The sequence below is a fragment of the Archocentrus centrarchus genome, chromosome 17, assembly GCF_007364275.1.
Source record: "Archocentrus centrarchus isolate MPI-CPG fArcCen1 chromosome 17, fArcCen1, whole genome shotgun sequence".
Classification (NCBI taxonomy): Eukaryota; Metazoa; Chordata; class Actinopteri; order Cichliformes; family Cichlidae; genus Archocentrus; species Archocentrus centrarchus.
In genome coordinates this window covers 22405643-22530620 of record NC_044362.1, presented here as the reverse complement: position 1 = coordinate 22530620, position 124978 = coordinate 22405643, and the positions used below count along the sequence as shown (strand labels likewise).

At 39.1% G+C, this 124978-nt stretch overlaps 5 protein-coding genes across 9 annotated transcripts; 3 read left to right on the top strand and 2 right to left on the bottom strand.

Moving 5' to 3' along the window:
• Positions 1 to 13848: 13848 nt before the first annotated feature.
• On the bottom strand, positions 13849 to 45589 carry atp6v1h (ATPase H+ transporting V1 subunit H). Of its 4 annotated transcripts, none has more exons than XM_030751213.1 (14): positions 45488 to 45589; positions 44584 to 44737; positions 42346 to 42445; positions 41597 to 41686; positions 40821 to 40934; positions 37791 to 37895; positions 36803 to 36862; positions 35732 to 35829; positions 34206 to 34404; positions 30418 to 30596; positions 29993 to 30118; positions 28346 to 28447; positions 23632 to 23745; positions 13849 to 14232 (listed from the first exon to the last, which is right to left on the bottom strand). In XM_030751213.1, the coding sequence occupies exons 2-14, from the start codon at positions 44685 to 44687 to the stop codon at positions 14163 to 14165; spliced, it is 1461 nt and encodes a 486-aa protein (XP_030607073.1). In that variant the 5' UTR covers positions 44688 to 44737; positions 45488 to 45589; the 3' UTR covers positions 13849 to 14162. The 4 variants fall into 4 exon arrangements, with proteins under 4 accessions (XP_030607073.1, XP_030607074.1, XP_030607075.1 ...); XM_030751214.1 differs by having other exon boundaries at positions 34206 to 34398; XM_030751215.1 differs by lacking the exon at positions 36803 to 36862.
• A 2148-nt stretch (positions 45590 to 47737) lies between these two features.
• rgs20 (regulator of G protein signaling 20) lies at positions 47738 to 59925 on the top strand. 2 transcript variants are annotated; one of them, XM_030751222.1, is made up of 5 exons: positions 47738 to 48086; positions 55211 to 55377; positions 56340 to 56414; positions 56503 to 56737; positions 57567 to 59925. In XM_030751222.1, the coding sequence occupies exons 1-5, from the start codon at positions 47898 to 47900 to the stop codon at positions 57753 to 57755; spliced, it is 855 nt and encodes a 284-aa protein (XP_030607082.1). In that variant the 5' UTR covers positions 47738 to 47897; the 3' UTR covers positions 57756 to 59925. The 2 variants fall into 2 exon arrangements, with proteins under 2 accessions (XP_030607082.1, XP_030607083.1); XM_030751223.1 differs by lacking the exon at positions 47738 to 48086 and adding an exon at positions 53402 to 53554.
• Positions 59926 to 62778: 2853 nt separating this feature from the next.
• On the bottom strand, positions 62779 to 74099 carry tcea1 (transcription elongation factor A (SII), 1). The gene is made up of 10 exons (XM_030751219.1): positions 73690 to 74099; positions 70451 to 70513; positions 70260 to 70365; positions 67825 to 67927; positions 67324 to 67472; positions 67163 to 67219; positions 66178 to 66332; positions 65841 to 65987; positions 65519 to 65590; positions 62779 to 63195 (listed from the first exon to the last, which is right to left on the bottom strand). Exons 1-10 carry the CDS (start codon positions 73888 to 73890, stop codon positions 63187 to 63189), a joined length of 1062 nt encoding a protein of 353 aa, XP_030607079.1. The 5' UTR covers positions 73891 to 74099; the 3' UTR covers positions 62779 to 63186.
• Positions 73188 to 89195, top strand: LOC115795354 (oxygen-regulated protein 1). The gene is made up of 4 exons (XM_030751210.1): positions 73188 to 73481; positions 77953 to 78636; positions 81490 to 81649; positions 81938 to 89195. Exons 2-4 carry the CDS (start codon positions 77968 to 77970, stop codon positions 87913 to 87915), a joined length of 6807 nt encoding a protein of 2268 aa, XP_030607070.1. The 5' UTR covers positions 73188 to 73481; positions 77953 to 77967; the 3' UTR covers positions 87916 to 89195.
• A 7263-nt stretch (positions 89196 to 96458) lies between these two features.
• Positions 96459 to 102029, top strand: LOC115795359 (vimentin A2). Its single transcript, XM_030751217.1, has 9 exons — positions 96459 to 97089; positions 97401 to 97461; positions 99405 to 99500; positions 99760 to 99924; positions 100610 to 100735; positions 100960 to 101180; positions 101293 to 101336; positions 101412 to 101497; positions 101601 to 102029. Exons 1-9 carry the CDS (start codon positions 96563 to 96565, stop codon positions 101640 to 101642), a joined length of 1368 nt encoding a protein of 455 aa, XP_030607077.1. The 5' UTR covers positions 96459 to 96562; the 3' UTR covers positions 101643 to 102029.
• The last annotated feature ends 22949 nt before the right edge of the window (positions 102030 to 124978 follow it).

The following is a 124978-nucleotide window of genomic DNA, read 5'->3' as shown; positions in this document are numbered from 1 at the left end:
CAGTGCAAAAAAACGGAGTCCTAGCTGCTGAAGGTTATGAGACATTTAACAGCAGCCTTCAAGTGATCAACACCAAATAATAAGCATATGAAATATATGAAACAGCTTGAACAGAAATTAGCACTAATATGGGGCTACTTTATGCAGCAAAAGGGGGATCATCACCTCATCAGCACGTTTGACTCCAATTTCGTCAGAATTAGAACTTGAGTCATTTTCCGCTTTGCCGTTCAGCTCCGTGGCCTCGCAATGCGCAGATTTTACTTGCGCAGTTTCTGTCTTATTAATTTAACTTTACCCTCAAATGTGGATCTACTCAGCGCCCCTACAATAACAAAAAATGTAAGAGAACCGAAAGCTCAAACTAATGATGGCCCAAATGAAAAAAACACTACTCTCGACAGATATCACAGGCTACCCCCCCCCCCCCCCCCCCCCCCACCACCACCACACACACACACACACACACACACACCCCAGCTAGGAGGAGACAGGTTTCAACCAGCACGTAATTAAGCGGGTGCTATTTCCTTTCCCTCGTTTCGTGCGCTGACAGTTGTTGCTTAGAGACCCATCATGGCCAGGTGTTACTTGAGTGACAAGGGCTTTTTGTAGGTGTGTTTCTATTGTCAAGGACGGGCTTAACTTTTTGAGATGGCCCGTGTTTTGTACAAATATTTGATGCAAATCCCACTTGAACCTTGAACCGACAGTAACAGGGAGTGAATCATCCCTTCCTCTTATCGGCAAAGACATTCAGAGGAGGAAGGAGACAGTTACAGTGTTTACCCCCAGTCTTATAAATGCAGTGCCAAAGGTCTGTTTGCACATAGATACAATCTGCTACTGTTCCTCTGGCACTTGACAGTTTTTTGTTTTGTTTTGTTTTTTAATATTTGCGTTCCAGAGGAAGAGAGGAAATGTTTCTTTTGTAACTTCCTGTAGATGAGGTTAAGAGTGAATTCCTTTTCGCATTTTCCTCCACTTTGCATAATGAGCCCGCGGCGCTATCTAAGATGCTTCACTTTAATGATGAAATAACTTTCTGTGAAACAACCTAATTCCACTTTTTGTCAGGGATTTCCCAAATGATCTACATAAAATAAAAAAAAACAAAAAATCATTTATTCAAGAGTGCTTCACCTGCTGATTACTGTCTCATTTTGGTATTTTCCATTTATCCTGCTTCACTTGAAAACTGTCCTTCCATACATAGTGTTAGTTTCCTCTTTAGCATTCATTGCCAGATTGGATCAACAGAATTAAAAAAAAAAAAAACAGAGCTACCCCGATCTCCGAGCAGCTTTTGGAGATTAAAAAATAAAACAAACAAAAAAACAGAATGTGCTTTCCAAACTCAACCCCTTCTCAACTACAGCATAATACTCATTTGATCCTACAACAATATTATTGATTAATCTTCAAAATATCTGCCTCCCCACCCACACTCAGTTACACGCAGGAAAGATTGCTGCTTGCAGAGTGCATGTTCACTTGGTTCAAAACCTTAAGGTCACTGTGTTTTTTGAGCAGTTCAATAAAACAGAAAACATCAAACTACCAGTCTGTTCACCTCCATAAAAAAAGAAGAAAATGAACAGGACCAAAAATCACAAGACATTTTGAGTAAGGAAAGAAAAAAGCGGGAATAGGGAAAGATTTATATTTTAAGTTTAGAGGTCAGTTAAAAGGTTCTTTCTGTCATCTAACATGCTAATTCAATGATCCAATATGAGCTATCTGATTTGTGAGACAATATTTTGCTCAACGCATCTGTCTTCCTTAAGCTGATGAGTGAGGCTGCCATTAAAAAAGAAAAATAAATAAACAAATAAATAAATAAATGCACTGGAGGATACTGAAATTTTCCATAGAGCTTCAGAAAAATATATCATTAGGTGATAAATCTCTGTGGGGAAATCACTTCAAGCAAGCCCTCACACAATACATGTAGTCACATCACCATTTGATCATTATAAACTGCTCCAAAAAAAGGTGTACTTTTTAATCAGAGTATAGAATCAAGTCGATTAAACCTCTGGGATATTGATCTGGTCAGTTAAGTAGTAGACAGGGTTTCAGCTGCTTTAATGAAATCAACATCTGGTTCACTAGATGGGAAACAATGAGATAACCTTGGAGGGTCTGGAGAAGTCATGGAGAACGTCATGCTGCCTGTAACATCGTTCAGCACTACTGGTTTGGTGGTGGGTCATTGATGGTCTAGGGAGGCATATCCATGGTGGGATGCACAGACCTCTACAGGCTAGGCAACAGCATCTTGACTGCCATTGGGTATCAGGATGAAATCCTTGGACCCACTGTCAGACCCTATGCTGGTGCAGTGGGTCCTGGGTTCCTCCTGGTACACGACAATGCCCAGCCTCATGTAGCGAGAGTATGCAGGCAGTTCTGGGAGGATAAAAGAATTGATACAACTGACTGGCCCTCATGCTCGCCTGATCTATATACCATAAAACACCTCTGGGACATTATCTTTCAGTCCATCCGATGCCACCAGGTTGCACCTCAAACTGTCCAGGAGCTCAGTGATCCCAACAAACTAAATGTGGGACAAAGATAATTTTTGTGTTTTGACAAAGTTACCATATGTTAAGAAGCATTTAGCATGAGAAGGAAAAAAATATGTTTAACTGGAATGCAACAGTTTGTCATATATTTTATACCTTTATCTTGTTATCCTAATCTATTGTCTATAACTTGCTTTACTTGCAATTTTGTCTCGTAATCATTGCCAACGACTGGTACAGTTTTACCCAGTTAGTAGACGTTTCACGAGTCCTTATCACAGCTGCATTATGTTTGCTTTGTAATCGTATTATATTCCACAAAAATCTGCATACCTTGTAACTTTGTGGTGACTACCTTTACTCCACCTTAGGGAACATAGGCAACAACAGGTGACATGAGAACCTGCAGGAGACCTGTGATGACAGCTGTTTTCTTCAGAGCCAGTCAATAAAAGCCAGACTTTTATAGTGTTAAATATACAGCGGTTGGACAATGAAACTGAAACATCTGGTTTTAGACCACAATAATTTATTAGTATGGTGTAGGGCCTCCTTTTGCGACCAGTACAGCGTCAATTCATCTTGGGAATGACACATACAAGTCCTGCACAGTGGTCAGAGGGATTTTAAGCCATTCTTCTTACAGGATAGCGGCCAGGTCACGATGTGATGCTGGTGGAGGAAAACATTTCCTGACTCGCTCCTCCAAAACACCCCAAAGTGGCTCAATAATATTTAGATCTGTGCAGGCCATGGTAGATGTTCAACTTCACTTTCATGTTCATTAAACTAATCTTTCACCAGTCTTGCTGTGTGTATTGGTGCATGATTTGAGCAGCCGTGGTTTTATGTTTTTTGGATACAATCCGGGTTAGCACCCGAACATCCCTTTCAGACAGCTTCCTCTTGCGTCCACAGTTAATCCTGTTGGATGTGGTTCGTCCTTCTTGGTGGTATGCTGACATTACCCTGCTCTTGATACATCACAAAGACTTGCTGTCTTTGTCACAGATGCGCCAGCAAGACATGCACCAACAATTTGTCCTCTTTTGAACTCTGGTATGTCACCCATAATGTTGTGTGCATTGCAATATTTTGAGCAAAACTGTGCTCGTACCCTGCTAATTGATCCTTCACACTCTGCTCTTACTGGTGCAATGTGCAATTAATGAAGATTGGCCACCAGGCTGGTCCAATTTAGCCATGAAACCTCCCACACTAAAATGACAGGTGTTTCAGTTTCATTGTCCAACCACTGTAGAATACTAGAGCCAATTGAAAATGTGGGATCTTTTCTCAAAATGTGGGACAAGGATAATAATGTTATACTGTCCCACATAAAGAAAGACATCTAATCAACACCACCAAGTAAAAATAAATGTTTAGTTACCTGTATTTGACTGCAGTCATCTTTTCCTTTGTTGTGACCAGACTATTTATCCCTTCTGCTGAGATGATCCCACATAAAATGATTCTGCCACCACCATGCTTCACTGTAGGGGTACTATTGGCAGGTAAGAAGAAGTGCTCTGTGCTCTTTGCTCAGCAGACACGGTGCTTGGACTTTTCCCTAAAAAGTTCAATTTCTATTTAATAAAACCTGAGAATATTTTTCCTTGAACTCTTAGAGTCCTTGAACTGCTGTTTGACAGACTCCAGGGAGGATGTCATGTGTATTTAACTCAGCATGACTTCTGTGTAACCACTTCACTACAAGCACATAGTTGAAGAATTGCTGCTTATATTCTTCTAGCAATTCTGCCCGCCTCCCTGCAGAAGGCTTCTGAAGCTCTGTTTGTGTGACTGTTGGGTTCTTTGTGACAGGGCCAGCATGCTTTCTTACTCACAATGGCCTTTACGGATGAGCCATAGTGGTTTTAACCATTTCACAATTACTGAGGCCACCGTGCCTGTGGGAACACTCTAAACTGCATGCTGTCTGTTTGCGTTACCATAGGTGGACTCCAATAAAGTTTAAGGCACACTTCGGGGATTATTAAAGCAAATGTGATGCATCTGACCACAGGTTGAAGAATCACAGAGAGAATTATTTTTTAATAAATGAGGGGAAAAGTATGTTTCCAAATTGACATTATAAATTGAGTAGAGATTGGTGTTCATTTGAAATTAAACACAAAGTGTGCAAACACATCCTAAAGTTACTGTTCATGCTCAAGACACTACTCTGATATTGAATAACCTATATTTATTTCCATAATAAGATGCTCCAGCAGATTACTGGATCAGGTAGTGAACCTGCTGATGGTTTTCTTAGTTAAAACACAGATGCCAGTGTATCAGATGTCAGTTTCAAACAATCCAGATAATTATGAAGACCACTGAGTGAAGGTGATAGAGAGAACTTTGTATGCAGACCATGTCTCACAAAGACCATCACCCGCACATACAGATATCCAGATGGTGTGGCCACTTTGGGTCTGCACTGGATGAAAATGACTTGGTTTGTAAAGGTGTGACTGGCATGCACTACGTTGAGGATTTACCTGCAATTTGGTGCTGTCAGGGAAACAGGAACAATCTAGATTTTTTTTTTTTTTTTGGTGTGTGTGCGCGTATGTTTTGGATGTACTTTATCAAATGTTAATGTGCAGTTACTGGACAAACAGTAGCTGTAGTTTCATTAAAAGCATCAGAAAGTCAGTTGTTAAAAGAGCATCACATGAAGCGCTCAAGTTGATTATTAATCTTTCATGCCTGCTTGACTCTGTGACTTACCACCTTTCTCTTAATCAGCTAGAAATATTGTCGTGTATAATCGTAGTAATGCAGTGTTATGGCTAAAATGTAATTTTGGATACATTTTGTCCATAAAGGTAAAAGAATCTGAAGGGACTTTCAGTTGATGCTTGGGGGAAGCTACCTGCATAGCACCCCGATAACTCAGTGAAACGAGGAGACCTGGAACTATTTCAAAGGGAATGGGTGCTCACATCAAATATTGCAGCTTTTCTGTTAACTGCACTCTAAAGTGAACAAAACTCTCCCACAGTACAGAAAATACACAGTCAACACAATGTTTGGAGATGCAGTTGAGAAATTTTGGAACTGGTTCAAGCAATGTCACTCCCTTTGCTATTTTCACACGTGAACTTTGGACAATTTTGGGATATTTTCTGCAGTTTTTCTTTCGCATGTGTAGCACACAACAGAAAACAGCATGCTTCAGATGTGCCCGCACTTGTGGAAAACCTTTGTGTAGTTTAGATCTGGGGGTCTGCTTGAAAAGAACATGCAGCAGGCAGCCCACGAGAGCTGGCAGGTTAAAGACCTGTTAATGTCCTGTCTGACTGCCTCGGACATTTGAGGTCTTGCACATTTCTCTGCTGGTTAAATCCTAGAAATGTTCAAGGCTTAAAATAAGGCTGTTATTTGCGCTCTAATTTATTTGGTTTTTTCTTCCTTGTTTTGTTTTGTTTGTTTTTTTTTGTTTATTTTATTAGGCAGAAGCAACCTAAAATTGTTAATATTTGCTAGGACTTTTCCAATCCCACTCTCAAAATTATAAGTGTTTCTTATCCGTAAAGCCAAATGTGGTTCACTCTGGGCTTTTTTGGGGGATTGGGGAAGGTGTGTGTGTGTGTGTGTGTGTGTGTGTGTGTGTGTGTGTGTGTGTGTGTGTGTGTGTGTGTGTGTGTGTGTCTGTCGGGGGGTGGGGGGTTCTTGTCAAATAATAGCCTTGGGCTTGAGGGGTTAAAGGTCTACACAATCCATTCTTCAATAATAAGGATTGATTTAGGAATGCAAAAGGTTATCAGGTTTTGGTAAATAATGTGAGCTCATACATTACACTGTGTAATAACAGCATACGCCAAGCCGCCATCAATCAGCATTAAGTCTGGACTGTCTAAGTGCTTCATAACTGCTGTTAGGTCACTCCAGAACAAAGTGTTATTTACTAAAATGATTCAGTGAAGGTACTGTGACTTCACACAGTGCAGCAAGAAAATGATTACAGTGCACCTGCAATCAATCACTGAAGTTCTGAAAACGTCGGGAATGGGTAATTCCAGTGTCCATACAAAACAGATGATTTCACAGCATGAGATAACAGGCATCCACAGCTTAATGCAGCACACATTGTCAGGCTTTAAGGGCAAACTCACAGAAACATAAGCCTATTCCTGTATTTGTGATTCTCCTTCGATGCAGCCTTAAATCGAGCTTCACGCTGCGTGCCTGTCGGCAGAGCCTTGTTTTGATTGTCACTATGGGAACGGACAGTCTCTGACCCATGGTTACAAGAGCAAAGGGATTTGATCGATGAAGCAAAGGAACAGAACCCTTCTCTGTGTGAGATGATATAACAATCTGTCAGGCTGGGCAGATAAAGATGTCAAACTATTTGAAAGCGCAAACTGGAAAATGTATCCTTATTTTCTCCTCTGGCGCGTTAAATACACAAATATTTTTGAAATAGTCAAACACTTTCCAGATAAGGTGGGAATCAAACAGGTAAACAAAGACGTTAGCTCAGGGGACTTTCATCAGTAAACCAAGCTCACTGTGAATGCAGCTAGGCAGTTTCCCACTTTACTTTGACCCTGGACAACAAATGTGGGTAGCATAATGATAATTTTTAAAAATGCCAGGGGAAGGAAACTCAGGGTCCAGAGTTCACTCAGTTGTTGCAGGTGAGCCTGCAAAGGGACCACAGAGTGCCAGGCACCGTAAACAGTGCTTGGAGAGCAAAGCGGGGTCACACAAATGCAGCCAGAGGCAGTGAGCCTCTACATAAATATTGACTTTGCGTACATCCCAGCTCACCACACCGTTTAGAAGCTGAAACACAAAGGATGAGAGCATCAAGGCTTGCAGAGACAGAGAGAAACCTGATTTGAATGCTTCCTAACAAAAATTAAGGGCTGTTTACATTCTCAAGAGATTGTAGGTGTAGCTGTTGAATGCTGCTTTTATTTACCAAGGTTAAATTGCACTGCACAGAAGACTCACGAGGCGTCTAAGAATTTAACTGTGATGAGACTATCAGATAGTTTGATTTCTGCTGAGGATTCAGAGCTGAATAGCTTTCTCATTTTCCTCATGGAGTTTAACTCCAGCACTCATGGCATCTGGAAGCTGATTTCCCATGAGCACCATGTTGCATAAAAGCAGCAGACAGTAACGGTTGTAAATACTATCAGAGTTGTACATAAACGTTTGGGTACCCCTGGGCAAGTGCCATATTTTTTTTGATTTTTGAAGCAGAAAAAGCAAGATTGAAAATGATTACAGCTTCACGTATTAATGCACTGCTTCCTTTTCTTTCATGAAATTATTAAACTGAAAGAAATGGGATCATGATTGTAAGATGAAAGCATTTTTATTTGTAAAATTTCAGAACTTGATCAGGTGTCCCTGCTAAAATAGGCAACACTTAGCTATCTAAAATATTTATGTGCCATCAATCATAACTGAGCAAAAGTGCCATGCAGCTCTGCATGTGGTTTGTCCGATTGTTGTTCTCCACTGCTGTCACTGTCAGCAGTTCCCTTAGTGCAGGTGAATGCACCTCTCTTAGTAGTGCTGTTGAATGTAACCCCTAGCTTTGAGTCCTCCTCAACTAACTCCCTTATTGGGGCTTGATTTTACATAGGACACCTTTAGCCCCTCGTTTATGCTCTTGTGACCTCCCTTCATTCACTTTGGCTGCAGCCAGTAGTGTTGGTCACAGTTTGGTTCTTGTATGTTGGCCAAAAAAAGTTGCCTCTTCTTGGTGATAATGCGCCCAATACCTTCCAGCACCCCCGGGCACTGCTCATTAGAGACCACCTCTCAAAATGACCTTTGCCTTTTAAAATTATAACGTCAATAAAATCCATCCATCTATCCATTCGCTTCCACTCATCCTGTTCAGGGTTGCGGGGGGCTGGAGCCTATCCCAGCTGTCATAGGGCGAGAGGCAGGGTACACCCTGAACAGGTCGCCAGCCTGTCGCAGGGCCAACACAGAGAGACAATCAACCTTTCGCACTCACATTCATGCTCTCATTCACACCTTTGGGCAATTTAGATTAGCCAATTAACCTAACATGTCTTTGGAGTGCATGTCTTTGGAATGTGGGAGGAAACCGGAGTACCCGGAGGAAACTCACACAAGCATGGGGAGAACATGCAAACTCCACAGAGAGAGAGAGGGAGAGGCCTGGGCCAAGGTGGAATCGAACCCAGACCTTCCAGATGTTATTCTAACTGTGAGGCAGCAGTGCTAACCACTGTGCCACCATGCTGCCCACGTCAATAAAATAGCATTTTAATTTATTATTCGCATTTGTACATTCAAAGTTTACAGATTTATCTCAAACAAACTATTTGGATTAATTTGCTCTCACGTCTCTGCCTCATCGGTACCAAATGTGTATGCATTACTATTAGTTTCCAGTACAATTAAGGTTTATTAAAGGTAATGTTTCCTGGGGGTTCAGTTCTCCAAGCGATGTTGTTGGATTATTCCCTGGTCTTCTATTGCCCCTTGTCACATTAGGATCTATTGATGTTCTCATCAGTTGTTGATGGACAATAATTATTGTAACACAGTTTCTAACACTCCAACAATATAAAAGATGGAGGTAGCAGCCATGATGTCACCAGCAGTTAGTGAAGCCCTGTTATGAAGTCTTGAGCTGAGCATTTTCACTATTGTAGTATTTTGAAACCAGATGTGGCGTGTGAGGGATGGGTCTGACTGAGAAATCAGGGACATTGTATGCTCATTGGCTTCCAGCCTAGATTGGCAGGTTATTAACTAGTGAATGTACCATGGCAATTAACTTAAAATTACTGTAATTTGTCAAATAAACTTTGTGCGTTATTTTGTATGACCGGAATTTAGTAATCAGGGAAGTGTTAACTTAGGTCACAGAACAGCAAGAAGGGGTGTCTTTAGTGACAAGTCTCTAATTTCTTGTGTCAGAAACTAACATTTGTAATTATCACCTTTAAATCAGCTAATACAGTAATTAGCAAAGGTATCTAGAAAGGTACTTATATCACACATTCACTGAGCAATCAGAAAGAGTGCTCAGAGCTGTATTCAAAAGCATTAACATTGCTGTTAGGTTATAATGCCCAAAACATCACACGTAACCCGAGTACAGTCCCAATCATTCGTGCTGTGACACCTGTGTAATTTGTTCTTCTTTCAGCTGCTCCCTTTAGAGGTCCCCACAGTGGACCATTTGTCTCAGCCTGTCCCTAGCATCCTCTTCTGTCACACCAACCCTTTGAATGTCCTCCTTCACTGGATCCATGGATCTTCTCTGTGGTCTCCCTCTTTTCCTCCTGCTTTACAGCTCTATATTCTGCATCCTTTGTACAATGCATTCACTTTCCCTCCTCTGACATCCAAGCCATCTCAGCCTTGCGTCTCTAACTTTGTATCGAAACCGCTTGACCTGAGCTGTTCCTCTGATGTACTCATTTCCAATCGTGTCTGTTTTGGCTGCACCCAATGAAGATCTTAACATCTTCAGCTCTGTTACCTCTCAGCCTCCTGTCTTTTTATCACTTCCATCATCTCCAAACCACATATCATAGCAGGTCTCACTACCATCTTGTAAACCTTCCCATTGATTCTTGCTGCCAACCTTCTGTCACAAATATCTCACGACACTCGTCTCCACCCACTCCACCCTGCCTGCGTTCTCTTCTTCACCTCTCTTGTGCGCTGTCTGTCCCTTTGGATTGTTGACCCCCAGTTATTTAAACTCATCCACCTTCATTACCTCTGCTCCTTGTAGCTTCACTGTTACACCTCCCTCTCATTCACACATATGTTTCTACTGACTTTCTTTCCGCTTCTCTCCTGAGCATACCTCCACTTCTCCAGGCTCTCTTCCACCTGCTCCCTACTCTCACTACAGACTACAATGTCATCTGCAAACATCATAGTCCACAGAGACTCCTGCCTGACCTCATCTATCAACCCACTGCAAACAAGAAGAGGTTCCGAGCTGATCCGTGATGTCAATCTCCCCCTCAAAATACTTCTTCCAGCTTTTCGGCTCACTCTCCTCATATGTGATGACTGTGTAATTTATGGAGGACAAATCCTACCAAAGTCAAAAATAAACGAATGGTAAAGGTTAAACAAGAATGTAAATAAATGTAGGAAATACTAAAACTGATGAAGAAATAAACTGGAAATATCCATTTAAGTCACTTTTGCTCCAAGACCCCAAACAAGGAGCAGTTGCTAACGTCAGGTACGAGAACGTTTTAAGGGATGTTTGAAGAAGCATGTCCAGAAGCAGAAGTACATGAAGGAAAAAAGTAGAATTTAGTAACAAAATATTTTCAAGGATACTAAATGTCATAAATAATAAACATAATAAATAGAAGAAAACTACATAAAAGGAAACTAAAACTCCTGTATTCACAGCAAGCTGCCACCTCCCCTCTCCTCTACCACTCAAGCCTTGTATTTACTTCCCAGCCTCACCTGCATGGACCACAAATGCACCACACTGTGTCCCAGTTGCTCACTGCTCGAGACATAATTATGCAAACTTGTCCCCACTACCACTGATTACCAGCTGAAGCCATCAGAAAGACGATCAAAACACTGAACTCAATCTTGTGACCAAGCCAGCTACACAAATACACAATATAAACTCATAATGACACACAGATAATATCCGGGAACTTGGCACAGTGAAAAGGGTGAAGGAGTGAATCCTTTTGTAGTCACATTTTACAGATTAACTGTTTTTGTGTTGTACTTGTTTTGAATTTTGTGCATTTAATTTTTTTAATTTTTGTAATTTATTTTTTATTTTGGCAGTTTTGGTCCTTCATAGAAATTTACATAGCGAGAACTTTCATTTATTGTATATTCATGTAGTGCAGTATAACAGTTCTTGCTCATAATCGGCAGCATTATTAGTGTTTGAGTAAAGTGGAATCTGTTTTATTACATTCAGCTTTGAATCAGTGAGTCATCATGAGCGAGAGGAAAGGTGGCAGTGACATTTACTAAGTTTCTAGGCAGCCTCAGAAAAGAAAAGTACACCTAGTGCGGTTAGAAGATGGAAGTATAAATTAGTAAAAGAGCTGTTAATAATGCTTCTCTTTATGTAAGTATTTACACTTCACATCATAATTTGTTAGTAGCCTAATCCATTCATAAAAAGCATGGCTGGTAATACAGGATTGACCTCAGTAGTATATGATTGTGTCCAAGTATCTAATTGTGGCTCATAGAGGTTTACAATAGAGACCTCAGACCAGCTGTGAAAACTGAGTTTTTTTCAAAAAACCAAGTGCTTCAGAAAATGAATGTATCACAATGATAATTACATCCATGGCCTTCTATAAAAATGTGACATCAATAGAGGTGTACTGTCCTTCAGGGATTTATTAAAGTGAAAATGAAACACAGTGCTTGATACATCTGATGTTAAAAGCAGTCTTGGATACTGTTTCTTAGTTGTGAAAAACTTCATTTCTGGTCCCTCATCGGCATCTCATATTATGGAAGGCACAACCTTCAAACAGTGGTCTTTTTGCCCTACAGAGAGAATCTGTTGCTATGTAAACTTGAAAGCTGATGCTTGCAGTTACTATGTGTGAGCTGAATGAACAGAAAATAACAAAGGGAGAGATGTGACGAGTACATGTATAGTGAAGGTCAGATGAAAAGAGGTCAGGCAGCTCAGATTTAATTTAAATTCTAAGGGGAACTCTCCACTAATTCAAATCAGCATTTGAAACCTATGTTACAGGTATAAGATTGCCCCCCCAAGAGCCACTCATCCACAAGAAATAGGTTATAGTAATTTAGGGGGGAGATTGTGGACAGAAGCAGTGAGCGTGCATAACAGGAAGCAGAGTCCAACCTTAATAAAGTCCACACGACAACCTTCAACTCTGGATTTGGATTCACCGTCATGCTGTTAGCGGCACAGTGTGAAGTTTGTAGTGAGCGTGACTGGAAGACTGGGCTGGATTATTCAATGGGCATTCTAGGCATGGGTCCAGGGACCCAAGCACAGTTAGGGGTCCACACAAGAAGCAAATAAAGAAACAAACAAAAAAACCCTTTAAATATTGAAAACATATATTATCAAAGCCTGATCATCAAAACAAGTAGGTGAGGGCCCACCAAACCTTTCTGCTCACGGGCCTGTAACTTGATGATCCAGGCATGCTGGACATCTGTCAGTAAAAGACTTGTGAAACACTGTTCATACACGCTCTTCTTTTCAGAAGATTGGCTTCATTAAGTCATCATTTTGTTAGTCTATCCATGACAAAAAAAAAAAGGGTGAAAAATACTAGAACAACCTCAAGGAGAATATTCACTTTGCAATCACAGAAACTAGCAATTATTCATGTAATGGAGCAAAAACGACTAATCAAAATTTGAGGGGTTTTTTTTGGTAATCAAGAAAAAGATCATGTAGAACACAAAAGAAAATGTTTAAATTTGGCATGAAGATTTGTTTTACAGATGGAAAATTCTTGTAAGGGTGAGTTGGAATTACGCTTAGACTTTAAGTTGCACCTTGCTAGCATCAGGTTAAATTTTTTATTTTTTTTTCAGAACTTCCTTAATTCTTTATAGCATAGATTCAAGGTGTTGGAAGCATTCTTCCAGAGACTTTGGTCTATACTGGCACACTGACATTGCAATAGAGATTGAAATCAGGTAACATTTTTTCAGTCTTCTCTTGTCCATATTTGATGAGCCTGTATGAACTGAAGCCTCACTTTCCTGGTCTCAGCTGACAGGAGCGCTCCGTGTGGCCTTCTGCTGATTCAAGGTTTGAGATGTTGGATGTTCAAAAACGCTTTTGTGCATTCTGTACACTGGTTGTAACACAGAGTTATTTATTATTGCCTTCCTATTAGCTCAAAGCAGCCATTCTCCTCTGACCTCTGGAATCAGTGAACTGTTGCTCACTGGATATTTTCTCTTCTTTGGACCATTCTCTGTAAACCCTAGAGATGATTGTGTGGGAAAATCCCAGCAGATGAGCAGTTTCTAAAATACTCAGACCAGCCTGTCTGGCACCAACAACCACACTACATTAAGTTACTAAAGACCATTCTAATAATTTCAGTTAATTCCAAGCCAATTTCCTAATACATCTGTTTCCCTCCAAAGGCAGAAGCCAGTAAACATGACCTCAAATAAATGAATATTTCATTACCCAGCCTGCCATGTGGTGCTGTCACTACTCGGGAGCCAATCACATTTGGCCTGATAAGAAAACTAAATGATCTTGTCACGTGTATCTCAGTAATTCTTTGTTATTCAGCTTTCGAAACCTCAATGTCTCAGTAAAAAGACAGAAACACCACAGATAAGTATTTTTATTGGGATTTATACGTTTTACAGACTTAAGACTTAAATAACTTGTAGTTTTGTACATTGTCACAGACAAAGTGCAGCTTTAATCACGTATCACTTAGCTGATAGTCACAACACGAAGCATGACAGTCAAATCAAGGAACATCAAGATCATTTGGGTTGCAGGTGGAAGTGGAAATCGCACCATTTGATTTTTCAAGTCATTACACAAAATGAAGAGCTAATTATTACAATGATCAATCTGCGCACAGTTCACACTCATCCACAAAAATAACACACAAACACACGAGGAGTCAGTGTTCAGCTTCGAGCTGCCACCGCTGGAGCCTGCTGCTGATCGGAGGACTGCAGTTGTCTTCCAAGGTACTCCCTGTGAAAGAGAAACCACTTTTTAACACATTACAAAGCCAACAAAACACTAACCATGGTGTCAATTAAGGCGATACATATCCTTACAAGGAACAAAGAAATATTTTGGAAGATGTGCTTTTTTTTGTTTTATTGGTGAGAGTTAGACAAGAAGATCAAGAGATCATCACCAACTTTCAAGCTAACAAGGCATCCTCCTTGTGACTAGGTGAAGGGAAAAAAAAAAGACAATAGCAAAAAAAAATGCAACAGTGATTGCATTAAAACAATTTTTTTTTGCTGTCAGTAGCCAAGTGCAAATATTTTTGGTGATCAGCTGGTCACCCAGAGTTTGAGTGTGCAACACTCTCAATCTCTGGGCAACCACTTTGTATTGCAAAGCGACTGCAAAAGTCTGACTGGACTGACTGCAATCACTCTCAGAAAGACTAGTGTCTGTGCCAATGAGTGCAACTCATCTGTGTCATGCCTCTTTGCAAGAGGGGACTTGACCCAAGCTGGTTAGATTCCTATATAAAAGCAAGAAAGCTGAGTGCCTATGTGATTTTAAAGTTAAGTCACCATCCTGCATCCAGCAACAATGAAGTCACCATTTGTGGAGGAATTTCTGTTTCAAATAAATGAGGTTCTGGCTGAACTCTGAAAGTAGTTTATGTATACAAAATACATTGACAGCAACAGCTTTTGGTTTTTGCTTATTTATTATAGTAATTTGCCAAATTATAACAAAGAGACTGCATGCAATTGCCAGTTTGCCTCCACTCAATCACAAACCAATAGCAGGCTGACTGTCATTGCCATTTTATTACTCTTTATGCACCAAAGTTGCTTTTAAGATGGGAACTGACTGAGTGCCCCCCCCGTCTTTTACATCCTTTAATGTGACAGCAGGTTTTAATGAAGCTTCTCCCAGTTATCCTGACCCTGACATGATGTAATGCTGAAATATAGACCTATTATATATTACTTTCAAAGGTCACAGTTCTCCTTTAGGTTTCTTCTCAGCACTAACATTTTTAGATATGCTTTCTTGACACTCAAATTATCTGTAGCAGAAATACCAAATGCCTCTCAATAATAAAAAGGATAGCAAATACTTATGTCAGAGAATATTTCCCTCCATAAAAATATGCACATTCAGACTCATCACTTTTCTCCTTTTCTACAAACCAACAGCACTGTAAGGATGTCCTTATGAAACCATTGTTCACTTCTATTTTTGAAAGAGAGCACTTTTTTATTTGCACTATTATGAGAATGAATCACAACAGTGAGATAAAACAGCACAGTATGCATCCAACACAGAAGCAGCAAAGAGGTTTTCCAAACAACAGCACAGTACTTTCATGTGTTTGGCTAATACTGTTCTTGCTAAAAATAACAAATACTTCTTTGTTAAATATTGACCCCAACTTGATGAACAGGAAGTATTTCCCTAAACAAATTGAGCTGGTAAAGCAACAAGCTACTAATAGATCAACTCAAATATATCAAATGTATACAAGAGCTTTTAAGCCTTTGATCTTTACCCAACCGTCCTCTAACTCATAAAAGCTTGTACAATTGTGGTCAGATGTTTACAACCACTTATCATGGGCATGAATGTCATGGTAATTTTGGATTTTCTTTGAAGTGTTCTTTTTTCCAGGGTGGAATGAAGGCCATCAGAAGCTAATGTTAGCCTGTTCATCCAATTCCAAAACCAGTTTGATGTGTGTTTGGGATCACTGTTCTGTTGGAATACCCAGTTGTGTCAAAGTTTCAACCATCTAGCTGTTGATTTGAGGTGAAGCTGAAGAATCTGGAGGTAGTCCACCTACTTCTTTATTCCACTCACTCAGTGCACCAGTGCAGGCAGCATAATGCTACCACCACCATGCTTGACAGCTGGTACAGTGTTCTTCGGCTTGAAAGCCTTACCTTTATGCCTCCAAACATACCTCTTGTCATTGTGGTCAAATAGCTCAATCTTTGTCTCATCTGACCATAAAAATTCTCCCCAGAAGGCATTTGGCTTGTCCATGTGAGCAGCTGCAAATTTCAGTTGAGCTCAAAGTGTTGCTTTTGGAGCAGGAGCTTCTTTCTTGGTCAGCACCCTCTCAGTCCATGGCCTTCTAAAACTTGCTTCACTGTGGACAGTGATGCTGGTGTTCCAGCAGTTTCCAGTTTATGGCAGGCTTGAGTCTTGGTGAGTCCTGGGTTGTTCCTGAACATCCTACCCAATTTCCTCTCATCTGAAGGTGACAGTTTGGGTCTTCTTCCATGACCATGGCAAAGTGTTGACATGTCCAAATAACTTGTGCTTATGTATAATTATTTGAACCGATGCTCCTGGAATTTGGAGTTACACTATATTGCCAACAGTATTCACTCACCCATCCAAATAATTGAATTCAGGTATTCCATGGCCATGCATGTATAAAATAAAGCACCTAGGCATGCAGACTGCTTCTACAAACATTTGTGAAAGAATCTGTTGCTCTGTGGAGCTCAGTGAATTCCAGTGTGGTACTGTGATAGGATGCCACCTGTGCAACAAGTCCAGTTAAGAAATTTCTTCATTACTAAATATTCCACAATCTACTGTTAGTGGTATTATAACAAAGTGGAAGTAATTGGGAATGACAACCATGTAAAATAACAGAGCAGGATGTTGAGGCCCATAGTGTGCAGAGGTCGCCAGCTTTCCGCAAAATCACTTGCTACAGCTCAAGTGCAGAAAGCATGGTGTATAAAGATGATGAAGATGGGATGAGTGAGGTTGGTGTGGAAGAACTTGACTGGCCTGCACAGAGTCCTGAGCTCAACCCGAAAGAATGCCTTTGGGATGAATTAGAGTGGAGACTGCGAGCCATGCCTTCTTATCCAACATAAGCGTCTGACCTCACAAATCCAAGAATTCCCATAAACACACTCCTAAACCTTGTGAAAACCTTCCCAGAAGAGTTGAAGTTGTTATAGCTGCAATGGGTGAACCGACATCATATTAAACCAAATGGATTAAGAATGGGATGTCACTCGAGTTCATATGCGTGTGAAGGCAGACAAGCAAATACTTTTGGTAATATAGTGCATTTAGAAATGGCTCCAAGACACCTTTGCAACTTGTTTTAAGTCTATAGTTCTCCTTAGATTTTCACTGCATTCTTTAGACTTTCCCCACTGTTCTGATTATTGGTCGATCCAACAAGTGCTGTCAAACCAATTCTTTAATGGTGGGAAAAGAAACTACCACCTGCAGTGAATCACGCTCACTAATGAGAAATTAATAGGTCTGCTTAATAGGTCCTTCAGCACCACTTACTAAAAGATTTAAGTGAGTGTATGCACACGCACCCTGTGTGGATTAGCGAAAATCCAAAATCAATTCAAACTTGTGCATCCAATTCTTGATTTACACTGTATGCTGTACAATTATTCCACCCTGGAAAAAGACCAGTTCAAAGAAATCATTAAAAGCTCAAAATGACCATTACATTTATGCCCATAATGTGTGTATATAAACATCTCACCACAACTGTATGTGGTGTCATGGCAACTGTTGAAGATGTCACAGATAACCTTCAGCTAAGCTGCAAAAAGCACTGCTTTTAGAGCACTGCCAGTGAGTTAAAAAAGGCAAATAATAAGTGGGAGGATGACTTAAGAAATCAGTTTCCCATAGCCAAGGCACTCTCTCATATGTCTCTGCAGCTGTTGTATGAATTAGTACTTACACAGCAAAATGAGTCTTGGAGGTTAAATACTGCATAATATTAGGAAGTACTAGGCACAATAAAAACCAGTAGATACTCAAAGTTTATATTAAGTTTTAACTGTCATGATGTTATCTAATATTTAATTTGGCAGACAACTATCCAATGTGAATTGCAATAAGTCTAATGTGCCACTTTTCTTTTTTAATTTTGTACTTTATCTTCTGCATTATCTTTTGCTTTTAAAATTGGTTATACAAACACATGTGCCATGCCTTGTCTTCAGAAATGAGAAATGAAATGGCAGTAAGTGCTTGCTCTTGATGCTGAGATGAAAGACACACTCAACTGATCAAAAATATTTTCTTTTCACGCCATTTATGCTATATGACCGTTTCTACTCCTGCACCAATTGTACTGTCACTTTATACATAGGCAGCATTAAAATAAAAGCATGAGTTGACAAACAAATGCTCATAGTCACAAAGGTGATAATGCAAAACTTGCATTTCCAAGACTTATCCACCATGAGCTACTTCTTTTGTATTACTACTTAAAATTTGCATTGCATTATACAGTATTTGACATGTATTTTTTGGGGCATTTCTAACTGGGAAAAAGTCTCTTATGCTTGAGTAGATGAGACCATTGTGAAAAATTTGGTTAAGAAGTAAAAAGCTGCATTTACCTTTAAAATTACCTGAAGAGATCTGCACTTTTCCCTCATTCGTACCTCATAAAATCTACTTGTAGTTCATGCAACACCTTATTTGACAAACTGTATCTACTATAACACAAGAATACAAATAAGAACACGGTTATCTGGGAAATCATCAGTATATTTTAGTCAGAACTGAAATAGGAAATGTGAATTGACGATAGCATGGGACATAAACAGCAACCAACAAGTATGGAGCTGATTGCCAATTCTTCACAGCTTGCTCAACATTCAGAAATATGTTAAATAAAATGACTAGATAATAGTATGCACACATTCATGCATGCTGTTGTCATGACACCAGGGGCCTCAGAAAGGTAAGAACAAGAAAATCTTATATTAGAAACAAGTCAACCCACTCAAGGTGACAGCAGTTGAGGGAACTTGCTTTGACAAACTCTTTACTGTAAAAGAAAAAAAAAAGTTCTCATCCTATAGAAGCATTCACACAATCCTGTTTTCATGTAGGCACTGAGTGTAGGCTGCAGATTCTTCAGTGTGACGATCAAAAACCTTGAGACACAGCTCACCCCCTCACATTAAGAGGTCTTGTTGAGAGTAATGAAACTAGTGGCAAAGTATCTAATAGAGAAAACCAGCATGGGAAACAATAAATTTTTATATTTAAAAAAAATAAAAATAATTGTGGCATATTGTCAGTACAGCAGAGGTTCATGTAGTCACCTGAAGCTGCTCAACATGCCCTATAACAGGCAGGTGTGGGTGAATTGCATCTTACAAGAAGTAGAACCTAAACCCACACTACATAAATGAAAACAGGTGAATGTATTCAAATGTGATTTGTGTGCTGAGCATTAAAATTACACGCTGCTCCTTTCAAAAGCTAAAAAAGAAAAAAGCTGTGGGAAATGAAATGTCCTCTTCCATATGAGATCTGATTTACTTAGTCTTCTATTGGGCTGAATTTTACATCCATTTTAAACCAGACGTCATATGCAATTTTAATCCCTGCATTTCATTCTTATAAGTAAAATATTTGTATGCAGCCTTCAGTTTTTTCCTCCTCTGTCCTCCTATTTTATTACCCAATTCTTCATCCTTCTACCTTCATTTTATTTAACATCACCTTTCTTTAACTTCACTCTGATTCTTTCATTTTTCTTCCCCACGTAAAAACAGAAGAATTTGATTGCAAACATGATATGAAAGCCAATTTCTAGGGTTCAATATATGCAGAGATAGTATATATATATACAGTACTGTGCAAAACTCTTGAGCCACCTGCCATTTCTTTATATTTTCCTTCTAAGGAGCCAGACATTCGTGTAATTTTTAAAGTGGTTTTGAGCAATAGTTCTCCAGGCCTTCTGAAGTCTGTTTAAAGTTTTTCTTTGGACATTGGCTGCTTTTTCATGGATTTTCAGTCCAGTTCTTGTACCTGGCCATGTTCAGAGAAACTTTGTTTTGCTTTTCTGTTTATTGAGCAACTTAACATTGACCTATGAATAATTCAAGCATAAAAAAAGGTACCTAAATCAAGGGATGAGATTTCTTTAGTGTAATATAGGAAAAATTCTAAAGATAACACAGATTGACAAGCATAAACTTTCTTTTTTTGCACCAACAAGGTGATTCTCAAGGAGCTATTAGCTGAAATCTTGGCATGGTGTGCAGTGTGGCCTAAAAAAACTATCTACAGCAGATGAACACTATCTGAAAGTCCCGTCCTTATGAAATACACATAAATGAATAAATAAATAAATAAAATCCAGCTAAGACTTGACACGGAGAAGACGCATCTGGCCCTTCATCTGCTGTTTGCAGAACTCTTACCAGAAAAGGTCCTGTTTTTTTTTTTTAATTGTCAAGAAACCATTCTTAAAGAAGTGAAACAGGAGGAAAAGGCTGAGGTATGCCAGATTTCACAAGAACTGGACTGAAAATCAGTGGCAACAGGTCTTATGGAGTGATGAATCTGAATTTGAAATGTTCCATTCAAATCGTTGCCAATATGTACGAAGAAGGTCATGAGAGAGGCACGAGTCTCCAACCATCTATGAAACCCGGTGGTGGCTCTGTCATGGTTTGGGGCTGCATTTCAGCCAGTGTTGTTGGGGATATTGCCGAAGTTGATGAAATTATGAACACAGAAAAGTACCGTCAGATTTTGATCCACCATGCAACACCACCTGCAAGGAATCTGATTGGCAATGGCTTTATTTTTCAGCATGACTATGATCCCAAACACACTGCCAATGCAGTAAATACATACATGATAGAAAAAACAAAACAAAACAAACAAAAAACAAAAATAAAAAACACACACACATATGCACGCACAGACACACACACACACACACATACACAAAATGGAGTGCTATCGGTCAAGAGCTGGCCTCCCCAGAGCCTGGACCTCAGTACTATTGAAGCAGCGTGGGATCATCTTGGAACAAAGGAAGCCAACATCCAAAGAAGGGCTTTGAATGTCCTTCAACAAGCCTGGAGAACTATTCCTGAAGACTACTTAAAGAAATTACAAGAAAGCTGCATAAGAGAGTTCAGGCTGTGCTGAAGAACAAAGGCGGTCATTCCAAATATTGACTTTCAAGCTCATTAGCATTGTACAAACTGTTTATGCCTTATATACTGTATTTCTATGTATGTTTGCACATGTTTCAATAAATCACTGCACCGGTTTCCCATTTTTCTTGCAAAATATAAAGAAATAAGAAGTGGCTCAACACTTTTGCACAGTACTGTAAATATTTTTGTAAGACATATACAAATTAAGTATTCACAGGGATATCTTTGGGCTGTAATCAATCCCGGAAATTCCATGTCACGGAACCCACATTTGCTCCCTCCCTTTCTGCAACTCTTATGTTGTTACTGAAAAAAAAAATCCTAATGGTTTTTCTTTCTTCTCTGTTACCAAAAAATACAGCTGAAAACCTTCAGTTGGCATTATGAATAAATATAATTCAACATATGACTGATCGCCCAGCTCACTTCAAACATACTGTTATATTATACATAATCCCTCCATCCACAGTTGCTCAGGAAACTGAAAGTGTGTGTTTTAGATAGTGGCAGCAAAAACAAACATATTCCCACTAATTGCTAGTTGATTTAAATTTTTATTGTTTCCAAGAAATCTAGCAGACAGAGACACACACACACACACACACACACACACACACACACACACACACACACACACACACACACACACACACACACACACACAACGATGGGGTGAGGTGAATATTTGGACTAAGAAAATATGGTTAGTTGTGACTTAACATAAGTAAATTAAAGCACCACGAGTTTACAGTGGTGCCGGCAACACGTCTGAATAGACTAACAATTGAGGAAAAAGAAATCTGACAAAAGTCAGCCCTATACTAGGCAATTTCTAGCTATCCCAGACAGAAAATAACTATGATCCTGTGTCACACAATGTGAGAGCTCAAAAGCTGGTCATTGTAGTGACTGCCTGAAAGATAGCCTAGAACAAAATCCTGTCAGTGCCAGAAATTTAGGGTGACCGTCTTATAATGTAACTCCAGTTGTAGTTATAACTGTGCAAATAATAATGATACATGGAAAAAACAAGCAGAGGAACTGCAGCCACATGTTGCAACCAATAACTCAGTAGGTATTATCATCTTACAGTCTACATCATACACAAGTTCATTAGATCTGAGTTGCATAGCTAGCTTGTGATGAACCTAAAATATTGCTGCAATCTGAGTCTGTAGGTTAAGAATATGAATGACAATTCACGATACACTAAATTAAGACACCATAACACCACTGTAGCATTTTTTTTAACCAACATTTCTCAGTACGGTTATCAGCTGACATTTACTCAAATACCTTCATGTCAGCATGTCAGTCATAAGATAGTAATTAGAAGCTAGTATGAACAGTCATCTAAACCAATCAATTTTTTGCAAATAAAAGCAATTTAAAGCTTACATTTTACAAGACTGAGATGCAGAAAAAAAATGGCCATGTATGTAAACAAAAGGCTGAGCAAATTGGTGAAATGAGACACATACAGCCCAGCAACTTTGACATTTTATAGTACATCCTAGTCTGTCAATATTTTTAACTTAAGTCATGCACATCTTAATCTAAGCACAACGCAGCCCTGCTGTCTGCACAGTTATTTTGCCTCATTACACCTCCTCTCAGGACTGTGTGGCCACGTACCGACCATAATTCAAGTAAATGTAAACAAACATTAAGACAACCTGCTCTCACCAAGCATTGGCCTAGTTAGCTAACAACACGTCAAACACACAAAGGTAGAATGTTAAAAAAAACCTCTCCACACATGTTTTAGGATCTAAAAGTGCTTTTTCTCTCATATGTTTCATGTAAATCTTAAAGATTTCACTGTCTCCTCTTTGTTAAGTGAAAAAATAAAATCTAACAATTATTCAATTATTTTTGTTCAAAATGTTGAATGCTGGACACAGATGTATGAAAATTTGATTTTCAGTGTTGAAAGCTTCAAGTTTACACATGACACTTGTGTTAACTCACATTATGACCATGACTGGCTTTGATATCACAGAAGTTATGTTACAACTAGGCTATATTGTAATAGGCTTAAATAAGGTTTAAATACCGGTCTCCCTAAACATAACTAAATAGTTAAAAACAAAATTTTTAATCAACTATTTGATGCAGAATCTCACATGATCGGCTTTTTAGCGCTTTTTAGGTCAAGTACTGTGTGATCTCTGTTGCAGTGATTATGGGTGTTCACTGACCTTGTATCATTTCTAACCTATCTCTGACCATGTTAACCTGAGAGGATGTCAATCAGCCAGAATAAATTATAATATGCATGAGGATGCACAGGGTCTTTAATCACTGGTGTGTAGACGTAGCTGATTGTTTTTCTTTCCCATGTAAGAAAGGTTCAGCTAATGCTTTAAGGTAAAGTTCATGTGATGTAGTTTACGTCAAGCAGACAATATGACATCAATGAAGCTATAAAATATGCTCATACCAGTTGTGGACCATCAGCTTCTGCACAGCTAACAGGGCGTTGTACCGGACTAGCTGGTCCTCGTGGTGCATATGATTCATCACAAGCTGTTTTCCACCGAGCTGCTCAATCACCCTGAAATGGAAGTGTTATAGGGAATAATGGGATAGAGGTTTTGTACACAGTAAACAGGTACTATTTTTGTATTTTAGGTCATTCCATGAGCCATCATGTAATCTAATCCAGCCTTGCTGAAATTTTCTATGTATCTAATACAGGGTCACTGGCCTTGTGAAAGGATAAAACACTGTGAAAAGGAAACCAGATATAATGCTTGTAATATTAGAGCAAATGGTCCCATCAAAGAAAAGAAAAGTAGGTGTATGCACTGATACTATTACACATTCTCATTGGGTAAACTTATTCCAGCAGGGTGAACAATATTCTGAATGAAGGGTAATAAGACTGACGACAGACTAGACATACACTACTCATCTGTCAATTTTTCTTCACAGTGTTTTCCCCATGCTTCTTTACATGGTCACTGGGTCCAATCCGAGGGCCCATGAATCAAATTCCCTACTGCATCATGCTCTCAAATGGTACTTAAATTTGACTTTGGTGACTTTTGGAGACAGCTGCAAAAGCTGAAGTCCTCCGCCATCACCGTGTTTTGTGTACATAGACCTCCCCCAATGCATCACCTCCACATCAAAGGAACCATCTGAGGTCTTTTGGGAATCTGACTGGGATGCCTCCTGAATAGAGGAGCGGTTTCAGGCATGTCCAGCTGGAAGTTGGGATTATTTCTCTCGTCTAGCATGGGAATGTCTCAGTGTCCCCCAAAAGTATTTATTTACCAAGCTTATCCTTCAAGTAATTCTGATGACAGTTTTTGTTTCTAGAACAAAGACCTAGTCTTTATGAAAAATGTGCAGACTACTTCTTCTTCGTTTGCTGCCTCCATCTCACCCTATCCCTAGCATCCCCTTTCATCCCACCATCCCTCTGAGTGTCCTCCAATATCCGTCCACATCCAAACCAGCTCAGCCTTGCCTTTATAACTTTGTCTGCTCATCTGATATACTCATTTCTAATCTCGGCCACCTCCAGCTCGGCCTCATTTTTGTCAGTGCCACGGTCTCCACTGACAAAAATACATCATAGCAGGTCTCACTATCATCTTGAAAACCTTTGCTTTCACTCTTCTGTCACAAATCACCCCTGACACTCGTCTCCACTCACTCCGTCCTGCACTCTCTTCTTCACCTCTCTTGTGCATTGTCCATTGCTTTGGATGATTGACCCCAGGTACTTAAAATCATCACCTTCACAACCGCTGTTCCTTGCATCTTCAACTTTCCACCTGTCTCCCTCTCATCCACATACATGCATTATGTCTTGTTTCTACTGACTTTCATTCGTCTTCTCACGGGAGCATCCCTCCACCTCTTCAGGTTCTCTTCCCTCTGCTCTCTCACTACAGATTACAATGTTGCCTGCAAACATCATATTCTACGGAGACTCCTGCCTGATCTTGTATCAATGGAAAAAGACAGTCCACACACCGGAACGCTCCTAGAAAAATATTTAATTGCCTTCAAGGTGAAGTAACGTTTCGGGCATCCATGCCCTTCTTCAGACTTAATGACTGAATGCAGAACACATGTATATATACCCCGCCCACCATTCAAAATTATCACATGACCATGTCCGATTAAGGAAAAGGACATGTAGTAGTACATACAAAAAGGAAATATAAAATTGTAAAAAACTCAAGTGGATAGTCTAAAAGTAATCTCCAACGCCCTAATACATTTAGGGATAAAAGATGGTGATAAATAGACTAAACCGATTATAGCATATAAAAACAGAATACATACACGTGAACTGCACATAAGAGAAGGTCTTAATAATAAAGTACATGTTAAAAAGTATATGAATAAATAGTAAGAAGTAAATATAGTTGTACGAAAATGGTCATACAAAAATGAGATCAAAAAAGAAGAGAATTAACATACAGACTGACACAGACTACTAAACTGAAACTATGGAACAATCTAGGAGTGGCAACGTCCGTGATCCGCTTGTTCACAACAAAAAGGGTCTCAAATCAAAATCTTCATTTAGACCGTGCGGAGATAAAGTGTTAAGAGTATAAATCCAATATGCTTCACATCGCCTCTACGTAGTGGAGGTTTTATGGCCTCAACGCCACAATAATGTAGTGACGAGACATTATGAGAAACTTGTGTAAAATGTCTTGCCACTGAACTCTTACTGTCATGGTTCTGAATGTTGGACCGGTGTTCAGATATTCTGTTTTTCAAGGGTCTTGTTGTTTTCCCTACGTAGGCCAAGCCACACGGACATTTAAGTAAATAAATAACATTGGTGGTTCGACATGCAATGACTCCTTTTATTTTGTTGGGCTTCCCAGACCGAGGATGATGAAAAAAATTGGTTTTATGGGTGAAGTTGCATTGTGCACAGCAGGGTTATAATAGTTTTGGATTTTACATTATAGTTTAGTTTTAGTTAGTTTTTACTTTTTTTTCTCTAATTCAGTTAGTTTTAATTAGTTTTCAGAGTGGTTTTGCTCGTTTTTATTAGTTTTTATTTTTGGTTTCATGCTTAGTTTTAGTTAGTTTCAGTTAGTTTCAGTATTAGTTTTAGTATTTTCATACCTAATCAGGTGCAAGATTCAAGGCGCAAAAGTGACTACTGTGTAATGAAAACTTGACAAAAGATACAGTTTAAAGAAATATAGTCAACAACCAACTGTTCACAAGACATGCTAAATTTGTGTAATATTAAGGACACACATGAGCATAATCAGGGAGAAACAAAGAAAAACATGAACTCCCAAACTCAATAAATTCTACAATAAACTCCACAATAAACTTCAGCATCAGTGCAGCAGATTAATAACGCCTACATGTGGTGTTAAACAAAAACAAACTCTTTGAAGGAGTCAAAGCTCAAATCCAGCTGCATCCTGATGTTCTCACCACCTGAAGCTGCTTCTGTTTTGGAGCTAGCTTGGTTAGATGCTCGCTAATTAAACCTGCAGGGTCTTTGCGGCCTCTGTACACAACCTACAGAAGTTGCCGACCTCATGTCCGCATTTATGCTTGTGTAGCTGGATTGTGTGTGTTAATTACCTTGTGGTCGTGTGCAGGTGTTTGTACTCAAAGAACCTCCATACGGGACTCGGCAGACCGCAGCCATTACTTTGCGGACCAGCGCGGTGAGCGCACGCACATGCGCACTCACACAGTTGTCCTGTGGCGCTCCCAGCTTAAACTCGGAGAGCGGAAACAATGATTTCATATCAATCCACAAGGCTTAAAAAACCCCCCAAAAAAACAAGTAAATGAAAGTAAGTTTATCGATTATTTCAGTTAGTTTTAGTTAGTTTTGTAAACTCACAATTCAGTTTTAATTAGTTATCGTTTTTTCCTTTTAATTATAGTTTTTATTTATTTCAGTTAACGACAATGTTTTTTCAATTTCAGTTTTCGTTATTTCGTTCGTTTTCGTTAACTATAATAACCCTGGTGCACAGTGCCCGCATCGGTAATTACCTGGGGAAATATGCGTGAGGAAGCGGCTTGTTTTTAGAGGCGGGAGACAAGAATGAACTAAAAAATTCCTCAAGTTTGGGGGTCTCTTATAAACGAAGTGTGGAGATGCCTGTAGGCATTTAAGGGACGGATCTGAGCTGATGATATGCCAATGTTTATTGATGATGGCTTGTAATGCCCTAGAGAAGGGAGAATATTGTATAATGCAATTGATGCAGTTATCTCCATTTTTATGTTTGATGCTTTGTAAACTGTTTTGTTGGGAAAGCTGAGAAAATCGTTCTCGTGCCTCCCTGATCCATTTCACTTTATATTGCCTAGCGATTAGGCGTTTTACTAGGATATCAGATTGTAATAGAAAGTCCTGATTAGAGCTACAAATACGTCTAATGCGGTTGAACTGTGATAGAGGTAAGCTTTTTTTCAAAGTCGGGGGATGAAACGACTTACCATGCAGTATAGTGTTTCTGTCCGTGCTTTTGCGGTACAAGTCAGTGCCAAGACGATTGCCACTCCTGTATAATGATATATCTAAAAAATGCATTCTGTTGGCATCAAAGTCCATAGTAAATTTCAAGTTACAGTCATTATTGTTCACGAAATTTAAAATGATCTCGTGTCAACCTGCCCATCACCACTGCAAGCAAGAAGGGGCTTTAAGCATTAATATATATATATTGATTGTGGATGTTCACAACTATCAAATTTTTGAGCAGTCATTCATTTATTTAAAAAAAAAAAAACTATGTAAATGTGACTTAAGTATGTAAAGTACTACTACTGGCAGTTGAGATGACAATTATGCTCTTATAAGCTGTCTGCCAACCACCATTAAATAATTAATAGAAGAAGAAAATGTTAATTCCAACATCAGATCAGTAAAACGTGAGCAGTGCAGTCAGATTAGATGTTACTGTATAAAAGGAAAAACACACAAAGCCTTACGCCTGCCAAAATATTTGGAGTCAAGGACAAACTCTGCTAGGTAAAGCCAGCACAACACAACTCTATCACAACTACGGGCAGTTATTTGAGGCTGACTGGGTGGGAGGTGATCTTCAAAGTATAGTCAAATAGTTTCCAGTCAATATCTAATAGCATTTATGCTTAAAACGTCCATCTTAATTTTTTCAAGAAAAATATCTCACCGTTTACCACGTGGATAATGTCGCACATATTCTCCAATATCATGAGCCGCCACTGCTATAACTTGAGGATCATCAGACACTTCCAACAGCCTTGTCAAAATCCTTTCAAAGAAACAGATAAAAGAAAACATCAAAAGGGAGACGTCTATCTGAATGAGAAGATTCAATCACACTTTATTCTTATTGATCTGAATCACATATTTTTAAGATGCCTGTAGACAAAGACTTATCTGAGAAAGCTTTCAAAAATATAAGAGCTGAGATTTTTTTCTTTAAAGCAGTTTTGGAAGTAGAAATTTACTTGTTCTCACCAAGCCAAGGTTAGTGTTACTTTAAAACCAAGGAAATCCCAAACACTAAAATGTAAATCTAAGGATATTAGACATAAAGCATGCAGTGAAAAAGTGGCATCTTCAATGTGAAATAAAGCCTCAGTGAGATTTAGGGAAAATAGTAAAAAAAAAAAAAAAAAAAGAAGGGTAATTTAAGCTGAGGTGACAGGTGAGCTGATTACAGAGAGGGGACAGTGATGAGACAATGAGGACTTTTACAGAACAACAGTGCATGAACAGAATAATGAAGAGAACACACACCAACAGATGTTTTATCTCTTGTGATCTCAGTTCTTTGATTAGACACACACCTGACGCCAGTAAGTGTAGGTCATAGCTGATAAATGTATGGCGTGAGAAAGGCATCACCAGAGAAGTGATGGTGAGTTCCGTGTAAAAAAGGATTTTTCCATAACATGGGTGATAGCTGTATCTAGTCACGCCATGAACGGCTGCAGGCTGTCCAAGTGTTTTTCCACTGAACCGGCACTCGGCAAGGTAAAGTTATTTAACTTAATGACAAACCAAAGGAATGACCCTGATGTCTTCAGCTTTTGTATTTCATCATTTTTTTTCTCTTTGTACCATTAAATCCTGCAAAACTAATCTGCCAAACAAATAGTACAGCAGTCTGAGACACCTGTATTTAGTTATCTCTAATTAAGCTCCACTACTGTGTTGACAAAGCACTGCTTTTGCTATGAGACACTGCCTGCCAGTGGAAAGCTTTTACTGTTAAGTGGAAATAGTGTGAGAGGTTCAGTTTCACTCTGATACGGCTTAAAGTGATCAGTAAACAGTAAAAGAAACTTCAAATGTACTGCTGAGGAGACAGCTAGGGAGAAGAGCCCATCACAGGTTTGTTGTGGCTCATCTCTGTTATCCAACTGATCAAAAACAAATTTTGACCTTAGCAAGGAGTTAAAACTCTGTACTCTCTGGCTGAGACATTTCATTATAGAAACAAATTGGTCACTGACCAGCTGCCCTTGCCAAGACAAAGTGTTTGAATATGTATACCTTTGTAAATTAAATATTTGCCATTGTCTCATCTTAAATACAGATTAGAGAGAAGGAAAAAAGAAACAAAAAAAGAAAAAAACAAAAACTTGACATTTTTTATTTATTTTCTCTTGTGGTGGAAATAGTTAAGGAGTGAAAAATCATAGCCTGTGTGCCCTTCAATATCTGAACAAGCTGCACTTTGAGAACCATTGTCCATCTGCTCTTACTGAAGTGTCAAGGTAATAATAAATCAACTTTTTCAAAGGCCATGGAGAAAATGAGTAATCTCCTGACAGCACATGCTTCTTACTTGAGCAGCTCGTAGTTCTTCTCATTTAAGCGGACAGCGTTCTCACGCCAGAACTTCTCCGACTTGTGGACAGGACTCCACTCCAGACGGCCAGATTTGAGCTCTGAGCTGTACTCATCAAATGAGCTGTTGATCAAATATAAAAAAATATCTCAGTTGAGTGAAAATGAAGTGAAGAGGAGTGACTTGAGAATTGTAGTGCAACACAGTTAAAGTAAAGAAATAATATATGCAAATAATAAAGGCAGCAATCACAATTACTGCTGCAGTCACAGCCTTTTTAAAAAAAAATAAAAACATCCTAGATTAAAGGATGGCCACACATATGAATTATTATTCTTAATTCTAAAGAGCATCCTAGTTCCAAGTTTTTAGTAAGCTAAAAGTGAATGCATGTTATTCATGAAATGAAGTCAGTTAGGTACCTGAGGTCCTGCACACTCTCTCCGAGCCTTTCAAGCAGGAACTTAATGTCCTCAGTGATGTCCTCATCGTCATACTTCTGCTGCTCAAGGTTCTCGAGCTGCTTCAGCACCTTGCACTGAATCATAGCCAAGGCATACTCCTGACGAGTCTCCCTCTCTGCTGACTTCTCCAGGAGATTCTGTCAAAGAAAATAATGAATGAATGAATATTAATTCACTAATATGAAGAAATCTAGTTGTGTTCTGAATCAGACAGCACAAACGACTCAATAAATGAACAGGCAAAGAGTAGCAATTCTTGCTAAGTGTCCATAAAACAACAAATATGACCTTAACCTCAAGCACAACTTGGGTGAAGACCCACTTGGTGCTCATTGTGTGCAAGTTTGACTAAAATTTGAACAATATTCTAGGAGGAGTACTGATTTTGTGAATGGTGGACAAATGGACGGACAAAGGACACCTGACACAAATCAATGAGCAGGACATCTCTGCAGCATTATTATAGCACACTTATTTATTAGTTAATCATTACTTTATGACTGAATCACTCTGAGTACATTGACACTTGAGATACTGGTTGAATGTCTGGTTAATTTATTCAGAGCTGTTTCTCAGCTGATCTTGGAAATATTCTTTATTAAATCCATCGTATCCACTCCTGATGTTAAACAAACTTTAATAAAAGTTTGAATTGTGTCCAGTGGAGATAATGCTTTTCAGCATACACACTCTTAACCAGGATTCAGGTGTTGGGAGTGAGTGTGAAGTGAAAGAAAAGCAGAGTTGCCCAGCAACAAGAACACAATGTTCAAGTATTATAAAAGCTATTTTTGACATAAAATCTGTGGACAAAGTTCTAGGAGCCCAGTCTCAGGCTTTAATGGAGAGAAAATTGTGGTGACAACACTTGGAGTGAGTCAAAGGAGAAGAGGCTTCTGCACTGGGACTGAGATAAAGGGACTCGCTCCATACCCTGACTGGCCCCTACAGCCAACACTGAGAGCAAAGCTACAACTAATATCTGACAAATGCTTTGTCACAGTAACCTGCAATGTCTTCACAAAGATCAAGTAGACCGAACAAGCCAAGTCACTCCAAATATTTAGAGCCTAGCTGCCACCAACGGGCGCGTGACTATAAGAAGGTTCAACATTTTGGGGCCTCAGCTGATTATTCAAAGCAAAAGTTTTAGTGTCACAGTTAAGCTAATGCTAACACATCACAAACACAGCAGTACCGCCTTTGAGGATGTGTTCAAGGACTTCCAGATGGTCTGGATAATAAGTCACTTTCCTCTTCCCATGTGGTGAGCAAAATCATTTGCATAATTAGGACATTTGGGACAAATAGCAACATGCAGAAAAATGCTGAATATTTTTTGGGAAAATAATCTTGAAATAATCTCAGTCTTCTAAAGATTGCGGAGCCCCTGGGTGTCAACAAAACAATACTCCATTTGTTGGAGAAAAATTGTGTTTTGTAGCTCTCCTCTCAAACACATACTGTACAGCAAAAGTTGAAGGACTCATGAGAAAACCTGCTTAACATGAAGCTGTTAAATTCTCCATGCACCACTGCTTTTAATTAACTGTAATGTAGCAGTCATACTTAACAACAAAGTTCTCAGTGAAAAAAAACAAAGTCCCTTTCTTTATGGGTACATTTACAAAACTTTGACATAACAGTTGTACTGGCAGACGTGTGATGAAAATGCTTTGGGTGGAAATTAAAACTAGAAACACAACTGGCGGTTGACATATGTATAAAACAGGATGGCATGTCCCCTAATATTTGGTCTCAAATAAATTTCTTTCAGCAAAAATGAAGAAAAAAAAATTGTAATACTGACCCAGATTACAATGACAGCAGTGAATACCTTCCTCAACTTTAGGTTCTAAAATGAGCTCTGAGCTCATGTTTCAATCATGCAATCAATGACATTTACGACACCATTGTGTTCTGAGCAAGGTCACTGAAGCTGTCTGATGCTGCTGGGTTGAAAAAAAAAAATGAGAACAAGGCTATAACTGAAGTTTTATTTAAAGAACCATATTTTCCTTTAGGCCACAATGCACCAAGCAGAAAAGAATATTTTGTCTGGTATTCAAGATGATGTGTGCTGAGGGTGGTCAGGTACTGCAGGCTGTCAATTACAGTATGTTTAAGCAGAGGATCCTTGCTGTCATCTGTGTTATTAGTATGCTGTCTGTGTTTTACCGGAAAAAAAAAAAAAAAAAAAGTCTAAAAATGTCATTTCAACACTTTTTTTTAGGCACAGTAGTGAGCTTGACGAAGACCTGAAAGTTACCACATTGATTCTAAGTGGATTTCCTATATGTTGCAGACTTCCACTGGTCAGACTCTCTCTTAGCTCTGCAGTTAAAAAGCACATTAGCTGAAAAAAATACGGCCTGTGCCATTAATTCAGGTTTGTCAGTGTCATACTATAGGGATTTCATTACCTGGCTTAATAATAAAACAACAAAGTCCAGAATGTAGCTCTGTAGACTACATTAAATATTCAATAGATGTTTTGAACAATCACAGCAGGGAGTTGAAAGGGGTGCACAATCATAAATTGCATTTATGTATCATTTATGGCCCTGCTTCTTTATAGGCAGCCTCATCTGTTGATTTAGAGTTGCCATTCAGTTTCCTCTTCTTGCAGTAAAGTGCAGAACCTAATTGCATACAAATGCAAATGTGCTGTGCCAGAGTTTGAAAAATGCATGTCCTATATGAGCATTAAAGTGCTGTGATACATGACTGACATGTTAACAAACACCTGTCCATTTACTCATCTGACAGTTACAGATCTCATTAAGTCCAATATTGACCATGTTTTAACTCAGTTTTTGGTCTCCACCAACTTGAGGTAAATATCTGTCTCTTTAGCGCCACTGCGCTCACCAGCTAACTGCTAATTTTGTCTGTCTGCTGTTTGGTGCTTATCATGTAGGATAAAGTTGTTTTTTTGTTTGTTTTTTTCCAACAAACAGCAGCTAGCTATAGCAGTGTGACACAAAGAGTCTTGAGAGGATCAAAAAAATAAATAAAATTGGGGAAAACTGTAGATTTACAGTTGCGATCAGGTTTCAGAATGGATAAACATGACTAACAATAGGCTTCTGGAATGGCCTTCCCAAAGGCCAGAACTCAACTTTATTGAAAATTTCTAGACTATGCTTAAAAGCTGGGTCCATGTAAGAAAACCAACTGATTTAAATGAACTCGACCAATCCTGCCAAGAACAGTGGGCAAACATACAGCCAGATTTATGGTAGAAGCTTGTTGATAGCTGCCAAAAGCATCTAGTCCAGGCGCAACTTGCTATAGAACCTTTAACCAAATATTGGTTTTAGCCTGTATGTATACTTTTGACCCTGTGTGAATTAGGGAAAATCCAAAACAAATTCAAACTTGTGCAGCCAATTCTTTTTTTTTTTTTTTAAGTTATTGAAGATGTAGGTTGTATAATCATCACATCCTGGAAAAAGAATAGTTCAAATAAATAACCAAAATTACCATGACATTCATGTCCACGATGAGTGTTTGTTTCTATCTGGGTTCATAAGCATCACAAGTGAACCCTTTCATAATGTTACACTGTCATTTAAGACATTCTAACTAATTATAGCCACTTCACAAACTTTATAGCTCTAGGAGCTCTAGATCCCTAAAACAGAGGACAAAGGACAAAGACAAAGCACAGAGAAAATGCAGATGCAGTTCTTTCAGTGGGAAGTTCAGAGGCACATATAACAAGTGAAAAATTCTGCACCAACCCTGAAGGCAGCCAGAATGATTCGAGTGACCTTCTCCTTGACAGACTCCTGGAGGATGTCAGACAGGGCAGGCACTACGTTGTAACGTCTCAACTGTTCACAGAGCTGAGGACTGAAAGCCAGGAGCCAAACACAGAAGATCATCTGGTACTGGAGCTGGAAGCCACACTTGTTGCTCAGCACTGCTGTGATGCTTAAACAGAAAAAATAAATAAACGAATAATATAAATAAATAAAAAGTAAAATAGACCAAACAAAAGTGCTGGGAAAAGAACCAGCAGTCGTAACTACTAGCTGTTTACTAATGGGAGAGCTTTCACAGATGTGTCCCTACATGCTGCGCCTCCATTATCTGTGATGCTGGCTGAGAATGAGATGTCAGGTACATAATAAGTAAACAGATGCTTCTGACTTATTATGGAGAGTATGGTACTAATGATTACAGCTAAACAGAAAGTCATACATTTGCAGAAATAGCTGTTAAGTGCAAAGATGCAAATCTCATAAATATGAAATAATTATCTGAAACAAATGAAGCAGCAAGGTGCTGGTGAAAGATGATGTGAATCATAAATAATTTGTACCTCAAATTTTGAACCTTTCAATGGTGCTTTGTCTAACTCAGCTTTAGTAAGCATGATCCTTTTGGCATTCCTAATCATTTAAATGGAAATTGTATACTTCACATCCAAGGGGCTATTTTGGGAGGGGCTTATCAACACTGTGCTATTTTTTTGGTCAATTACAGACTAATTTGTCACAAAAATTACTATGTTATAAAGTATGTCAAATTGGAGCATGTGTGGCTCTGAAACTCTTATTATACGCCCAGTTTTGTTAACAGTATGTTTAATTTATTTCCATCAAGGCAGAGATTGCACCTTCTTCCTACAAAACGATACATTAGGTTTCTTTGGTTTTTGTACTAAATATAAACTTGCTATGGCAGTCAATAGTTTAGTTTGTGCAGCTTTCTGCTGTCTGTATGAAATATTCCACCTTATATAGTGCTTACTATGCAAATTAAGACAAATGTAGATGATTGCAAACAGCCAGTCATTATACTACAATACAGCGTATGGTTTGGGTAAAAGGGATCAGTTGGAGGGACGCACTACTGAGTCTATTATGTTGTTCATAATCATGCCCATCCAACCATCAGACATTCAGAGGCAGACTCAGCAAAGAGCCTATCAAAGTCCTATCAAAAGAATAATTTTATACATTGAAATAGTGGATGAAGTATAGACGTAGAGCTGAAAAGCCTGTAAAAAAAACAAAATTTAATGGCTCCTGCTCTTCAACTAGGTGAATTTTCTGCTTTTCCTTTCAGTCATTTTGTTCACCTAGAGGTCTGCACTGTTGGCTGGAAAAAAGCCAGCATTATGATGCTGTCACTCTGAGATCTAAGATTATTTCCTAAACTTTTACAATGGATATAGAGACCCTCTGGAAGGATCTGTGCTTTCAATCAGAACTATAAAGAACAGCAATTTTAAGGAACCTAATACACATGCTTCACTCACCAGTTAACTCCATCGGCTTCTACCCAGGCAAACCTATATTCATTGACCCTCAGCATCAACTGAAGGCACCCAGCCACACACTGGACATACTGAGAACTCTGTAAAAGACAGTAATAAACATTTTCTCAAACATTAGCATAAGTCTGAGCTGGGAAACCAGGAGAACAAAAACAAAATGTTAGGAAGTCAAATACATTTAATGCAGTTCTGAAACATGAAGAAGTTGATGAGCAGAGACAACACATAGAAGAAAACCACTCCAAAACTTGCATTACAGTCACCTTTCAAATCTGAGGCATTGCACATGCAGTCTTTTTCATATGAGTCCATCAACACATGCTAGATCGCACACTAACAGTACAATACAGAGCAGCAGCAGGGAAAACTCTCATCACACCTAAGCAGAATAATGTAAATTGAGATTAGAGTGGAAGAAGCTGAGAGGAGAAAATTGATCGCATTAATTTGTTATTTTAAAAAGGCTGGGTAAAAGCAAAGAAGTCCAGCAAGAGAAACAGGCAGCAGTGAAGAGAGAAGAGCGGAGAAGCAGAGGTTACCGGGCTGAAAACGCAGAGAAAAGATGATGAACAGTTGTTAGATAGCTGTGTATACATTTCTGAGCACACTTCTCAGAGTAATTATATTTAGTAAAGGTATGGGATATAAAATGGTAGGATGCTGCTGCTGTGCAAATGCTTTTTTATTTTTCCCTTTTTACTCCAGTGTTCAGGAAAAGCTGTTTGTCATGCGCTTTCAGTATTAAGAACTGGCTCACAGCATGCAATTTTCACTCAGACAGTTAAAAACAAACAGTGGCAGCAAACACCATGCTGTCTAAATGGAGAATTATTTCTAAAACTTCTCATCAGCAGACCCATTTCTCCAACCATCTGGAAATATAAATGAAGATCTTGAATGCAAGAAAAGGACGGGGCAGAAAAGGGGGTGGGGAGGGATGTGAAAGTCCAGTGACAGCTGACAGATGCCAGCTTGCACAAATCCTGCATTTTTTTCTCTCTCTCTTATGGGAAGCACCAAGGATGGCTGAAGCTGCACTTCACTCATACTCACTTCACTGGGAGAAATAGTTCCTGCTCCAATGCTTGTTTCAGGACCTGTACCATGTAGATTCTAATGAGAAATAAACAAAAGAAAGAGGTGCAAAATTGTTCATAGGTCATCACTTCAAGCTAAGTTATAGAGGCAGTGGAGTACATGGTATGCAATTCAGGGACGGCAGGTGCTCACTGATTTGTTGCCTGGCTGTTGGGGACGAAAGGAACACCAAATGCAATTTCAAGAAGCAGTTTTAATAACTCTCAAAGACAAAAAATGTTAAACATGAACAGTGACAAAAGCATGTTTTTGTTAAAAGTTGGATCTTTATCACATCTGAAGACTTTGAGGCTATGCTGAAAATACCGGTGTACAATGGAGATGCACAAAAGAAACTATAAGTCAATATTCTGCTGTTTTATCATCCCACTCTTTATTGCATGCATCTGCCAAGGCAACACTACACAATCTCAAGGTCTGACAAGCCTGTTCAAACTCAATATCAATACATTCTATTAATTCGAACAAGGTTTCCACTGTGAGCCCAAAAACAGAATAAAATGAAGACAAAAGGAATAGGTGGAAATTGTGAATTACTTTGGCTTTTTATGATACTGGACTCTGAAAAAAGGGAGTAAATTAAACCCCACATAAGAAAGAGGAACCCAGTGTCTTGACAGGCTTAGAGCCCACATCTAATATGTTAGTAACCCATGAAATGATTCAGGAAAAAAAGTGGGAACAATTTCATTGCAGCTCCAAAAGTTGATCTGAAAACTAATGTTACCAACATAGAGTCCCAATGAAATGGATCTTTCCTGACCAGCATTATGAAATGTGACAATTGTATAAACAAAAAACAAATGACTAACAGTTCTTGTTTTACATGCAAGTTAATCACAATCTACATGGCCATATAAGCTGAGAACACCTTTAACTCTGAATTTAGAAAGCATTTTAAACACCACAATATATTTTTACAATAAAACTCGACTCCATATACCTGTGAGCTGAGTTGGCTTTTGATCCAGTTGAAGTAGTAGTTCAAATCACTTCCTTCCATCAGATCGCGGCCCCAGGCAGCCAGCTTAGCGATGATCCTTGCTGCCTAATAATAATAATGTAGGGCATTTTACATTATAATTTCACCCAGGAATAGAAATTTACAGCAACTTCTCAATGACATGTATTGACAGACCAAAGTGTATATAATACAATATATGTTATTTGTTATATTACTTTAATAGCAATTTTTGAGGTTTTTTGCAACTTTGAAATACTAAGATAAAGAAGCTTAATTTGTTTGCATGTTCTCCCTATGCCTGTGTGGTTTTCTCCTGGTACTCCAATTTGCACTACATGAATATATGGCTAAAAATGTGGCATGTGGTCTAAAGCAAGTGGTGCTGCTTTTCTAGTAAGACTAGAAAATTGGTACATAATTGCAAGAACCGAAATGCCCATTATTCACTGTTAAAAATAAATAAATAAATAAACACTTTGAAAACACATCACATCTCTGGGAAAAAAAAAAATCATGCTGAATATTTATACTGATATGGACTGGGTAATGTGTTAGGAATGAAATGTTGCCACATTGTTTGATGGAAATGAAAATTATCAACCTACAGAGGGCTGAATTCAAACACTCAATGAAAATCAAAGTGAAAACTGATGTGGCACGCTAATCCATTTTGCAGAAATTTAACTGCAGCAACTCATGCCAATCGGGCTCCACGGTGCTGGGCAGTGAGCATAGGGCCCACTAGAGGACATCGGACCCTCAGGCCACCCTCATGAAGTCTGTTTCTGATTGTTTGGTCAGAGCCATTCACACAGTGGCCTGATGGAGGTCATTTTGTAGGGCTCTGGCTGTGGTCATCCTGTTCCGCCTTGCACAAAGGAGCACATACTGGTCCTGCTGATGGGTTAAGGACCTGCAACGGCCCTGTCCAGCTCTCCTAGTGTTACCGCCTGTCTCCTGGAATCACCTCCATGCTCTTGAGACTGTGCTTTGAAACTAGGGTTGTGCAATTAATTGAATTTTGATTTTGGCTCCAAATGATCACAAAAACAATGTAATCGACAAAAACCGATTATTATTAAAATGATATCACATTACGCTCTGCAAGTATACTCTTAGGTTGGAATTATGCTTCTGTATCGGGTCTTTGCGGGGCTTAGGCCATAACTGAAAACCCATCTGAATCCGACGCAGTAACCTATAGCGTAACGTGACGTGCACCTCCTGAGAAATGAAAACACTTTAGGTTGACACAGTCCGCAACGATTCTGATTGGCCCGTTCAACACCACAGATTCCTCCTCTGAACTTCCGACTACTTTTCCTCAGAGTTTTTGAATTTATCAGTGAGAGAATAACAATAATCATCTCAATATAAGGAATAATTATCATAGCATCAATATAAGGACTCACAAATGTCAGCAAATTCCTGTAGGGAGATTGTCGAAACTATTGGAATGAATGTGAGGGAATGAACAAAGATGTGGAAAAACTAGAGGAACAAATATGTTTACACCCCAAAAAAAACAAACAAACAAAAAACTAATGTTGTGGCACTAAAATGTGATCAAATTTATTTGGTCTCAATAACATGATCCAGTTTCTTCCTAGTATTATTAGTCGTGATAACTGACATTACCTTTCTATTTATTTATCTATTAATTATTTGTTTATTTTGCACCAGATTTCAAGGTACTGACTGTTCTTTAGGTGCAAAAAATGCAGTGTGTTTACAAAGTCAATGAGTAATCGTGTTAAATAATCATATTTCAATATTGACCAAAATAATCGTGATTATGATTTTTTCCATAATCGAGCAGCCGTATTTGAGACACAGCAAACCTTCTGGCAACAGCACGTATTGAGGTGCAATCCTGGAGGAGTTGGACTACTTGTGCAACCTCTGTAGGGTCCAGGTATCACCTCATGCTACTAGTAGTGACACTGACCCTAGCCAAATGCAAAACTAGTGAAAAAAAACAGTCAGAAAAGATGAGGAGGGGAAAAAAATGTCAGTGACCTCCACCTGTAAAACCATTCCTGTTTTGGGGGTTGTCTTATTGTTGGCCCTCCAGTGCACCAGTTGTTAATTTCATTAACACCAAGGAAGGTGAAACTGATCAACAACCCCTCTGCTACTTAACTGACCAGCTCAATATCCCAGAAGTTTAACTGACTTGATGCAATACTCTGATTAAAAAGTGTTCCTTTAATTTTTTTTTTTGAGCAGTGTACGATCGGGTCTTCTATGACCAGAGAAAAAATGGATTTTATATTTCATTTAAACTTCAGTGAAAAGGAGAAATAAAAAAGAAGGCAGAAATATGAAATCCTTCAGTTAAATAAATTTTAAATTTAAATAGCTTGTCTATAGACCCTTCTAAGTTAACACAGACTGTGATTTATAGTCTGCATGTAGTTGAAACAATGATTGAGGCCAGGGCAACTAGCTCATAAGCAATTTCAGCTTGGTAAGTGTTCTGTGATGACACAGGAACAATTTCAGTTCTCCAATTTCCTCCTAGCCAGGAGAGAAACGTCAAGCCTGTAATTTAAAAACCAGGCTCAGCATGACAGTTTGATTGAGTTAAGTGCTGTGTCATAGACTTGGGGTCACATTATGCCCACCTGCTGGATGCCATCTGGCTGGTATTCTTAATTAAGCTTTGCCCTATCATAGTACTCAGTTTGTCATTAGGTGTCCATTCTTTATTTGAAAAGGGTGGCAGAAAGAAGTCATTACATTTAATTGCCTGTTTTTAAGGAAAACATGGAAGGTTGCTTTGTGAGGAATTATTGATCACTTGCTGTGATTAGAAAAAGAGACATTTGTAAAAAATTTATAGCTGTAAAAAAATGGAATGGAATGCACCATCTAATTTTTTAGTATTCTATTAAGTACACTATGATCCTACTTCATAAGACAGCAAATGTTTTCCCACCTGGGTCACAGTCCACTGTGTACACATACTTGACCTAGAAAATGCTGCAGGGTTTGTTTCTAACTCACCATGTGGACAGTAAAGAGGTCCTGACGATTCAGCATTGGAAGAAAGTAGGACCAGGCGGTATTTTTTGTCTTTTTGGCATAGTCAAAGAAGATGTTCACCCTTTGATGGTTTTCCTGCAAGACAATAAAAATAAAACTTACTTGGATGAGTTCTTGGGTTGTCATGAATGCTAAACAACTACCTGTATGAAGGAAAAAAAAATCTATTTTTTAGAAAATTATATTTTGAGGTGAACTCTCTCATGTTAACACAAAAGTGATTGTCATGACAAAGTTTGATTATCAAAGGCTTAATCAGTTCCACTTTCTATTGGCTAGTGATGTATCAGCAGTGGTTGCTATCTGTGCCAGTTTTCTTCAGTTATCTCTGTGGATGCTGAGATCCATTTTCCAGGAATGCAGCACAACCCCTGAGATTTCAGACCACAACTCCCCTCAGGCAAGCCTACAAATCCACTTGTTTAAAAATGTAAATCTCCATTTTAATTTTCAATAATTACTAAGCCACACTTCAGTTTTGTCTAAAATTCAAGCACAAGGGCAAACTTCAATATTTCCATTTTAGCGTTTCCAAAAACTTGACCAAGGCTTTGAGTGCATGGAAAATTGAAATCACAAATTTGTCGGGTAAAGCAATGAGATTTCTGGACCATTCATGCCCTCTAAACCGCCATATATAAAGAGCATGAATCTCAGAATCTCTCTCTGTCTACATATATATAAGGTTTGTACATGCATATCCCATTTGCCCAAAGTCAGTGGTTCTGTCTGTTTACCTGCAAGGTGTCATCAATCAGAGTCAGGATGTACTGGACTGTCTGTTCTTTGGAGATATGGGCCATCAGGTTTAGAAAGGTCTTTGCACACTGAGCAAAAACAGGGGGGAAAAGAAAGCACACACGTATTTTAAAAATTCTGCCTAGAACCTCTGAAAACAATCCAGCTAGGGTCAACAAAATGCAAGCCAGTGTGTCTGAAATAGCTTAGTAGGAATTCAATTCACAGCAAGCTGCGATGTTACAGATAGCAGAACACCACAAACACAAGAGGCTTCACTGACGAGGGCAAGTCACCATATAAACAGTGATTAACAAAAAGAAAGAAACAAGACATGTTCAGTCTTTTGGAAAAATTATACAACTATATTATTATATTATACTGTATTGTATTATACTATGAAATGCTACCACAAGACTTTTGCCTCTGTCTCAAAGATTACATGGTAAATCCTAAACTAGCACACTATTACAAGTTACACTCTGCCACACGGTCTTCTTGGTCAGTGCGTCTGGGTCACCAGCATAAGGTCACCAGCTCTCTGAGTCCAAGTTGTTACAAAGGAAGATGCTTATTGCTTTAATGTAATGCCACTATTTATCTGAATTGGCCCTAAGACCTCTCACTGTGACTGGTGCCTGCTTGGTCTATAAGCTTGGACAAAAACATCTCAAGAGTTGATATGAATGCACTGAACATAAACACTGATTAAACACATAAAAATATACAGTGTAAAAGGACTCTATACCTGATGCCCTTCATTGGTCAGAATGACTTGTTTCTGATCTGAGGTGGCCACCTCAAATTTCTTGATGAATTCACAGTCCTCTGTTGAGATCATTTGACTCCTACAAGAAAAATAATAATGACATTTCCACGTTAACCTAAGGCAACTATAATGTTTGCACTTGTAGCAATGACATGCTTCAGTTGGAGCAAGGACCTCAATGGGTTTGCTAAATTTCAAAAAAGCACGTGAGGCACAATGCTGGGTGTTTTGGTGTGGTTGTTGGCCCACGCGTTGGGGCGTGCACGGGGGGGGGGAGTGCTCGAGCGCCTGGGGCCCTGCACTTGGTTTGTGCTGGGATGACGGGCCTCTGGCAGGGTTGGCTGCCTGTTGTCTCAGGGCTCTTGCCCTTTTGGTTGTGGGAACCCCAGCTGGTAAACTCCTTCTTTGGGACTGCGCACGCAGTTGTCATCAGGGTGGTGTCAGGTCTTCAGTGCTCTTGGGGAGCTGCGGGTGGCCTGGGTTTCCTGAGTCTTTCTCTGTCTGTCTATGGCTCCAGGGGTCATTGTTGCGGGTTCTCACCCTCATTATCAAGTACTTTTCATGACAAACACACAGACAATCACACAGACAATCACACACACACACACACACACACACACACACACACACACACACACGCACACACACGCACACACACACACACACACACACACACACACACACACACAAATAAATCACACATACGCACGCACACAAGCAACAGAAAAAGATTTGCTTCATCACTAGCATGATGCTTTGAACTGTAAGGGGCAAATTGAACAGCAGTGTCAACTGACCACAACTCACCATGTCTCAGTCAAGACAAAACATAGACTCTGTGACAGGAGTTGCTGTTCAAAAAAAAAAAAAAAAAAATGCGTCCATACTTATTCAAACCAGAATTAAATCAGAAGGTTTTCAGTGAGTCATGAACCGTCCCTTCTGTACTAACACATATTGGTTAAAATGGGAAGTATCACTCAAGACAGTGAATCCCATTCCAGGAACTAGAGCATAGCTGTTTTTAGATTACCACACTGCACTTAGACAGCAATTATTCCATTCATGTATACAGAAATAAAAAGAGAAAAAAATATTAATTAAGTGACAACTTAACATTTTGACACACTGACTTACACACACACACACACACACACACACACACACCCACACACACACACACACACACACACACACACACACACACACAAAACAGAAACCTAGATTTAATTTCAGATATGTGAGGGCCACAATATCCATATCTGGAGAGGCTGGGACATGGAAGCTAAGCCTTTCTTTGTGGAGTTTGCATGTTCTCTCTGTGCCTGTGTGGGTTCTCTCCGAGTACTCCAGCTTCCTACCACAGTCCAAATATATGCATGGGGTTATGTTTGAATATGACCGTGAATGATTGTCTGTCTCTATGTTTTAGCCATACACAACAGACTGGTGACCTGTCCAGGGTGTTCCCTCCCTCTCACCTTATGACAGCTGGGATAGGTTCCAGCACCCCCGACACTGAATTCAATAACCAAAAGGACTGATGGATGGATTTTAAAAATTAGAAAAGGTTTTAAGTGTCCTTAAAAGTGCTGGACTAGTATTTAAATTTGTATTTTCAGGTTAATGACACAAAATATTGGTCATCATAATATGATTATTATTTCTTATACTGAGGCTATAATTATTATTCTCTTGCAGATAAATCCATAAACTGCAGCAAAAAAGTAAATGAAATGTACAGGAGGAATCAACACTACTGAACAGTCCAGTTACAGTATTTGCGGGCTGCCTTGATGCTAAGTGTAGTTACATTTCAGGATACATCAGGTTGTGATGTAGGTTACGATGCAGGCTATGACGTAGGTCAGGCTGTAGGGTTTCAGAGGTGTTTGCAATTACAGTGTACCTACAGTGCAGATTTCCCGTTGAGGCATAAATAACCAGTTATAAAAGAAACAGCAAAAAAATAAAAACATGATTCACTCTAACTCAGTGAGCGGATCAGTATAACGCAATATAATGACTACGTTTCAATATAATATAGTCCAGTACAGTGCATCCACCAGGACACCAAAAAAGTAGACATATAGTCAAACAGAAATATGACATTACACACAGTGTAAAAGTAGATTTCCAGTCAGAACTGTTGTTCTGAAAAGCATTAGATTGTACAGGTTTATATAAACATGACGTTGTGTTGTAATGTGAACTTACTGAAGATAGGATTGCCAGTTGACCTGATTGGCCCGAACCTCAGCTGCCTTTGCAGCAATGATGTTGGTTGGGACCGCAGCGTCCACAGCCCCGCGAATATCCATGTTGTATTAAAACCTCAACAGTATATGTCCGGATAGAGATCCGACGCCACCTTACCCGAAAGAGAATCAACTTCAGCACAGTGACTCCACGTTAAAATGTCAGATTTGGACCTGTCCCCCCCCCCCCCCCCCCCCCCCCCGATTACTACAAGCTGAAAAGCTGCAGAACCAACAACAGTAAACACTAAAAGGGCTGGGTTTATGATGCATTTCTGTTAATACTCAGTTAAGATGCTGTAATAGCTAACAGGGCTGAAATCGCTGTTTTAAAATCTCTTAAGCTAAAACCAGAACTATTATATGGCTTTCTTCCTTCTTCGTCTGTAAATATATTAACCATCTACCCAACCAACTTCATGCAGTTTGTTTTAAGAAGCTAAACACAAAAGCTCTGAACCAGCTAGCTGCAGCCCGTCAAGCTAGACAACTAGCTTACCCAATGTCATAAAAAGTCATAATGTCTCCTCCTGAGAACTGTCATAAAATAACTTATTACATAGCCTTTGGCAGTAAACTGTGTCTAAACTTTAGCTTAATACGTCTTGTACACATTAAAGTGTCAAATAATAACGTTAACAGCAACACAAACATCGTGAGCTGAGGGCTAACGCGTAGCAAAATAAGCTAAGTATGCTAAGCGACGCTAGCTGTGCTAATATAGCTTCGAAGCAATTCTGTAACCTGTCCAAATAATAACAGCTACACCGGAAGTAAGATTCAGAATTACACTTTTTGCCCCCCTAAAATATTAAGCAATTTAACAACGAACAACAGAGTACAAGCTCGGTTAAATTTCTCACCCAGCTCCTGAGTTATATGAATGAACAGCTGACTGACCGCAGCACGGCGTCACGATGCGTCATGTGACAATCAGTCACATGCACGCACTTCAATCTGCAGGCTCCGGAGCGGAAGAGGGACAGTTTTTTTTATTTTCGGATTACCAAACACCACAGTTTAACTTTTAGGTAGCACGTAGTATAAATAAGTGTTGATCCTTCTTTTCATGCTACTTTATAGGTTTCTAATAAAGCACTCGGGGAAAATTGTACTTTCTTAGTTATGGCAGTCAAATGACAAAGGTTTGTTATATATATATATATATATATATATATATATATATATATATATATATATATATATATATATATATATATATATATATATATATATATATATATATATATATATATATATATATATATATATATATAAAATTGTTTTTCCCAAATCTAGCCTAAAGTATTTTAAATTTTAACAGTAAGAATCCAGTAACATAGCCTATGGCTTTGCTTTTACTCTGCAGTTTTGACTTAAGTGAGAGGTGGAGGTATGTAATGGAGAGAAGAGGAAGTCGGCAGAAGCAAGAGACAGAATACATGTTGGGAATCAGAGGGAGACAGGTGGAAAGGTGAACATGCAAAGAGCAGAGATAGTGAAGGTAGATGAGTTTAAATAACTGGGGTCAACCATCCAAAGCAATGGCTGGTTCACAAGACCATGAAGACAAGAGTGCAGGCAGGGTAGAGTGGGTAGAGTGGGTGGAGATGAATGTCAGGAATGAAGGATAGCAGCAAGCGTGAAAGGAGGGGTTTCTAAGATATCAATGAGACCTGCTGTGATGTATGGTAGAGACAGGAGGCAGAGCTGGAGGTGGAGGTGGCAGAGTTGAAAATGTTAAGATTTTCATTGCAAGTGACCAGGATAAATAAGATTAGAAATGAGTACATCTGAGGGACAGTTCAGGTTGAGCGGTTTGGAGACAAAGTTAGAGAGGGAAGGCTGAGATGGTTTGGACATGTGCAGAGGAGGGATAGTTAGTTGGATATGCTGGACAAAGGATGTTGAAATATGGAGCTGCCAGGCAGGAGGAAAAGAGGAAGACCACAGGGAAGATTCATGGAAGTAGTGAAGGAGGATATGAAAAGGGTTGGCTGAAGAAAAAGATGGAAATTGCAGTCAGCCTTTTGAAACAAAGTATTTAAATTTTATTAGGACCTAGTTTATATCTAATTTATTCAGATTATTAATACATCAGTTTTAAATGATCAAGGGGATATTTTATATCTATCTAAATAATTCAGGAACTTTGGTGGAAGTTGATGACTATTAATTCATTTATTACTGTAGTTGGTTTATAATACTTTGTCTTGGTTGTAGTTATTAGATTTCAGTTGATAAATACAGAATTATGTATTTATGTAATCATGTATACTTCATGCCTCAGTTGCTCTTGATGTGCTCACTGGAGTGTGGCTGTGTGTGTGTCAGATACAAATCACTTAGATGTAGAAAAAGTGCTTGTACAAATGTATCTGTGAACAAGTGAATGAAGACATGCTCTATAAAGCACTTTGAGTGCTCGAGTAGAAAAGCGCTATTTAAGAAACAGTCCATTTACCATAAATGAAATCTAATAAATACAAGACAAAGTTAAAAGCTTAAATTGTAATAAAAGAAAGTAGAATTTAGAAATGCAGTCTGTAATGTTTAAAATATCCCAAAGGGATAGAAAATGAGAATACACCTAATACGACTCCAACCAATCAATTGAATCAGCTTTGTTATTAGCTGATGATGTGTTTGAACTTAATGGATTTGTGAGGATGACAGAGGGCTAAAGTCAGATGACTGCTCACACCAAAGAGGTTAGATCAGTGTTGATCCATGTGTGTCTGTAATGAGCGCACAAGTATGACACATTAGAATCTCCTCAGTAAAATCCCTAATAAAAAGAGATTGGCACCATTGTTGCCACCAAATTGTGTATGTGTATGTGTGTGTATTAATAATGGTGCACATTCTTGCCAAATGTTTTCTCTAAAAAGTCCATTTAACAGTGTGTTTTAATTGTTTTTATTAGAATAGAATTCAACAAGTAACATTTACAATCGCAAATGATTCCACTAGTCCCTCCACTGGCCATCTAACTCAGACACTAAGACCTCCAGGCTTAATCTGGCCTAAGCTGGTGAGACGCACTAAAGCGCAGAGGAATCAGGATTGCATCCACTGGGGACATTGTCCTAATCCCCTTCTGCCCTCTCCTTTGTAAACACTGTTCTCTTCATCAGGATTGCTGATGCTTTTTTTCCCCCCTTCTCGCTCTCTCTGTCACAATGTGCTTCAGAACGGAAAAAAAGTTTGGATTTCTTGTGATCTCAAAGAGACTTGAGCCTCACGTGGCGAGTGAGGCCTCATGGTTGGAGAATGCCATATGCTAGAGCAGTGAGGCAGTGGGAGATCAGGCCCACGTCTGCGCTGCGGGGGATCAAACGCACTAGAGCCCTGATGTGGCAGTGGATACGGGGACTGGCTCGGGCCTGCCGGCATGGTGCGGGGTACCCAGTCAACTACAATGACCCAGACCGAGAGGAACAGGAGATGGTGTGCCTTGAGGTATGAACACGTAGTAATTTTCATGGAACTCATGCAGTCACAATCCAATTAAGTACAACTAAAACTGTATAACAATTGACTCCATTTTCCTCAGAGTATATATTACAGAAATAATTGGCAGCATGCTTAACAGCGTGGTTCTTATTTGTTACTGCTCCAGTAAGCAGCACAAGATACCAAATTAACAGAAGACTACTGTTAACTATTACTTGTAATCCCCAGCAAATGGGACATCCTTCATGCTATCTTTTGTCCTTACTGCAACCAGATTGCACTTGTAGCATCATCAGGTCTTTTTTTTTGCTTCACGCCAAACTTCTATTCATGGAAATACTTCCTGTTGGAATGGAGCTTAAGAAGATTAAAAGAAGAAGATAGTGCACCTTGAAATAGTGTGATACAAGTCATTAAAAATCTAAAAAAAGAAGTCAGTCAGCCACCGAGACAAAATACATGACAGTGTGCATTAATATCTCTGTGCAATATTTAACAAAAAAACAAAAACACAGCTGAATTAGAGTCTTACATTGTGATTTTGCTTGGAGTTTGGCAACAGAATCAATCTTAGTAAATGGATAAACAAAGATTTCCGATGGCCTTCTGTAGTAAGGAGAGCTGTGTTGCTATTCACAGAGGAGATGGGATTGTAAAAGAGCCGTGAGGACATGGGAGCTGTTTCCAGAACTGTGGGAGGCCACAACAATAGAAGGAGTCAGTTCAGGTTGTCAAAGAAAGTTATTCTGTAGCCAGGTATCTTGGAGCAGAAACACAAGTGTTTAACAATGTCAACCTAAACTAGACTAAATTTGACTGCAACATGGACAAATAGATGTGTTTTATCAAAACATACAATACATTTCTGGATGTTAACATCAAAATCAAAAGGTGAGATATGTTTGGGAGAAAAGGTCATATTTTTAGGTCCAAACCCATAAAAAACCTTTTCATGGCAGACATTTAAACTTGTAATAATGGATAAAGCACTGGTGTACACAGGGGCTATAATGTTTTCTGTTATCATATACGCATGAGCACAAGTAAAAAGTTACCTTGCCATAACAGATGCAAATAACTAACTTAAAAGTCAGAGAGTTGTCAGTCTTTCGCAGAGATACACCAAATGTCCCCAGACCTCCAGATTACCAGGAGGCCCTGACCTATCTTTATATCAGAATAAGTGTGACTGAGTCTGCTGAGTCTATTCTCAGTCTCCCACAGTGATGATCATTCATATCCAGCTTTTAATATCAGGCTAATAAAGTAACTGTGCAGTTGGTTCATATTTTTGAATAATGTACCCATTTACCCCTTGGTACACACAGACCTATTTTCTACCAAAAATGACTTGGCTTATTGTTATCTTTGTAAAGCTTTATCATATTCAGACACATTTTCCAAACCAACTGTGAAAGAAATTGCAGCCATTTACAAGTCATTGTTTAATTATGCTCTGATTGCAGCAGTGGTTTAAAGAGACAAAGTTCAGACAGAATTACAAAAATGATAACTGGCATGTCCAGAGAAGACCATGCCTCTTAGTCTTTATTTCAAAGAGGTCAAAATGGAAAGAGGTCCAAAGAGACTGACTGATGGGCATAAGCAGAGAAAGATGTTGTCTGTGTCCCCTAACTTTCTCAAGTCAAACTAAGTTGCTTTTGTTTTCTGGCACCATAAATTTGGCTTGCAGTACAATATGACCTTAGAGCATTGATCACTCTATGTTCCTAGACACTTAAATTCAAAGAGAGCCAGAAAAAGGACCCTCCATCCCTCCTCCAGGTTCTACAGACATACAATAAATATCCTGCATGTAGAAAAGCAACAGGATGGATTCTCAATATAAGAACAAATAACAAACAAGCATTTAAATTGACACAAATTAGCAAAGGTGTAACATAAAATCAAAATGCAGAAGTCTAGCTACTGCTTACTTGTTGGTACTAGGAATAGACTTCTATATGTTATTCTTAATCAGATTTCCTTCATAATCAATTTATTGTAATTGATTAGATTATATATTTATATTATAGGGCAGCACAGTGGTGTGGTGGTTAGAACTTTTGCAAGAAGGTCCTAGGTTCAAATCTGGCTGGATCTTTCTGTGTGGAATTTGCATGTTCTCTCTTGGTACTCCGGCTTCCTCCCACAGTCCAAAGACATGCAGTTAGTGGGGTTAGGTTAACTGGTGGTTCTAAATTGCCCGTGGGTGTGAACATGAGTGCAATTGGTTGTCTGTCTCTCTGTAATAGCACTGTGACAGACTTGTGACCTGTCCTGCCTTTCATCCTGTGTCAGCTGGGATAGGTCGAATTGGAGAAACTGTAGAGGGAGGATGGATGGATGGATGGATGGATGGATGGATGGATGGATGGATGGATGGTGTACTCCCATCCATGAGGATGTACACCATCCCCACATCAATGAACAATTAGTTTATTAAATTAAATTTAAAATACAATGTGTTTGGGGGGAATTGAAAATTTCTTTTAGTGTTTTTCTGCAGTCGAACTTTTCTTATCAGGCAGCACACACCTGAAAAACTCTACCTACAGAACAAAGGTACATAACATCTCTAAAATCTTTCTACAAATTAATAAAACAGTGGTTACTGGATAATCAAAAATGCTGTAATAATCTCAAGTAGTGTCTGCATCACAGTTTTACTAACTGTCTATGGTTTTGGAATTGTGTTCATGTGCTTTTTTGTGAGTTTTAAAAGTGGGCTTTGACATTTCTTTGACATATTATATGGTTATGCCTTTTTTGTCAGTTTTGTGCATCTAGTTCATGTCTATGCATAGATGCCTTTACATGTTGTTTTACTCTCTGTGAACGCCATCAACCTGCCAAGAACTGTAGCTGAAAATAATATGGACAAATCTGGCACAACTGCATGATGGACCTAAGTGGCAGTGTTAAAGTGCATTGTACCTTTTAAATTAACCTATTACATGGGCATGTGAGAAATAAAACAATTCAAGAGATCAGCATATGGACTGAGTGGACTGTAAAACTCTAACATTTCCAAGTTCAAGCAACATTTCTTATGATGCATTTAAGACAACAGATACAAAATTATAGCACATCATGGTATACAAAGCTACAAAATGACTTGTCCTGCAAGGCACTAAAATATTTTTAAAAAGCCCCAAATAAATGTATTGACCCCTAAATGATTGTGCTAAACTGGATCCCTCTGCATAGAGATTCATCACCTCAAGATATGCTGATAAAGTGATGATTTAAAAGAAGATTTAAAAGCAAAATAACTGATGACTGTGTGACTCAGTTACAATGATTAGTAAAACTGATTAAACATGATTAAACTGAGACTGACATTTACAGTGCAAAGAGCAATTTGATCAACACACCTCAGGGAAACAGAACAATTAATTAGAAAAAAAAAAACCAATAACAAGTGGAAATGAGACTCAAACACAGAGAAAATGAAAATAGTCAGAAAATGATAGTCAGTCCATTTCCCTTTTTGTTGCTGTGATTTAACAGCTCCTCACAGATACCATGCATGATCTCTTGAAGTGTTTAAAATGGTAACCAGTCCATTTCCAAACCCTACCTGCATGTTTAGCTCCAGTAATTCAATCTAGAGTTCATTCTGTCTCCCTTCAAGCTACAGTGACTTGAATCCCTCTAATCACATACTGAGAGATTCTATTCATCTCGTTATACAGCTCTGTCTCCTATTCTCCGTTGTGACCTTGTATGTTTAGACATACTCCCACTTCTACTTGGCATTGTGCCGTCAGAGGAAGTATATGCCCATTAAAGCATACACCCACAAAAGTATCATTCATTGCTTGTGTGCATGTGTATGTATCAATCTCACAGGGCTATCTGTGGGTTTAACATGAACACAAGGGGAGGTGTTAAATGAAGCACTGTGGAGAAAGTCACAGGATAGCATCTCGGGGTAACAAAGATGTGTCAGTGCTCTAAGCACACCCCAGTTGAGCTCAGTCAGAAAGTAATTAATGTGGACAGGAAATAAATTCACTCTTTGCCCCCTTTTTGATAAAATAACAGAACAGATGAATGCCTGTTTCCCAAGTGGATTCATTGGCAGTGTCATAGAACAGTACTAGGTTTTTGCAGAAAGTGTAAGAACAGTTCTCCATGGAGTCTCCACACTCACATTTTGTACCACTTCTTATTCCAGTGTGGAACTGGTGAGATTCTTTTTTAGGGCACCAGGAGGCATATTGACTGGCAGCATGGCCCCTAAAGGCACAGCACAAAAGCAATGGTGTAAATTAAGCAGGTAAAATGGGTGTTTTACATCCGATTTCTGTAGAATAGACAGGTATTGAGGGCAGAGTGCCACCTGGTGATTCCAAAAAAGCAAGACATGGTATACAGTCTGAAAGCAAAAGTGTCGATAATGACATACAGATCACACTGAAAGATATATATGAAAATATATTGCACTGCACTACACTGGCTGCTACAGTTATAGCTTGTAAAGACTTGTGCATATATATAAAATCATCTGGGGTCATATTAAGCACATGATAGTTTATAACATTCAAAAGGCTTTTCATATGGAAATCGGTTTATTTTAAGTCAGCAGCATATGATGCCTTCCTGTCGTGTAGATGTACGGAGCACATCGTGTCAGTGCTGTAGCTCAAGCAACCTTCGGGTGGCAGTGTTGCCTTTTATGATAACATCGGTTGCAGGCGTGTGCTGTGGATTAAAACACTGAAGACTGGTAATATTGGTAATATGGTAATATAAGGAAAGGAAATTAGACTGGGGGGTTAAAATAGAGGAGGAAATAGAAGATTTTGAGAACAGATTTTGTATGCATTTGTATTTGTGCATGGCTATGTATGTTGAAATATTAAGAGAGTTTCTCTCAACACAAATGTCACACTAAACTTCACAAATGATTTAACATTAGTTGGCAAAGTCATGCTACCCTCCTGCAGGGTTTAGCTGAACGCAGCGGAGCACTGTATTAGCCGCTGAAGGTTTCAGCACCATAGACAGCGACTTCATGTAAAGGCTCACTGGCGCTGTTTTCCTTTCTTCCACTAAAAAACGTTTTTAGGTAATATATCCGCATATCTTTTTCTTTCTTTCTTTCTTTCTTTCTTTTATTTTTTTTTATATCCTGACACTTTTAAATAGCAGTAATGGTAAGGGCTTGTGTTAAGTTTAATGATGTTTTATACCTGGTGCGATAGTTAATACTAAACTGGCATCATGCAGTTACTGGTATAACGGTCCGTTACTGTCACAGTCTTTCGGTACCTGCTCGGCAAACCTGTGCCATACTGTAGGGTTTTATGCTCTTCGTCGGTCTACTACGAGCTGGAGAGAGGACGCATGCGTACTGACTTGAAGCAGCCGGTCGGGAGGAAAAAGAAAAAAAAAAGCCTTATGTGCCATCGGATGTAATCAAGGCAAAGAATTACCTCTTCTCGCTGTGCATACATGGTGAAATTGTAAGTACTGGTAGCAAACCGATGTATCATTGCACGGACATGTTGTGAGTGGAGCGTTTGAGGCCGTTTCCCGGTATTTTTTATTTTTTTTAAATATATCTCTTTTTTTTAATGGCATGTCACTATCTAGCTGTACAGCGGGCTTTTAACAGGTCTAGGCAGTGTCTTTTCGGTGGTTGTCCCGGGCGATGAAGCTCTATGGTTCTTCACGGTGGCACTTTCCATTGATGTGATGTGCGACTTGCTAATGCAATGGTTTCTGCTGTGAAATCGCTCAGGAGCCATTAGACCCCAGTGTCGTTCACGTTTGTGCTGCTGTAAAGAAGAATATCTTTTATTTGTGTGTTATCATGATTTATTCTCTGAATCGCTATGACCACCCCCACCCCCCATTTCATCGTCTATATGTTGAGTCAAACCAGAGCCTGCTGCAATTGTGTCAGCTTCGAAGTACCCGACTCCTAACGCGTAAAATATGATATGCCATTTGGCAAGACGCATGAAATCTGCAGTTGAAGCCAGCTCCGAATCTGAGTGAGACCACGGATCCATTTTAGAAATGACCAAATGGTATTGAATTCTCTGAAAGGATGTGATAGAGCGCTGCTGCGGTTATAGATTTGCAAGCTGCGCCTTCAGCCCCCCCTCCCCTCCCATGGACCAAATCTCTAGATTTTTTTTTAAAGCGTTGTTTCTTGTGTCAGGTAGTGGCCGGATGATGCCGACAGCTTTGTTACATAAATGATCTGACAGGATTTGGCAGTGCCTGACCTGGTGATGACACATTTGTTAAAATCAGACAAGAAGTCATTCTGTGAGCATAGTCTGTCTCTAGTCTATAGGCCTACACACCAAAGGGATTCTGATGAATATGCTAGAGACCTATAATCACAGTAATTACTCATGTACATGATAAATGTAGCCCAGAAGTTCATGACAATCTGAGCTTGTCAACTACAAATCCGCCCAACCCCCAAAGAAAAGGCAAATTTTCAATATTTGCAAGTGTATTTAATTTATTGCTCCAGTTGGATTCAGTGTGCATTGCAAATCTTTTAATGCAGTGCTTTTACAACCAGACTTTCACAAATAGATATTTTACATTTTGGATTATGGACTGGATTATTGGATATTATAGATTTTTTTATTTTTATTTTTTTTTGGAGTGTGTGAGGGAACACACAGCCAGTTTGAAATGAGAAAGATTAATGTTCTTGGCGAGTGCATATTTGGCAGCAGGGGAAACAAAATCAGCAAAGTGTTACTCCATACGTGTTTCCTCCAAAGAGAAAATAGCATTCCTTTGCAGTGAGACCTCTGGAGATGCTGGCACATGCTTTGACCAGACAGCATCAGCACCTCATCTAACAAACAGATTGGTCTCAACCTGTAATTTAAATGAATTTGAAGAATCTTTATCCCAGTGAAAGCGCTGGCAAAAATGGATTCATGGTCATGATTTCACACTGTCATCACCTCTTTCAGAACACCCAGTGATGCTCTTACTACCCTTGTTACCCTGGCACTGATTTGTATCACATGAATGCATTGTAGGCCAAGAGATTTTTCTTACAAGACAAAATCTCAGTTGAGTACTATTTCTGACATGAACAGTCTGAACTCAGCGCCTCCCTCTCCCCTCCCCTCTGTCTGTAGCCCATGGGATCAGAGCGGATGGAGATGCGAAAGAGGCAGATGTCGGTGCAGCAGGAGTCGGCAGCGGGGGGAACTGCACCGGCCCAGCAGGACCAGCCGGGCCAGGCTAACCCACGGGGCTCGAATGCATGTTGCTTCTGCTGGTGTTGCTGCTGTAGCTGTTCCTGGTAGGTGTTTCCCCAACCGAGAAATCACTTATTGTGGCACAAACATGGCTGACATTATTGCACACAAGGCAGCACAGTCAGAGCTACTGTGTCTCAACCGCAGGATTCAGCTTCTGTTTTCTGTTCTTGACATTTTTGCGGATCTGTGGATGTTTGTTTAGCAGCACCCTGATTACAATGATCTAAACATCAAGCAGGGAGTACATCTGTTAGGCATAATATCACAGTTTTAGTAAGGCCGTTAATTGCCTTTATGACTGTGGTGTTACTGCAAACTTAGAGTCAAAATTGGAATAAAAAATCTTGTTGGCAAAGAAAATGTACTCCTCTAGTTTTCTGTAATTCAATACAGTGCAGAGGACACATTTATAGGATGCTGACATATGGCTAAACTTGCAAGAAATTTTTAAACCTACTGATCTAAAATGAAGATAGATTCAATGACTAAACTGCATTTTTTGTCACTTCAAATGTTAAAAAACACACTTTTAAGTGAACTATTTTCCTAATCTAAGAGTCAGTTTGCTAAAGAGGCACCACATTGGCTTTGGATTGAAGCACAGGAGCGGACAGCCCACAAGAGGCATTTGTCCAGTCAGTTTCAGCTGAGTGTTCCATGCTCAGTTGTAGGAGGCTAGGAGGGAGCACATCTGTCAATCATTATTTATCATGACACTGTTTAGTGGCTGCTCATGAACCATCCAGTACTTGGGAAGTGGTTGCAATGCTTTATGTCCAAAGATATCTCTGTGGGCACTTCACACAGTATTGATGTATTTAGCAATATGATAAATAAATATTATACTAATAAAGAAGTCCTTTGGAGAAATTACATTGCGCTATACAGTTTAAGCACATCTGCTGTAAAAACAAAAGAAAATTAAATGTATCCATAGTAATTATAATAGCATAAAATCCTTTTTTCCACTCTTAGTATGTTAATATGTCTGTCTTACAATTAGGAATGAAGACCGGGATGATAGGAACCGAAAGGCATCTTATGACGTCAAAGAAGGGACCACAGACTGTGAAGACTGGTCAGCTTATATTACTGCACAAAAAATGCAATTTTTTTGTAGCTAAACATATTTGTTTGCTAAAGTCAGTATCCTTGATTCTGTGCAGTCCTAAGCCCACGTTGGAGGAGGTGCGCTCGTGGGGTCAATCGTTTGACAAGCTGATGTGTTGTCCAGCGGGCAGAAACTCTTTTCGACAGTTTCTTCGCACTGAGTTCAGCGAGGAGAACATGCTTTTCTGGCTAGCCTGCGAGGAGTTCAGGAAAGAGAACAATAAGAGTGTGGTAGAGGAGAAGGCTCGGGTTATCTATGAAGACTACATCTCCATTCTATCGCCTAAAGAGGTCTGAGAGCCCTTGATTTCACTGCTTTATTAAGTTTGTGTTAGTTTTTTACAGGTTTGTTAGTTTGGCTTCACAGAAATAGTGAATAAAAAGGGGGTGGGGTGGGGGGATTATCCTGAAAGATAAAAACATCCATCTGCCAGAACCTCACAGATTAATATATTGGGTACCAGAACTTCATTGGAGATTCCAGGAAGTTAGCTGCTCGATCCAGGAAGCAGCTAGAAACAGAAGCCCATTCCTTATATAGTACGCTTTAAAGATCTAGGGGTGTTAGTTGTTAGCTTCAGGCAAATGGTAGCTGCTAACTGTATGTAAAAGATGGAAGTAGCCTCTGTGTCTGAAGTGCGTTAAACCCTCATTCTTTCTGATGGCCAAGAACATGAAAATGACTCAAAATTCTTTCTTTTTGAGCTCACCAGAGACTTTCTTAATGCACTTGCGCTCTCAATCACTAGTTTCAAGTCTTTTTAAATACAGCTTAGCTTTAATTTTGTGAATTATGGTCCCATTTAAATAAAATAAGCCAAAATAAGCCACTACTGTATGAGTGAAAAGTCTCCTTAGTTTCTCAGTCTGAGCCATGCCTTGATTGTGACTTATGGTTATTCAAAAAAACCTAGATGGTGTCAGCCAAAATGCTCCACTGGAGACTTCAGTGAGTGATGCCACAGTGCCTATGTCCATCTTTGGTATACAGCCTATGGATTAGTTTCCAGATTACCATCAACCTTTCAGTTAAAAAGTGAACAGTCAAATTTCTCAAAGCTGTGTCGCACACGCTGATCACATGCTGTTCTTCCTAACGGGCTGTTCTCTCAACTCCCAGGTGAGCCTTGATTCCCGTGTGCGTGAGGCAATTAACAGGAACATGCTGGAGCCCACCTTGCACACCTTCGATGATGCCCAACTGCAGATCTACACACTAATGCAAAGAGACTCGTATCCCCGCTACATGAACTCCCCAGCCTACAAAAACCTGCTCAACACCCTGTCAGAGCAGTCCCCTGAATCTTAGGGTGGTGATGACCTGTGATCTTTTAACTCTCTTTACCCCTCTCCCAGTCCTTACCCCCCCTTTTTTAAAATTTTCTTTGTATGTTCAGTGTAGGATTACATGAATCAGGCTTCGGACCTGTCCCCTCCCAGGGATCTCAGCGCTATTGTGATCTGCTCCTGACTGAAGACACTCAGGTCTTAAAATCTCCCGAGGGCTTGACATCACAAGTACTGCTACAGATCAACAAAGCAAAACACTCCAAAGGAATATGAATAATTTTAATTCTTTTTTTTTTCTTTTTCTTTCTTTTGATAGAAATAATCTATTTTATTTGTGTTCAGAGTTTTTTATGGTCTATTGTTTTTTGTATGATTGTTTGGGGGGAAAATGATTCCTACTGTAGACTATATATTTATTAGTTTGTAAATAGTAAAAATGGAATTGTGGGTATTTTAAGTGGAAACGCCTGGTTCTATTTACTGCGTCTAAAAATCAAAGCTCAAGTCAAAGGCTACATGTTAGCGCTACTTGCAGGCAGCTTTGTGGGGTACTGTATGATTTTACCTTGGTTTCGCCCTGTTTTGTCACCTAACCTCACACTTTGGTATCTGTGACAGAAACTTGGCAACTCCAGCTCACGTAGAACCTGTGCGTGATTGAAAATACTGTAAGTGTGGTTATCAGTGAAGTAACAGAAAGTGACAACAGCTCTTGTCATGGTGTGCAATTTGTTTCCTGAAGAAACTCAAATCAATGATGGAAGGATGTTTTAACTTGTTACTTGAGCTTAACCACAGACGTTTGCCTGTTTAAGATTTTTTTTTGTTTGTTTTAATTCAAGTGTTACTCACTGCACACCTCATAGGTTTATTATAGTTTTACAAATGTGGCATAAGTAATTCTATGTACCAGATGAAGTATTTTTATTTATTTATGTCTACAAACAATACAGAAAAACAAGTATAAATCATATTTAAGTCCTGTGATGGACTGAACTCTAATACACTGTCAGAAAAATATTTAAAGAATTTTATTTTAAAAGACTATATAACTCTGTTTTATAGGTCTGTAATTTCCTAATAACTTCCCTGGACATTTTCTTGAAGATACTATTATTAGGGAAAATAATTGCTACTATTCCATCATTTAAACCTACATAAATATCCATTTATTATTTCTTTCTTTTACTAAGGCTTAAACAGTTTGACTTTGAACCAATTCTATTTTCATGCTAAGAGTAAGAAGATTTATGATGCTCTTAACATTGAAATTCAAAAGTTTTGATTCTTCATTTCTGCTTAAATGTTTGCTTGTATTGATTTGAGCTGCTGTATCAGGTCAGTTAATCTTTATTTGAAATCATTTCCAGAGAACTTGCTGGAATTTACTCCAAAATTACAGACCTGTAAAATAAAGCCTCACCATTTAAGAAACTCATGATTAAAAATAGCTCATCTATAATATGTGATTTGACATATGATTATAAGTGACACTGGGTTTCAGGCCAGGTTAGCAGCAACACCAAAGCTACCATGTAAACTGTGTTCATATGTTTATTGAGAGTGTTTCAACTGAGTAAAATTGGAGTTGCCAAGTGTTTAATACTTTTATGTACTTTGATAGTATTAGTTGAATTACTTTGTTGCCTCACAAATGTGTCACTCAAAGACAAGATCCTCACATGGGGAAGTGCCTTGACATTCAGTTTTATGACATCTTTCTCATGGGCAACAGTTGTTTTCAAACTCTTGCCATAAGGGTGGTTACTGGAGCATGAAGTCAGTTTACTGGAAATTGTCCCTTTCATTGGCCAAATTAATATGTGTTTTGTCTTGATTTCTTAGTTGTGACTACATCAGTTCACTTTGGTAGGGTGGAGGTTGATGGCAGCACATGTCAAACAAAGACTGGTGGACGGGCTGGTTGATCTGAACTTCTTACCAACCTGTGTGCTTGATGGTGGCACTTTTACCACGTGCAATCTGAGCTGATAGGTACACCGCGCAGATCAAGCTCAAAACACAATCTAAGCCAATGGTTTGGAGTGATGCCTATAAATGTTTCTTTTTTTCTGTTTACTATATGAAATGTGTTATTTTGCGCTGAGTTTACTGAAGAATACATTTTTAAAAAAAACAAATAATGTGAATGTTTACAGTAAATGGTTTTTTTTTTTTTTTTTTTCTGCTACTCTCCGAGAAAATAATGACTTGTGGGCATTTCGATTAAGATAAAATAAAGCACAATAATTTTACTGACTCTGGAATGATTTAATCAGTAAACCGCATGACACCAATATCTGTAAAATGTGCCAGGAAATTACTTTAAATAATGTCGTAACTGCAAATTCATCCGAGTCAGACAGTTCATTGATAAGAATGGAAGAATTTTATGAATACATTTTCCCCTGTGTAATCGTGATCAGTTTAAATCCCACTTAAAAAAAAAAATCAAAAGTTATAATTCATGAATTTGTGTAAGCCCCTTGGTATAAACAGTGGAGCATGCAGGAACACGAATTTTATCTTTAGGCACTTTGTTACTAGCAGTCTGTCACAAAAACACATAATTTGTTCCCATTTCTTTCGTTGAATTTATGAAAAAAATGCAAAATAAAGCAGATCAGATTTTCACAGGCATAAAATAGTATTGTTGCACCAACAAGGTGATTCCCAAAGAGCTATTACCAAAAACGTGGCATAACTCAGTGCAGTGTGCAATGTGTCCTTAAAAAAATAGAGGAAATGAGTATTGGAAGACAAAAGAAGTGGCAGGTCTAAAAACTACCTACAGTCGATGACCAGTATTTGAAAGTCGTGCCCTTAAGAAATAGGGAAAATAAATCCAGCAAAGACCTAAAAAAAATACATCTGGCTCTTCAGTTGATCCATCTACTGCCATTCTTAAGGAAGGGAAGGGAAACCGAGGTATGCAAAATCACACAAGAACTGAAAATCAGTGGCAACACATCTTTTGGAGTGATGAATCCAAAATCTCTCTCAAATTGACATCAATATGTATGGAGGAGGTCAGGGAGTACAACAGTGAGTGTCTATAGCCATCTGTAAAACACAGTGGAGGCTCTAGCATGGTTGGGGCTGCATTTCACCCACAGGTGTTGAAGATCTTGTCAAAACTGATGGAATTATGAATGCAGAAAAGTATCATCAGACTTTGATCCACCATTCATTACCATCTGGAAAGCATCTGATTGGCAACAGCTTCATTTATCAACATGGTAATGATCCCAAACACACTGCCTATGCAGTAAAAACATGCATGGATAGAAAGAAAAACCACACTATCAGTCATGGACTGCCCTCCCCGGAGCTCAGAACTCAACGTTATTGAAGCAGTGTGGGATCCTCTTGACAGAGAACAGAACAGAAAGGCAGCCAAAATCCAGAGAAGAGCTTTGAATGTCCTTCAAGAAGCCTGAACAACTGTTCCTGAAGACTACTTAAAAAAATTACAATAAAGCTGCCTAAGAGAGTTCAGGCTGTGTTGAAGAATAAAGACGGTCATAATAAATACTGACTTTCAGTTCATTACAATTGTACACACTGTTTTAGCCTTATATACTGTATTATGTATGTTTGCACATTTATGTTTCAATAAATCATTGCATCTATTTCCTGTTTTTCTAACAAAATATTAAAAAATGAAGGGTGAGTTGAGATTTCTGCACTGTATATTTCTGCAGGTCAGTTCACAGAAATGTATTGTCTTTTTACTCCACTCCAAAATTTTAACAGCTTTATTTAACTTTAACTACTTATTTACCTAAAGTTGTAAAACACGTGTTCCCAATTTATGACCCTTTCTAAAAGTGTTAAGCACATCTAAACTGTTAGCAGTTTGTTTCCATTCTTAATTGCTATAAGGTTTCAGGACCAAAATAGGTCATGAATCTTATGATCCTTCAGATTTTTTTTTTTTATTTTCACATTATGGAGATTGCCAACCTCTACAACCACAAATTTTAACTTCTTAAAATTAGCTCCACCTTGGACAGCTACAACCGTACAAAAACAGCAAAATAAATGCAGCTAGTAACTGCCATGTATTTTTTTTTTTTTTTTTTTGAGTAGGATATATTAATGCAGAGCTTTTACTTGTAATTTAGTAGTTTTACACTGTGGTATGCTTTTGTAAAATATAGTTAGGTCCATAATTTGTTGGAGGAAAAACAAATTTTGCCAGTGTGCACCACCATAGTGGAATTTAAATCAAACAATTCAGATATGACTGAAGTACATACTTACAGATTTTATAACAATCTTGCATTAACTGTTAAGGATTTAGAGCCACTTTACACACAGTCAGGGCTCAAAAGTAATTGGACAAACTAACTTAAATATAAGGATTGTTATTAGTACTTGAATGAAAACCTTTGCAGTCAATAACTGCCTAAGTCTGCCTCCACCATGTTTAACAGGTAATGTGGTGTGCTTTGGATCATGACTGTTTATCTCCATACTTTTCTCTTCCCATTATTCTGGTACAAGTTAATCTTGGTTTAATCTGACACAAAAAATTCTTTCTTGAACTGTGCAGGAATAATGCCTTGTCTGTACTTAAACTGTAATTATGAAGCCACTTTTATCACCAGGCCTCCCTCAATATTAGTCTTTTTTTCAATTATTTAAAAAAAAACAAAAAAAACCTCCTTAATCTTGTATTACTGTTCTCAGTTCAGTTTGTGTGGTAGTAAAGCAGCCCAACAGCCCATCAACACAAAGTGGCTGCACCTGGCTATTTAAAAAATCCTGGAGAAAGCAGACAACAATTGTGCATCATCCCTGCTCCAGCCAATGATATTATTCTGTCCCTGGATGGATTAATATGCATACATCAGCATTTGCTTTGATGTGATGAATATTCCATCAATTACAAATATACACACACACACACACACACACACACACACACACACACACACACACACACACACACACACACACACACACACACACACGTTCTCTCAGATCAGACCTGCTTTAGTATAAGAGATTGAAAGCACAACATAAAAGACAGCTAATGAAAATCAGTTCTTTTTAATCAAATGGATTACACTTTATTGGGAAATTAAATAAAACAATGCAATGTTGTGAGGGGGAAGCAAAACAACATTATCCAAAGTGTTAAAACTACATATAAAAAAATGCAGATAAAAGAGCATGAGTTAAGATCCATCGCATATATCTGACAGTGAGAAACAACTAATAATGATAGTAAAAGATTTTTAGGGGAGGGTGCTGAGGGAATTGACAATGACCTCAATCTATTAACAAGATAGTTATTTCAACAGTAACTGCAGTGGCATCTTTGTATGGCATGTTCTGTATCATGTACCACAACAAAGAAAGCTCCAATCTGTTGCAGATAGAGAGAATCTGGTCCAGGAATTTTGCTACTTGTCGGAGTGCTGTGGATGATGCCCGCAGATTCAGCAGAACTAGGACACAAAAATCATGAATTAATACCAACATATTGGATTTTCTTTCTTTTTTTCTTTTGCAAAACTGATTAACTCACAACCAAACAGGTAGAAGGCAGTCCTCTTAGTCACATTTGTTTAATTAATTAATTAATTTTTAAACTCAATAAACAGAACAGAAGGATCTGCTTTCAAGTTCTATCAAAGTAAGCATGTCTTTAGAGCAACAAATGACAATACAAAGCACTCCAACTGTTTTGCACAACAGATATGTGTGCATCATATATTCAACCAGCAGTCATGGCAAAAATATATATTTTTTCCTTCCTTTTAAAGGAAAGATAACAATATAGATTTGAGGCCAAAAACTTGGAATGACTCTTATAAATAAACTCTTACAACATCAATAACATAAGCAGGACTGAGGGTTAAAGGTGTAAATTTGCAGATTAAAATTCTGCGTGGAGGGTGGACAAAGCTCAAACTGGTCTTTTGTACATGAAAAATTTAAAGCAATTGTTTATGAGTGCACTGATAAATCAACGGTAAATAGTTATTGTTAACTGCCACTGCATTTACTCATGACAATGGCTGATGTTTATCTGCTGTGCTACATCAATGTTTTGCTGGCTTAATGTCAAAAGACCGTTTCTCTGTTTCCCTGACGTCCCAAAGAATACAGTAGACATCGCCTAAGTTGAAGTCGCACAAATCAGATTTTTGGTCTAGTTGACTGGCTTCTGCAGGTCCTGATTTTTCCTAATGTTAATTCAAATAAAAATCATCACTTAAATCGGATCATACAAGTTGGATTTTCGCCTACCTCGGATGAAAAATCTGATCCCATTGTAATGCATTTCCAATTAAATGTGATCGCACAAGTAGAATGAGTTTAGTGCTAAAGCCTTCCTCAGCTGTCACCACACCCAATTCTATCTACAATCTACGCAAACTCATCATCAGCTCATTCATGCACAACTACACACACTAACAACACCTGGAGATCGCCCGAGTGTCTATAACAGTCACGTGATGTCTGGATTGGCTGCACTGGGTGAATCAGTTCATTTCACCAGAGACAATCATGGCAAGTAGTGATGGGTCGGTCGCGAACGATCCGGCTCTAAGAGCCGGCTTTTTGAAGTGAACGATGGGAGCCGGCTCCCGATAGTGAGCCGTTTTTTTTTTCTTTTCGTTCGTTTTGTTTTTTTTTTGTGGAAGCCGCACGTGATTGGTTAAGATAAATGGTAGCATATGATCGTCTACACTGAGCAGGAGGGGAGGGTCCACGGACACACTGCACAGTGAGTAAACAAACACCAGAGAGGGAGGGGCTCCTGCAAAATGCGCTCTGAGAGAGGAAAGAGCCAGAGGAAGTTGCGAGTTACATAGAGGCTACACGCGGGAACGGTGAGGAAAATGAGTGACGGAAAGCGTAGCAAAGACTGGAAACATTTTAACCTTATACCTCCAAACGTGAGAAACAGCATACTTCAAAAGTGCTGGAATTTGCGGACTTCTGGTCACAAATACCGTAATACCACTACATGACTGTGAAGTGCAATTTCTGAGCTTTCAGAAACCCTTTGAATTTTTTCCGATAGCACGAATGGTCGCGGAGTTACAGTGAAAAGCCAGCTGATCAAGTTTCTTTGACCAGCTGACTCTGCAGAGAGATGCTATGTCTTAATCAGCTGTTCGCGCCTTGTAAGATCAGGAAACCCGCGATTCAGCAGCGATCGCCTGGTGTTAAAGGATTATTCTGATAGAGAGTAGACTGCAAATTTAAAAATTAATATTGAGCAGGCTGCAGAAACAACCTACATTTGGGAGCCGAGCTTAAAGAGCCGGCTCTCTGAAAAGAGCCGGAATTCCCATCACTAATGGCAAGCACAGGAATCAAGCGTAAGCTACAAACTCGCACTTAGGAGCAAAGATATGAGATTATAAAACTTGCGGACACAAATCCAGGGATGAAGCAGAAAGCCATTGGAGCAAAATTCGATATTAGACCCCAAACTGTCTTATGTGTAAGTTGGATTTTTTAAAAGTCGAATGAAATTCCATGGGCCACTTGAATACGACTTAGGTGATGTTTACTGTACCACAAAAAATATCAAACAAACAAAATCTTGGCATTGGCATTAGAGAGCTGCCAAATTGTTTCTTTAATCATTTGCATTGCCTTAGAATTCCTCAATCGGTACATCTCTGCTCTAGATGATTGTAGTGTGGGCCCACATATACTACACTATAACTTGAATGGCTGGATGGATGAGGGAAGTCTACATACTAATGCATTCCAAGACTGATTCAACAAAACCTGCACTAAGGGACATACCTTCCATCTATTTCCACACTGATTGCAGAAGACGAATGTGGTCATTGGCTCATCAGCACTGCGAGTTTGAACCTGGGGGGGAAAAAAAACAAAACAAAAAAAACAAAAAAAAAAAAAAAAAGAAAAAAAAAGGAAGAAGCCATAAATCATTAAATTCAACTTCCAAGTCACTCATTAACTAATTAAAATCATAGAATAATAACAGCTTAGCCAACCAGCACATCATCAACAATGTACATGTATTTATTAGACATCAGATTATAACAAATTAACTAACTATGACCTCCACAAAGGCCTCTACGGGTGGTCTACACATCTGTACCTGTGTGTAGGTGCAGCTCTTTCCCTTGCATTTGCCGCAGGTAAATAGATCAGTCTGAGTGCCCCCCGTGGTGGCCATCTGGTGGTCCCTGACAGCCTCTTTGGTCAAATTCTTCCTCATTTCCTTCAGCTCATCACTGGCCATTTCCTAAAGAAAAAAATAACAACAACAACAACAACAACAACAACAACAACAACAACAGACTGTCAATAAGACTTTAGAGAAAGACTTTTAAATCTGTTGTTGTGAGAGAGCACAATATATAATCGATGACAATCACCAAGGGCAGTGTTATAAAAATCAACACTGGAGATTACGCCATCAGCAGCTCACACACCTCTGCAGTCATCTTAGCCATCCGCTCAGGGGTTACGCTCCCACACAGTACAGTCCTCCTTAAATTTGGGTTCTTCATATCCTTCAGATTTGAGATTCGGCTCCTCACGCGGTTCTTGTATTTCATGTCTGTGTTCTTAAACTCTTGGAAGATGCGTGATTGCAGGTCAAAGAACTCAACTTTGTCAATTTTTTTTATGCTTAATAACAAAAAAAAAAAAACCATCAGCCTTTCAGGTGTCTTGATGAACACTAGAACTCAAAGGCGGTCATTAGAAATTCATTATTACATGAGCCAAGGTGTGAAGGACATGGGTCATTACTACAAGGGGTTTTGGGTGAAACCACTGCGAAACCTTGTCCCCCCTTTCATGTGACCTATTGAGGTCACCTGAAGTAAGGTGTGAGTCTGGGTTGAGAAGCCTGCAAAGGGATCTCAAGATTGCATTATATGCGGCTGAAAATTTAAATTTGTCCAGTCAACTTTTTTCAAGCTCTTGAGACTACCACATACGGACACACGCTCGCGCTATTGATGTTCCTTGCCACGACCACCAGTTGATTGGAAACATTGGAGATCCATGTATTCTTCGATTTTTTTTTATTGATTATAAATTATATTTACATATATTTATTCATTATAGGTTTCTGCAAATAATGTATGGTGGTCAGAATGAATGCCTATGGGAGTTCTAGTAGTTCTAAAATTCCAGGAGTTCTAGTGTTAACAGGTGAATGTCATTTAAGCATGCCTACCATTCTTTGTTTTAGGTTCTCAAATTTCTCATTTTTTATGTGTAACACTATAATTAACGGGTGCTAGTGCTCAGACAAAACAAGCAATTCAAAAGATAAAAGGCACAATGTGCTTATTTATATCACTATAATACACAATAGACACTGAAAAGACCGTAACGATATCCAGAACATAGGGACATCACGAAATAACAAAACTCTGCTTCTAAAGAGTTCAATGTAAAGGATATATTCTTCAATCTGTGCTCCAAGTTCCTCACAATCAGCACCAATAGCAATATAATCATCTATAAAGGGAAAAGTATCAGACAGTGGACAAAAACAAACAGTAAGCAAACACAATTACAGTTAAGTGCTGTGGAAAGTTTGTCATACTAAAGTGTCAGATTACCTCCAGTCTGCAGAGCACTGGCTAGCATCTCTCTGCACTTAAGCCTGATGGAGTCAGAGGTGCTTGGGGCACGAGGAAAGGTGTTGATTAATGTGTTAGGAGCAACTTCACTGGGTTCACTCTTGCTACTGGAATTGCTGCTAGAGCTGCTATAGAAGCAATAAGAAATTTCATAATCAGTTCTGAAGCAAAACAAATTTAAAAGCAAAATGTATAGTACGTACTTTTAGCTAACTTATTTCCCAAGAAGTCACCACAGCGGATGGATTTGCATGTTTAATTTAATGCTGATTTTACACCAGATGCCCTTCCTGATGCAATCCTCCCATTAATCCGGGCTCTGGAGTCACACTACGAATACACTACCTTGTGACCCACTGAGGGTCAGTTTGTGTCTCCTCCCAAAAAGTATGAAAGATGTATTCCAAGTGTACACCAAAATGGACAGCAATGCTAATAACATGCACCAGAGAAAAAAAAAAAAAAGGTTTTTCTTATTACCTTTCTTCTTTTGCCTCTGGGCTTCCCTGTGAAGGAGAGACAACAGGCGTTGTTTGTTCTTTCCTCTTCTCCTCTGAAGATTTATCTCCAGTTCCTGGCTCATCTGGAGAACAAGTGAGAAAAATCAAGCGAGCATCAATATCAAGTAAGCGAGAGGTGACAAGTGACCCATTAACAGACCTGAAAGTCTGTCAATTGTGCTGCACTACAAAAGAAACACAGCCTTACAGATTTCCTTCTATGGTTTATTAGTGGTGTTTAGTGTCTTAGTTAAGTATTTATATAAGGTACAGTCGTGGTCAGAGGTTTACATATACTCTTCATGTGCATGAACACGTGCATGTCACAGTAATTTTGGGCTTTTAATGATTTCTTTTAACTCTTCTTTTTCCAAGGTGGATTGATTGTACAGCATACATCTTAAATGACTTTAAAAAAACAAGAATTGGGTAAACAAGTTTGGGATTTTCTCTAAGCCACACGGGGTCAAAAGTATTCATACAGGATCAAATACATACATACACCCCCACTTATATTTGGTTAAATATACCTTAGCTAGTCGCTCCTTGACCAGACACTTTCGGTAGCCATCACCTATCAACAAGTTAATTTACACCAAACTCCACCAGGAAACCAATCATTTATATTGGTTGGTTTCCTGACATGGACCCGGTTTCCACAAAGTTTCAATAGGGCTTTGGGAAGGTGAATCTAGAAGGTTAATGTTAGCCTGCTTCATCCATTTCAAAACCAAGTTTCAACCATCTAGCTGTTGAACTGAAATGAAGTTGAAGAATTTGGAGGTAGTCCTCCTTCATTATTCCATCCACTTTATGCAATGTACCAATTAACTGGCAGCAAAACACCCGTGCTACTGCCATCATGCTTGACAGTTGGTACGGTGTTCTTCTGTTTGAAAGCCTCACCTTTGCTCCTCCAAACATACAACTTGTCATTGTGACCAGATAACTCAATCTTTGTCTCATCTAACCATAAAACCTTTCTCCAGAAGCTATCTGATTGTCCATGTGGACAGCTGCAAATTTCAGTTGAGCTTGAAGGTGTTGCTTTTGGAGCAGAGGCTTCTTTCTTGGTTGGCAACCTCTCATTCCATGGTGATGCAACGCTCACTTCATTGTGGGCAGTGATGCTGGTTTTCCAGATGTTCCTGAACTTCCTAACCAATCTCCTCTCATCTGAGGGTGACAATTTGGGTCTTCTTCCAGACCCCGTCAAAATGGTCACACACCCAAATAACTTGTGCTTATGTACAATTGTTTGAGCCAATGACCTAGAAATATGCAACTGTTTAGAAATGGCTCCAAGAGACCTTCCCAACTTGTGCAAAACTACAGTTCTCCTTCTTAGAACTTCATTGACTTCCTTGGACTTTCCCATTGTTCTGAATATTGGTCAACCCAGCAAATTTTGTCAAACCAATCCTTTTAATGCTGGGAAAGAGAAACTATAAGTTGCGGTTAATCAAGATCACTAACGAGAAGTTAATAGGCCTTGGCCTTGTCAAGTTAAAAGACAGTGTAGCACCTTCAGCACCACTTATTAAAAGATTTGCATGTATATATTTGAGCCTGTATGTGTACATTTGACCCGGTGTGGATTAGAGAAAATCCAAAATAAATTCTAACATGTTGACCCAATTCTTGTTTTTTTTAGTTATTAAAGACGTATGCTGTACGATCATTCCACCCTGGAAAGAGACTGGTTCAAAGAAATCATTAAAAGCCCCAAATTACCATGACATTCATGCCCATGATGGGTAGCTGTAGACAGCCATAAAACATGAGGTGAATAAGGGGCAAGATATACAACAAGGAGAGCAAAATATGTAATAGGATGAAATTTTCCTAAACGCATAAATATAAAGCTGGGTAAACATGAGTGGTGTAAATGTCAATAATCAATGACATTCTAAGTTGACTTGTGAAAATCTAATGGAAATCTATATTTGAGAATAAGTCCAAGCATAACATAAAGGAGCATTGATTTAACTTCACAAACTGTACATTATTTAGGCATTTCAAAAAGCATTGCATATTATGGCTATTTTACACACTAATAAAAACATCTCTCTAATCTTCCTGGGCTGATGCTTGTCTTTACACAAATCTTCACTCAAACTGCTGGCTGCTGTTCATTTGTTTGTGCTACTGTACAGCTCACTTACTCACAACTCTGTGGGTTGAGAATTGGTGTCAGCAATTTATAAAAAGAACAAGAGGACATTCTTGACAGCTGGTGTGCCCAGCAGAGTGCAATGTGTTACAATAAAAAAAGAAAATATTCAAAATTGGCTGGGGTTTCATGAAGATCGACAGGCGTTGATAGAAGCATGCCTAACAGCTTCAGACGTCCAAAAATGTCTCTAAGTAAATCATAACAGCTTGAAATACACGTAAAACAAAAATAATAATTACCCAAAAGCTTCTTCCATGATTTGATCAGGGATTTGGCAAGGGATGTCACCTCCTCATCTGTGCTTTGCTTACGAATGGCATTAACAGACATCCCGATTCTGGTAGACTGTGGAAAGACACTGTGTCAGAGCGTCGGGGTTTCACTGCTGCCTTGTCCATGATAAAGCCAGAGAACAAATGAATAATGATACCTGAAGCAGCTCCAGAGTCATGGGGACACTGCGCAGCTCCTTCAAGAGGTCCAAAGCCCCAGCCTGCGGAGTAAGGTGGAGGGATGATTGTTTAGACCACACCTTTTCTTTGCTCTAAATTGATTAATCAGCTCCATCAACAACATGAATAAGCCCAGAGATGTGTTTAGCTACAATAAAATGCAGTGCTTTGGACATCCTGTTAAGTTACTGAAGCTTGTACAAATGCTCATTCATCACTCTGCACTGCCTATGGCACATATGGCACAATTTTTACACATGTTGCTGTTGATATGTTTGCACATCTATTACAAACACCAAGAGCAAAAGTTCTTTAAAGCCTGTGGCCACTTTTGTTTTAGTTTAAGGAAAAATGCTGTTCAAACCAACATCCTGACAGTCAATAGGGCTGATATTGGCATTTGAGCCTCCTTGCCTGCCATTAGTAAATAAGATAACATTTACCAGTGGTGGTGACCAGTGTTTATCTACTCGATCACATCATCGAGGGTCCAGGCCTGCCCAATAAAGTCACTGTGCCCCCTTAGCTGAATTCTGCTGATACTGTTTAATTATAAGTTACATTAATTAATACAGTTGCAAACTCAATTTAACTATTTCGTTAAAAATACTTTAATGCTTCTGCAGCAATTGCGGTAACCAGCATGACTGAGGAGGACACTGTTCAGGTACACCTACGCAGGTCAGACTTTGAGAAGCACCCTTCATGTCTCTTTGAAACTACAAAGAGCTTGCGCAGCTTCTTTTCAAGCATGACCCTACTCAAAAATTCGCAAAACAAATGCGTTGAGGATCTTCTGAGCTCACAGTCAACTGTCCTAATGTGCAGTGAGTTCACTGATCCACTTCCAGACCTAGAGAAAACATCTCTCCCATCTGTATCCTGCTTTGCCTCTGCAATTTAAGACAGATATTTTTGCACTGTTATAACTGTAACTACATTTCTTTCTCTATGAGCGTACTATGTGTGTATAGTTGTAATTATGCATGTGTATGAGTGCAAAGTGATTTGAGCCAAATGTTCCCCTGTCAAAGTTGGCTGCCCATACAGCTCATATGCTCTTGTGCCGACCCTGAGAGGGGCTGGTGAGGCTCCGGAGGTAGGGCAGGACATCCACTAACGACAGACTGTGCCTGGATCCTCCGGCTCCTCTAGAACAATGATCAAGCCTCATCAGTTCATGTGTGACAGATTGCATTTGTTATTACTAAAAATAACACTAAAGAAGCACTTTATGTCACTCTGTTTATGTCTATGTCAGCCTGTCTGAAATTTAAATAAAGAAATTTAAATTAAAAAAATAAAAACACAGTACTCATTCATTTTGGCAGCATTTTGTACAAAGTAATTTTTGCTGCTGATGCAAATCTATTTTTGTTGCATAAAATTTTTGATCTTCTCCAAAATAATATAAATTAGTTATTGATAAAGACAGACACTTGGATTAAATGTATTAAATTATTGTTAAATATTAGGAAAACTAATTTCATTGTATCTGGCTCAAACAGAAACTAAAAAAAAAAAGTTGAACATGGTTGTATGCAGATGGTAGGGCTATCCAAAGGGTAAAATTCACAACATTTTGGAGGCTTCTCACTAATGAATTGCTAAATATAAGGAGCCATGTTGACAAATTATTACTGAAGAAATTATGCACATATGTTGGCTTATTTTTCAAAGTGAGACATTTACTCCCACATGAAGCCCTTTTCACCTTGTACCAGTCTCTCTTTGAGCCTCACTTAAAGTATTGTAATTTTTATTTTAATTAATTTCAATTAATTTACTTTAATTAAATTTTTATTGTAATTTTATTTTTAATTAAATTATAATTTTTTAATAATAATTGTATTTTTTATTTTTTATAATTTTTATAATTTTATTTATTGTAATTTTATTTGGTGCAATACTGTCATTTATATTGAGAGATTACAAACTTTACAAAAGTTATATGAACCATACCGTGGTCCAAGGTTGTTGCTCCCTCTGACCCTCTTTTTATGGCTATAAACTAACTGAATGTAACATTTTTCACACTGCCTCTGTAACATATATTGTAGTATTAAGACTCAATTACAGACTTTGTGAGATTATTGCTCCTCTCACACACATAACACAAAGGAAAAACAAAAACTAAAAGTTTAGAGGTCCACAGCCCTGGACTGAGATAGAAAGCACTACAATTTTTTTTTTTAATCATTCTCTGTTTTTAAAAAGAGTTTAGTTACGTAGCCATCCATCTTCTATTAAAACATGTTTGATCCTAAATCCGGTATGGTGAGAAATTTTCAAAGTCTGCAACAGCTTTGCATTTGAAGTCAGCACTTGAATAAATTCATACTACTATTTTCACGTGCAATGGATTAATGTTATTATACTTTATATGCTGTGGATATATATATATATATATTTTTTTTACTACTAATACTAATTGACTAATTAATATGCAATCATACTTGAAACTTTTTTTTAAATTGATTTGTGAATAAATCTGTTAAACTGTAATTATTCCTTTAAACTATATAATCTGTTTCAATTTCCTGTCTTTCAGTTTTTGGACTGTAGGTATATATTTTGGACTGTAATAGTCTTTAATTACATTATCTTTACACTGTAAAGTCCAATTTATTAATCGAGGAAATAATCTTCAGATTAACTGACAGTCGTTTGCTGCAGTTTTGTTTATGTTTACGCAATAACGTCTGGAGTACAGTCACAGCAGCTTGACGGCTAACAGTTAGCCAATTAGCCGCTAAGGACCTCCCTTCCAAATGAAACTTAAAGTCAAGGATAAGAGAACAATATCACTCTGATCTGTTTAAGGATTTGATATCCAGTCATCAAATTAGCTCAAACTGACCGCTTCCAGATTTGTTTTGCCTTGAGAGGCCACAAAGCTGACAGCGATGCTACGAGGCTAACTCCTAGCAACACACACAGACCAGCCGTTCACATAAACAGACTCACAAGGGAGCTAATTAGCGGCTAACCCATCAGTCATAACAACAGGTAGGTTAGCTCTGGAGCTAATTGTTGAGAGTGAGGAACGTTAAACCATCTTCGGCGAAATGACACAACGCTGCTGGATTCTTGTTGACAACTGGGGGTCATTTAGCTTACGTCTAGCCCGATCCCGACCAGTTAGCGCTCATGTTAGCTGGACCTCAACATCAGTCAGATCGGCTGAGCATTCACTCCCGTCACATACACATCTTACCCCGTTTTTCTTCTGCGCCATTTTATCGATCTTCTTTGCAATTCTGATGATCTCCTCTTCTTCCTTTTTGCCCATGGTGACCGAGCTGGTAGAGTCCAAATTAATTAGGCGCAAACGAGAAATGAAATTTGCGACAAAGACCACGCCACTGAACAGAAAGCGGCGGTAGCAACTGCAAGTCGGCGGACCGGGACCGCACATCGATCGCAGCAGACCTGAGTAGATGATGCACGATGAACCCAGGGGAAATCAATCGAGACACAACCTTCTGGAACCCTGAAATCCCAGACCAGCTACCACCAAGTTAGTTTAGTCAGACAAGAGACTTTACGAGTACCCAGAAAAAACTATAGTTTACAACATCCGCCCTTTTGATCCTCAAACAAATCCCGGATGTTTTTGAATCAGTATCGCGACCTGTCGTTAGATAGCGCCAAAGTGCCACTTGGATCTAGGTCCACTGTTGGCTGGGGACCATAAAGTCACTCACGTAACAGGTTACTGTCCAGAACTCACAGAATTCACCGATCAAAAGGCTTTCCACAGAAACTTTAATCATCACTACAACTCACTAACGAGGCAAACACCCAATGATTTAAAAGTCTTTAATGTATAATTTAGTGTTTTTAACAGTAACCTGTTACAGTAAAAATGAAAACTAGGTTATGTTTAAAAAAAATAGCGGAAATTAAAAATTTAGACTTTAGAAAAACAGAAACTATTTTTTTTCCTTACAGAACTAATAATTTAATATGTCACAAACAGCATGAAGAGACTGTTGCATGTTTTTAGATTAATATGTGCCTTCACAAAGCGTTGTGTTTGTATTGTATGATCTATTTAAGTACTTAAATCTTACCTCTGACAACAACAACAATAATAATCATAAACTAATAGTAATATATTACTGACATAAAATTATACATTGCATTAAGACAACTTCAAGTTGGGCAATTCTCAACTTATATTCTCCAAGGTGTCACATGAACAATATTACATTCGACATCAAGATAGGGAAGCAAGACAAAAACATTCTTGGACTAGAAAAATAGAAACAATTTTTTTTAGATATACCTCTGATTTTCAAATAACTTTACCTATTTATGAATAAACCTATGAAGGTTATTCATCTAAACTAGATTGACTACAACTGAGCTGATTGTCCTTGCTGGCCTGTCAAGTTGCAGAATGCACCCGTGTTTCAGTTTTCCCATTAGTAGGAGTCGCTTCCTATCCTAGCTGAGGGGCTAAGGACAAGCACATTCATCCATCCACTTCTGCTGCTTATTCAATCATCTTATCCCATCTGTCATAGGACAAGAGGCAAGGCACACCCTGGACAGGTTGCCATTCTATTGCAGGGCTATTGTCGAGCCCAGTGAAGCAAAATACTTGTTGCATGTGTTCACATTTGGTCAATAAAGCTGATTCAAATGGAGCACAAAGTGAAGCTGGCCTTTAAACTTTTGAATATAAAACACAATAATTTGATCCTATTAGCATTTGTGTGAAATTTTATTAATTTATTTAAAAAAAAAATTATGCTTAGCTCAACTATTCAAGCAGTCATTATTCTCAGGCTTCATTATAAGCCAAAAAAGGATTTTAAAAAGAGGGATTTAGGTTGTTGTGAAAACACAGATACTGTCAGCTTGTCCTACAGTAAGACAGGCTGTTAATATATAGTGTCAATTAATTGTGCTCCAAGCTGTGGTTAATAATATATCACTGAGTATAATTAAAAACCCATGAAAGAGCCCCAGTCTTGCTGAAGGAATCATTAGTTGGATGCTGGCTTTTGAAGAAAGCACGATGGTTGTGTGGATCAAACTTGTAACCTTTGAGGAGCACAATCCAGGCCACAGTGATGGCAGATTGTTGATCTTATACCGTGCCACCAACTGACTCGCTAATTTGGATCTTACTAATCCAAAGAGACCAGCATGTGACACTACCACCTAATGAGTGAAGGTTAGGCAGTCACGGCAAACACTTTGAATAATTTAACAGAGAAAGTGCAATACACTGGTAGCTACAGTACCTAGATATAGATATAGAGTGTACAGGACAAAAAAAAAAAAAAAGGTTAGATGTGGTGCTAAAAGTCATCCAGTTTTCAAGAGAAAAGAACTAATTAAAAATAATTATACATATTTACACTCTGAGCAAATACTGTAATGGACCCGTCTTTGTGACTTACACAGGCCCTCCCTTCACCACCTTCACTGTCTCTAGCTTCCAGGATGGTGCACATGTTAGCAGGAGAAATTAACAGCTTTTATCCAGTCAGTTGGGAACTGGCATACTGTGGTAACTGTAGTATAGTGACACAGCTCTCACCTCCTGATGTGATTAGATGATTAGCTACTGTCCAAAAGGCCAAAATTCAAAATCTACTACAGGCATTTGGATGAACTGCCCCAGCCAAGTGTGGATACAATGCTGTAGATTTCCCTACTTTATGATTTTTTTTTTTTAAACAAAAGATCTGCAGCATGAACTTTAAATACTGATGCATCATGTGTTCTGAAAATCTGATGGTGGATTTCCAATGCCTGCTGTGAGGTAAAAGTGCTCTTTAAAGATTTTATTCTGCCTCACGCTGTCAGCAAGTGCGCAAAATCTTTAACCTAATCCTTATTAGGCGAAGACCTCTCAAATCTGATTAGACAGACTGCTTGCAAATTAGAAATAGTCCAGGCCACCTGTGGTATATGTTGGAAGTGGCAAAGACTCACTAATATTTAAACTGGAGAGTATGTATACTTTAATGGACTTTCACCTCTATCTTCTTCATATATTTCTTATTCTGGTACTTACTAGACCTTTCACTCACCAAGTATTTCTTACTTTGTCTTTTATTGAAAATGATGAGAACGAGATGAGGTATTTATGGCCAATAAGGTTGTGAAAACTTTTGGATCACTTCTGTATTGTAAATGGAGATTTCCTACAGGAAATTATACAAAGTAAGCTGTTCCAAAAAAAAAAAAACAACCCAGAAAATCCTTCATTTCCTTAAGAAAATACAGTGTTAACCATTTATTTAACTCCTTACAAATAAAAGTATACTTTGCAGTACGGTTCCTCTGTACTTTCCCTTTTTGCTGCCTTATGTGCTGATTAAGTGTGAGCAAAGATTAGGCAAATTGGCCATGATGTTGCACGTCCCAAAATAGCCCTCAAACGCTGCTGAGAGGCTTTGACCAGCACTCAGAGGAGCTACAGATGCACGCTTTCTGTTGTTAAACTGTTATAATTAAGGTGAAATGTCAACTATACGGTAAGATTTTGTTCATTGCATCTATCGGCATGCTTGTTAGCCAGTCAGTCATTTAATGCTTTACATAGAGGTTAGCTGATCTAGTTTATGTGCCTGAGGTGCAAAAGACCTGTGTTTACATTTACTTAGACTTGCTGATCACAATACTGTTGTTTGGTTACGAGTTTATATGTAATGAATTTGAATTGGTCGTGACATTATTCCTCAGCTTGTCCATGTTATCTTTGTACACTAATATATTTCTCTTCTATTGGTAAAAGCAACAAAGGCTGATCCTCTTTTGGTGCATTATTTGTACTTTGGGTGGTGTTAGGTTGACTTACAATATGCAAATTTGTATCTTCTATTGTCATATTAATATATCTATATAAAATTGCCCACTTATTGAGTACACTTAGCTAAACCTAATGCAGTCTAATACAACAGTCTTGTAATAAATCCTGGCTTCATGAAGGTTGTAATTTATGTTTAAATTGTCATTAAGATGTAGTTTATGTTATTGAACCATGTTGCAATATAACCACGGTTGTTTCTGTTACCTCATCCACCTTCCATTAAAGGTAAAACACTTTCTCTGTGATACATTGCAGTATTTCTTCAGTAAAAATGATTATATTCTAGAGTCCTCTTTAAGCACATTTGCAGTCCTTTTAATTTGACTCATGACAAAGTAAATATATGTACACAAAATCTATGCCATGAGATAATGCTGGAAAAAAATGTTTTTTGGTAGTCTGAAAGTCATTATATATATATATATATATATATATATATATATATATACTAGTTTGCTTTAAATCCAAATATGACAATATAGCTAATCTCCTTTGCATTAATCAAAAAGTGCAGTTTCCTCAACAATACTGTATGATTTCCCTTCCACTAACTTTATTATAGGCAATGTTTACATGTGTTGACTTCATCTAAAATGGACAGAAGTGATTTTCAGTAAACTGAAGAAGCCTCTGTTCTCTCTTTAGCTACCTCTACACAGTATGAGCAATACACCAGTTCAGGAGCCCCCTACCCAGGGTCTGTCCTCTGGCAGTGGGCAGACGTTACCCTCCCGACCCCTGCAACCCTCTTCTGATCCCTCAGCTTCTAAAAGAGTATGCTTCTACAAAAGTGGTGACTATCAGTTCGGTGGGCATCGCATGGTCATCAATGCCCGCACCTTTAAGACCTTTGATGCTCTACTGGATGCTCTTTCAAAGAAAGTGCCTTTGCCATTTGGAGTGAGGACCATCACAACACCTCGGGGGACTCACCTTGTTAGGGCATTAGATGACTTACTTGATGGGGGTGCTTATGTGTGCTCTGATCAGAAACGGGTGAAGCCACTAAACCTGGATGAAGTGAACCGGCGGCAGGTACCTTGGAATACTACCAGACCACTCAGTGTGGGGCGACGGAGGCGTCAAGGACTCAGATTTGGTCAGTCTGGCAGCAGGAATGAAGCCACCAATAGGCCAGCAAAGGTCACTGAGAGGGTGGCAGTACGGACACCAAAGAAGCTTATGGTCATCAAGAACAGGGATCCAGCTGTCAAACGCACAATTGTGTTGCAGAGAAGAACAGCTCCAACATTTGACGCATTGCTGGATTACCTGTCCCAGATACTGCAGTTCCCAGTGCTGAAACTCTACTCTACAGATGGCAGAAGAGTAAGTTGTTGGCAAACTGAAAATAGAAATCATCACTAGTCCTGTGAAATGGATAAAATGCATAAGATAGACTGGGTGAAGGCTTTATTAATGCAAATACAATTAGGTATTTAGGGTTCATTTGATTTTTTTCTGAGCGTTAGACGAGTGGATCAATATCCCTCTATTATTTGTCTTTTCACTAAGAAACTACAGCAGGGGGATTCTGTGAAGAGCCTGTTTTTTGAATAATGTAAATACACTGAAACTGGCTGCAGCTAGAGAGTTCTCAGAGATAATCCATGAACAGAGTGAATGAATGGAGCTGAACAGCCAAAATAATTATTAACACCCACTTTTAGACAAAAACAAAGCAAAACAAAACAAAACAAAAACACATTTTATCTTCGTTTATGCAAATACAATATCAGTAATATCTCAAAAATTAAATGTCCTTTGGTTTTTCTTATGTGGAAAGCAATTTTGCCCATAAAATATTGGCATTCAGCTAATGAATGCTTCTTTGTCATTTAAGGATTTACAACAGGACACCCTCCTGCTATGGCAATTATTTCCAACTAATAACCACTAATCAGTTAAATGAAAATAGGAACTTAGCCTAAATGTGTTTGAGGTGGTCAGTGGTGACTGCTGTCATGTGGCTGGTGACTGAATTTCTCTGCAGCAAATGCCATGAAGTGACTTGTTTTGTGGACTGACAATATATAAAAGATGGACGACCATGAACTCACCCATTGGTTAGTGAAGTACTGCTGTGAAGCCAAAAGTTGGGCATCTTAGTTTTATGAAACTAAATGGATCTGACCATGAAACCCTGGGGACACTGCACACTCACTGGCTAGCTGCTCATGACTGACTCTAACGGAGACCATAATTTACAAACTAAACCTCATGTTGTAGTCTCCATGACCTGAAACTAGTGTTGAGTCCATAAAGCCATCCATTGCTCTGAGGTCACAGAGCAATGGAGCTGAGGAGCTATTTTCCTGTAGACTTATGCAGAGTTCATGCAAGAGTCACCCCTGCTGATCATTAATGAGCATGCTGCTTAAATTTTCAGACTCGAAAGCTATGTCCATCTTTTATATCCAGTCTGTGGACATCCTTAATACAAAAAAAAAATTTTGTTACAATAAAAAATGCAAGAATAAATCCTTATTCTATCAGTGTTACATGTTTGGGATATAGCTATATAGTGCCCATTCTGGACCATCTTACTAGCACTTTCTATGAAACAGTTTTATAATTCTCCCCATATTAGGAATTCTCTGGGTATAGTTAGCAGCTAGGTAGCTTAGCTTTCCAAAAAATACCAGAAACAAAAAACCATTTGAAACTCCAGAAGACTGCAGCATCATTCCAAGAAAGCCATGTATTTCTTTAGGGAGAGAACTTTAGGGCTCTCTCCCTAGCTAAGTGCTTTTGACAGAGCCAGGCTTGCTTTTTGACCAGGTTTCTAATCTTTATCCTAAGCTAAGCTAATCAGAAGCAAAGTAGCCTATATCTTTTCACTAATATATTTCTGAATAAAAGGGGTGGAGGGATTTAAATCGAAACCTCGAAACCACTGGATTGCTCAGAAGTGCGTGGATTTTTAGAGGGCACAGTTTATTCTACTGGAGCCACAGAGGCATCCCCCTCCACCCACACCTTCTTAGATCAGGAGCTCAGCAAGGAAGAAATTTGTCTGAAGGGCAAATTGTGTGTTTGCATAGATACAGATCCAAATATACACCTACAAGTACTTTGCTCAGCTAGATACTGACTAGCTAAGTGCAGTTTTAATATTATCAGTGGGTTAAGGAGACATGATTTGATATGGACAATAATAATTGTTTTTAACAATATTTATCTATAACAACAAAAAATAACACAAGGACATAGACTTAGACATAGAACTGAATATATATAATTTATTTCATTGTCTGTGTAAGTATTTTAAAATGCTAAATGTTTTTGTGATTTTTAAATGAACCCTCTTGCTGTTTGAGACCTGTGTTCTGTACTTATTATACTTTCTATGCAAAGACATCTCAGGTGCTGTTAAGCAAATCCTTGTGCCTGCATGGCATAAAGCAAGGTTAAAAAAAAAAGCTACAGACAGACAGACACAAACTCACATACACTTAGTTGTTATCCACCATTTTTCAGTCTAATCATGTATTTAAGCTTGACATTTCACTCCTGGTCTTGGACAGAGCAACTCAGGTTTGTGCCAGAACCTTAAACCTGTCACATGATCATGATCCGGGTGATCAGCATATGGAGTCTTCTCAGTTGTCACGCAATGGTAGATACGCAAACATCCCATTATTCCATTGACCTTATCATACCAGAATGATTCTCTCTGTATCTCTCTCTGTCTTTTCTTTATTAGCACAGCCTTAAAGTTTTAATGTCATCGAGAAGTGTTTGATCTCTATGGACTGGTGTGTAGTTTTAGTGTAAATATTAGGCTGTATGCGTGTACACAAGAATAATATATGAATAATATTATTCTATTCATTCACACAGTTGAAGAATTCCCAACTCTTTCATCTAACTGTAAAAGGAGTATCAAAAATAATTACCTTCTATTAAGTTACTGCTGTAATCCTGCACATCCTTTAGCAACAACAACAGCTTGTGAGTCACGAGAACCTTTAAATACATCAAACACCATTAAAACCTCCTTGTCATCTGCTATGTTTAGTGATAAAGAGTGACATAAATAAATAGATCTAATTTTGCATGCAGTTTGTGTGGGACACATTTTGTTTACTAAAGCATTTAGAGCAGCTGCACATGGAGAATGTGATGGATTTATAATGTGTGAGATAAAGACGTATTTCAATCTCATTTCTTGTCTTTTAGGTTGACGGTCTTGCTGCGCTTATCTTGTGCTCTGGAGTTGTTGTGGCAGCGGGCAATGAGCCATTCAGATTAGCAAACTATAGTTTTCACAGAACGGGACAGATGGCACAGGCCATGTATGTGGAAACTGTTGAACCATCGATGCTGCAACCTAGAACACGTGAGTGTTAGTTTATGCTATGAGGAAATTGTAAAGTATGTAATATATATTTATTTGTTTTCTTGACAGTAGTCAGACAACAGACACCTCTTATGTCTGTATGCAAATTTGAATCTATAAAACCTTTTCTTGTGTTTGAGAGAGTGAGATTAGCAAATAAGCATATTTATATTAAGTCAACAAAATGAAACTACTTTTTTAAGTATTACTATGAAATCTTTACTTGACCCAAAACATTTTCTCTCTTTTTGTGTCTCCCACCTCTTCCTCAAACACCTCTAATCGCAGAGAAGAAAAAGTCTTTATCGAGTGGACGAGGATCCAGGAACTTCTCCGTGTCATCGGAGCAGCATATTGTCAATCAGATAAACAAGTCTCAAAACGGCCACCTGCATCCCCACAATGGATCATTTGAAACAGAAGCCAATCAGCATCACACATCCATGGAGACATCTGGAACTGGGAGGGCAGATAACGTGCATCAAACTTGCATCGTACCTCACGATGACGACATTGAGAAGTCTTTCCGTGTGAATCAAGATGGCAGCATGACGGTGGAGATGAAAGTTCGTCTGACCATCAAGGAGGAGGAGATGCTCCACTGGACTACCACACTCAGCCGCAGCAGCCTTAGCAAGAGGACAGCTTGTGCCTCAATTTCTGAGTCAGGCAACCGCTCGCCTGACTCGAACAATGCCATTGCCAAAGACTCCTCGAGTATCAGCGAGGAAGAAATGAAAGAGGAGAACTATCCCCCTGGAGCTGGAAAGGGCTTTAACGATGAGCGAACATGTGAAGGCTACACTTCTACAGCTACGGGAAAAGCAAAAAAAAGTGTCAAACGCACTCCCACACCAGGTCCTCGACATGTTAAGAAGGCGTCAATTGAGAGTGTGAAGAGGGTAACAGAGTCAGGGGTTCAAGAGAGCACGCTGGGACATTATTCCTACATGGAGAGGACAGCTGACGGTGAAACAACTGAAGGATACTGCGTCGTCAGACACAGCAGCAGCAGCAATAGACCGATTCCAAAACCTCGGAAAACAGCGTCCGCAGGCGCAAGCAAAAAATGTTCCACCTCCTCCATCAGGTCATCAGGAGTCGCTGAGGTCCTTCAGATACAGAATAATGGGATGGAATTTACAGAGACTGTGATGCATATTTATGAGACCCAAGGCAGCTACGATAACTATTTCGCGAATCAGGAATATAGTGTAGATGGCATTCCTCTACATGGCTCGCCTTCAGCACCAGAAAGCAAACAGTCGACTGACTCAGGGCCTCATTCATCGAATAATGATTGTGATATAGACTGTAACTGGCAGCCACCCACTGCTGACTCACTCCAAAGGCAGAAAGAGGAGATGTTATCGCTGTCATCAGAGCCAGTCTCTCTGACACATGAGAATACAAACAATCTGTCTTCACCGAGTGAAAACGAAACCCAAAGAAACCTTCAGATTCAGGAGAGAGTAAAACTAGACAACACTCCAAAAAGCACGAAGAAGAAAAAGATGACTGCGCCTGCTAGGAGTCAGAAGAGTTCAGCTTCAACAAACAGCACAGATAAAAAAACGAAGGAAAACCTAATCAGCCCCTCAGAAAACAGCAAGCATTCATCTACTGACAAGCTTAGCGGTCAGGCCAGTGTGGGAAAAAGAAGTCTGAATTCTTCTGAAAGTGCTAAAAGTGGTCAAAAGAGTAAAGGAACAGAAAAGAAAGCAGAAAGTCTGCAATCTAAGAAATCCAATAAAGATGAAAAGACACCAAGGAAGAACTCAGCCTCATTAGTTAGAACTGAAAAGTTGAAAAGAACACCACAGAGACAAAACCCAAACAGAGCAGCTGCTAGCGATAATGGCCACAATGTAAATACTCCGACTGGAAGGCCTCAAATGAAAAAGAATATGTCAGACATTTTGCAACCAAACAAATCTCTTTTGTTAGGCAAAAAAAAAAATAGCAAGCCAAAATCCATGCCTGACAGTGGAATATCACAGACAAAAACATCCATTTCGTTGCCTTCTCTCGATCCTTCACCCTCTGAAATCCACCAATATGTTGAGAACTGGTTAGAGAAAGTTAACCCAGACCAAGCGCTATATCCAGAGGAGGCTATCATAGAGGGAACACAACCTCGGACGAAGGTTGTATTTCAAATAGGTGGAGATTCTGAATCAGATGAAAAGAATGAATGCCAGACTAATTTAGATGAAGATTATCCAATGCCTGATGATGTTATCAAGAAATCAACATCTTGTCTATCTGTTCCTCTTAGTCACGAAGAACTAGCAACAGCACAAGGTTTAAGTGTTTCTATGCCAAATGTCAGAGCTGAGCTTGTACATCGGGAGAACAGGGTAAGGTTACACCAATCTGTAGAGGCCATCGGTCCAGCTGCCAATGAAGCATCTTCATCCAACTTTTTGAGCCCCAAGGCAAAGATAAAACCTGCCCTCCAACAACTCTGTTCATCGATTCAGTGCATCAGAAGAGCCTCTGATGCCAACATCACACCCAATCTTGAGAAATCTAGCAGCCTTCCTGATTTCCCGACACAAGTAGCCTCAGTGTTCGGCTCATCGTGTAAAGCCTTTCTGTCATTCTTGTCAGTGATGACTCTGAGAGATCACCTCACAGGCTACACACCAGGAGAGGGCAACAAATCAAGTTCCACCTCAGAAGCGATGCTAATGATGGAGTCCCTGCAGAAGATTTCTGCCATTGAGGATGAGGAAGAGCAGAGGGCAAGTTTGACTGATTTGCAAAGCAGATCATCTTCTCGTTTCAGACAGAGCTGGAAGGATTTCCAGCTTCTGAGGGAAAGACTCGAAAGTGAACCTCTTTCTCCCAAAGTTTCAGAAACCGAGTTTGCACTGGATGTTGTCTCTGAAGGCGGTGATGCATTTGAGGAACATAATTTGGGTATTGATGAGCTGATGGAGGAGCTGAGCATGCCACAAGACCTCAGGGATGACATCGCTTCGACGATCAAAACTTTTTATCCTGTAGAAGAGAGCCAGTGTGTAGAGACTGATCGAAACCAGTCAGAATCAGAGGAAGATGTGGAGCAATTTGTCCAGGAAAGCAATGATGAAATGAAACAACCAGATTCTGATAGTCGATGTGTAACTGAAGACACTTCTGAAGACATTTCTGAAACAAAACACAGTTATGATGATGCAGCTTATACCAAACTGGGGAAGATAATGAGTGAGTCAGGCCAACCTGGTGAAGCCAAACAGTCACAGACAGAAAAAGAAGAGTTGTTAAAAGATAAAGAAAATGAGACAAAAGAAGAAGGAAGTAGGCAAGAGGAAAAACTTGAGGAGGAAGAGGAGGTGAAGATTGAGAAATGTGAAGATACAAAAGAGACAGAAGCTGATAGTGAAGGGACTCAAAAGGGAGATAGGGAAAGCGAGGAAGTGGGAGAAGAGCAAAAGCAATCAAAATCAGGGGAATTAAGTGGTGAGGAATCTACTGATAATGAAGAGGCAGATGAAGAGGTGGAGACAAAAGAAGAAGATGGTAGGAAAGAGGAACAACTAGAGGAGGAAGACGAGGTGAAGATCAGGGAATATGGAAATACAAAAGAGACAGAAGCTGTTAGCGAAGGGTCTGAAAAGGGAAATGGGGAAACAGAGGAAGAAGGAGTAGAAGAGCCAGAGGAATCAAAATCAGGCGAAGCAAGTGGTGTGGAATCTATTGATAATGAAGAGGCAGGGGCAGATGAAGAGGAGGAGACAAAAGAAGAAGAAGGCAGGAAAGAGGAACAACTAGAGGGGGTAGAGGAGGTGACGATCAGGGGATATGAAAATACAAAAGAGACAGAAGCTGTTAGTGAAAGGACTGATAAGGAAGATAGGGAAACAGAGGAAGAGGGAGAAGAAGAGCCAGAGCAATCAGAGGAAATGATTGGTGAGGAATCTATTAATAAGGAAGAAGCAGGGGCAGATGAAGAGGAGGATGGGACAGATGAAGAGGAGGAAGAGATGACACTGGATGAAAAAGAGTTGGGGGTAGAATTAAAAGAAAGAGAGAATAAAGAGGCTGATGAGACAGAGGAAGCATTTATGAATGCGGACTCAACTCAGTATAGTGCTGAAGAGACAGATGAGAGGGAAGGTGCTGAGGAGACAGAGGAGGAAGAGAAAATAAATGAGAAGGTTGATGAGGAGGGTGAAGAAGAAAGCAGTGATGAAGGGGAAAATGAGGAGAGGCAAGAGGAGAAAGAAGATGTGGGTGAAAATATGGAGGAGACAAATGAAGGGGAGGAAGTAGAAAATGTAACTGAAGAAGTGAAACAGGTGGAGGAGGAGGAGGAGGAGGAGGAGGAGGAGGAGGAGGAAGAGGAGGAGGAGGAAGAAGAAAATGGAGAATTACATACTGTTCCGGGGGATGTAGAAGAGGAAATAGAGGAGGAAGTAGAGGAGGGTACTGAGGTATCTGACAATGAGGAAAAGGAAATAGGGGATATTACTGAGTCAGATGAGGTAGAGGAGATGGAAGCAGAAACAAATGCAGTTACTGTAACAGATGCAGAGGAGGAAGTTACTGAAAAAGCAGATGAGAACATGGAAATAGAAGCTGTGATAGGGGATATAAATAAGCAAGAAACTGAGGAAGAAGAGGAAACAGAGCAAATAGAAGAAGTTAGTGAGAGAAACAATAAAGAGGAGGGTGAGGAGGTGGAAGAAGAGAGAGAACAAGAAGGGGAATTTGAGGAGGAAGGTGTTGGGGAGTCTGTGGTAAAAAATACAGAGGAAGAGAGTACGAGGATAACAACAGATGAGGAAGACGTAGACGAAGGAAGGGAAATGGACATAGAAGATGGAAAGTATGATGAGGCTGAAGATAACAGAAGGGAACCGGAGCAAACAGAAAGTAATCAAGAAGAAGAATCAGCAGAAGAGAGAAAATGTATAGAGTTGGAGATGAATGAAAATCTGACAGCAGGCCAAATTGGAGATGAAGAGGAGAGGGAGGATGATGAAGAGAAAGAGTCACAAGAGAAATTAGACCAGGAAGAAAAACAAGGCACTGGATCCCCAAGCAAATACTCCTCTGAAGGTCAGTGTGCAGATGACAAAGGTAATGGAACAGACACTGTTACTGAAACAGATGAAGGAGGAGAGATGCTTAAAGAAAGAAACGGCAATTTATCCCATCCAGTGGAAATATCCCAGGAGTTACTTGACTTTGTGAACTATGCCCTCCGGTCTTCTTCGCTTATATTCATCTATGACACTGAGGGTAACATTAGGATAGAGCCTGACAATGCTCAAGTTGTACAAACCAAGCAAACGATCATTCCAATAAGTAGAAAAGACAGTTCATATGGTTTAAAACGCCTTCCAAGCCCAAGCACCTCTGATTTATCGGATTACAGACCAGGTACATCAGAGAGTGGTGGATATAAAACTCAGGACTCTGTAGACATTATGTCAGAGAGTGGAGAAGAGACTTCAGAGAAGCCTTCTCAAGTCTATACACATTCAACAGACAGGCCTGAGAGAACAAATGTGGAGTTGGTTAACTCAAAATTGTCTGTTGCAAGTAATTCAGAAACCTTTCATATTTCCAGTGTTTCAGGCACTAAATCCTCAAGGGAGGATCTGTCTTACTTCAGGTCAGCAAGCTCATTAAAAACAGGTGGTGTAGCCAACACACAGAATGCACAGTGCATTTCTTTTGTCTCAGAAAACTCAGCTGATGGGGTCTTGATTGATCAGGGCAGATGGCTCCTAAAGGAGAACCATCTCATAAGAAAATCTCCTCCAGTCTCCCTGGGAATGTACAGCAATTTGGACAGCACATCCTTAGACACAGGTCAGGAGAACACTAGTGATGATTCCCCTCCCCATTTCAAAACTCAGCACAATCCCCTTGCAGCCATATCCTCATCAGAACTTGAGGAGCTGGCGAAGCCTCCAACTCCAAAGTGCATCTACTACAACATGCCACACGGAAGCGACTCGGACCCCTTTTTGGATGATTGCAGTGTAAAAAGCAGTGCTCGAGGCAGAGGTGTCAGGGTGTCACCTACTATTGATACGTCAAAAACCTGGGCAAATAAAAATGGCAGTCAGTCCTCATTTGCATCAGTTGAGTTCAGAATCCCAGACAGAAAAGTGCATCCCGAGGAGGAGGCAGCAGTCGTGACGCAGCCAAGAAGGACATCTGGTGGCGAAGACCATGTACTGCAATCACAAGATTCTATGGACAATCTGCATTTGAGATGTGGCCAATACTGCCCCATACTATGAAAACAAAACATTATATTTCACAAAAACAGCTGCTAGTCTTGACTTTTTTATGTTCCACCAGACCTTTAGATGTTTGCTGACACTGAGGAGAGTTGTGCCTCTTATTTCCATTAAATGTAGTAAAAAAAAATAAAACAAAATCCAGATTTACACAAAATAATTTTGGTGCTATCAGGTGCTGTCTAATAATAGGACAGCAGAGTATAAAAAGAGCTATTTGCTTTATCTCCTGCAAATCACCAATTTCTTCTTGAACATAATACACGAAGTGAAAGAAATGACTGCTAAAGAAAGCAGATTTCATTGCTTGTATTATTTTATTTCAACTTTGTTTCAACTTTTTAGATTCATTAATTGATTTACTTTGAGAAAAAAAAATTCATAACTTAAAGGTTTCCTACCCAGGCAGATTTAATCAGTCAAGTTTATGCTAATACATGAGATGCTGAACAGCGCTACTACGGTACTGGCTTTTGACTTTAGGATTTGACTGAGCCCAAAAATTGAGTACAAAGGGAAATAAAATGATCAGGTAAACACAAAAATGCTAATGTTGCTCTGCTTATGTTTTCTTATTTGATCAGTATATCAGGATGTGCGCTTTGTTTTTGCTGCCCCTAAGTGGTAAAAGTAGGCTTTTAACTGACATGGTTAGACATTCTTTAGAAACACACTTAAAGTCTCAGGAAATCTGAGAAAAGGATTCTCATGATAACCAATGATAGAAAAATGTGTGAAAGTTTTTGTTTTTAAGCTTTAACTTTTTAATGTGCCTTCTTTTAACAACCCCGCTGGGGGAGTGATCGTAATGTTGTATTTACAGTCAATATTTAACTTCCATTGTTGTCTTGATTAAAGGTATACCTGTGTTTAAAGCCTATAAATGTTTACACATGCACAGCAGAAACAGAAACATTTCTGATGGTTTCATTTGATTCATTCCCACTCTATCCATCACTTAATCAATCAGCCAGTCAATCAATCATCACATCAGTAAGTCAGTCTGTGAGTTTGTCAACTTGATTTTGAGAAAGCTGAAAACGATTTAGGTGACAAACGCCTCTGGGATGTTATTCTCTTAAATAGAACATCCACTGATGAAGCCCAGTTATCAGAGAGAAAAAAAAGCAGCTTAGGATACACACACCCCTCCCACACAACCCTGTCTCCTAAAAATTATTTCAGGATTGAGCTACAAACTAGTGAAAACTATCCTATTTGAGATGATTGCCTAGAAGCATCTCTGGACTCTGGTGACATTTGACTTTGGTTATAACTAAGTGAAGCATGTGAATTTTGAATGAGCCTTAGGCTTACAATACTCAGTTTATTCTCGGAACTAGAGTACTTCAGTGTATTAAAAAAGATTTACTTCAGTAGCTTGATTTTCAATACAAAATTATTGGATACCAATTGATGGTTTGAGTGTATGTTTTATTCTGCCCACACTATTTGAGTCTCACTCATCCTCAGGCAGGTGAAGGTGCAGAGGAGAAAGAGAGTCATCTGCAGCTGTCAGTTGGTGTCAGCACCCCCCCCCCCCTTCCCGCCATGCAGTCAGGCATATGCAAGTGACATTTGATGTGATCGTCACTGACAGACTAGCTTGTAATATGCATGACCAGAGGATGTTATCCTTGAAACAAGTATGACCAGATGACTGCAGGTGTTAATTTGAACAGGGATAATTCATTTCGACATTTACATGCTAAATATTTGACAAGTTACACATGATGATTTTATGGTAATGCAAAGGGAGAATGCTGGGAAATCCTATTAGTGCGTGTGTGTGGGTGTTTCCGCTCCCTGTCCCTGATCCAATCCCACCCTGCAAACACAACACACACACACACACACACACACACACACACACAACACACACACACACACACACACACACACACACACACACACACACACACACACACACACAGGGAGACAACGAAAGACAAAGAGGACGAGAGAGAGAGAGAGAGAGAGAGAGAGGGGTCTTTACAAAGTAACCATTCTGGACACTTTCCAAGGGTTTTGTCAGTCACTATGGAGATTTGGAAAATGGCCCCTGCAGTTTAATTCCTCTCTTGTTACCATGGTCCAAAGGTATCCACTCAAAATGAGCACACATGCCTACTCTGTGCATTTTGCTTACCACTGACAAAAAAGGTCCATAATAAACCAGAAATAAATCAGGCAGCATCATCTTTCAGCAAAACTGCTAATGTTCATACTGTACAAAAGTCTTGGTCAGGATTCATTTCTTGATCTTTTGCTTCCAAGGAGCCAGATGTACTTGTAATTTTTTAAAGTGGACAATAGTTCTCCAGGCTTTCTGCAGGTCTTTCAGGGTTTTTCTTTGGAACTTTTGCAGTCCAGTCCTTGTACCTGACCATTTTCATATTTCTTTTTTGCTAAACCATTTAAGACTGACCTATGAATCACTCAAGCATAAAAAAGGCCCATAACTCAAGAGACAAACCAGTGTTGTGTCTATACATAATAGAATACTTAGTAAAGAACCACAAAACCACATCATTTGTTCCATTTTCTTATTTGACTCTATAAAAAACATGCCAAACACAGTAGTTTAGGAGACATACAATAGTATTTTTGCACCAACAAAGTGATTCTCAAAGAGCTAACATGGCATAACTTGGCATGGTGTGCTGTGTGTCTTTAAAAAAAATGTCCCAAAGACTACTTAAAGAAATTACAAGAAAGTTTACCTAAGAGAGTTCAAGCTGTGCTGAAAAAGAAAAAGATGCTCATGCCAAATACTGACTTTCAAGCTTGTTGGAGCTCTACAAACATTTGCCTTATAGACTGTATTTCCATGTATGTTTGCACAGTTCACTAAATCACGGAACCTATTTCCCATTTTCCTACCAGAATATAAAGAAATGAGGAGTGGCTCAAGACTTTTGCACATTACTCTACAAGTCCTGCATTCAAACTTATGCTTAAGATGAAGTACAGTATTAACCACCCTAAAGGGTCAAAAGTGAAAGCATTGGTTTGCAGTAAAATGTTGTATCATATTATTAGATTTGTTACAATTCATTCATTTTTTTATGTATAATTTTATATGCCTTGTTTGTTCAGTTACAGTAACAAGATAAATCAGAGGAAAAGAACTGATTTCATTTAGTTGGCCTGCCCTCTTTGAACACCAAAAGAGTTAGTTTTTTTTCAATTAAACCATCTGAAAAGTGAACTGAACATAATACTGAAAACTATGCTTGGGATTTTTTTGTAACAGTGTGGCACAGTAGTCAGTAGTTTGTCAAGTGACTCCAGCACAATAATCTCAGGGTTGTCTGTAGCACATGTAGCAGCACACACACCACAGTTGAGCAGACAATGGTGTACACTACAAGAGATTTCTTCAGGGTAATTTTCTCAGCAGTGTGTGAGATAAACAGCCATGATATTAAAAACACCTGTAGTTTGTAAGTCCCCCCCTGTACCACCAAAACATTTCTGACCTATCAGGGTATGGACACCACTGGGTGTGTCACTGGCACCGGGACACGTGCAGCATGTTATTTGGGGCCTGTAGTTTGAGCTGGATTGAGACTGTGCACACCTCACAGATCAGGGAATATCATTGCCATTTGGGGTGTGTTTGGTCTGCATCAAATGGGTGGTACATGTCAAAAGGTTTTCCTGTAGAACACTGCATTGTGTAATAAGATGTGTTGTGGCTGATAAAGATTATCACTACATTGGCATCTGATTTTTTTTTTTTAAATTGCTATTGGCCACAAGAATCCAGCATTAAACAGGCTCTACTTTCATCTACTGATAATAACCTGACGATCACACTCTGACTTGACAAAAGACCACTGAAGGCTCTGCCATGGATTTACAACCTTTATTTCTCACACTAAGATTTACCTCTGTCTGCTCTCCATGCATTAACAGAAGTGCTCAGGTTCTGCCTGCAATTAATCTAAACGGTCATGACCCGCAGAGATGCGGAGCAATTTAAAACACCAGAAAAAGAAAAGAAAAGAAAAAAGACATGAGCAAAAGAATAAAATTAAGAAAGAGAGACTTTTTGCAAGCTGCTCACCACAATTACTAATTTTTTACAGCCTTATAACCAAACACACCACTTGTTTTCTGTGAGAATCAATGAACAGTACAGTCACTGTCTCCACTTTTGCTCTGGTAAATAATGTTTGAGATGATTGCTATGGATACTGGGCACACGGGTTGGTGATTCACCATCATGGGAGGTGAAACAAAGGGTGCCTTTTTGCTTTCCACTCCCTGTGGTTTTGAAGGGATGACACCAGAAAATAAGATTTAACTTATCTGTTGCCCTGTGCCATTACAGAGTGACTGACTTTGACTAATGTTGAGTCTTATTTGATTCTTTTTGTACGCCTCCTTTAATTAGCTCCCCTGCAGGGCTGTTGCTTTGGAGAAAAGAAGAATCTCGGCAACAATAATAAGAGGACCAAGCTATAAATTCCCAAGAATGGGAGCTATTTGGCCCAAACTGTTGCACTGTCAAACGCTGTGCTACACACAATAATTACGGCCTACTGTCTGCATTCTCTTGCTGCAGTTAGGTGACAGATCAGCAATACACAATCCCTGCTCTGTCTGTGTCAATCCAGGCCTCCTCTGTCTGTCTCTGTGGCCAATACTGGCAGAGGGGGATCATAATGGGCCTGGGAGCAGGAATTTTCACGGCCCCCACCCTACCTCTAAGTGAGTGTTGATCATGTGAATTTCCATAGCTGGGTTTGCTAATGGGGTTCCACTGTTTTACTCACACCACAAGCTCCTGTGTGTGTGCTCCAGTACCACCAACCTTATTGTTTTATTTATTTTTTGCTTTAGTTCTTATGCTTTTGATCATCACTTTACAATATTTCTCCTTCTCCAGTGTCCAAAGCTTTGAATGGAACTTTTGCTTTGTATAAAGTTTTTGCCACTTTATAAGTATTCCTTTAACCTAAGGAAGTACTAATGACTTCACAAATAAAATTGTAATTATCAGAGAAAAAAATATTCATAACCATCTCAAAGACATATCTTTATATTCAGCTTCTTTCAGTACTACTGATATTTATTTAGACTCTTCTCTTTCTGAGTTAACTTCAATAGTTACTTCCTCCAAGCCATCAACGTGTTTATTAGATCCCATTCCTACAAGACTGCTCAAAGAAGTACAACCATTAATTAATGCTTCAATCTTAAATATGATCAATCTATCTTTGTTAATTGGCTATGTACCACAGGCCTTTAAGGTGGCAGTAAGTAAACCGCTACTTAAAAAAACTATCACTTGACCCAGCTGTCTTGACTAATTATAGGCCAATCTCCAAGCTTCCTTTTCTCTCAAAGATTCTTGAAAGAGTAGTTGTAAAACAGCTAACTGATCATCTGCAGAGGAACGGTTTATTTGAAGAGTTTCAGTCAGGTTTCAGAATTCATCACAGTACAGAAACAGCATTAGTGAAGGTTACAAATGATCTTCTTACAGCCTCTGACAGTGGACTCATCTCTGTGCTTGTCCTGTCAGACCTCCGTGTAGTGTTTAATACTGCTGACCATAGTATTTTGTTACAAAGATTAGAGAATGCCAGTACCTGTATGCTGCAGTACCTGTATGCTTTATCTAATAGACTCCAATTAGTTCATGTAAATAATTATGGAGTTTCACAGGGTTCTTTGCCGGGACCAATTTGGTTTACATTATACATGCTTCCCTTAGGCAGTATTATTAGAAAGCATTGCATAGATTTTCTTTGCTATGTAGATGATACCCAGCTTTATCTCTCCATGAAGCCAGATGACACACATCAATTAGTTAAACTGCAGGAATGTCTTAAAGACATTAAGGCCTGGATGACCTCTAATTTCCTGCTTCTAAATTCAGATAAAACTGAAGTTCTTGTACTCGGCCCTACAATACTTACTCTGGATGGCATTACTTTGGCCTCCAGTAACACTGTGAGAAATCTTGGAGTCATTTTTGACCATGGCATGTCCTTCAATGTACATATTATACAAATATGTAGGACCGCTTTCTTGCATTTTTACAATATTTCTAAAATTAGAAGCTTCCTGTCTCAGAGTGATGCTGAAAAGTTAGTTCATGCATTTATTACTTCTAGGCTGGACTATTGTAAATCATTACAACCCAATTGTCCTAAAAGCTCCCTGAAAAGCATTCAGCTATTCAGCTGATCCAAAATACTGCAGCTAGAATACTGACAGGGACTAGAAAGAGAGAGCACATTTCTCCCATATTGGCTTCTCTTCATTGGCTCCCTGTTAAATACAGAATAGAATTTAAAATCCTTCTTCTCACATACAAGGTCTTGAATAATCAGACCCCATCTTGTCTTAAAGAACTCATAGTACTGTATCACTCCAATAGATCACTTTGCTTTCAGACTGTAGGCTTACTTGTAATTCCTAGGGACTTTAAAAGTAGAATGGGAGGGTTTTCAGGCCCCTCTTCTGTGGAACCAGCTCGCAGCTCCTTGGATTTGGGAGACTATAGCTGGGGCTGAATCAGGTGAACCTGAACCCTCCCTTAGTTATGCTGGAAAATTTCTTTTCACCTTCTGTGTTTACACACCACTCTGCATTTAATCATTTGTTATTACTAATCTCTGGCTCTCTTCCACAGCACATCTTTTGCCCCCCCCCCCTCCAACCACTCACAGCAGATGTCTGCCCCTCCCTGATCCTGGTTCTGCTGGAGGTTTCTTCCTGTTAAAAGGGAGTTTTTCTTTCCCACTGTCGCCAAGTGCTTGCTCATAGGGGGTCGTTTTGATTGTTGGGTTTTCTCTGTAATTATTGTAGGGTCATTACCTTATAATATAAAGTACCTTGAGGTGACTGTTGTGATTTGGTACTATATAAATAAATGGAAAATAAATGAAATTGAAACTAAAAAAATTGAATTGAAAACTGAGAATACATATAGTGCATACAGGCAGCTTTTCCAGTGCATTTTAGGTTATAATCCAGACTCACATATATAGATTCAAATTATTATTTCTCATTAATCTACACACAGCACAACAAAATGACAAAGTAAAAACAAACTTTTGCAGTGTTCTGTTAATTTCTTAAAAATAAAAAGACTGAAAACCCATTAAGTCAAATTTTGCTCAGTATTTCATTAAGGCACCATTGGCAGCAACCTCCATTTGTAAACTGTGTGCAGTCTTAACAAATATGGTACAAATAAGGACTAAAGATACAACCAAAGGTTTAAAATGGTCAGTCTGCTTAGACAAAGCGAGAAGTTTGTGTCACAAAGATCAAACAAGCTCACTGAGTAGCTGGGTTTATCATTGCACAGTCATATCTCAGGGGCAGCATGCCAGCTTCAGATAACTGCAGCCACCCTCACCCGCAAGACAAAAATGTGAAATTCCCTGTGAAAGAAATATTTGTGCACTCAGTGTTATCTAGTGAATAAACGTCACTAAATCTAATTATATCCCTCGTCTTGACTTATTTTCTTTTCTAAAGAGCAAATAACGCTCAGCAGGACCAATGCAGCTCGACTGGAAAGTGTTAGGTGTCACTTGCTCAGCTCTGCTGCCATGCGTCTCCTTTCAGAATCACTGAATCTCAGCAAGTCAGCAGCACTGCAGCACTGATGGCGCTGTATGCTGAGAAGGGCAAAAGACTGAGGGGAAAGAAAGAAAAGCTTTTGGGCATAAAGATTAATCCTTACAGAAATATCTCATTATTTTCTTTGCAGGTCAGTCTGAGAAGAGGTTGACAGAGGTTAACAAATAGCACATGCTTCAGGAATGCAGCAATCCTCCCAGTATTGAATGACTTTGACTTGTATCCCCCAGCCTCTCTTTTTCTCTCTAAGGATTATAGTGTGACATCATCAGACTTGTTCTTTAAAGCTGATTAACCTGATGATTGTGAGACTGCTTACTTGCACATACTTCAATAGACTTTGCTTTCTCACCCAAGCAACCCCTTCATCAAAATATAAGACATACATAAAACTCTGTGAAATCACACTTAGACATATAATCATTCACTGATAAATAGGCCTACTATTGACATCTTTGGGCGACAGCTGAATGTTCTAACACAATGCCAGTGTAAGAGACAAGAGAAGAAACAGTTTGACTTAAAAAAATGTTTTGCAGTAATTCTCAGCATTGCATGTTGAAATAGTCATTTCCTTTTCCACTGGATACTACAAATATAATTTTTTCATCTACAAGCAGCGGGAGTAAGATCTTATTTTCATCGTGATCTTTGGTGTCCTAATCACAATTAAGCTGAGCTTAAAAAGTTCAGGCAAACTTGCGCAGATCAGTCTCAAATACGTGGACATCTATAGCAGACTCTTTGGGAACATCATTATCTTGACGTATACCTACTTGAGGCTACTGTATACGAAGAGAGTGTGGCCTAAATACCGATCAGTTTTTATGGGTCTGAAATGGGTCTGATTTGTGATTGGATTCTCAATGTGCCGCTCAAGTCACCGTTGCGTATTTGCATAAGGAGGAGACTATAAATCAGTAACGGTTTAGGAAACGCCTTCCCAGGCGCACTCCGCTGATGCTGTTGAAACAAGACATATTCCAGATCGGCGACATTGCTCTGGTACTTTATTGTCTTAAAAGACACAAACAAGATGGCCTATAGATCAGGTCCACATTCTTCTTACAGAAAGATGTTCGGCGGGGAGAAACCCGCAGTAAGGTCCACCTACTCGACTCGCCAGTTTTCCATCCCGGTGCGCTCCTCCCGGGTCTCCTTCGGGCTGTCCTCGACCCCAACCATATACTCATCGAAGACCCAAAGGCTCCGGAGCAGTGCAGCCATGCCCCGGCTGGCATCCGAGAACTTGGACTTCTCCTTGTCTGACGCCATAAACAGCGAGTTCATCACGAACCGTACCAGCGAGAAGGCGCAGATGCAGTCGCTCAACGACCGCTTCGCCAACTACATCGAGAAGGTTCGCTTCTTGGAGCAGCAAAACAAGATCCTGCTGGCGGAGCTGGAGCAGCTGCGGGGCAAAGGGACGTCCCGAGTCGGAGATCTTTACGAGGACGAGATGCGGGAGCTGAGACGCCAGGTGGATCAGCTCACCAACGAGAAGGCCCGGGTGGAAGTTCACCGGGATAACCTGGCAGATGACATTGACAGGCTGAGAGAGAAGTAGGAGGCGTGGCACTTTTCTGTTCCCAACTCCATATATTGTTTCTTTTGTTGTGTAGGCCTGTTATTCAGATCTGGCCCAGTACAGTAATCTTTATTAGCCAGAGCCTAAACAGATAGTATCTAATTACTTTTGTACAGGTTGACGAGAATCTAGATATAAACGCTTACCCTGCACTGCGCAAAAAGTTTTTTTTTTACCACGAAGTTTTTTCGTACGTAAAAAAGAAGTGAATGCAGAACATGACTTTTAAGTGTAAAATCACATTTGCTGCCAAAATAAAACTCCTGCTTTATGTCTTTCTTCACAGGTTGCAGGATGAAATTTCCCAGCGGGAAGAGGCTGAGGCAAACATGCAGGGCTTTAGACAGGTACAGTATAATTCATTTAAACCGTGGTCACATTAGTTACAGCAGCCAAAAATTGGAATACATGGGAATTTTTTTAGGGTGATAAAGGGAGAACTTAGATCTCAACAGCAGACCTACAGTGCCTCATCTTGTCAGCTATTCTTGATGAAATGAAGGCTTAAACTCTCAAACTGATGGAAAGTGATGTGAAAATAATCAGATAAACCTTTATCCTTAAGAGCCTCACTTTAATAGTCATGAGGTGCAACTGCCCCTTTTCTTTTCTGGGTGATCTCTATCTAATTATTGCTCATGAGCTGCAGAGACAGGAATGCACACTTCTGATGGCACAACAGCAGGTTCTAGGCATGATCCAAAATAGTCGCAGAGCAGTGACTTACCCTGGACTGGTACAAAAGGCCAAGTTGTGACTGTTGAGTTAAATCAGGCCTGCAGCGAGAGGAGATCTTTTTAAGTCTGACTGGTCACAATGAATGAGCCGGACACAAGGGCAACAACAGTGTGGATCCAATGTGGTTATCAGAGCGAGAAGACAAGCCACCGTGTGATCCGGCTGTCTCGTTCTGGGAGAGTATCAGCACATAAAAATCTCACTTGTTATGGTCTTGTCAGAGTTTGTTCCCTATCACTGGGTTTCACAGGGATGAGTCATGCACACGATTTCAAAAGGTTGTTATTGGAGTAAAAGGTGAAAAAGAAATTTGCCACCCCTCCAGTTTAGTTTTTAGACTTATGATGATTATATGCCTTTTAGGACATGCTTTAAGTCATGAATACATTGCACAGTCATGGTTTTGTCTATATGAATGGCAGGAAGGAAGTCCCTGTGGCCTGCCTGAGTGGCACACTGACAACAATGCAGTGCCTGCAGCCGGCTCTTGCTCAGTCAGGCAGACAGTCACTCTCCCAGCCTTGGGCTTGTTTGGGAACCCCTGCTGAATAGCACACTTTGTTTGTGGCATTAGTGCAGAGGCAAAGCTGCTTCATTTGCTGATACCTCAGTTGCCAGCCTGCCAACGCCCCAACAATGCCATTGTGCTACAGCTAGTGTGTATGTATGAGTGTTAAGTATGATAAAATAGGCTAGATTGGGTTTTTTAGTACAGCAGAATGTTTTATGTACTTCATTCATTTATGGTTATAAAATGATAACATACAAAATTACAGTTTCCAGTACAGTAGCAGAACTGGAATTCTACTGGAGAAACCAGTGAGGAATTTCAGGTTAGGAATGCAGTTGGGTAATAATAAATGGGATTAACAATCTCTTTAATAATGTTTTGTGGTTCTGGGTATCCTCCAGTACTTAGAAAAAATCTCACTGAACTCTGTCCAGCCCTTTTCCCAGACATAAAGAATCCCAGGCCTGCCACTGTAGAGGTTAATTTGCTTGTTTTATTGTACAGTAAGCAGCCTCAAGCTCCAACTGATAAAAACAATGTTACCTATCTGCTGTGACTAGAAACCATATGGCAAAAGATAAGTAACAGTGAGTTTCAAGTAAATGTAGTTGAGTAAAAGTCCATTATTTCCTGTTGACTGGAAACATACATAAAGTAGTGTACATTAGGAATACTGTAAAAGAACCTCAAAACTGTGCTTATATGCAGTTCTTGAACAAAGGTCTGCCTATAATGCAGTCAGGGAGTATGCCCTAAAAGGTGCTGCACCATACACCAACACATGAAAATCATGAGAAAACACACACTGATCTGTTACCAACATCTGCAATGACATGTCATGTGCCTACAGTTGATTTTCATTGGACGCATGTTGTTGTGACCTTAATCAACTACACAGTGGATCGTTTGTGTACCAGATTGTGTGAGGGCTCTTTACCGCATGTGCACAAGAATATTTTTTTTCTTTGTCAGCATGCACATTATGCATAATTAAAGTCACCTTCACAAGTCACCTTGTTAAGAGTCTGTGTTACGATACAGGATGTGGACAATGCTGCCCTCGCCAGACTGGACCTGGAGCGGAAAGTGGAGTCACTCCAAGAGGAAATCAACTTCCTCAAGAAGCTGCATGATGAGGTAAGCTTTCCTTTTTTGTTGCCTAGGCTGCATCAGTCTACTGCAGACGCACTGCACACGTGCAGCCTAATAGGCAAAAAGTACTGGGCCAAATAGTTTGAAATATCTGTTAATCTGCTCAAGCGTCACATCAGCAGGGTTTAGTTAACAATGTTTTTGTAAGTCTTTAAAGCTAATTGAACAAAAGTATACCAAAAGGGCCTTAAAAAAACACTTTCTATGCTAACTATACAAACTGAGTCTGTTGAACCTGTTCCAGGAAATGTTGGAGCTGCAGAACCAGATCCAGCAGCAGCAGCATGTGCAGGTGGACATGGATATAGCTAAGCCTGACCTGACAGCAGCTCTGCGGGACGTCCGTCTGCAGTATGAGAACCTGGCCACCAAAAACATCCAGGAGTCAGAGGAATGGTACAAATCCAAGGTAAAGACATTTTAGTGACACATATTTAAACAAACATACTGACATGAACTACTTCAACAAATGAATTTCAAATGTTTTGATATTAACAACACAACTATTTATGATAAATGGGTCAAGTAGTCATGAACTTTGGATAATTATCAGTGCTCTGTATTCCCCCAGAGTGATTTAGTGTCTAATTCTTTGGCTGTAGGTTATAAAACCAAAACAAACGCCAGAAGCAGTAAATATTAGGTTCAGCTATTATCGGCAAGGCCATTAAAAAACTAAAGTAATTTGTTTCTTTGTATCTGTTCGATGTGTAAAAAAAAAATATCACCATCTAAATATAAAATTATTTGTTCAAAATGGGATTAATATTCTCTCATGTTAAAAATGGATAATGGTGCAAAAGAGGTAAAAGGGTGCAATTTTATATCAACACTGAAAACTAGTAAGGCATAAACCATCTTCCTTTGTGACATTTGAGCACTAGTGGAAAGCCAGTAACCTTAAAAGTGTCTCAGAGCAGTGGTGCTGCAGGGAAATTCCCTGTAAGGCTCTGTCATGACCACATCTTTCATAATATACACACAAAAGCTGCTATACTCCCTCTCCTTCAGCCTCTGACTGATCATTTATTGAAGAGTAGAATTCTCATTTTTTTCCTCCTTTCTTCATCTGTCTCTGTCACTGTGATTGCCAGTTTGCTGACCTTACTGAAGCAGCAGCCAGGAATAATGAAGCTCTAAGAGTGGCCAAACAGGAGGCCAATGACTACAGACGCCAAGTTCAGACACTTACTTGTGAAGTGGATGCCCTCAAAGGAACTGTGAGTTTGCAGTTTCAGGCTGCAGTATAGAAGTTCTGTGCATGACACACACACACACACATACACACACAAAAAAAAAAACCAACTCAACATTTGTATAACTGGAAGCAAAGGAAAAAAAATGATCACAAAAGCTCAGAAAATAAAAGAGCACAGAGGAAAATGTGTTTGGGTTATTTTCACTGCAAAAGTGACTTTTTGTTCACTCTTGGCTGCCATCCCAGAATGAGTCCTTGGAGCGCCAGATGAGGGAGATAGAGGAGAACTTCTCCTTGGAGACGAACGGGTACCAGGACACCATCAGCCGTCTGGAGGAGGATATTCACAACATGAAGGATGAGATGGCCCGTCACCTCCGCGAGTACCAAGATCTGCTAAATGTCAAGATGGCTCTGGACATTGAAATTGCCACCTACAGAAAGCTGCTGGAAGGAGAGGAGAGCAGGTGATGGGTGAAGCATTTTCAAAAACACAGTTCTTTAGAATACAGATATGAGCATTTTATTTGATTCAAGATGCCGATCTTAATTAGTGAGCTGTATTTTCTCTGTCTGCAGAATCTCCACCCCCCTGCCAAACTTCTCATCTCTTAACCTGAGAGGTAAGATTCTCCATGCTGATTTTAAAGTAGGAATTTCAGTTTTTGCCAGTCAATAACAAAACTTGTCTCTCTTAGAAACAATGTTTGATTCCAAACCATTTGTCGAAACCACAACAACCAAGAAAGTTCTCATCAAGACCATTGAGACCAGGGATGGTCAGGTAGAATATGCATAAAGATATTTTTCACTTGGCTTTCTCACAGGCTCGCACAGATTTATCTTTGCTGATCACCTGTTCTCCCTTCCTCTGCATCCTTGTTCAGGTGATCAATGAGTCAACCCAGAACCACGATGACATGGACTAATAACGTCTTTGCCTTCAGCAAACCACCAACAAAAAGCAATAAGAAGAAACACATTTCCCTTGGGCTACAAGCAAGCAAACAAACCAACACACAAAAAGCAAACAGCTTCAAAAAGTGCCTTTGTATGTGATGATTCAGAAAGCCTGTTAGTTGACACAGACTGTATTTTGCTTCCTCAGCTGCTGCAAGAATTTTGTCACAGTTGTTTAGACACAATAATGAAGTCAGCACAACATAGCAGTTCTCACTGAGGCCTACAAAAATCTATCTTTGTAACCAAAGTAGTATTTTTGATCAGTATAGCATGCACTTACCAGGAAATCTGTATGCTAAATATGTCACAATTGCCTGTGCGCAGCAATAAACCACGAAGACTGTTACTCACTACTGTGCACGAGATGTAATACTTTGCAGTGCATTATTGTTATAAAGTAGCATTAGGTAAAAAAACCCTTTTATCTAATTTTGAGTAACACAAACTGTCAAAGTGTCCACATTGCTAAAATCTAAACTTGAATGGTCAGTCTGATAAACATGTATTTTGCAAAATAAGTTAAAAACAGGGTGTAACCTGCCTCTCGCCCTATGGCAGTTGGGATAGGCTCTAGTCCTCCTGCAGCCCTGAACTGGATAAGTGGAAGAAGGTGGATGGATGGATGGATGGATAGATAACCTTCACTACTGGATCATTATCGTGCAAGCGGTATAGATGGAGTACTTATGACTATCAATGACTGTTTCACAAAGGAGGTTCATCCTGAGGTTGCTGTGGTTAAAACAGTTCATATTCACTTGCATCTCCAATCAGTCACACCCTACTACCTGTATTCTAAGGGTATCCACACACACAAAGGAGACGATATAGTAGAAATAGTTCAGTGTCATGGCATCTCTATGTGTGGTCTCAAAACCAAATTACTAGAAATGCACAAAAAGTTGAGGTAACTTCAAATAATTTTTTTTAATAATTGAAAATTTAATTCAGTTTATAAAGCACCAACTTCTCTCTTATTAGAGAGAGAGAAAAAAACAACAACAATCAGATGATCTCCTATGAGCAAGCACTTGACAACAGAGGGAAGGAAGAACTCCATTTTAACAGGAAGAGACATCTGTCAGAACCAGAATCAGGGGGCAGCCATTTGGGAGCTTAGGAGAAAGAAGGGAACAAAGGAGCGCATATAGAGAGAAGGAAAAAACACAATTTAATGGCATGCAATAAAGTGAAGTGTTGAGTGGCCCAGTACCCTGAACAAATAACAAAGTAATGGATAACTAATGGATGGTTCTCCCAATTCCAAACTGGGAGTTTGTTCCACAGGAGAGGGGCCTTATACTCAGCCTTACATTCCACCTGTGGAAACTCTAGAAACCACCAGGAAGCCTTCAGTCTGAGAGTGAAGTGCTCTGTTGGGATAATATGGTACTGTAGTGTTTGTATGATGTGACAGGGCCTGTTTTCAAGCACATGAAAAGTATTGTTTTCACCCAGTAAAAAATTAACTTGATCAAAAGTGTTGTTAATTACAATGATTATTAGACTCATTCATCATAAATCTCTCTCTTTATATAAATATCTACAGTATATATGCATACAAGGGACCATTTTCAGCAACCATCACCCTGTGCTGGTGGCACAATGTGGTATTTATTGAAGGTTTTTCATGTTAAAAAGGTTGATTGATCCCAGATGGTCAGTTGATGTATGTTGAATATATCAGTTATTGATAACTAAGTGATCTGTGAATTTGATTTTTTTGTTTAAAAAGGGAATTTGTTTTGATGATAGTTTTCCCCAAACTTAAATGTCATGCACTTAATTCATAGAACAGCACAAGCTTGATCTAACAAGAGAAGAAAGCGAAGTCAGAGGCTCTTGAGTAAGAGGACAAATCCATCAGAATCTTTTATTTTATTCTCTTTTTTAAGAGCCCTTTAGTCTGTACTTAAAGTCACAGAGTCCAATGCTCCTGACACCCAACTAACCAAATTTGTTGCATCTTTCATCAGCACAACAGGTGCCAGCTGTGTTCACATGATCCATTAGCCTTTTAATATCGTAAAATTAGATTAGTTAACACAATGTGCCTTTGGAGTACAGGAGTGATGGTTGCTGAAAATTTGCCTGAGTATGCCTACAGAGAGAAAACATGATTTTTTATTAATGATTCAATTAGTCAGTAAAATGTGCTTTTCTTTCAAAAACTGGACATTTTTAATTGACCACAAACATTTGAGGTTATAGTACATCAGAATCTCTGTCATAGTTACAGTGAAAATGCATCACTGGGCTATGCAAGTTTAATTAACTCACAATTGGGTGTATGTCATCACATTTTTGGTATTTTAGTTACTGGTGAAAAGTTTTTCCAAGTGAAAAGCAACACAGAATGTTTTGAATATTGGTCCTTTCCCAAGACGAGCAGATCTGAACAGAAAAAAAAAAAAGTCCTCAGATGGGGACAATGGGCTTATTTTACAGCATAACACAACAAAGTCAACATCGCTTAACAAACTATAAAACACTACTGAGCTGAATGAAGGATAAGGTGCAGTAAAGCCAAAATGTAATGTCCCCATATGTGGATGCAGGGTCTTAGGAGGTTAAAATTTAACCTAATGTGAATTGTTGGAAATTTAACAACTTTCATTTCAATTGATGAATTGTAATTTAAGGTACATGTACTTTAATATTTGTAAAAATACACTGTACAGTTTTCCTTCAAGTGGAATATACTACTTTCACCCCAGAACATACAGTGTCTTGCAAAAGTATTTATACCCCTTGAACTTTTCCATATTTTGTCACATTACAACCACAAACATAAATATATTTCACTGGAATTTAATGTGAAAGACCAACACAAAGTGGTACAGTATACAATTGTGAAGTGGAACGAAAGTTATACATGATTCAAAACATTTTTTGCAAATAAAAAACTGTCACAAACTGGTTGTAATGTGACAAAATATGGAACAGTTAAAGTGGTATGCATACTTTTGCAAGCCACTGTATATGACAGTTATAATTACTTCAGATTGAGATTTCACAGCACCTTATGACATAAAGCTGTTAACATGAATTTCATCTCATTCACACACACCTTTACATAATGAGTCCATTGTGTTGGAAACATAAAAAGGTCTTCTGCATGCATTAAGTATAAAGACTTCTGCATTTGCTGCAGCACACTGTTTTTACATTATGGCACTGGTGATTTCACTCAGTCATCTGGATTGGTTTCGCACCACAGACATTAAGTGGGGGGAATAACTATTTGATCTACTGCTGAATTTGTAAGTTTGCTCACTTACAAAAAAAGAACGGTCTAACTTTTATGGTAGTTTCATTTAATGGAGACAGAATATCAACCAAAAATCCAGAAAAAACACAATATAAAAGTTAAAATTGCTTTGCATGTCATTGAGTGAAGTAAGTGTTTGATCCCCAAGCAAAACATGACTTGGTACTTGGTGGACAAAGTCTTGTTGGCATGCACAGTAAGATGTTTCTTGTAGTTGGTCACCAGGTTTCCACAAATCTCAGGAGGGACTTTGGCCCACTCGTCTTTACACAAACTCTGAGAATCCTTTAGTTTTCTTGGCTACCACTAGGCAACTTAGGACAGGACTTGAATTCAGATACAGTTTTAAGGTTGAAATTTCTACAAAACGACAAAATGTAAACAAGGCAGATCTAGATCCAGGAATACACAATTCAGGGTCTACAAGAACACAGGGCAAGGAAGCACACAGCTATGAGGAATAATGTGACAAAGACCTGTGGAAGATACAGACTATATGCACAAGAGGTAATGAGAGGGGAGTGAAAAAAGCTGATGAGTGCAGGTGAACCAAAACACACTAACAAGACAAGGGGAAACAAAACTGAATACCAAGCACGTGATATAATGGACTGACAACATAAAACAGGAAACAGAAACACAGACTTGACACAATACAGGGAAGCAGGCCCACAGAGGAACACAGGGGAGTAAAACCAAATGCCAAAACACAAGAGACATGAACAACCTAACAACTCAAGCAGGTGGGGAACAAAAAGGCACAAATAAGCAGAGCTGTAATTGAATGGGAAAACAAACACCCGTGAGGACAGGACACGAGAACACTAAGGGGGAACCAGCATAATCTAACAAGGATCTAGAAACTAAAATATCAAACTCAGAAGCACTGAGAGATAATATAACCAGTGCCCATGAACAGAACTAAAAAACTGAAACCCTAGGAATACAAATACAAAGATACAAACCAGGGACAATAATACAACATGACAAAACTCTGGGTCCTAGATTCAGGGATCATGACAAAGAGCTTTTATTTTTTTTTTTTTTCTTGAGATTTTGGTTTTATCTGACCACAGCACTTTCTCCCAAGCCTCCTCTGAATTGTTTAGATGTTCACTGACAAACTTAAGACAGGCCTGTACATGTGCCTTCTTGAAAAGGGGGACCTTTTGGGCGTTGCAAGATTTCAATCCATTATGACATATTGTGTTACCAGTGGTGTTCTTGGTGACTGTGGTCCCAGATTGGGCTGATCCACAGAAGCAAGGAGCTCCAGACCAAGGATAATTGATGGTCATTTCATATTTCTTCGTCCATCCATCCATCCATCCATCCATCCATCCATCCATCCATCCATCCATCCATCCATCCATCCATCCATCCATCCATCCATCTTCTGCTTATTTTGGGTTGGGTCACAGGGGTAGCACCCCAAGCAGATAAGCCCAGTCCTCCCTCTCCCTAGCCACCTCCACCAGCTCATCTGATTCCCACCGGCTCTTCTTTCTTCTTCATCCATTTCTTCATTTCTCAATAATCAGACCAGCAGTTGTCACTTTCTCACCAAGCTTCTCGGCTTTTAGGGTATCAAATACTTAATGTGTTCATTACATAAAAGACTGTTCATTTATTTGTAAGTGAGCAAACTTACAAATTCAGCAGAGGATGAAATCATCATCCGCCCTTATGTGACAATAAGTGTGACAAGCTTAACAAAATTTAATTTCAATGTAAAATCATAACAGGTCACTATCTAGCCTGTGAGCTTTGGCTTTGCAAAATGAGATACAAAGGAAGCCCAAAGCAAAACAGAAAAGCAGTCTCACTATTCTAATTAAAAACTGATATACAAATCTAATGTACAATGCTCTGATTTTTTTTTTTTTTATTACTGCCATCTGTCAGTAATTGATACAGCTGAACCCCTCCCCCGGTAAATAATTTACCAGAAGCAGCCAGGAAATGCACCTTAATTTCTTTGACCACACCCAACACACGCGATAGGCTACCTTTAGAACGCGCGTGTGACGGAGGAAATATACAGGTAATTTGTGATGATGAAATTAACATTTATTAGTCAGTGCAGCTGAAGCTCTGCTGGTTTTAACAGTCCGGGACACCTGCTGCTTAATTGTTGTCGCTTGTTTTTACAGCCTTGTCCCGGGAGATCGGTGCGTTTGTTGACAGAGAGGGAACTTTCTTTAGGTGACGTATCTGCCGGAGGAAACAGAAATCAAGGAAGATGCAAACACTGTCCGGTTAAACTACGGAGCTTTCTTTCTTTTCGCTATCTGGTAACTTTACAATGAAATTCCAAGCCTACAGCTGAAGAGTGACGGAAGCACATATTTTTCATTGCACTGTTGACTAATGAAACTCAGAGTAGCCGTTTCCAGCTGAGGCGTTTAACTTTTTTTTTCCTTTTTTTTTTTTTTTTTTTTTTGGCGATGGGCTCAGTCACTTCTGCTTTAACCAGGACGAGGAACGCGTTGGTGAAAGTCGGTTCGGAGCCGGAAAACCATGACCCGGAGAGAAGCCAGTCCGCACCGGAGTCGGACCGGGCCAATAGCAAAGCCAAAAAAAGAGCAACACGGTTCAACATTTCTAACCAGACCGCACGGCAGAGCTCCCGGCAGTCGCTGTCCGAGGTCCTGAGCAGACAGGACTCCGACAGAGCCAAACAAGGCTCAAAGAAAAAGGCTTTCGAGGGTCCACAGAGCGGTGAGTTATAGAGCATGCAAATGCTTTCCAGCACAAGGAACACATATCAATGAGGAATTGTAGAGAACAACGCCTACTAATATAATTTTAAGGTAGCTTACAACAACCACACATTAGTACAATTTAACCAGTTACATTTATGCAATCGCACCGAGTAAATATAAACAGAACATCCTAAGTCTTAGGATCAAAACCTGGTTTTGACCGTGAAACACCTAACCTGTTTCTTATATGCTGTGATGGGTGTAACCCCAGGTAACTGATTAAAGAACAAATGCTGTCATTTTGAAAGTGTCTAACCCATTAACACCCCCCCCCCAATATAAACCATTTCCAGAACAAACAAAAAGACTTGATCTGTGTTCTTTTAAACTGTATCAATTCTGTTCAATTCAATTGTATTTATATAGCACCAAAAATCACCTCAAGGCACTTTATATTGTAAGGTAAAGACCCTACACTAATTACAGAGAAAACCCAACAATCAAGATGACCCCTATGAGCAAGCACTTGGCAACAGTGGGAAGGAAAAAACTCCCTTTTAACAAGAAGAAACCTCCAGCAGAACCAGGCTCAAGCAAGGGCAGTATTCTCCTGTGACCAGTTGGGGATGAGGGGAGAGAGACAGGACAAAAGCCACACTATGGAAGAGAACCAGAGATTAATAATAACTAATGATTAAATGCAGAGTGATGTATATACAGAATGAAAATAAATGAATGAAAAAGAAATAGCCAATGCATCATGGGAACCCCCCAGCAGCCCAGGCCTATTGTAATAACTAAGGGATGGTTCAGGGTCACGTGATCCAGCCCTAACTATAAGCTTGATCAAAAAGTTAAGTACCAGAATGCTGCTCAAAATTTCACAGGTAAATATTTTACATTCTCCTTCAACTGACAAGTACAAGACACATGTTGACTTCATAAAAGATAATACATTGTAATAAATTGTACCCAGCAGCATATAAAGTTATTAAAAACTCCCCATCTGACAGCAACTGGAGCCACTCTATATACTGAGTAGTTTTACTTACTGATATTTAGTGGACTTGGTTACTGCTGCTTCTGTACTCTACTGAAGTAATATTGTACTGAAGTGCAAGACAACCATTGTAAGTTCATATTTATATATATATAAGTAGGTAAACTGAATGCTTCTTCCATCACCTTTAAAAAAAGGGACTTTTAGAGACAGGAAAAGCGCAGGTGGACGTAGTTAAATCAATGATGACTAAGTTCAATTAAGAGTCCTACTAAACCAGCGTGTACAATGGCTGAACCATTTTGGTGCTAATTTAAATTGCAGCTGCACTTATTAATGTCACTGATTAAACCCCTGTTTTCTTGCCAAAAGTTTATCTGTGAGAAAGGCCAAATAACATGCAAGGGACGTGGATGAAATCATCAATTTTTTTTATTTACTTTAAAATAAGCAGTGGCCCGCTGCACAGTCGAAATACTTAATTAAAGGTCTAGCATTCAGAATTTTACAATGTGATTTTCTAATAGGACTACTGTGAAATTTTTATGTCTTGGTTTTAATAATAGTTTTTATATAATTTACTCATGCTTTATAAATGAATCATAGCACTGATAAGTTTATCTTATATCTAATAAGGGAAGTATCTAAAGTTGTACTTTGAAAACCACTGACATGCAGTAGTCACTTTGACTGCTGAGACTTTAGGTTTGTAGTTTCATTCTGTAATTTGATCACTAAGGTCATATAGTGCACACTCTTTTGAAAGTTGGAAATATGTTTTGGTGAATTCCAGTAAAAGTAAGTGACCAATCAATAGTTCAAGTTAGCAGTTTCACCAAGAGAATTTTTCAAGTTCATTTCATATAAAAGCAACATTTCTCATTTCTTTCGGGAGCACCCTGTGCTGTTGTGTTACTTTATACCGCAGATCTCTGTGGTTCATTTCATGGATTTTTTTTTAAATAGATGAGAGCAACTGGTCACTTCAGAGGATCATGTGAATATCCTGCTGACAAAAGGTATTCACTGAATGAATGCTGAGCTCTTTGAAGACCAGGCTCAATGCAGCATATCTCCACTACCAAAGCATCTCTTTGATGTTTGAGATACCCCCCCTGGACCGAAATAAACAAAACTAACAGTTCTATCATTTTATTTTACCCTGCAGTTTGGCATTCACGTGTTTCAGCTGAGATATACTGCATGTGCAAAGTCTTACTAAAGCAGCTTCAGTTGCTGGTTAATGCTCACCCAGCACATCACAGGTTCTATGTGTGTGAATCTGCATGCAGGTAATAGACATTTTTCATCATCGACAAGCTGTATGTTTTTTTGTTTTTTAAAGTGGTTTTGACCTTTATTTTGCTCAGCATTTCTTTCAGTTCATCCTGTTTATCTTCACTTTGCTCTACTGCTGCCAGCTCTAGTTACAACTCCCTGCATATCTGTCCCCAAGGGAAATAGCGCTCCCTGGTTGGCTCCTTAAATATCACCTGTATTGGGCAGTTTCCATGACCATATGACAGTGTAGACTCCCGCTGAGTTTCCTTTCTGATCCCCAGTGATGTTTATACGTGTTGAAGTGTCTCCTGCCTGACTGTGAACTCAACTGCTACCTCCTGAGGGGGGAAAAACAAAAACAAACCAAAAAAAAAAAAACAGGCACCTTTCTCAGTGTCAGGCTTATCAGGCTGGAACCCTTCAGTATAAGAGAGTCTGTACTTATATTATTAAGAAAACTACAGAGGTTTTATGTTGACCCTGACGACTTTAGAGCATGGCTGTTATATCAGATGCAATGTCAAATGAAACCACCCACCTTATGATGAATATGGATCAATCAGTACCAAAGCAGGAGTTGTTTTACAGCATGTCATAGTCAGTGCAAATCTTTCAGGAGTTACCCTCCTGATCTTATTACTAGCTCAAGAACTAGGCCATAAGATTTCATATGGCGTTAAAGGAGCTGGAGCTGCTCTTGTAGCGTATGTTAGTCATACTGAATAATGGAGTAAAGTTGTGTTTAAGATAATAAGATTTTAAACAATTTTTATTTATTTATTTTGGCAGGGGGAAATATTTCACTAGAGTTGCAGATTTATAGCAAGAAATCATTGCTAGTTTTTCCACTTTCTTTATTCATGTATTCATTTATAATTTCATGCTGAAATGCACATATTTTGCCACTTTTCTGAGCAGTGTAAAAGGCAGATTTTCTGATAATGACATTCTAATCTGGGATGAAAACTCTGACTTTCAAATATAAAAGTCCATGATTGATATTTATGTATATAAAAGAAATCCTCTGAAAATATAGAGTGTTTATTTATCTTAAATCTACACTCACCAGTTCAATTATTAGGTACGCATTGGTCTTTATACAGTATATACACTATATTGCCAAAATAATTCACTCACCCATCCAAATCACTGAATTCAGGTGTTCCAATCACTTCTATGGCCACACATGAATAAAAGCAAGCACCGAGGCATGCAGACTGCTTCTACAAATGTTTGTGAAAGAATGGGTCGCTCTCAGGAGCTCAGTGAATTCCAGTATCATTCCAATTCCAGTTCTACCATGATAGGACGCCACCTGTGCAACAAGACCAGTTGAGAAATTTCCTTGCTACTAAATATTCCACGGTCAACTGTTAGCAGTGTTATAACAAAATGGAAGTGATTGGGACTGACAGCAACTCAGCTGTGAAGTGGTAGGCCACGTAAAATCACAAAACAGGGTCAGTGGATGCTGAGGCACATAGTGCACAGAGGTTGCCAACTTTCTGCAGAGTCAATTGCTACAGACCTCTAAACTTCATGTGGCCGTCAGAGTAGCTCAAGAACAGTGTGTACAGAGCTTCATGGGTTTCCATGGCAGAGCAGCTGCATACAAGCCTTACACCACCAAGTGCAATGTAACACATCAGATGCAGTGGTGTAAAACACTCTGCCATTGGCCTCTTGAGCAGTCGAGATGTGTTCTCTGGAGTGACGGATCATGCTTCTTCATCTGGCAATGTGATGCATGAGTCTGGGTTTGGTCATTACCAGGAGAACGGTTCTTGTCTGACTGCATTGTGCCAAGTGTAAAATTTGGTGGACGGGGGATTGTGGTGTGGGGTTGTTTCTCAGGAGTTGGACTCGGCCCCTTAGTTTCTGTGAAAGGAAGTCTTAATGACCTCACAAATGTGCTTCTGGAAGAATGATCAAAATAAACACGCGTAAACCTTGTGGAAAGCCTTCCCAGAAGAGCTGAATCTGTTATAGCGGCAAAGGGTGGGCCAACATGATATTAAAACCTATCAGTTAAGAATGAGATGTCCCTCAAGTTCATATGCATGTGAAGGCATATGAATACTTTTGGCAATACGGTGTTTATACATGCAATTAGTTTGTGCCTCAGTTTCCTGTTCTTAGTGGACAGGAGTGCTGCAGCCTATTTGCTTCAAGGTTTGACATGTTGTGCTTTCAGAGATGCTCTTCTTCATACCTTGGTTTGAATGAGTGGTTATTTGAGTTACTGTTGTCTTCCAATCAGCTCAAAGCAGTCTAGGCATTCTCATCTGACCTCTGGCATTAACAAGGCATTTTCACCCAGAGAATGGGTGCTTACAGGTTTTTTATTTTTCGGACCATTCTCTGTGTGAGGACATCCCAGCAGATCAGCAGTTTCGGAAATACTCAGATCAGCCTGTATGGCACCAACAACTATGCCATGTTAAAGCATCTTTCTCCCCCATTCTGATGTTTTGTTTGAACTTCAACAGGTTGTCATGACTGTGTCTAGATGACTAAATACATTAAGTCAGTGTCATGATATTGGCTGATTAGATATTTGCATTAACGAGTAGTTGAACAAGTGTAAATTGGCTGGGGAGTGTATGCTCTAATCTTTCAACCTCACATCTCTGCATCACTGTGGTAGGAGAATGTAGAGTGCAAGGAAAGAATGAAGAGAGAAGGGATTAATTAGGAACCAGGGACTACTTTACATCTAGTTGATCTTCAGTGAAAAGTTGACACTCTGCATCCTGATTGCTCCCCAATGTGCAACTAATGTGCATTACCTTTTTTAGTGGTATTAGTGTTTAGGTAAGAGAAGGGTGTTCAAAATGTCCTCTTTAAACAGTGGTAGCTCAGCTTCACACCTTTTGTCTTATGCGGTTTAAATTTTTAATATTTAGTCATAATCTCTCCTTAATCCTGCCTTAAATGGCTCCCCCCCAGAACCATTTAATACATTTGTGGTTGCTAAGCAGAAAACCTGTAAAAAAAAAGTTACAAAAAAATGTCCACTGACTAATAAAGAACTTGATAATGTTTTTAATCCTAGTTTTAAAGTAAACAGTTTAGTATTTGACTACTGGGAAGGAAAATGTTATTTTTGTTTTTCCTGGCAACAATGAAGCAGTCTGTTCAAATTCCCTTTCCTTTGTGTCCAGGGTGCCACAGTTTGCACAGTCTGGTTTGTCTCCACATTGTGAAGAAACTGGACTTCACTTTTTCATGAAGTACAGAACTGCTGTGGTTTTCATGCTGTGCCCAAATAACACAGATTAGTCGCTTTGGTCTGTCAGCAAAACGATGTCTGGGATGTGAAAGATGCCTGGCTCTAATCAAAAGGATTACATTTGATTGCCCTGCTGACCTAAGTCTCACCAAACTGGTTTTGCCTCTTTGATATGGAACCATGCTGGTGCAAAAATCATTAGCTAAACTTGTGCGCTCTGTTCCTTAAGACTTCTTATCCTTGTACTCTTCAGGGTCTTGGTGCAGGAGGAATCAGATGACAGCTCATGGAACTCTCTGTTTTGTCAGCTCATTTCCCTCAGCTTTGCAACACAGGCTAACATTACCCTTAAAGGTGCCTCTAATGAGTATTTAGCAGGGGAAAAGACAAGCTCCCCTGCACCCAGTGTGTCTTAATTACATGAGTGTGTCACTGTGGTGACAGTGGTGTTGGGACTGACAAAGTGTATGCCATTCCACAATCTAGGGGAGATCTCTAATGAGCTTGTTTTTCTGTTTGATTGCGCAGTTGTTGTCATGAAATGTGTGCTACTCGGACAGATTACAAAATCAAAAAGCTTCAAACCTGATAAAAATAAAATGATGGTAAATTAGCAGCGTGAAGAAAAAAAATTATGGAACTGTAATTAAGCAAGTTAATTGTAGTGATTAAAAAAATCTTAATATATTTTAGTTATACAAAACAACACACTGACAATGTGCACCCATTAAAATGTGCATTTTGTGTGTGTGTGTGGGGGTGGGGGGGGGTGGGGGGTGGGGGGGGTTAGCATCTGTTTGGTGCAACAGAGTGCTTCTAATCCCCTGAGTTTGTCCTCACCTTCCCTTTATCTTCACCACTAATTAAAGTCTTTGGTGATGGCCTGTCCTGGTGTTTGATGGCCAGATCAAAGGTTGAGTGATAGTTCATCCTCAATGGACAGCAAGCAGGTGTGTTTTTGTGCCAACAATTCACTGTTGTACAGGTCTGTTAAAAAAGGAGATAAAAAGTTTATTTTCATATTTTTAATCCATACTTGTACTGTAAGTTTTACAAACATACCATAAAAGCTGAATGAATTGAGTATAAAAGTGCTATTGTATGTGTATCTTTCACAGTACTGTACATACAATCAAGACATGTTTAGTCAGTTCCAGTATAATTCTATACTCTTTGTAATAAGGAAAAAGTTTATTATAGTTTTTTTTTGTATTTTGTACTTACTTTATTATCTGTTGGAGCACAATGTCTGGTTTCATTTGCACTGTGTGCACACTGTGGACCTGGAGTGTTGCAGTTTCCTCTTTTTGTATGCTTGTATATGACCAACATGACAGTAAAGTTCACTTTGACTTTGAAAACTGACAAAGTACCAAAGTTACTTAAGTATACATGTTAAAATAGACGTAGTGTTATTAACCTTTTTTCTTCTTTGGTGTAGTATATGTCTTCAAGGTCTTCCTTCGCCTAGTGATAGTGACGTTCTGGAAAAGACCCTTAAAGCCAAGGATTCAAAGCAGCTGTTGTAGAGCATGCTCTTTTGAATTGATGTTTGACACTGTGCTGAGCTTATGAAGCGCAGATGTTTTGAAACACTGTTCTGAATTGTAGTACAAAACTACCCACGTCACATGACTGTAGCTAATAGATGGATTTTACCTCTGATTAGACAGGTGGCTTATCTGTTGCTTCTACATTTGACAGAGTGTAAGAATAAACCTGATGACAGCTCAAACTCTCAGATAGCTTAAGAGTCAGCAGCAGCAGCGGGAGTGGCAGACGCAACCACAGCAAAGACAGTCTGTGGTAAATTTTTGACAGCTGGGTTCTTGTAACCTAAAGTACCCACAGTGCAATTGCTGATGGCACTGTAGGAGTTAAAATATATCTCACTGATGCACTTGTTCCAAGGACACATGATCCACTAGTTTACTGGCAGGAACAATGTGTTGTATATCCACACCTTTATATCGTGGCAAAAAATACTGACAACATATATACCTACAATAACTGTGAACAGATTTTAATTTGTTTAAAAAAGCTGTCTCAGCCCAAAAGTAAATACTGAAAAATCTGAAAACATTTTGAATAAAAATTTTTACATTTTTTTGAAAAACCTTTATTTTACCAGGTGAAATGTTTTAGAACCACTTCTCATTTACAAACATGACCTGGCCTCAATAGATAGGTCCATATAGATAGGTACACATAAACATAAAAATATAAACATACCAAGGATAAAAGAAAAATCACAGATTAACATGGAGCAAGCATGTAAATCCTGAGAACTGAATAAGAAGCAGGAGTAAGAAGAAGAATAGGTGCGTTAGCATTGAAGGGAGAGAGAGGAAAGTAACGTGTGTATGTGTGGGATTGTATGTACATATGACATTGTTACTTGATTTTTCACTTAAGCATAATAAGCTACATGCATTTGCACTTCACCTTAAACAAAACATCTTCTACAAAAATTATTGGGCTACTTTTAGCTGCCCTAGAAAGTAAGCAGCAATCAAGTCCACAAAACCTATGTCATATGTATCTCATATATTTTTCCAATATATTTTATTTGTGTATTGCATGGAATTACCAAGTAACTGAAGCCTTACATATGTTAGCACATGGTATTGTTGAAACACACGCCATATAGTCACACTCAAAGTTTTGCTTGCTTTGTTGTGTGGGGTTTTCTCCAAAGCATGTGTTCATCATAATTATCGATAGTTTGATATAATATGTAGCTTTGTTTAATTTGTACAATGTTTTTCTAGCAATTATTAAACTCTGGCTCTTTCTCCTATAGTTTGCCTTTTGTCCTGTCTTGTTTATTCTTTCTTTCTCCTCACCTCCCAGATGATTGCCCCTCCTCCAGCCTGGTATTGCCGAAGGTTTCTTCTTGTTAAAAGGGAGTTTTTCCTTCCCACTGTTGCCAAGTGCTTGCTCATAGGGGGTTGTGTGATTGTTGGGGTTTCTTTCTAATATTGTAGAGTCTTTACCATATGAAGATCCTTGAGGTGACCTTTGTGAATTGGTGCTATATAAATGAATAATAAAATTGAATTGAATAATCTGTATCATCGTTTCACACAATAGCTTATCAAGATGTCACAATAGCAAAAGTGGCCAATAGGTGTCACTGTGGAGATGGGTGTCAGATTGTTTTGAACCCTTGATACAATTCTGGCACAGTGTTTCACCAAGTCTTGCTTTTCCCATCACTGCTTTTGTGCTACTTTTATGGTTAAGTGCTGGGAGCATGTGCTGAGTGTGGTCTGAAGGAGCGGAGCTGTGTCTGATGTTTGAAGGATATGTTGATTTTAGGCAGTTAGGTGAGCAGGTACATTCTCTTAATATATTTATTTTCTTACTGTTAACTTATTGCCATTGATTTTGAATGATAGATTGAGTTCAGCTTTATGAGCACAAAGGACATTAACAGAGCTGGTCAGGTGCCAGCAGCACAAAAAAAATAAATTCACTTGAAACTTGAACTTAACTTAGACTTGAGCGTGACTTGAACATAAGGACACCGCTGCGAACTGATGACAACAAGGAAGTGACAAAGGATAAAGACAAAAAGCAGACAATAAATACACAAGGGCTAATGAGGGGAGTGACAACAGGTGGTGATCACAGCTGAACATGATTACAGAGACCAGACCTGGGGAAGCCAAAACTAAACATAAAGCGCACAGGACAAGGACTGTCAAAATGAAACAGGAAGTAACCAAACATGATACAAATGCAGACTTGACACATAGGGAGGCTGGAACACAGAGAGGACCTAAATGTGACTAAAGGGAAACACAACATGCAGGGAAACAACAGGGCCTATTCCAGGAACCAGGTTTAGTTAACAACTCTGAGTTTGTTAACCCTAAAATGAGGGAAACTCAGGTTTTCAGTTCCAGAAAGAGAGTTAACTCCAACTCTGAGTCAGTTACTGGGGTACAGACTCTGCGAACCTAATCTGCTCACTGGCAGGTTTTATCCAACAAACTCTTGAGTGTCTCTCTGACTCCTCCCCTCGTGCTGCACCTGAACCACCTGTCTGACACTCCCATTCATTTCCTTATTCATAAAATGGCTGTCAGAGCATAGGAGGAGTGAATTCATTTACAGACATTTATGTTTCTACAAGCACTGAAATCCCAATTAAATGCTAGTTCATTATTTTGTATGTAACATGAAAGCTTTTATAGTCGTTCACTCGTCAACAGGCTGTAAGGATGGAGACGCGATGATGTCACAGATTTATAATGAGGCAGCTGCAGCTGTCAGACTGTCAGTCAGTTCCCCTCTGAGACATTTTCTGTAGTTACTGTAGCATCACTGTTACATCACAACTGATCTGTATGAAGCTTTAAGACACAGAACACACTTTGCATGTAAAAATCTCTGGACCCCTGGAGAAAATATGAATGTTGATGGCTGAAATGATTTGAAAACTTGAAAACTGAACTAAATGGATTTAATGTGACTTAAATGATGTCAACATTTTGAAAGTTGTGGTGTCTGAATTCAGAATCAGATATGAATTTCAACATATTTTCCACTGAAAATCACCTAAATCGGTGATCATAGGCTCTATAACGGATCCATAAACTGTGTCCAAGTCCACCTGCACAGCAGGAGGATCCAAATGGATCAGGATCAGGGATTCGGATAAGGTCCAAATCCGGTTCAGGCTCCAGTCATTTCCCAGCTCATACAATTTGGATCTGTTCATAGTGGATTCATTTTCCTGCCATGATCTGCATTCTTTGATTAAAATGTCTTATCCTCCCAACTGTACTGAAATATTTAAAAGGTTGCTATTCCAGCAATTACTTTTTAAACTGCAGCAGCAAAAACAGTTTTTAATTAAATAAAAACTGACCTGAGGCCAGCTCCCCCCGGGGTCTGCTGCTGTCTCAGTAACTGACACAAGGTCGGTCAGTAAACTCAGTCTGAGCTGTTTCTCCACAGTTTTATCTTCACTTTCTGTCCTGCAGTTTGTCCATCAGGCTGCTGCTGAATAATTAGCGTTTATAAATCAAATGCAAAATTAGGATTCAGGTTCATCTGATGACAATTGACCAAATTTATGTAAATAATGACAACAGACATTATGAAAGAAATTCTATATTTTAATAACAGACTTTTATTCTATGATGATGACGAGTGGGTCAAGCTGATTAAGTGATTCGTCATGCTCCACACTGGCAGATGTAATCCTCCATCCAGCTCTTATTTACCCGGTTGCCATGGTGAATCCTGGTATCAGAGCTCCATTGATGGTTTTCTTTCCTTACTCACGCACGCGCTAACTCAGGGTGATCATCCTCAGAGTTGACTGAACTAACTCTGATCAACTGTTCTGGAACAGAAAACTCAGAGATGCCGATCTCAGAGTTGGTCAACGCAGAGCAGAGTATGTGTTTAAACTCAGTTTGTCGAACAGACTTCCTGGAATAGGCCCTGGGAACTGAAACTAAACACGAGACATGAGACAATGGACAGGGACCTAAGATATAACAAACCAAAGAGACACAGGAACAGCGACAGACCAGAAGGACGTGGGAATCAAAACATAACAAAACCATACATAACTTAAAGAAATACCCCCCCCACCCCCCCCCCCACCCCCCCCCCACCACCCCCCCACACACCCCCACCCCCCCCCCCCCCCCCCCCCCCCCCCCCCCACACACACACACACACACACACACACACACACACAATGGTATACAGCATCTTTAAAAATGTCCTGGAAATTTCAAAATTTGACAATTTCTAAAGAAAATCCATCAGCATTTCTGTTGTAAAGATTGTTAGTTTAAACTGCATGCACACCCTCCTATGTGTAATGTCAGGGTCAAGGTGTATGTAGGAGAGGACGAGGACAGACCCATTGCCAGCAAACTACTTACAGTAAAGCCTCCATGATCCTTACATTTGTTCTAAGACAGCCATCACCAATAGCGGACCTCGGTCCGGATCCGGACTGAAATGATGTCTCAAGCGGACCCGAACCTAATACCAAAACAGAAATAACCACTTAATTAAAATCTTTGTTGAGCGCTTTTCTGGTTTACCGGCGCAGCTTTTACAGTCCTTACGGTAGTAGTGAAGCGTCCAAGGAAACCCACTGACCAATTGCATGCGAGTTTGGCTATAATACCACCAAGCTGGTTCCTGCCGGCTGGTAACTTTGTAACAAACAGGGTTATTATAGTTAATGAAAATGAACTAAATAATGAAAACTGAAACTGAAAAAAACATTTTCATTAACTGAAATAAATAAAATCTATAATTAAAAGCAAAAACAGTATTGTGAGTTTACAAAACTAACTAAAACTAACAGAAATTATAGACAAAATGACCTCTGTTTTCGTAATTTTATTAAAAAAAAACCTTTGTGGATTGATATGAAATTATTTTTTCCGCTCTAACAGTTTAAGCTGGGAGCACCAAATTTTGTCTGACTGGACCTCTTTAAATTTATTTGAATAGCCCTGTTCTAAGACTTCAAGAGAAGCTTCTGTAAAAGGCTGCATAACAACTTTTATAGGGTGATGCACAGGTGTAGAACACCATGTAGCCTCCTAAAATATCATGAAAATAAAAACAGAGGCCCACTTCTTCAGTAAGTGTGTTATATAACTTCCTCTCTAACTTCTGTAACCCCTGAATGCATTAAACAGGAAGATCTGAATATAATGCAGTACCACTCTGACCATGATATAAAAACACCTGCTTTCATGGAACACACTCTCAACAAGAATCCTGCAATTTTAACCTTTATACTGACTACACATATTCTTTGACATGCTATTTTAAGTAAGAATGCCAATGTGCTGATAGAATTCTGCAGTAATATATGTTGTTCATCACTCAACAGGGTATTCAGATTTTAAAAAATTAGCAAAGGGCTTAAAAGCATATTGTCTTAAACCAGTCTGAGCCTTCACAAACACTTATTTGGGAGTCCACTGACGAAAGGAAAGAGTAAAGCCACAATATTCCCGCACATAGCCTCATTAACATGAAAGCTGCCCTGTAACAGGCAGCCACTTGATGTTCCACAGTGAGAGTGTTACAAAATTAGGATCCTCACAAATTGCTACATGTAGAATGAATTGGAGGCTGGGAGAGGTGGGTGACAGAAGAAGGAACGCATAAAGAGCTCTTACTGTAGCTCACCAACAAAATGAGATGGAGTGTAATTATCCTAGAGGCATGTAATATGTCCTCTGGAACTGAGCTGAGTAACTCAAACTGGCTTTGTTCTAATTGCATGGATGTCCTGATTGTGATTGATAAGTATTTGACTATACCAACACAGATCCTTTGTCTTCTGTATCAGCAGATACTGAGTACCAGGCTGATACCAGGGTTAAATTAATAAGCTGTATTCCTCACTGTGTAATGTAAAATATATAAGCTCAGTATTATTTACCTAATTTAATGCACTCATTGGTGTTTTGTTTTATTGTCATTATAGTGCACTGCACTAGGTTTCTCTTCTTCTCTTGCTCACTGTGTGTGTGTTGCGTGCACTTGTGTTTCACCATGTGTGCCCCTTCCCACACACATAGAGTTGAGGGAGAAACAGGTGAACTGAAGGATGTTACTGACATGACAAAAACTCAATAAGCTGATGTGTAATAAAAGCTTCCCAACAAGGGTTAACCCTAACAAACAAATATCTGTGTACAGTTTACAGTTTGTGTGATGTTGAATACAATTCAGAAACAACTGACTGTTGCTGCAGGAAAATTGTTTTCTAATCCACCGCTCTAGTGGCAAGAGACAGAGTACCAAATATGGAGTATAAATATATATCATATGTATAAATATATAATATCTGCTACATCACTTAAAGGTTATGATTTAATTATTGTTGAAAAGGATGATACTGCATGTGCTTATTTGACTAAATTCTTGTATAACAAAGAGTGATTAGTCACCTGCTGAGTTACACACTCATTTTCAGTCTTTGAACACTCATGCATGTATGATTGCTGTGCAGATTTTTTAAAGTAGGTGTTAGCACTTTGGTGAATTTGCCACACAGGCATCATTTATCATGATTGCAAATCAATGAAATGATGCCATGGCTTACCATTCGCAGGTAACTGAAACATGGTGTTTCTCTTACTTAACCAAGATGTTTTGTTGCCCAATCCTAACATATGTGAGTATGTGTGCAAACCCCAGTCTCTGCTCTCACCGTCAGCCACTTTCTGTGTATTGGCTTATGAATGTAGTGCTCCATACAATTAAAAAAAAAAGCGTCCAAATGTTATTAGGCCAGCAATTACTATTGTACCTAAGCTAGACTGAAATAAAAATCAGTTTACCTAGTTGTTGTATATAAAGCATAATTTTCCAATACCTAGGGCTTTTTTATTATATTTTATTATTATACTAAAGCAGCAGTGTGGTAATGCTTTCTAAATCCCTGCCCTACATTGCATGGATTATATTACAATAACTGTGTCTGTTATTAGAAAAAGTGTGTCATAGGAAAACAGCAAAGAGGAAAGCAGCAAACACAATGAACAAAGTTAGATCAATTAGCTTTCTTAAATGTGTAAAGAAGAAAAAGAGATTTGGACTGTTTTATTGCAACATCAGAAATAACAAGGAACCACCATAAGGCAGGGTGTTTACAGGTAATATTTTTTAGCTAAATTAAGAAGAAAAGCAGATTGAAAGACATCATGTCTTCTGATCTGTGCAAATGCTATTATAGGCACAACTAATGAATCTGAGAGAGGGTGTGAGAGCAAGCCAGGAGTCTTCATAAAGAGTCCTCACAGACACTCATCAGAGGGGGAAAGAAACACGGAAAAATTCCATAACTAAATGTCAAGACGGTTCTAATATGGGGAGCTTTTTATCCTTTATTAATCAGGGTGTGTATCTGTACATGCGTGTGGAGGCGTGTATGGGTTAAAATGAAATGCTGTTCAAATAATCACAAAGTGAGAATTTTTCCTGGATAGCAAATAATGCAGTGTCCTTGCTTCGATGTCAGTTAATCAACTGGCATTTAAAGGGAAAAATAAATACATTTGAAGCAATTTGTCCGCTCTCACAAACGTTACCATTAAAGGATAATATTGAGGTTTTTTCTGTTAAAAATATGTACATTTGCTGGTAATGGCCTCAGTTTCTGTGGAGAAGCTTATAACTGCCTGCAAAGTCAACGATTTTGAGGTCTAGCTTTGACTAAAACAATTATTTCTCTCTCCCTGTCTTTGTGTCCACTTTTTCTTTCCTTTGTGCTCATGTTCCAAAGCATGTGTAACACATGTGTGTTTGAGGGTGTGCAATCAAACTAGAACAGACTCTAATAGGCCACACTCTGAGCTCCACAGGTTTTGCTAAAATGTTGACAGTAGGAGGAGTCACGTTCATTTAAACACCTCTAGAGATGTCCTATCCTCCCAACCACCACCACCACCACCACCACCACAGACACCTACTGTACCTCTAGGGGAAGAGACGATGAGGAGGAGAGAGTGTGGCAGGAGGGAGGAGGGAATCGAGAGAGAGAGAGAAGGAAAAGCAATCAAGAGCCATAAGCTCCTTGAAATGAGCTTGTTTGAAGAGTGAGAAATGACAGACAGAGAGAAAGATATGTACAACAAAGACAGTGGGTGGAGAAGGACTTATGAGAAAATTCTCCCGCTCGGCGTGTGTAACGAGAAGTGGTGAGTCTTTGCCAGTTCTTCTCAAGCGCTCAGCACTAACCGGAGTCAGAGGACTGAAACAAAACTAAAACAACGCACAGCAAGTGACAAGGGGCATTAAAACGAGATTAAAAGGCACAAGGGTGACAACGCGATGGAAGCCAACTCCAAAAAGCATCGATTTAGGAAGGGTCGGAGTGCCACCTTCAGCATTGATGGCTTTAACATCACCATAGGTAAGAATGTAAGCAGCGAGCAGAGCACAAGCAAAGGTTAAGTGTGTTTACATGTGAGCCTGAAAGTGTGTGCTAGAAGCGCAGATTACATGGGTGTGTATGAGAGTTAGAGGCAGTGCAGTGAGGCGTTCGGCACCAACACAGAGACATCGTTAAACACATCATCACATTTCAGCCTTTCTGCACAATTCGACACATTAGTTCATTCTACTGAAGTTGCTGCTTGCCTCTGTACACCATGGAAACAAGGGGACTTCAGACTAAAGCTGTGTGCAGCTGACGTCACCAGGAATTCATTCTATTGTCTTGACAACCGGAGTGTTAATGAACTTATGTGCCACTTGCTTTTTTAGTTGTTTTTTCAGGAAAACTTGTGAAAACTCTTGAAGGAGGAATGTTGAAGCAATGCGCAAAATAGAGTGCCCTGAAGACGTTCTGTGCTGTATACCTTAGAAGATTTGTGTCCTGAAATAACACGAGAATAAGTTTGGCAGCTTTGTTTCATTCACAGCAGTGTTGACCTTTTGTTAAGCAGGAACAAAATGTTGGCCATGCTCATACTTGTTTGGTAGTCGAAGTGAATTAGAAAGTCCGCTTCTAACTTTTACAATAAAGCTCACTTTTGTTAAGCACAAAAAGTTTATGGTGTATATAATAACATGTCATACTCTTCAGACAAGGCTGAAAATGTGCTACAGTTTTTGTGGCACTCCTATTGGTGCTGTCACAGCTGGTTTTCAGTCACAGTTCACAAGTGTATACTTCACAATTCAACATTCACTTTAATTAATCCTGCATTATGGAATTTTCCGTCAACAGTTGAGCAGATGATTACTTGGAGTGTGGTCGCCTGTGGAGACAAATCCACAGAGACTTGTAAGACAACCTTAACACATGCCCAAGCTCAGTTATTATTTTTTACAGCACACAACTTTACTGCTGTGGTTCATTCCTGGTGCTCTTATCCACCTGCTTTTCTAGATGTATATGTCAGATCCCCGTAACCTGAACAGCACCAGACAACTGAGGAATAAAACCACTAAATGGTGGACAGAGAGCTAATGAACCCCTTTCCTTCAAGTGTCAATAGAGACCTAAAATGAACTAAAACAGGAATGAATGCTGGACTAAGTAGTGGTTACATGGGTTGTGTTGGTGGTGGTCCTATGTGTAAATATACAACTGTTTGCTAACATAAATTCTACAATAGCTTTATGAGTCATTTTGTCAGTTGTCACAGGGTTTATTTGTTGGCTTCTGGTGGTTAATAGATTAGTTAGCCCAGCTTTAATTTGTTCTAGTTTTTGTTCCTCATACATTAGTGAAGACAATAAAATTCTTTCCTTATTTTTTTCATATTTATAGATGTTAATTAAATTGTTCATTTTCAGGTTTTCTCTGTGCAGGAGTCACATTTCAGTTGAAGTACACAACAGGAAGTGCTTACATAATGAATACAATGCACAGCAGGTACATTTCTGTCAAGTTTGGAACATTTATTCTGTCTCCATGCAAATCTTACCACATCCCAAATCACCATCTCCTTGTTGGTCTTTTTAGTAACTACCAGACCAAGGCATGCAAATTTGAACACATTTAGATGATAAAATCTCACTTAGGTTGAACTGGGGACACTAAGATCTTAGTACTATTATGCATGTATCTATTTTCACTCTATAGCACACATTACATGTCTGGATGATATTCTTTTACTGATTAGAATGAGGAACATTTCAATCTTTGGAGTGGCACAGGATACAAAGACAGGAACAGAGATGCAGTGGATGATTTTCCAGATTTGTAGAATTGATATCTACCCTTTACTACATTTTATGATCCCATAGATAACAGACATTGGATTTTCAGCTTACATTGCAACATCATCCTACCTGAA

Bases quoted from the DNA above. Each gene is read 5' to 3' on its own strand.
- atp6v1h (XM_030751213.1), bottom strand. From the start codon at position 44,687: ATGGATATTCGCGGGGCTGTGGACGCTGCGGTCCCAACCAACATCATT. The intron at 34,405-35,731 runs GTGAGTGAAGCA...TTATTTTTTCTG, and splicing joins GAAGCCGATGGAGTTAACTG to TTTAAGCATCACAGCAGTGC. The intron at 30,597-34,205 runs GTTGGTGCAGAA...TTTCTTTGACAG, and splicing joins TCATTCTGGCTGCCTTCAGG to AATCTCCTGGAGAAGTCAGC.
- rgs20 (XM_030751222.1), top strand. From the start codon at position 47,898: ATGCCATATGCTAGAGCAGTGAGGCAGTGGGAGATCAGGCCCACGTCT. The intron at 56,415-56,502 runs GTCAGCTTATAT...GATTCTGTGCAG, and splicing joins ACCACAGACTGTGAAGACTG to TCCTAAGCCCACGTTGGAGG. The intron at 56,738-57,566 runs GTCTGAGAGCCC...CTCAACTCCCAG, and splicing joins CCATTCTATCGCCTAAAGAG to GTGAGCCTTGATTCCCGTGT.
- tcea1 (XM_030751219.1), bottom strand. From the start codon at position 73,890: ATGTGCGGTCCCGGTCCGCCGACTTGCAGTTGCTACCGCCGCTTTCTG. The intron at 70,514-73,689 runs GTAAGATGTGTA...CTTACTCCGCAG, and splicing joins TGGCGCAGAAGAAAAACGGG to GCTGGGGCTTTGGACCTCTT. The intron at 67,220-67,323 runs GTAATCTGACAC...TTCCCTTTATAG, and splicing joins CAGTGCTCTGCAGACTGGAG to ATGATTATATTGCTATTGGT.
- LOC115795354 (XM_030751210.1), top strand. From the start codon at position 77,968: ATGAGCAATACACCAGTTCAGGAGCCCCCTACCCAGGGTCTGTCCTCT. The intron at 78,637-81,489 runs GTAAGTTGTTGG...CTTGTCTTTTAG, and splicing joins ACTCTACAGATGGCAGAAGA to GTTGACGGTCTTGCTGCGCT. The intron at 81,650-81,937 runs GTGAGTGTTAGT...CTCTAATCGCAG, and splicing joins GATGCTGCAACCTAGAACAC to AGAAGAAAAAGTCTTTATCG.
- LOC115795359 (XM_030751217.1), top strand. From the start codon at position 96,563: ATGGCCTATAGATCAGGTCCACATTCTTCTTACAGAAAGATGTTCGGC. The intron at 99,925-100,609 runs GTAAAGACATTT...TGTGATTGCCAG, and splicing joins AGGAATGGTACAAATCCAAG to TTTGCTGACCTTACTGAAGC. The intron at 101,181-101,292 runs GTGATGGGTGAA...CTCTGTCTGCAG, and splicing joins CTGGAAGGAGAGGAGAGCAG to AATCTCCACCCCCCTGCCAA.